At 45.4% G+C, this 142,932-nt stretch overlaps 8 protein-coding genes and 2 long non-coding RNA genes across 16 annotated transcripts in view; 4 read left to right on the plus strand and 6 right to left on the minus strand.

Moving 5' to 3' along the window:
• Positions 1-21,756: 21,756 nt before the first annotated feature.
• On the minus strand, positions 21,757-23,358 carry LOC125895374 (uncharacterized). Its single transcript, XM_049587129.1, has one exon. It carries the CDS (start codon positions 23,356-23,358, stop codon positions 21,757-21,759), a length of 1,602 nt encoding a protein of 533 aa, XP_049443086.1.
• Positions 23,359-23,368: 10 nt separating this feature from the next.
• vcam1b (vascular cell adhesion molecule 1b) lies at positions 23,369-53,171 on the minus strand. The gene is made up of 10 exons (XM_049587828.1): positions 52,687-53,171; positions 47,296-47,598; positions 46,906-47,211; positions 45,892-46,152; positions 45,537-45,809; positions 33,847-34,182; positions 29,728-30,030; positions 29,140-29,409; positions 23,692-23,952; positions 23,369-23,547 (listed from the first exon to the last, which is right to left on the minus strand). The coding sequence occupies exons 1-10, from the start codon at positions 52,769-52,771 to the stop codon at positions 23,387-23,389; spliced, it is 2,559 nt and encodes an 852-aa protein (XP_049443785.1). The 5' UTR covers positions 52,772-53,171; the 3' UTR covers positions 23,369-23,386.
• A 4,398-nt stretch (positions 53,172-57,569) lies between these two features.
• On the plus strand, positions 57,570-59,810 carry LOC125895586 (uncharacterized). The gene is made up of 2 exons (XR_007450187.1): positions 57,570-57,669; positions 57,877-59,810. It is a non-coding gene; the product is annotated as an uncharacterized LOC125895586 (long non-coding RNA).
• Positions 59,768-93,527, minus strand: cdc14ab (cell division cycle 14Ab). Of its 3 annotated transcripts, XM_049587533.1 has the most exons (16): positions 93,124-93,527; positions 90,023-90,113; positions 89,310-89,385; positions 87,297-87,389; positions 86,578-86,657; positions 83,732-83,798; positions 83,574-83,636; positions 83,153-83,240; positions 75,056-75,286; positions 73,757-73,895; positions 72,386-72,527; positions 70,767-70,867; positions 70,592-70,639; positions 68,829-68,957; positions 66,543-66,846; positions 59,768-60,245 (listed from the first exon to the last, which is right to left on the minus strand). In XM_049587533.1, the coding sequence occupies exons 1-16, from the start codon at positions 93,221-93,223 to the stop codon at positions 60,216-60,218; spliced, it is 1,782 nt and encodes a 593-aa protein (XP_049443490.1). In that variant the 5' UTR covers positions 93,224-93,527; the 3' UTR covers positions 59,768-60,215. The 3 variants fall into 3 exon arrangements, with proteins under 3 accessions (XP_049443490.1, XP_049443491.1, XP_049443492.1); XM_049587534.1 differs by lacking the exon at positions 66,543-66,846 and having other exon boundaries at positions 93,124-93,526; XM_049587535.1 differs by lacking the exons at positions 66,543-66,846; positions 68,829-68,957 and having other exon boundaries at positions 93,124-93,526.
• A 6,269-nt stretch (positions 93,528-99,796) lies between these two features.
• On the minus strand, positions 99,797-107,478 carry rtca (RNA 3'-terminal phosphate cyclase). The gene is made up of 11 exons (XM_049589002.1): positions 107,291-107,478; positions 107,044-107,144; positions 106,100-106,243; positions 105,752-105,875; positions 105,595-105,653; positions 102,755-102,896; positions 100,841-100,962; positions 100,605-100,663; positions 100,339-100,433; positions 100,146-100,250; positions 99,797-100,049 (listed from the first exon to the last, which is right to left on the minus strand). Exons 1-11 carry the CDS (start codon positions 107,339-107,341, stop codon positions 99,951-99,953), a joined length of 1,101 nt encoding a protein of 366 aa, XP_049444959.1. The 5' UTR covers positions 107,342-107,478; the 3' UTR covers positions 99,797-99,950.
• Positions 107,479-107,965: 487 nt separating this feature from the next.
• On the minus strand, positions 107,966-110,215 carry LOC125896436 (uncharacterized). Its single transcript, XR_007450258.1, has 3 exons — positions 110,076-110,215; positions 109,229-109,952; positions 107,966-108,565 (listed from the first exon to the last, which is right to left on the minus strand). It is a non-coding gene; the product is annotated as an uncharacterized LOC125896436 (long non-coding RNA).
• dbt (dihydrolipoamide branched chain transacylase E2) lies at positions 110,152-122,197 on the plus strand. 3 transcript variants are annotated; one of them, XM_049588997.1, is made up of 11 exons: positions 110,152-110,253; positions 110,843-110,975; positions 114,591-114,666; positions 114,894-115,075; positions 115,151-115,278; positions 116,168-116,414; positions 116,683-116,849; positions 116,930-117,007; positions 118,204-118,395; positions 118,487-118,558; positions 119,797-122,195. In XM_049588997.1, the coding sequence occupies exons 1-11, from the start codon at positions 110,209-110,211 to the stop codon at positions 119,962-119,964; spliced, it is 1,488 nt and encodes a 495-aa protein (XP_049444954.1). In that variant the 5' UTR covers positions 110,152-110,208; the 3' UTR covers positions 119,965-122,195. The 3 variants fall into 3 exon arrangements, with proteins under 3 accessions (XP_049444954.1, XP_049444956.1, XP_049444957.1); XM_049588999.1 differs by lacking the exons at positions 110,152-110,253; positions 110,843-110,975 and adding an exon at positions 114,119-114,171 and having other exon boundaries at positions 114,508-114,666; positions 119,797-122,197; XM_049589000.1 differs by lacking the exons at positions 110,152-110,253; positions 110,843-110,975 and adding an exon at positions 114,203-114,255 and having other exon boundaries at positions 114,508-114,666; positions 119,797-122,197.
• Positions 122,198-122,288: 91 nt separating this feature from the next.
• On the plus strand, positions 122,289-132,510 carry lrrc39 (leucine rich repeat containing 39). Of its 2 annotated transcripts, none has more exons than XM_049589003.1 (9): positions 122,289-122,423; positions 123,037-123,275; positions 126,755-126,863; positions 127,005-127,161; positions 127,295-127,431; positions 127,520-127,665; positions 127,741-127,893; positions 127,967-128,160; positions 132,337-132,510. In XM_049589003.1, the coding sequence occupies exons 2-9, from the start codon at positions 123,139-123,141 to the stop codon at positions 132,351-132,353; spliced, it is 1,050 nt and encodes a 349-aa protein (XP_049444960.1). In that variant the 5' UTR covers positions 122,289-122,423; positions 123,037-123,138; the 3' UTR covers positions 132,354-132,510. The 2 variants fall into 2 exon arrangements, with proteins under 2 accessions (XP_049444960.1, XP_049444961.1); XM_049589004.1 differs by having other exon boundaries at positions 122,292-122,423; positions 127,970-128,160.
• trmt13 (tRNA methyltransferase 13 homolog) lies at positions 132,507-140,642 on the minus strand. Its single transcript, XM_049589001.1, has 11 exons — positions 140,508-140,642; positions 139,679-139,725; positions 139,475-139,541; positions 139,311-139,367; positions 139,162-139,231; positions 138,981-139,087; positions 137,717-137,938; positions 134,203-134,275; positions 133,466-133,540; positions 132,872-133,376; positions 132,507-132,759 (listed from the first exon to the last, which is right to left on the minus strand). The coding sequence occupies exons 1-11, from the start codon at positions 140,616-140,618 to the stop codon at positions 132,582-132,584; spliced, it is 1,512 nt and encodes a 503-aa protein (XP_049444958.1). The 5' UTR covers positions 140,619-140,642; the 3' UTR covers positions 132,507-132,581.
• A 396-nt stretch (positions 140,643-141,038) lies between these two features.
• The window catches only part of map1sa (microtubule-associated protein 1Sa), a 17,311-nt gene continuing 15,417 nt past the window's right edge, over positions 141,039-142,932 (plus strand). For both annotated transcript variants that reach the window (XR_007450257.1, XM_049588996.1), the window contains exon 1: positions 141,039-141,869. Coding sequence is in view for 1 of the 2 variants with exons in the window: in XM_049588996.1 (XP_049444953.1) it covers positions 141,713-141,869 (157 nt within the window). In the remaining variant the exon portion in view is untranslated. The remainder of the gene's footprint in view (positions 141,870-142,932) is intronic.

The raw sequence follows: 142,932 nt of genomic DNA on the forward strand, positions 1-142,932 counted from the left end.
TGGTCCGAGCACAGAACTCATGGAACTCCAAAACAAACTTTAGTACGTAAGGATGGTTCATTGCGAACGTCAACAAATTGAAAACGATCAGATAAATAAGATTTAAACCAGCTTAGTGCTGAACCTTTTAAGCCAATTAAGTGATCCAGTCTCTGCAGCAGAATTTGATGGTCAATTGTGTCAAACGCCGCACTAAGATCTAATAAAACAAGTACAGAGACGAGTCCTTTGTCTGAAGCAATCAGAAGGTCATTTGTAATTTTAACTAGTGCTGTCTCAGTGCTATGATGCACTCTAAATCCTGACTGAAATTCCTCAAATAAATTATTATCCTGGAGAAAATCACACAGCTGGTCTGCGACTACTTTCTCAAGGATCTTTGACATAAAGGGAAGATTAGATATTGGTCTATAGTTGGCTAACACCTCTGGATCCAGGGTGGGCTTTTTTAGTAGAGGTTTAATTACAGCTACCTTAAAAGACTGTGGTACATAGCCTGTTAATAAGGATATATTGATCATATCTAATATATGAGTGTTAACTAAAGGAAAGACCTCCTTAAGTAGCCTAGTTGGGATGGGGTCTAAGAGACACGTTGATGATTTGGATGAAGAAATCACTGCAGTCAATTCTTGAAGAGAAATTGGGGAGAAGCAATCTAAATATATATTAGGTTTTACAGCTGTGTTTGAGGTTAGATAGGTACTATCTGAGGGCAGGAGGTCATGAATTTTGCCTCTAATAGTTAGAATTTTGTCATTAAAAAAGCTCATAAAATCATTACTGCTAAGGGCTAAGGGAATACGAGGCTCAATGCATGAAGCCATAAACTCTGTTTTGGGGCCTCGGTAGCGCAGTGGATGGTGCTGGTGCCCCATGTACGATGGCAGTGCCTCGCCGCAGCGGTTGAGGGTTCGACTCCTGCTTGCAGCCATTTGCTGCATGTCGCCCCCGCTCTCTCTCTCTCCCATTTCACTCTGTCCTGTACATTAAAGGCAAAAAGTCTGAAAAAATAATCTTTAAAAAAACCCAAAAACCTCTGTTTCCTCAGTATGACGTCACCTGATGATCAGCACTGTGTCTGCATCATTAGGCCCACAGAGCGGACGCACTGAAGACCTACAGCCACCGAGCATGGCTGAGACTTTTGTGTTTGTGCTCCGTTAACTTGAATGGTGACCAAATGATCTGATCGTGTGGCTCATCTAGACTTTCCAGTGTTATCAGACTGAATGAATCAAATCCTGATGGTGAAAGGAAACACTTCTCAGGGGTGGTGATGCTCAAAAAAATATTTCCTCTGATTTACAGGCGTCTGTGTAACAATGTAAGTCAATGAGGAAAGGTTTTTCTGGGCTGCAGGGCGTCACATGATGGAGCCCGGAAACTGCAGTACGACTGTTTGGCCAAAACTAAAATTGACTTCAAAGCACAGTGCAGAGCTGAACTCTGTGTGTTCCCCGTCCTGCCAGACTGTACAGTACGCCAGCAAGACATTCAGTATGTCAAAATACAGAGTAGGTCAGATGCAGTACGCCACAAATACCAGGATGTTCTACTGCATCTGGTCGTATTTTGCAATCTCTTATAATGGCGGTTTTAGGAGGGGGGGGGGGCAGCAGGGGCCAATGCCCCTGTAACTCCAAGTCCAGCCCACCCACCCACCCCCCCCGTGGCCCCCCTGCCCAAGAGTTGGAGGGGCGATGCGGAGCGCCTAACAAAATCGTCTCAACAGGTTGCCAGTTGGACCACTTAAAGCGGCACCGACAACATCAGTAGAGAATCGTGTAGCTGTATTTAAGACAACTCTGAGCCTGCACAGCAACACACAGCACCATTGAAGTAAGCTCTTAAAACTTTTTCTTTCTCATTTGGCTCATGGTAGTTACATGTCACATCATGTTGATGTAGCCATGTGAAACAGATCTGCAGTTTTCATGGGTGTTTTATTGTGAAAATTGATCAGATACTCTCGTCTTTTCTAAATATATATATATATATATATATATATATATATATATATATATATATATATGTCTTATTGTTCAGACTTCGATATTTAACCCTACTTGTATTTGCCCCCGTATCAAAAGGACTGGCCCTAGCTTGGCCCCCCATTGAAACTGGCCTAGAACTGCCACTGGTCTCTTACCCAGCATGCTTCACTGTCTGTTTTGACCCACAATCCTCTGCACAGCGGACGATACTTCACACTGACTGAGCCACAGACATGTTGCAGCCAATCGACAGCTGTCAGAGGTCACAGTGACGGACAACAGCACATTCAACTAACTGACGACTAATCGAACAGTAAAAACAGGAATATTAATTGTTTAAACAAACAGAATAAGAAACCAACAAACAACAACAGGACAGAGGTATAAAAAAACACTGACAGAGAACTGCAGATGTAATTTCACTGTCACAGATATCATGTGTTACAATCTGAAACTACACATCACACAGTAACAGCAGCAGAGCTCTCAGGGTCGACCTCTGTCTCTGTGAGTGCCATTTGTTTTATCTCCATGGTAATGGATCTAAAAGTCAGAGGGTCAAAGTTCAGGGTGTGATGTCAGGAGACGGTCTCTGTTCTGACTGTGAGCAGACTGCAGGTAACGCTCCGAATTATTTAAGGATACACTGGGAGTTAAAAAAAAAAAAAAAGTATGTGCTCCAGAAGGAACCCTGATGGGTCTCATGCAGTGACTGACTTTATATCAGGTGTAGAATTAATCTGCAGATTCTAGGCTTCAAAATGAGACAAGACTTTTCTACAGACGGCAGTTTTTGATCCATGATGAAGGTCAGAATGTGTCGAATGTTTCCTGTCACAGACGCTACGGCTTGTTGTTATCGGCTGAGACAAAGTCTGGAAAAGTCGTTAAAAGAGGGCGGAGTCAGTGACGTATAAAACAGTCAATGAGCATACAGTCATACAAAATATGAAGCTGACAGGTCCAGTAGTTTGTGAGATTAACTGCTGTTGTTGTTCCCCAGAAAATAGTTTGTACCAGGCAGAGGCCTGACATAGTGTTGTGGTCAGTGAGTCAACGGATAGTTTATTTCATTGAGCTGACAGTTCCTTGGGAAGACTCAGTGGAAGAAGCCTATGAAAGAAAAAAGCTTAGATATGCAGACTTAGGAGCAGAAGCTGAGCAGCGAGGATGGAAGACTAGGATTTGTCCAGTGGAAGTGGGGTGTAGGGGATTCATAGCAAGATCAGCTGTCTCGCTCCTGGGGGAACTCGGAGTGTGGGAACAGAGTCTGAGGAAGACAGTGAGGGAAATGTCAGATGAAGCAGCAAGAACCAGCCAGTTTATCTATTACCGAAGAAATAATGTCAGTTGGGGGCCAGCAGGGGGAACTACTAAGCAGGGTACATAACTCCTTGAGATCAGGTGGAGAGATCCACTTCCTCTCAGGAGGAAATCCAGGAAGAGGAAGGTTATTTAAGTGTGGGAGTGGCCTATTTGAATCCCTTTTGTTTGAGACCATGCTGCAAGGTGAGTGTGTTTGCTGATCCTGAGACTTTATCTATCTCCTTTAACTTTAGCTTATATTGTAGTTATGCTATGCAGCATGTGAAATAGAGTGTGGTGAATGTGCTAGGAAAGGTAGTATCAGCACTGTCTCTACCTGGAGCTCGCATGTACGGAGCCTGGGTTTGTTGAAGGTGGCAGTGCTATTTGGGCTGAGAAAGCCATGTGTAAGTAAGGTAAAGGAGGTTGTTGGGTTGGTGTGGGGAGCAGTGAGACCTGGCATTAGGGGAGTGTCTCTGGGACGCCAGAGATCACTGTCTAGCCTCCTGGAGGTGTCGTGGGACCAACTAGATGAAACACTGGTGAAAGGAGGTTCCCACCTGATGACCCCAAAGACATGTTAGTTATCACTGCTCACTGGTCTGTATAGTTAAGCCTTGCCATAATAGCTTATCATAGGGCTTAGGAGGTTATTCACTGAGTGCTGATCCTTTCTCTAGAGCACAAACTTCTTGTGCTTATTTGAATGCTGACAGACAGATACACACACAACCCCTCTGGACCTTTGGACCAGGACCAGGATAACGACCAGGGACTCAGGTATCTTAGGGTGCTTTCACACCTGTTTGGTTCAGTTAAAATGAACTCAGGTCTGTTTGTGGTGTGAAAGAAAACGAACCAGTCACAGGATGTTATGATGCAGATACACCAATATTAAATCCATCAGCTGATCCTGATAAAGATGATGTATATCCTATAACCTGTTAACGCTAATGCATACATGTGACCATGGTAACACAGATGCAGGTCAACTGATTAAAAAGCTGTTCAATTTGCCGTCACTGTGTGGACTGTGTGTGTGTGTGACCTGCAGTCTGATAATCATGTTTACAATGTTTACATGTTTAACCAAACAACACAAACAGAAACATGTTAGAAACATTAAAGTGCTGCTGCACAACCTTCTGTCTGATTTCCCCACCTGGGTCCTGATGATGCCAAAACTGTCCAATCAACCAGTCACCTGTCAGCCGACACAACTTCCTGTTTACTCCTCCTGGTTGGTCTGTAACAAGTCAGTGTGAACAGGAACCAAAACTAAACTGCAGCAGTGGATCATTTCCCCTCTGGTGACCGTATGAATGGAGGCACAGGTGTGCAGCAGCCTCAGGTCTCCTCTGAGTTTCTACAGATGAAAATATTCAACACGACAGGTGACAGATTTGTGGAGTCCAGAGGATGAGGAGGCTCTGTGATGATGAAGATCTGATGCAACGTGGCACAGTCCAACAAGAGCTGCTGACGGAGCTGACAGAGGCTCCTGAGGAAAACAAAGTGCTCCATCTTCTCTCAGACAGGAAATACCAGCAGATTAAAACGAGAAGACACAGCAGAACACTCCACAGCAGGGGTCAGAGGTCACGGAGGCCTGGCAGGACACTGAACGCACCACGAGAGAAAAACAGCAGAAACACATTCATCAGCGCTGTAAAGCTGAATCTGCAGATGTTTGACCTCCTCAAAATGATCACACACAAACTAATTATTAATTTGCAAATCAGTTAATATTAATATTCATTTACTTTTATTTATTGATAAAGTCCTTTGACAAACCTCTGTCACTGCTGTCAATCACATCTCACAGTCTGCACAGTTACCATGGAGATGACCCAGCTATCATCACATGACCCACCGATCATGTGACCATTCATCTGCTCCACAACAACCACTCAGAGTCCACCCACTGATGAAGACAGAGGCTGAATCCAGATGTCCATGCTCTGGACCTGAGGACTGAGCCCTCGCTGACTTCAGCTGAACGTAGTGTGACGTGTTCACTGTCATCAAGTAATGTCTGTTAGGGCAGAGACTGCAGGCAGCTGATAGACAACCCTCGAGACTGTTTTATATGTTGATGTAGAAACGTTCAACTATCGCTGCTGTCATATTCATCAATCAATCAATCAATCAATCAATTTTATTTATAAAGCCCAATATCACAAATCACAATTTGCCTCACAGGGCTTTACAGCATACGACATCCCTCTGTCCTTATGACCCTCACAGCTGATCAGGAAAAACTCCCCAAAAAACCCTTTAACGGGGAAAAAACGGTAGAAACCTCAGGAAGAGCAACTGAGGAGGGATCCCTCTTCCAGGACGGACAGACGTGCAATAGATGTCGTACAGAACAGATCAGCATGATAAATTAACAGTAATCCGTATGACACAATGAGACAGAGAGAGAGACAGAGAGAGAGAGAGAGAGAGAGAAGGTGCCCGGTGTATTATAGGGGGGTCCTCCGGCAGACTAGGCCTAAGTCAGCCTAACTAGGGGCTGGTACAGGGCAAGCCTGAGCCAGCCCTAACTATAAGCTTTATCAAAGAGGAAAGTCTTAAGTCTAGTCTTAAATGTGGAGACGGTGTCTGCCTCCCGGACCGTAACAGGAAGATGATTCCACAGGAGAGGAGCCTGATAGCTGAAGGCTCTGGCTCCTGATCTACTTTTGGAGACTTTAGGGACCAGATGTCATAAGTTGATCAATAGTGCTGAACTCATCTGTTCCTGCAAATAACAAGATATAAATCCCACGTAGAGCCTTTTTGTGACTGAACACAAATGTATTAATACATCTCTATATAACATATAGTCTCGCCACCAGACAATCAGAGATCTCCGCCTTCTGATAGTCTGGGGACACTCCTTTCTAAAGTGTGTTTAACGCACCGGCGAAAACGGCCGGCAACAAAGCAACGCCTCTTGCATTTTTTAAAAGGACACGCCTTCTTGGAAATATGCTCTCCCCCTTTTCTCATCCACAAGAAAACAAACACACAGAGAGCTTGAAAATGGATGCCGAGAGATTAAACTCCGTTTTAGCAAACGTGTGCTCATCCGTGAAGAAAATATTTTCTCCAGCGGATGTCTTAGTTACAACATGATTGAGCTAACTGGAGTAGTTTCATGTCGTATCCGACAACGGGAGGCTTTTAACGGATGACGTCCTGATGTTAGCTTTGCTGCTGCTGTTAGCTGTCCCTGTCAGCTGCAGCCACTGATGCTTTCTAGACATCGTGATTTCCCAAAACTGAATAAATACCACACATAGCAACACAAAACTGCTTTGCTAGCTCAATCATGTTGTAACTAAGATATCCACTGGAAAAAATATTTTATTCACGGACCGTTTAATGGGTTATTACCTATTACAGACATCGCTAACGGCTAACAGGGCTAACAGCTAACAGTTAGCCCAGATAAATGTGCACACAGAAATAGTAATGTTTGTTCAATCATTGTGTTTATAGACTTTACAAACATCGGATTAGTCTAAACGGCGATACAGTGATGTAAATATATATATATATATATATATATATATATATATATTTATAGCTAAAAGCTCTGCTGGTTTTCTACCCGGAAGTATTTGTAAACAACAACAACGCGCGTCCGTCCGGATGGATGAGTCATGGCCTTGTAACAGATTATGTTTGTTTCTTTTAGTTGGCGAGAATGTGTCGCCGCAAACGCAACAAACATTCAATAACTTTGACGGAGTTTTCTGCGAGCACGGCTGAGTCATTTTGTACCGCTACACGTGTTTCTAGTCGGACTATGTTTACGAGCACAAGAGTTCAGCGAGCCACCGAAGGACCGCCCTGCAGATTTACTATTGGTTCTGCAACGTAGGGAGTTTTTTTAAACTCTGAAATTGTATCCGCCCATCTAAACACAAAATCAGGGAGAAAGTCATCAGTCTTTAGTTAAGCAAAGCGTCTAAAGACTGACTTGTGAGTCTATATAACATAAACCTATATAACATATAACATACATACATTGCATATATATATATATACATATATATATATAACATACATAACATATAACATATGTATATAACATATATAACATGTAATATATAACATACCCAAGCCCTGTGAGGCAAATTGTGATTTGTGATATTGGGCTTTATAAATAAAATTAAGTGATTGAATTGATATTACATACATAACATACAGAACATATAACATATATAACATATGTATATAACCTATATGACATATATAACATGTAACATATAACATATAACATATATAACATACTTAAAGGGAAATTTCGGTTTATTTCAACCTGTCTCCTATCGTCCTAAATTTGTTTCAAGTCACTAGTGACATAAAAATAATAGTTAGCATGTTAGCCGTTAGCCTAGATAAGTGCAAAGTTAGTCCACTAAACAAGCTTTTTTTCCACAAAGACCGCCTCATATCGTTAGGATAAATGTCAGAGAACATATAGAAAACGACATGTAAACGTGTTGTCTTACCTTACCGATGTGCTGCCATGTTTGTTTACCATTTAGCTCTGCTTTCCAAAGCGCGGCCGAAACATCGCAAGAACAAGCAGCGATCTCATACCGTGCCTGAAATCTCGCGAGAATTATATAAAATACTTTATACAACAGTTAGTTCCGGCTCTGCAATCTGATTGGTCGAGAGACAGTAAAACCGTGACGATATTGGAGTACAACATCACGGTTATTTCACTGTGTATGTATCACTCCGCCTCACAGCTGATTGCAATCAACAATCAAATCAAAACTGACGGTTAGTGTCAGTTAGGTCAGCAGTTGCGTTGTAGGCTAATTAATTCATCCACTGTCAAACAGCCAAAAATATGGATTTATTTCCTAAAATAAGTTTTGAATTGAACTATGAATGGTCATCAGAGGAAGATGAGGGAGAGGAGAAGCTGAATCCATCTGAGCACACATCCAGGTTTGTCAGTGTTTCATCAGCGGAGCTCAATGACTTGGAGAAAAGCAACATGCTGTCAGATCAGAAGGCAGAGTCGGCTGTGCCTGTGAAGCCACAGTCCACCATGCAGTCACCACAGACTTATTTCACCGGCTGCACAATTAATGGAAACATGCAGATAAATGTGTATAAAGAGTAAGTGCCTGGCGCACCATGTCTGCGTTACATAGCAACAGTGACAGCGGAGTCCTGAGGGAACTATTTTTGTTGGCGGAAGACAAATGAAATGCTTAAATTATCTATTTTGTCCTCATTTTTCAACATTTCTTAATCAGCCTTGCTTATTTAACTGTTGAACTGTTGTATAAAAGCAATATCACACTCGAGCTCGTGATGTTGTACTGTGATATCGTCACAGCTGTGACTGTCTTATATATACATAACATATAACATAAATAACATAACATATGCATATAACATATATAACATGTAACATATAACATATATAACATAACATATAACAAATGTATATAACCCAAACATATGTAACATGTAACATACAACATATATAACATATGACATTTGAATACAACATACATAACATATATAACATAACATAGAACATATATATCATATGCATATAACATATATAACATATAACATACAGGCTACATGTGTTCAAAACCAGAAATGTTTGTAATAAGGACTATAACTCAATAAATTGGGTGATTTCTTACATTAAAAGCCGTCTGCCCTGTTACACTGCACAGTCTGACAGGCTGCAATAATACAACACAGCCTCTGCAGCCTGTACATATACATATCTCTGTATCATGATGTGGCTAAATAATATTTCTACACAATTCAACTTAGCATTTTAACAGACCTAACTATCAGTAACTATTTTAAACATTCGTAAGGGTTTTTTTTTTTTGGCAATTGAAAAACTCACATCACGTGTGTATTGCAATGAAATGTGGGCCATTAAATCAGTGAAGTCTGCTGAAGTCTGCACCCCAAGTGGACTCTCTGGAAGTCTGCAGGAAGTCCTCCTGACACTCCTGTGGACTGGATGACTTGTAGCTTTGGAGCACTCAGCACTCCCAGACTTCCAGACTTCCTTTGAACGCACCCACAAAGTCCATGAGTCTGCAAGTGCATTTGGATTCAGCCCAAGACACCAGGCTGAGGGGGAGAGGAGGAGGAGAAGGAGAAGAAGAAGAAGGAGGAGAAGAATGAGAAGGAGGAGGAGAAGGAGGAGGAGGAGAAGGAGAAGAAGTTTGGCTTAGTTTAGGAGTTAGCGATGTCTTTCACTCACTCTCGGTCTCTGCTGTTCAGCTATTTCCCTGCTTTCCTGTTAGCGTTAGCACTAGTTGGCTGCCACGCTAATGTTCCTACTCTTCTCTGTGAGCTGGAGCAGTGAGCCCGCGAGCCCGCCAGGCTCACGGAGAAGAGTAGGAACGTTAGCGTTAGCACTAGTTGGCTGCCACGCTAACGTTCCTACTCTTCACAGCTCCGGCTCACGCAGAGTAGGGACGTTATCGTTAGCTCCTGGAGTTAGCACTAGAGCTACTACGGCTACTGGAATAACTTACATGGAGCGCTTCTACCAGCTCCTCTAGTCACTGAGCCTCGCCTCCATCTCAGCAAATATATTACATTTATTACAGGGACCATCATCATTGAAGTAGGCAGGGGAATAGCTAAACACAGCCGCCAGGCTGCCCGCCAGGCTACATTTTACAATGCTAATTGTAAATGTTAGCTGAGCTGCCGGGCTACTCACCTAACACAACCGAAATGCCTGACCATTGCTGGGACAGAGCCGCTAATAACTCAAGCTCCGGACATTAACCCATGCTACGATTGTAATATTAAATTTAATTGAATCGACATAGCGACATGTGCCTAACGTTACTGTCAGGGCTGCCAACTCTCACGTATTGGCCGTGAGACACACGCATTTGATTGGCTTCACACGCTCTCACGCCACACCCCTGATTTCTCACGCTGAGGTGTCCATCTGAGCCAAAACAAAAAAAGTCCCTGTTTCAATGCGCAATACACCTCCCAACCGCGACATTGGATGTTGGTGGCGCCGTGGCCCAGTTGACACCGTGATTGCACTCAGAAGAAGAAGAAGAAGAAGAAGAAGAAGAAGATGGATTTCCCCCGCTCTTTTCAGGTATGTATGTTAAGTGTTTGTGCTCTTAAACTTTAAGTAACGTTTGCATATTTGTTTTTTGTGTGTTGTGAGATCATTTAAAGGCATTTCGAGAGCTTTGTACATATTATTTTGAGGTTTCAATGCAGCTGTAAAAGTATACTGTAGGCCAGGGGTCGGCAACCTTTTTGACATGGAGTGCCAGTGTGAAATTCTCTTGTCAATGAATGTGCCATAATCAACAGTAGGCTAAAACAAAGTTAAATTACGGTATGACACAAAATACAAAAACATTTCCAACACACCTGGAATTTTATTCCATACAGGCCACATGCAAGCATATTTTAAAGATTTTTTTTCTGTTATTCACAACAGGGGCTTACAAATTATGCATTGATCCCATTTCAAAACACTGCTTTCAGTAACTCATTTAAAACATATTGCACTGGGAGAGTAACAAAACAAAGACTACAGTGCATCAAAAAATCTGTAAACAGCCACATATTTAGACTACAACCAAGTGTAGGCTGAGGCAACTACAAATAGATATTTTCCTGTTATTCACAACAGGGGCTTGGGATAAAGTCAGTACAAATTAAAGCTGCTTTCAGTCGCCTAACTCCTTTAAAACATATTACACTGGGAGGAAATGTCAGAAACAGAGACTACAGTGCATCAAAAAACTGCATTATATCATAATAAAACATCCACATCAACATTTTAAGGACGTGGGCAAACAGCCACATATTTAGACTACAACCAAGTGTAGGCTGAGGCTACTACACATAAACAGGTGCCTACCAGTCAGTGTGATCCTTGGCCCTGCTTTGCTTGGCTGAGCTCCATTATCTGGGGCTTGTAGTTCGTCACTTTAAGCTGCAAACATGCCTCAGAGTGGTCCGTCGTTAAACGACTGCGGGAGGGGCTGAGCACATTTTTCATGTGTGAGAATATCTGCTCACAGAGGTATGTTGAACCGAAGACTGACAACAGAGCCAGTGCAACGTTCTGTAGACAGCTGAACTTCTCTGGTACAGATGTCCAGCAGGTGAGGATGCAGGCTCCGTGATCATGCACTGCTGTGGTTTCTAACTGTTTTCGGAGTTCTGCAAACTTCTGCACCCACAGTGTTGAGCTCTTCAGCTCGATCAGCTGCATTTCCATGTCCTGTACATCCATCCAGTCCATCAGAGATACATCCAAATCATGTCCATCAAAGCTGTCGGGCTTGATCAAGAAGGAAAACATTGGTCCGTACTCTTAAAATCCCCAAATCGCGTTGTGAACTCCGACTCAAGCTCACGCATGTATGCGGCTATTAGAGCGGTGCTGATGTTGCGCTGGGAGGACAGCTCTCTCAAGTGTCTGAAGTAGCGGAAAGTGGAGGTAGCAATATCCTTTGAGAACACTCCCAGCTTACCGACAAAAGCCGTCCATGTGTCAAACATGTCCAAAACAGTTTGTCCTGCACCTTGCAGTCTGAGGTTGAGTTCACTGAGGTGTCCCGTAATGTCCGTGAGAAACATAAGTTTCACAATCCACGTCTCGTCCTCCAGTTCTGGGTAGTTTTGGCCTTTTTCCGCCAGAAAGGCCTTGATAGCATCCAAACAGCTGACAAATCGCTCCAAAACTTTACCGCTGCTCAGCCATCTGACTGCAGAGTGGAGAGGAGATCTTTGTATGCGCTGTCCATCTCTTCGAGCAGGGACTGAAACTGTCGGTGTGTCAGCGCAGATCGTTTAACTATGAAGTTAACAACCTTTGCCACCATAGCCATAACTTCACCAAGATCTGAATTTGACATTTTTGCACACAGATTTTCTTGGTGTATTATGCAGTGGAGTTTCATGATGGGGTGGCCGACTTTTTCTTCAATCAATTTGACAGCTCCCTTTTGTCTCCCAACCATGGCGGGGGCGCCATCTGTTGTCACCGCAAACACTTTGCTCATGTCAATCCCCCGATCCTCAAAATGTTCAATTGATGCCTTGGCTATGTCTTCGCCTTTTGTTGTGTCAGGCATTGGCTTTAAGCAGCAGAGTTCCTCTCTTACAGATGAATCACAGTACCTTGCCATGACTGCCAAACGCGGGATGTCGTTTACGTCCACGCTCTCATCAAGTGCAATGCTGAATACCGTAGCATCTTTTAACCCCGCTGTTTGCTGATCTCTGACATTTTCTGCCATTTCATCGACACGTCGCTGAACACTTCTAGCTGACGCAGGAATGTCCTTGATTCTTGACTTGATTGTTTCTTTGTTTGCTTCAAAAAGCACATCTGAGCAACTGAGAAAAGCCTCCTTAATATATTCTCCATCGGTGAACGGCTTTCCATGCGTAGCAATGCAATGAGCAATGCGATAACTGGCTTCAGTGGCGTGATTTTTAGCAGTGGCAAAGTCTTTGAGGGTGCTGGCTTGTTTCCCATACCTGGACACGGCGCGTTTAATCGACTCTGCTTTATCTGCTTGGTCTTTGAAAGCCGTCTCGTGCTTCGTCTCAAAATGTCTCTTAACACTTGACGTTCGGCACACAACATTCTCAAAACATAAAGTGCACACGGCACGGTCCTTCTGAGTCACAAAACCAAACTCCTCTGTCCAAGAGGGCTGGAATGCCCTAACTTTAGCTTTTTTAGCAGGCGGCCTTGCCATCAGCAAGCTAACGTTACGGTTACCACATCTGAAGCGTGGGTCTCTGTGGTAAATGTGGGCAGGGCAGCAGGACAGCGGCTGCACCTGCAAGCTGTGTTCTGTGGGCGGGAGTTTGCGCTGTCACTCAAACTCACGCTGTCACTCATGAGCTGCTACCATGGTCCTTGAGGGGTGATTTTAAACGATAGGCCTACCGAGAGGGTCTTTGCCAGTGTGCCAATGATTATGCTGCCGCGTGCCAACCGTGGCACGAGTGCCTGAGGTTGCCGACCCCTGCTGTAGGCTGATGCCTAATTACTTTTGTCTGTTTTATCGATACAAAACCATTCCTCTATGCTTCTTTATAATTGTATATTAATTACTGTATATATAGTAGTATATACAAATTAGAATAATTTGTTATGTATGTATAAAGCATCATATACAGTAGGTGCGTACATTTTGTTTTAGACCAAATTAATTATCAACCTTTACTCATCTTTCAAAGGAATGTGAGATTTGTTTTTTCCACTGTGTTCTTGGTTCATTCTTCATAGGTGACAGGGTTAAGTCTGTTCATGAGGCTTGCCACCATTGCAAAGCTGGTCCTGGTGTTACCCCACTCCAATGCAGATGCAGAGAGAGAGACTAAAACCAGGAACAGCCTGGCTCTGGATGAACCCTGTCATCAATAATGACAATAAAGGTGGCTGGCCTGTAGTCCTGCTTCATGTGGGAGCCCTCCCCAGAAATCATCAAGGCCTCAAAAAAGGCCACAAGCAAGTACAACAAAACACACAGATCTTAAGGACTTTGACAGTATTTTGGGAATTGTTTGTATAAATGGTTAAACTTTAATTTAATTTTTTTTTTATTTAAATTGGTATTAGCTGCATGTAGTTTGGGGATGTTCAAAAATGTCACAATAACATAGCTTTTGGGGGTTTTCATTTTTATTTAAATGTTTCTTGCATGATGTTGCATATCTGTTTACGATTTGATAACCGTTTTTGTTGTATGGTAATGACGCTGAATGGGCCATACAAAAAATTGCAGTGTATGTGATAAAATTTCGGTTGGCCCCACCAAATCTCACTCCAAGGTTTTTTTGAAAAGTTGGCAGCCCTGGTTACTGTAACACTAATTAAAACAGACATTTGACTCCGCCATTTCATTTTGAAAATACGCACTGCCATTGCTCACTGGCTGTAGCCTTTTATAGGGAGGGAGGGCCAAGGGCTCTGAGAGGAGGGGGGGGGGGGGATTCACATGAACGTACATGAACACGCAGCCAGACCGGCTTGTAAACAATGGGCTGGAGATCAACACAGAGAGAGGGTGTGTGAGGTCATGCTATACTCCAGATGAAATTACACCTCTAGTTCTTCACGTAGCAATTTTTTAATTCCTTCAATCTAGAAATGATGAATTTCGCTTATTGCTCCTTTAAAATGTGCTGTTAAATGACCAAAATCCAACGTCGTCCAAACGTCTCATGCTGACGTCATCTTGACGCAGAATAACGCCGTTCAGTTGTAACGTACGAAGAACAAAACGTTTGCAGAGCGTCATCATGTGAAACGTCGTTACATGTTTAAAATATCGTCAACCTGTCCGTCTGTGTGACATCACACTGACGCCCGCTGCACGCTGGCCTTCTTCTTCTGCAGTGCCTTTGTTGGTGCATCACTGAGTCTCTTGATCGGTGTCTCCATGGAAACCAGAAACTCCTTTTATCCTTTGGTTTACTTTGTGCTCATATGATGAGGTCGTGTTTATTATTGGTTTATCAGCTGATTATTAGTTTAATTTTTTCTTTGTTTGATGAGTGAAACGATGAAACAGTCAAACGCTGACAGATTTTAAATATTTGCATGTGAAGAGACTCAGGAACACTGTGATCCTGGCAGTGGGATCAGTCTAATTCCTGGCTCCCTCTCAGCTGTTAACAGGGTGAATCAAATGTTCTTTTGGTTTTTGTCTCTGACACAAAGCTCATTGGCTCCTCAGCTCGTCGTCATGGAAACAGGAGGGCTTCAAATGTGAGGTGTGAATGAGGATCAGAGCGTCCAGTGTTTTTGGACCAGATTCATCCGAGTTGTGCTTCTCCTCCTCTTCCTCCTCCTCTTCCTCCTCCTTCTTCTCTTTCTTCTTCTCCTTCTCCGCCTCCTCCTTCTTCTTCTCCTTCTCCTCCTCCTCCTTCTCTTTCTTCTTCTTCTCCTTCTTCTGCTCCTACTCCTCCTCCTTCTCCTCCTTCTCCTTCTTCTGTTTACACGTTTTAATGTTCAAACAACAGATGATTTTCTCACCTGTCTGCCTGAACACACCTGTCACCGCCGTCCGTCTCAAACATTCTTTATAGGAGGTTCCACAAGAGTTATGTTGCTAGGCAACAGCTTGGCTCCATGTTTACTTCCTGTCAGCTGACGAAGGTCTGACGACCGAAACATAATTTATCTGATCTCTGTATCTGTTTATTGAAGTTAACAGGATGGTGGCGTTCCTTCTTCTCTGACTCATATTCAGTGGACGCGACAGGAAACATTCAGATGTTTCAGTTTCAGTCTGCACAGTAAAGTTGTGACATCACAAATTCACAGAAACCTTGAGTGCTCGTTCAGAGGCTGTGTGTGTTTCTCTGTGGACGGAGCACTTTGATACGTTCACAGTATTTATTTAGCAGAGGACATGGAAGTCTGACTGTCCACAATACAGGAAGTGTAAAGATGGCGGCGCACATGGACGCAGCGGCTCGTGGCTCTGTTACAGTGTTTGGTTGTGTTAATGTGTGTGTGCTAACAAGACTTTGTTCAGTCGTACAGGTTTGTTTCTGTGTAGTCACTTGTTTGTACCTTTAAACTTGCACTGTGTACAGTTGTAGCTTTTCAGAATGTCCTTGTATCAAGGTCTGTTATTCTGTTAAAGACGCGTGTCCACACGCTGCTTTGTTTGTTTTCTTTTTAAATATATTTTTCAGCAGAAAAGCACGTCAGGGCTTTTTTTTTAAATGACATACTGGGCGTGGGTTTTGTTTCTATGACAACACTAACATTAGCCAGATAGCTAATACGACGCTATATTATGAAGCTAACGGTGATAAAAGTACAACACTCTCAGCAGTGATGTCATCAATGCCTTTCTGAAAAGTTCAGAGATTTTCAACTAGAAGTGCTGCGAGTGGCCGCACAAAGAAGGCGGAGCTCTGTGGCACCTAGTCTCCACCTAGTCTGAAGACGTTAATCGTCAGCAGAGTCGCAGGTTTCAGACTGACTGTGATAAAACAGGAAACATGTTTACGCTTCAGACTCATTCACAAATTAATCTAATAAATTAAACTAATTGGTGCAGAGGAGACAGGACACTTCTGGGTCTCAGGTTTGAAAACATTCATCACAATGCCCTCTACTAAATAAGTGCATTGACGAAATCAATATGTGGATGTACCAGAATTTTCTACAACTAAACACAGACACTCCCCCAAGAACCGTCACCTTATTGTGGTGGAGGAGTTTGAGTGCCCTAATGACCCTAGGAGCTATGCTGTAGGGGGCATTTTGCCCCTGGTAGGGTTTCCCATGGCAGATTGGTTCTGGGCGAAGGATCAGACGAAGAACGGTTCAAAAGACCATTCATGATGGATACAAACAAGGACACATGTACCCAGCCCAGAGGGTTACCGGGGCCCTGCCCTGGAGCCAGGCCTGGGGTTGGGGCCCGTGGGCGAGCGCCTGGTGGTCGGGCCTTCGCCCATGGGGTCCGGCCGGGCCCAGCCCGAACCAGCTACATGGGCTTGTCCCCCTGCAGGCCCACCACCCGCAGAGGGATCCAGAAGGGTTCGGTGCAATGTGGATTGGGCAGCAGACCAAGGCGAGGGCCTTGGCGGTCCGATCCTCGGTTACAGAAGTTGGCTCTTGGGACATGGAATGTCACCTCTCTGGCGGGGAAGGAGCCGGAGCTTGTGGAAGAGGTTGAGCGCTACCGGCTAGATATAGTCTGCCTCACCTCGACACATAGTTCTGGCTCTGGAACCCTAGTCCTTGAGAGGGGTTGGACTCTCTCCTTTGCTGGAGTTGCTCCGGGTGAGAGGCGGAGGGCTGGGGTGGGCTTTCTGATAGCCTCCAGACTCTCTGCCTGTATGTTGGGGTTTACCCCGGTAGACGAAAGGGTTGCTTCTCTGCGCCTTCGGGTCGGGGAACGGGTCCTGACTGTTGTCTGTGCTTATGCACCAAACAATAGTTCAGAGTACCCACCCTTTTTGGAGTCCCCGGGATGGGTGCTGGACAGTGCCCTGACTGGGGACTCCATTGTTCTGCTGGGGGACTACGCTCACGTGGGCAATGACAGCGGGACCTGGAGGGGCGTGATTGGGAGGAACGGTCTGCCCAATCTGAACCCGAGCGGTGTTCAGTTATTGGACTTCTGTGCGGGTCGCAGTTTGGCCATAACTAACACCATGTTCAAACATAAGGATGTCCATCGGTGCACGTGGCACCAGGACAGCCTAGGTCGCAGGTCAGTGATCGACTTTGTAGTCGTATCATTTGACCTGCGGCCATATGTTCTGGACACTCGGGTGAAGAGAGGAGCAGAGCTGTCAACTGATCACCACCTGGTGGTGAGTTGGATCAGATGGTGGGGGAAGATGCCGCGCAGACCTGGCAGGCCCAAACGAGCAGTGAGGGTCTGCTGGGAACGCCTGGCGGAAGAACCTGTCCAGATGATCTTCAACTCCCACCTCCGGGAGAGCTTCAACCGCGTCCCGAGGGCAGAGGGTGGCATTGAGTCTTTGGGCCTTGTTCCGCTCTGCCATTGTCGAGGCGGCAGTTGCGAGCTGTGGCTGCAAGGCCGCGGGGGCCAGTCGTGGCGGTAATCCCTGAACCCGCTGCCGGACACCAGAGGTGAGGGGCGCCGTCAGGCTGAAGAAGGAGGCCTACAGGGCATGGTTGGTCTGTGGGTCTCCAGAAGCAGCTGACGGGTACCGGCGGGCCAAGCGGAGCGCAGCGGCAGCAGTCGTTGAGGCAAAAACTCAGGCGTGGGAGGAGTTCAGTGAGGCCATGGAGGAAGAGTATTGATCGGCTCCAAAGAGTTTCTGGCAAACTGTCCGGTGCCTCGGGGGGGAAGGCGGCAACTTGCTCACACTGTTTACAGTGGGGGCGGGGAGCTGCTGACGTCAACTGGGGACATTGTCGGGCGGTGGAAGGAATACTTTGAGGAGCTCCTCAATCCCACCAACACGTATTCCAGTGAGGAAACAGAGACGGGGGTCTCGGGGGCGGGTTGTCCAATTTCTGGGGCAGAAGTTGCTGAGGTAGTGAAACAACTCCGAGGCGGCGGAGCCCCGGGGGTGGATGAGATTCACCCTGGATATCTCAAGGCTCTGGATGTTGTAGGGCTGTCCTGGCTGACACGCCTCTGCAACATTGCGTGGACATCGGGGGCAGTGCCTCTGGAGTGGCAGACCGGGGTGGTGGTCCCCATTTTCAAGAAAGGGGACCAGAGGGTGTGTTCCAACTACAGGGGGATCACACTCCTCAGCCTACCCGGTAAGGTTTACTCCAAGGTGCTGGAGAAGATAGTCCTTTTATGGACAGAATTTCTAGGCGCAGCTGAGTGGTGGAGGGTGTCAGGTTCGGTGACGGGAGGATCTTGTCCCTGCTTTTTGCAGATGACGTGGTCCTCCTAGCTCCATCGAACAGTGACCTCCAGCTCTTGCTGGGACGGTTTGCAGCCGAGTGTGAAGCGGCTGGGATGAGAATCAGCACCTCCAAGTCCAAGGCCATGGTCCTCAGCTGGAAAAGGGTGGATTGCCCACTCCTGGTCAGGGGGGAGGTCCTGCCTCAGGTGGAGGAGTTTGAGTATCTCAGGATCTTGTTCACGAGTGAGGGTAGGATGGAGCGGGAGATTGACAGGCAGATTGGGGCGGTGTCAGCAGTGATGCAGGCGCTTAACCGGTCCGTTGTGGTGAAGAGGGAACTTAGCCAGAAAGCGAAGCTCTCAATGTACCGGTCAATCTACGTTCCAACCCTCACCTATGGTCACGAGCTCTGGGTAGTGACCGAAAGAACGAGATCGCGAGTACAAACAGCCGAAATGAGTTTCCTCCGCAGGGTGGCTGGGCTCAGCCTTAGGGATAGGGTGAGGAGCTCGAACATCCGGGAGGGACTCGGAGTAGAGCTGCTGCTCCCCCACATCGAGAGGAGCCAGTTGAGGTGGTTCGGGCATCTGGTAAGGATGCCTTCCGGACGCCTCCCTTGGGAAGTATTCTGGGCATATCCAATCGGGAGGAGACCTCGGGGCCTCCCCAGGACACGCTGGAGGGATTACGTCACCTGGCTGGCCTGGGAATGCCTCGGGGTTCCCACGGAAGAGCTGACGGAAGTGGCTGGGGAGAGGACTGTCTGGGCTTCTTTGCTGAGGCTGCTGCCCCCACGACCCGGACCCGGATAAGCGGAGGACGACGAGTACAAGACAAGTACGAGTAAACACAGACAAAACTGAGAGAGTTGTTTCTGGCCCCAAAGAACAAAGATCAATAGTCAGTGCTCACCTTGACGCCATGACACTAAAACCTACAGATCAAGCCAGAAATCTTGGTGTAGTTCTGGACTCAGACCTAAATTTCAATAGTCACATTAAGACAATAACTAAATCAGCCTACTAGCACCTTAAAAACATAGCAAGAATAAAAGAATTTCTGTCTAAACAAGATACAGAAAAACTTGTTCATGCTTTCATTTTCAGCAGGCTGGACTATTGTAACGGTGTCTTCACAGGCCTGAGTAAAAAATCAATCAGACAACTGCAGCTCGTCCAGAACGCTGCTGCCAGAGTCCTCACCAACACCAAGAGAGTGGAGCACATCACACCAGTGCTTAAGTCACTGCACTGGCTTCCTGTGTGTCAAAGGATAGACTTTAAAATCTTGTTACTTGTCTATAAAGCACTAAATGGTCTCGGGCCTAAATACATCTCTGATATACTTGTACGTTATGAAGCATCCAGACCCCTCAGATCATCTGGAACAGGTTTACTCAGTGTTCCCAGGATCAAAACCAAACAAGGTGAAGCAGCCTTTAGTTTCTATGCTCCCCGCCTGTGGAACAAACTTCCAGGATATCTGAGGTCGGCTGAAACTGTCAGCTCATTTAAATCAGGGCTTAAAACATTACTATTTACTGCAGCTTACCAGTGAACTAGATATGTAACTTATTGTTAGGATAATCTGTAGCTATTGTTTTTATATTTGTCTGCTGTTGCTTTATGTTTGCTTTTTAAATGCATTTTCTGCACTGTTTTTAACTATTTATTGTCTTGCTTTTAGCTTTTGTTTTTAATGATCTATTGTTCCTTTAATGTATTTCTCTTGTAAAGCACATTGAATTGCCTTGTGTATGAATGGTGCTATATAAATAACATTGCCTTGCCTTGCCAGAGTCCATGACCTCTCATGACCTCTCATGACCTTCACCGTCACGACAAACACTTTAGCATCTATTACACTTCCTGTTCAAGGTGGTGAATAACACGCCGTTATTGTTTGTTATCATATGATATGTTATTGTGTTGTGTTTCATGTCACGCCTCTTTTGAGTCTGTGATGTCATCATGTTGTCTGACATCACACTCTGGAGCCACATGATGGCGCCGTCGTTGGGTTCTGTGTAAACATGTAAAGGAGGCATAAAGACTCTGTAGCGCCACTTCTGTGTGAAAAGGAGCGCTGACTGTAAATGGGTTTGGTTTGGTCTCAGCAGCGTGGCGTCTTCAGCCTCACAGCAGCAGCACAGTGAGAGTGTTTGCAGAGGAGGGTCTGAAGGTGTTAAAGTTTCTGTGAAACACAAACAGAGTCCGTCTGTTCATCTTCAGGAGGACTGATGGCTTTAACAGCAGCTGAGGCATCACCATGGTTACGGCTGAGACCTCCTGCAGACTTCCAGTAAACGGTGAATGAGACAGAAATGAAAGAGAAAGACTGGCTGCAGGAAACTCCCACAAACATTCCAACAACACAGTGAAGAAATAAATATCTTTAATAAAAGCACGGAGTGAGAAACAAATCTACATTCAGCCCACGTCAGAAATCCATCCCATAATTCAACATAACACAAACACCAGGTTCTGTGTGCAGAACGTCAGAACTGGAGACACACGAGTACCGAACCAGCAGACATCTGAGGACCCTGAGGCTCAAACAGAAACAAACCTTCCTCCAGTCATTATTAAAAACCTTCAGGAGTCACTGGGAGAATTTTCTGACACACCAGGAGCCAAAAACACGAGTCAGAGACACGTTTCTACTTCCTGTTTGATCCTCAGTTAAAGGGACAGTTCACTCAACACACAGTCCACAGCTGAGGAACAGTCACTGAGTCACAAACACTAATGTGCAGAGCTTAGAAATGGACCTCACTGCTGATCATGTCCTCGTTATAAAGTAGCCACATGTTGGGACGTGCTAGCCAAGCACTGAATAGAACAGATGTCCTGGACTAATGCAACGATGTGTTGGAATTAAGTAGCCTGATGTTGAGACATGGAAGCAAAGTTATGGATTATTATAGATATGGTAGCCAAATACTGCAACATGATAGTCATGTGGAGATATCAAAATCCCATGCTGAAAAAGGTGGAGGCCACATGTTGGGAGATGGTAGCCACATATTGGGAGATGGTGGCCACATGGTGGGAGATGGTAGCCACATATTGGGAGGCTGTAGTCACGTGTTGGGAGATGGTAGCCACATACTGGGAGGTGGTAGCCACATGTTGGGAGATGGTAGCCACGTGTTGGGAGATGGTAGCCACATGTTGGGAGGTGGTGGCCACATGTTGGGAGATGGTAGCCACATATTGGGAGGCTGTAGCCACATGGTGGGAGATGGTAGCCACATGTTGGGAGATGGTGGCCACATGTTGGGAGATGGTAGCCACATGTTGGGAGGCTGTAGCCACATGGTGGGAGATGGTAGCCACATGTTGGGAGATGGTGGCCACATGTTGGGAGATGGTAGCCACATGTTGGGAGGCTGTAGCCACATGGTGGGAGATGGTAGCCACATGTTGGGAGATGGTGGCCACATGTTGGGAGATGGTAGCCACATGTTGGGAGGCTGTAGCCACATGGTGGGAGATGGTAGCCACATGTTGGGAGATGGTGGCCACATGTTGGGAGATGGTAGCCACATGTTGGGAGGCTGTAGCCACATGGTGGGAGATGGTAGCCACATGTTGGGAGATGGTGGCCACATGTTGGGAGATGGTAGCCACATATTGGGAGGCTGTAGCCACATGGTGGGAGATGGTAGCCACATGTTGGGAGATGGTGGCCACATGTTGGGAGATGGTAGCCACATGTTGGGAGATGGTAGCCACATGTTGGGAGGCTGTAGCCACGTGTTGGGAGATGGTGGCCACATGGTGGGAGATGGTAGCCACATGGTGGGAGATGGTGGCCACATGGTGGGAGATGGCGGCCACATGGTGGGAGATGGTGGCCACATGGTGGGAGATGGCGGCCACATGGTGGGAGATGGCGGCCACATGGTGGGAGATGGCAGCCACATGTTGGGAGATGGTGGCCACATGGTGGGAGATGGTAGCCACATGGTGGGAGATGGCGGCCACATGTTGGGAGATGGTAGCCACATATTGGGAGGCTGTAGCCACATGGTGGGAGATGGTAGCCACATGTTGGGAGATGGTGGCCACATGTTGGGAGATGGTAGCCACATGTTGGGAGGCTGTAGCCACATGGTGGGAGATGGTAGCCACATGTTGGGAGATGGTGGCCACATGTTGGGAGATGGTAGCCACATGTTGGGAGATGGTAGCCACATGTTGGGAGGCTGTAGCCACATGGTGGGAGATGGTGGCCACATGGTGGGAGATGGTAGCCACATGGTGGGAGATGGTGGCCACATGGTGGGAGATGGTAGCCACATGGTGGGAGATGGCGGCCACATGGTGGGAGATGGTGGCCACATGGTGGGAGATGGCGGCCACATGGTGGGAGATGGCAGCCACATGGTGGGAGATGGCGGCCACATGTTGGGAGATGGTGGCCACATGTTGGGAGATGGTGGCCACATGGTGGGAGATGGTAGCCACATGGTGGGAGATGGCGGCCACATGGTGGGAGATGGTAGCCACATGGTGGGAGATGGTGGCCACATGGTGGGAGATGGTGGCCACATGTTGGGATATGGTAGCCACATGGTGGGAGATGGTGGCCACATGGTGGGAGATGGTGGCCACATGGTGGGAGATGGCAGCCACATGGTGGGAGATGGCAGCCACATGGTGGGAGATGGTGGCCACATGGTGGGAAGTGGTAGCCCAGGGTTAGCTTTAGGCTGAAGGGGGGGCAGACTGCGGCAGCTGGTAGAAGCCTTTCTTTCTGGACCTCCTCAGGTAGTCCAGGAGCAGAGCGGCAGCTGCGAGCCCGGCGGCAACGCAGATGACTGGGACAATGACAGCACTCAGACTGGGAGGAGGACTGGAGCTTCTCTCTGTGTGAAACCACCAAGACAAAAACTTCAGAATGAAAAATTAAAACACATCAGTTTCTTAAACTGGAAGTTACAACAACCATTCAACCATTTTCCCATCAGAGAGAGACTGGAGGGTAAACTGGTGGAACTGGTGCAACTGACCTCTGACACTGATGCTGAACACTTTGACCTGGTATCCTAGCTGGTTGGTCACGTTGACCTGGTAAAGCCCAGAGTCTTTGGCCGTGACATTGACCAATAGGAAGGTGCCGTTGGTGGAATATAGCTCCGTCCCATTGGTCAGCTTCTTCAGGATCACGGCTGATGGCGGAAAGCTGATGGTCTGGCAGCAGACGGTGACATTTTGTCCCTCCTGGACCACCGTAGACGGCAGGACAAGGACCGTGGTGTTCCTCGGAGGAGCTGGACCAAAAGAAACAGGTTAAAGTTGAAAAAAGGAAGTGGTCACATGACTCACACAGAGCGACGTGGATCAGAACATAAAGACGGAAAGGAACACAGATTAAATCAGAGCGGCGCCTGGACTCTATTTGTTAGTGAGGCTCAGTGAGGTCAGTGAGGTCAGTGAGGCTCAGTGAAGCTTAGTGAGGTCAATGAGGCTCAGTGAGGCCAGTGAGGTCAATGAGGCTCAGTGAGGTCAATGAGGCTCAGTGAGGTCAGTGAGGCTCAGTGAAGTCAGTGAGGCTCAGTGAGGTTAGTGAGGTCAGTGAGGTCAGTGAGGCTCAGTGAGGCTCAGTGAAGTCAGTGAGGCTCAGTGAGGTTAGTGAGGTCAGTGAGGTTAGTGAGGTCAGTGAGGCTCAGTGAGGTTAGTGAGGTCAGTGAAGCTTAGTGAGGTCAGTGAGGCTCAGTGAGGTCAGTGAAGCTCAGTGAAGCTTAGTGAGGTCAGTGAGGCTCAGTGAGGTTAGTGAGGCTCAGTGAGGTAGGTGAGGCTCAGTGAGGCTCAGTGAAGCTTAGTGAGGCTCAGTGAGGTCAGTGAAGCTCAGTGAGGCTAGTGAGGTCAGTAAGGCTCAGTGAGCTCAGTGAGACTCAGTGAGGTCAGTGAGGCTCAGTGAGGTTAGTGAAGCTCAGTGAGGTTCAGTGAGGTTAGTGAAGCTCAGTGAGGTTCAGTGAGGTTAGTGAGGTCAGTGAAGCTCAGTGAGGCTCAGTGAGGTCAGTGAGGCTCAGTGAGGTCAGTGAGGCTCAGTGAGGTCAGTGAGGTTCAGTGAGGTCAGTGAGGCTCAGTGATGCAGATTTACGTCCTTTCCCACAAACGTCTGTGCGTCTCCGCAGGTTTTTTTAAACACAGGAAAACCTGTTAAAAACAGGTGATAAGGTCAGCTGTGCAGAGCTGTGTACGCTGCAGATGCTGTTTCAGTTCATCTTTCCTGCTGCGTCACCTTGGACGTCACAGACAGGCCTGAGAGCAGCATGGAGGCCTGTGAGAACGTTACACTGGTTTCCACTGAGTCAGTCTCTCTGTGAAACTCAGCACAGACTGGTTTGGAGTGGTCTGAGGCTGGTGGGCGGAGACTATTGTGATGATGTCACTGCATCTCTCCAGTGAAGGAGCTAAAATTAGCGTGTTGACAGGGGTGTCGTGTTTATATCGAAGCCGATCAGAGCCGGAGCTAATGAATCCTCTGCCCCCCTGACTACTGCAGAGTCATGTGACCCGGGTGTGAATGAAGACTGTGACCTTTCTCATGACACTAAAATCCAGATGTTGGTGGGTGTCAGTGGGCTTTTGTGCAGTGAGGAAGAAAAGAAAGTAAAGTTATTTTTCTGCTTCTTCACAGTGAGATGAATCGGTCAGAGATTACAGTCAGCCTGGAGACAGTCCCAGGTGTCTCCCAGGTGTCTCACAGGTGTCTCACATGAGCTGTTCAAGATTTAGAGACTTTCAAATTGAATCCAGTTTTATTGATAAAGCCAATATCACAGATCACACTTGTCCTCAGAGACGTCCCTCTGTCCTCTGAAAAACAGGGATGAACTGATGATCAGTGAGTGTGTGCTCATAACTCAACCTGTCAGAAGACAGTTTATAGGTGTGTAGAAAAATACTGTTTCAATGGTGTTTTCATTCCACCTGACTCTACCCAGCAAGCAATAGTCGTGATTTAAACGCATTGGCTATATTTAGCTCCGATTTAGTCTAGCTACATGTAACCCAAATCTAGCCGATTTAATTTTGAAATTGATTAAATGTAATTTTCGCCATTGCAGATGGCGTGCGGTATGATATTCAATCACGTATGGACAGTCAACAGTAATTAAAATATGTTTATCTCCATTTTTTGGACATGATTTAGCCTAGACGTCAGGTCTTCATGTAGACAGCTACTAGACCTTTTTTAAACCAAAAAATGCTTGCTGGGTACAGTCTGATCCCTGTTTAAAGAGACAAAACATGTTGACTAAATGTTCTGGAAGTGAAGAAGCATAATGTCAATCACACAGATAGAAAACACCTTCTGGATGGCACACAAACAAACAAACAAACAAACACACAGTCTGACGGTTAAACCAAACATTCATGATGACATGATATGACGGTGCTGTCACATTGTTTACAAAGAATGAAATAAACTGAATAAAATGATTTTGTGTTTCTGTAATTATCCCACTGATGGTCAGGATCACTGTTTTCTTCTCGTGTGACGGAACTACGTAACATCTGGTTGTAAACTGCGTCTCACAGGATGGTAAACAGCGTCCAGAGTAAACGTCACCGGTATTCTCTGTCTGCCTCTAATATTATCGTCCTGCTCTCATCCTCTCAAATGCAATGTTCATTTTTGGTGAAAACAACTTTTTTCCAATGATGAAAACGAGACGACGACGAGCTAAAAATAGATCTTGATAATAAAAACTAACGTGAAATCTGTGTTTGATTTTGGTTGATGAGACGTGATGTAAATGTTGGTGGTGGACTGTCGGACACTGACAGCTTGTAATGATCTTCAGATGCCTGATGAGCTACAGGTTGGAAAACTCCAGTAAATAGTCTGCACCAGGATGTTTGGGTTGGTGCGAGTTGTGAGCTGTAACTCAGCAGTAAATAATCAGCCGTGTGTGTCTGACTGTGGATGGTGGAGCTGCTGAATGGATTTGTGGAGTTTGTTAGTTGCAGCGGTGGCTGTTAGCAGCTAGCTGTTAGCAGTTAGCTGTTAGCAGTTAGCTCCACTCACAGCCAGCGGCCGCCAGACTTCACAGCTTCACCCTGCAGGACTCCACTCAACCTCGAGTCTAATTTCTGATACATAAATCAGTCTCACTGGATTAGTTTAAAGATTAAAACAGATGGAAAACATCAGGACTAACATGTGACTGAAACTTTGCAACATTTTCATCCAAAGACTGAATCTGAAACAGCTGCTGAACTGCAGAGACGTGTTTTTCAGACGTGTATAGTTTCATGGATGAAGACAGTTTTCAGTTTCCTGTAGTGAGACCGTCAGAGAGTGAGGAGGAGGAGGTTCATGGTGTCAAACAGTCACAGGGAGTCTGAACGGAAACTCACAACAACGTCTCTGTGAAGACTTGAGATTAAACAGCAGAGTGCTGGACAAACACCAGCGTCCTTGTCCTGAGATGAAGAGACGACTGGGAGGACGTGTGTCAGACTGTTTGTCTTCATCATGTTCTAACATCACACTCCTCATCTAACAACACACAACACTGTGTCAGGCTGTCAGCTGTTTGTCTTCATCGTGGTAACAACCTGTCACAGTGTTCATTACAGAGCTGACACATCAGGTCACAGCTGTGGAGCTCTTAGTGACGCAGTGACATCACAGTGACATCACAGTGACATCACAGTGAGGTTACAGTGAGGTTACAGTGACTTTACAGTGACGGGGTTGGAGCTGGTGAACATCTGAATGTGCTCTTTTCTGTTTTTCCGTCTGTCTTCGCTCTGAGCAGTCTGACCGCTGATTTTAACCTCAGTGACATTTGGAACGGTCGACGTGCTGACTCAGCTCCGACTGCTTCTCCTCAAACTATAACATTATTTTTATCAGGCCGATGTTGTCAGTGCAGACAGACTGACGTTCCTCTCACACTGATGTTTGTTTATTGAAAAGAGAAAACATAGAGGGAAAACAGTCAGGGTCAAAGGTCAAACTGTGGTGAACTTTAACATGTCACATTACAGTTATTCAGTCATTTTCATTTTGATTTGAGAGTAAAACAAAAGACGTTTCCTGCTTACTTTCATTTTTAAATTTAGTTCATTTTATTTTTGTCAGAGCACAAAATCATTTTTGTTTTTGCTTTTACTAAAGTCTGGTTTTATTGGGGCGTCAGTGGCTTAGTGGTAGAGCAGGCGCCCCATGTACAAGGCTGTTGCTGCAGTGGCTCGGGCTCGACTCCAGCCTGTGGCCCTTTGCTGCATGTCACTCCCTCTCTCTCTCCCCCTTTCACACTTGTCTGTACTATCCATTAAAGGCTATAAATGCCCCAAAAATATATTAAAAAAAAAAAGTCTGGTTTTATTTCACTTCACTAAAATGTTTCTGTTCAAACCTGCTTTAGTTTAAGTTTTAGCAGCAGCAGTGGTTCAGCTGAGTCTAACAGCCTCGCTGTGGCTGCTAATAAACATTAAAGTTATAAAAACAGTGATATTTGGGAGGTGATGTTGTGAAGCTGCTGAGTTGAACCCGTTGACCTTCAGTCAACACGTCCTCACCTGATCCTGGACCCTGTCCACTTCTTGTTCTGATAAACTTTGTATCCTGTTAGTTTATTTTAAGGAACGTTGCAAACATGTTGTTTTTCAGACAAACTGAAAGATTCACGTCATACACCATTTAAAAGACATTTTTAAACCAAAGCGTCGTCACAAAGTCTCAAACAGCTCAGCTGTCATCCCACCACAAAACATCTGGGACGGACAGTAAAATGGACGTCATGTCTCATCACTGAGACTCACAGAGTTCACACCAGCTCCAATCAGTCATCCGTTAGTTATCACATATGAAATTAATCGCCAACTAATTCTATAGTTGATTAATCAGTCCGAGTATTTTAGTTTTTTAGTATAGTAGTTTTTTAATAATAATAAAAAAAAAAAACGGTCAAAATTCTGGTTCAAGTTTTTTAAATGTGAGTAATTTCTGTTGCAAATTTTCTGTAAACTGAAGAGTTTTGGTTTGAGGACAAACATCTGAGGACGTTGTACGGGGCTTTGAGAAACACTGACTGACATTTACTGACTGAACAACTCATCAATTAATCAAGAAAATATTGAACAAACATGAATATAATCTATAGCTGAGGCCCTGGTCTCTGTCAGCGTCTGACAACAGCTGGAGGCTCTAAGTGTCGGACACATGACTCAGCTGTGGAGTCAGAGGTTATTTCTGTCCACAGCGTCATATGAAGGAGTGAGAGGTCAACTCGTCAGATAATGTCCGTCACAACAAGGAAACAGCAACATCACAAACAGCACAAGTCTTTATATGGAGTCCCACAGGGCTCTGTCCTCGGCCCACTACAGTCTTCAGTGTTTTTAGCCTCACAGTGTAACATCATCACTCCACCCCAGGGTCATATGGATGAGGTGAAGGAGGACCTGGAGTCAAAGAAGTCAAAGTAAACCAGTACCTGTGATGGTGACTGAGCTGGTGACCAACTGAGACCCATACTGGTTGGAGGCTTCACACTGGTAGTGGGCAGAGTCTTCCAGCTGGACTGATGAAAGGCTGAAGGAGAGTGATGGGGAGGTGGGATCAGTCCTCTGAAGCTCCGCCCCATCCCGCCGCAGCACCAGTGTGGTGGGTGGAGCTCCCTCTGAGTGGCAGGTAAAGGTCACCTGCTGACCCTCCATCACCTGCTCACCTGGACTCACTGAGAGGGAGGTTCTCCTCGGAGGATCTGAGACACACACAGACCAGGACTGAGATTATTAAAACCTTAACCTGGGATTATCAAAACCTGAACCTGGGATTATTAAAACCTTAACCTGGGATTATCAAAACCTGAACCTAGGATTATTAAAACCTGAACCTGGGATTATCAAAACCTGAACCTGGGATTATTAAAACCTTAACCTGGGATTATCAAAACCTGAACCTGAGATTATTAAAACCTGAACCTGAGATTATCGAAACCTAAATCAACACTTCCTGCAGCTGCTTCGCAATAAAAGCCTTTAGTCTTTAACAGGAAGTCGTCATGTCCTCAGACACTCACAGTGGACCTGCAGGGGGACGCTGGTCGTCCTGGACCTCCACACGTCTCCGTCCTCCATCAGCAGCTCTGCCCTGCAAGTCAGAACCTGCTGATCCTCCTGGACCAGGTGCTGAAGAACAGACGAGACATTCTGTAGGGAACCGGAGAAACTGAAGGACTCTGACATCAGTGTCATGTTCCCCGACAGCCACAGAATCCTCATCTGATTGGCTGAGAAGACGCTGTTTACGTTACAGTGAAGGACCGCCTCTTGACCCAGCAGGACAGGACCAGGATCCTCCAGAACCGGATCAGATGGGAATGCTGGTGAAAAACATCAGAACAGAGATGTTAACACGGAGCAGAACAATCAGGGGAGATCATCGACATCACTTCCTGTTTCAGTGACATCCTGGTGATTGTTTTATGATTTATAATCATTTGATGATTCGTGTTTTGGAAAGACATGAAACAAATTCTCGCTGGTGAAGTACGCTATTTAAGCAGCGTGAATGAAGCGAGTTGCTCAATTTCGCGTCAAAAGTTTATTTGCAAGAGTTGAAAAATCTGAACTTCAGCGACTAATTTGCACCATGATAGCCAATCAGCATTGAGATCCTCCAGGGACGTATGATGCTGAGGACGTACTGGTGGAAGCTCATTCATTCATTCATCGAGTCAGCGATGTATGACGAGAGTCAACAGAAAATATTCTGGCATTCAAACTTGCGTAACGTGATGTGAAAATTGGCATCACGTTGGGTTTGAACACAACATGAAATAATATAATAACTTGTAGAGTTATTGAGGAACAGACTTTATGACGGCTTCAGGTGAAAACATACCGAGTCACCACCTTTTCTTTCCGTCTCTCTTGTTCTCCATTCTTGAGTGAAGACATCCTGTGATTTAATGTCCGTCAGCGGGTGTGTGATGAAGTTTAAAGGAGTTAATGTTCCTGTATTGAGTCTTTAATTTTATGAAGTCCTGACAGAACAAGACAAACTGATTCAGAGTCAGTGAAGAGAAACACTGTTTGTTTCTGTCTCTGTGGGGGAGGACAGCACCGAGTCTTACTGGAAGGATTTGTGTGTGTGTGTGTGTGTGTGTGTGTGTGTGTGTGTGCATGTGTGTGTGTGTGTGTGTGTGTGTGTTGTGGCACTTCCTGTCGGTCAGAGCACTGCAGTGTGTCCTCCTCAGATCAGATTAATGATCAGTGTGAGGAAGTGTTGAAACAACACTCGACGAACAGCGTGAAGTTCTGTGACCTCTGACCTCTCTGCTCTGACCAACAGGAAGACTCAAGTCCAGGATTTAAACATACTCTGATGGACTCTAACCGCCCCTCTTGAGACCCCCTGAGACCTGCAGGAATGTCTCAGGATCAGATTTAATCCTGATGATTCAGATCTGAGCTCCTCACAGATTCTGAGTCAGAGTCCAGACATCTGCAGGTAAATCAGAACATCAGGTCTAATCATCGGACAGGAAGTCTGAGTCTGGACGTCAGAGGTGTTGTGTAATTAAGGGTTTGATGTTTTGACCATCAAATTCTGCTACAGAGACTGGATCACTTAATTGGCCTAAAAGGTTCTGCACTAAGCTGGTTTAAATCTTATTTATCTGATCGTTTTCAGTTTGTTCACGTTCATAATGAACCATCCTTACGTACTAAAGTTTGTTTTGGAGTTCCGCAAGGTTCTGTGCTCGGACCAATCCTATTTACTCTATATATGCTTCCTTTAGGTAACATCATTAGAAATCACTCTATAAATTTCCATTGTTATGCGGATGATACTCAGTTGTATTTATCGATGAAGCCAGAAGAAAGTAATCAATTAACTAAACTCCATAACTGCCTTAAAGACATAAAAACTTGGATGAGCACCAATTTCCTGATGTTAAATTCAGACAAAACTGAAGTTATTGTTCTTGGCCCCAAACAACTCAGAGACTCTTTATCTGATGACATAGTTTCTCTAGATGGCATTGCTCTGGCCTCTAGCACTACCGTAAGAAACCTCAGAGTAACATTTGATCAAGATTTGTCTTTTAATTCTCATTTAAAACAAACCTCACGGACTGCATTTTTTCATCTGCGTAATATTGCGAAAATTAGGCCTATCCTGACCTGAAAAGATGCAGAAAAATTGGTCCACGCTTTTGTTACCTCAAGGCTGGATTACTGTAACTCTCTATTATCAGGTAGCTCTAGTAAGTCCTTAAAAACTCTCCAGCTAATTCAGAATGCAGCAGCACGTGTACTAACAGGAACTAAGAAACGAGATCATATTTCTCCTGTTTTAGCTTCTCTGCACTGGCTCCCTGTAAAATCCAGAATTGAATTTAAAATCCTACTGTTAACTTATAAAGCTCTAAATGGTCAAGCTCCGTCATATCTTAGAGAGCTCATAGTGCCATATTATCCCACCAGAACACTGCGCTCTGAGAACGCAGGGTTACTCGTGGTCCCTAAAGTCTCCAAAAGTAGATCAGGAGCCAGAGCCTTCAGCTATCAGGCTCCTCTCCTGTGGAATCATCTTCCTGTTACGGTCCGGGAGGCAGACACCGTCTCCACATTTAAGACTAGACTTAAGACTTTCCTCCTGCCAGATGCCTCCTGCTGCTGCTGCCATCATTAGTCATTATGCTGTGTTCCCACCAAACGTGATGAACGCGATTTAATCGCTCGTAATGCCCGTAACGCGCGAGTTTGGACGCCTGACCATTTTGTTAATTCGCGTTATCGCGTCATTTCGCACGAGTAGCGGGGAAGCCGGCTGTGCTAACTGGAGCTAAGCTAGTGCTAACGTTCATAGTACAACCATTCTGCAAACTAATTAAAGACATATTTACAGAACTTACCAAGTAGACCAGTCTCCTCGGCGTCTTTCACCCAAGCCTGCTCCTTTTTGTTGCGGTCTCTGTAGCGCAGACACGTAGTATCATGTAGCTCCGGCTAGCCACTGACGACCATGGCTGAGATAACCACCATTGCTGCTTTGTACCTGCTCTGGAAGTCCCAGATGTGTCGGAGGGCCAAACGCCGTCGTTTTTGGGTTCACCCTATCCTGCAGAAGCGCATCCAACTCGGCGAGTTTCACCACCTCCTCTAGGAACTCCGTCTGGATGATAGCTGCTTTCAGCGGTACTTCAGGCTGACTGGGGCCCAGTTTGAGGACCTGTTGGCGAGGGTTGGCGCCAGGATCTCCCGGCAGGACACCAACTACAAGTGGTCTATTTCAGCTGCAGAGCATCTGTCCATCTGTCTCCGATGAGTAGCAGTTTATTGCTGTGTCAACAACTGGACGTTGTTGACACACGCCAGTGGCGTCGGGAGAATCTCAATGCTGATTGGCTTTCGTGGCACAGCGGCACACGAATTCGCTTCAAAAGTTCAATATTTTCAACTTGAACGATGAGGTGTTGGACGTGATTTTCGCGTCTATCGCGGCGTGCTAGACGCCTCTATTGCGTCCATCGCGTTCATCGCGTCTTTGCATTGACTTTGTATGTAATCTTGATGCGCGAATTCGCATTTGGTGGGAACACAGCATTAGTCATACTTCTACTGTTATTATACACATATGACTATTGTCACACATGTATACTGCCAGATATTAATACATACTTTCAACATATTGTACCACAGTAGCCAGAACTATAACTATAATATTATTACTTTCAATAATGTTGTTGTAAGCTACTGTCATTACCTGCATCTCTCTCTCTCTCTCTCTCTCTCTCTCTCTCTGTCTCATTGTGTCATGTGGATTACTGTTAATTTATCATGCTGATCTGTTCTGTACGACATCTATTGCACGTCTGTCCGTCCTGGAAGAGGGATCCCTCCTCAGTTGCTCTTCCTGAGGTTTCTACCGTTTTTTCCCCGTTAAAGGGTTTTTTGGGGAGTTTTTCCTGATCAGCTGTGAGGGTCTTAAGGACAGAGGGATGTCGTATGCTGTAAAGCCCTGTGAGGCAAATTGTGATTTGTGATATTGGGCTTTATAAATAAAACTGAATTGAATTGATGGGTGCTCAGATTTAACTGCAGATATTAGTTCTCTCTGAGCCACCATATGAAATGATGATGTCATTAATGATGCAATGAAGATATGAGCTCAGGTGTCTCAGACTCACAGTAGACATGGACCTGGATGGATCCAGTTCTGATGACAGAGCCACACTCGGCCTCACAGCTGTATCCTCCCTGATCCTGGAGGTCTAGGTCCTGCACGCGGAGCAGGGACAGTCCGTCCTGTTCTGTCCTCTGGAGAATAGTCTGGTTCTGGTCCATTCTCTGGAGGACAGTCTGGTTCTGGTCCATCCTCTGGAGGACAGTCTGGTTCTGGTCTGTCCTCCTCCAGGTGAGGGTTGGAGGGTGGGGACATCCGGAGGCTCTACAGGTGAGGAGCAGACATGAACCCCGCTCTGCTGCAGAGACGTGAGAACTCAGGTCCACCTGCAGAGGATGAGCTGACCAGACGACACAAAGACTGAATGTTAAACTCATCATTAACATTATAAACATTTTAACTTTCATCATGTCAAAGGTCCAGTGTGTCCATTCAGATGGACGTCTACTGGCAGAAACTGAAAATAATATAATGTAATCAAATTTATTAATGGATAACCCCTTGAGATGAACCATCTCGTTTTCGAGGGGGTCCAACATAAAACATACAATACAATTCAATACAACACAACAACACAGTCACAAACAGCATACTCAGGCTCTTCATTACCACCCCACCCACACATCATTCCCACAAGCCCACAATACCCACACAAAGCACATAGTATAGTACCAGCCACAGGAACAATATTGACATTATCAGTATGAATAGTAGCAATACTATATAATAACATCAATGATATATCGCACCATTAATACACCGTCCACAAAACAGCAAAAGCAGTAATATGCACTAATATACCACGGATGGTAACAACATCAGCAACCACAGTAAAATACATCACAACCCTTAATAGCAGTTACATGATGTTTTAAGAAGACAAAATATGGAATTCTTAAAAAAGCGAAATGAGTTGATTGAACGTATGTTGTTAGATAGAGTGTTCCAATCTGATGGGGCTTTAAATTTGAAAGCACGTCTGCCAAATTCTTTCTTAGTTTTAGGAACAAAGAAAAAAGGTTGCTGGGTGTGTCTGAGAGGGTATGGTGATGTAAATGGGATTAAATATTGTTTTAAATAAGAAGGACAGTTGAAGTGAATGCATTTAAAAATAAATTGGAGCCAGTGATAATGTCTTCTTCTATTGAGGGGTAACCAGTTCAAAGATTCATACATGGAACAGTGATGAGTTCGATATGGGCACCTTAAAATAAATCTGCATAAACTATTGTAAATAACATTGAGAGGTTGGAGATGTGTTTCAGATGTGTTCTGATAAACAATGTCAGCATAGTCCAGAATAGGAAGTAATAACTGAGTGACAATTCTTTTTCTGATCTGAAGGGTAAAGCAGTTTATGGAACAGTAGAGTATGGCTAGGTTACGACTTTTACGTTTGTTTATGATGGATTCAATGTGACATTCAAAAGAAAGTGAAGGATCAATCCAAAGGCCAAGATATTTAAAAGAGGTGACTTGTGCTAGAGTTGAGCCATCAGTAAAAGAAATGGTCAGATCTGAGGCGTCACCAAGACCTGGTCTGGTACCAAACAACATACAACATGATTTCTTTGTGTTCAGAATTAATTTGTTTGATGAAAACCACCTTTGAACTGAGGCAAACTCACATTGCAAAATATTTTCAATGCTAGATTTATTGACACTAGATGAGTATATTACGGCGTCATCAGCATATAAATGTACTTGACAATTGGAGCATATTTTTGGAAAATCATTAATGAAAATGGAAAAGAGAAGTGGTCCTAGGGATGAACCTTGTGGTACTCCCTTCATGAGTATTGCAAAATCAGAATTATTTCCATTAAAACGTACACACTGTTGTCTATTATGAAGATATGAGTTGAACCAGAGTAAGCTATTTTGAGAGACACCAACAGAAAAGAGTTTATCCAGTAATAAGTAATGGTCAACAGTGTCAAATGCTTTAGTTAGGTCAAGGAATATTGTGCCAGTAGGTTTGCCATTTTCAGAGGAAGTATACACATCATTAGTGAACTTTAACAGAGCTGTAGTTGTTGAAAAGTTGGGTCTGAAACCAGATTGGCATGGTGATAAAATATTATAATCAGTGATATATTGTGATAGTTGATTAAAAATTATTTTTTCAAAAATTTTTGCTATAGAGTTAATAATAGAAATCGGACGGTAATTGTTGATATTATGTGGGTCTCCTCCCTTATAGAGTGGAGTGACTATGGCACGTTTCCAGGCAGAAGGGAGGGCACAGGTTGAAAGTGAAAGATTGAACAGATCGCAAAGTGGATACATTAGAATATTTGCTGCTAGTTTAATAAATTTGATCTCAATACCATCTGGTCCAGGTCCACAATCATCCTTGAGTTCATTAATTGTGCGCTGAACTTCAGCAGGTAGTATTTTACGAAAAGAAAATGAACTGTTAGAGGAAGAGCTAGTAGAGAAAGCATATGCTGAAGTTGAGTCAAACACATGGGAGCTACCAGCAGATGTAAAGTGCTGGTTAAAAACGTTAGAAATAGCTAATGGGTCCTGAATAATGTTATTATGAAAGCAAATCTGGTTACTGGTGCTTTTGTTAAATTTGTTGAGGACATTATTCATATTTTTCCAGAACTGTTTTGGGTTATGGATATTTTCAGATAGTTGTTTTTTATAAAAGTCTGATTTAGCACTACGTGTTTTGGTTTTGCATAAATTCCTTAGTGATCTATATTTTTCCCAATCAGTAGCATCCTTGCTTACTCTATAGCACTTCCAGACTCTATCCCGTTGTTTAAAGAGGTTGATCAGATCAGAGCTGATCCAGGGTAAATGTTTTCCTTTGACTTTTGTTTCTCTCCACGGGGCATGTTTATCAATAACTTGTGTGATTTCGGCATAAAAATAATTCCAGGCGTCTTCAATATATGGTATGAGTTGAAATCTGTCCCAGTTTATTGCAATCAGATCATGAATGAAATTATCGAAATTAATATTCTTACTTTGTCTTACTTTGATACATTTTGGAGGAAGGCAAGGAGATTTCATTTTCCATACACAGAAGATGATTGAGTGATCACTGAAGCAGTCAGAGAGAACACCAGATCCAATAATTCTATGAGGGTGGGTTACAAGGATCCAGTCTAGCAATGATTTCGATCTGGCATCGACTCTGGTGGGCTCATTGATCAGCTGAGTTAAATGTATACTTTTGAGTAGGTTTTTATCATTAGATGAAGAGCGGTCAAGCCAGTTAGAGTTGAAGTCGCCTAGAATTATCATTTCATGCGAATGTTCAAATGAGGTGAGGGTGGATAAAATATATTTGGTTGAATCAGGGTGAACAGGTGGAGGTCTGTAAATGCTACCAATAATAAGACGTTTATTTTCATGGAGTTTTAACTCAATAAAAAGACATTCAAAAAAAGATGGGAGTACTTTTGGTGTAACAGTTTCAGAGATAAAGCGCAAGGAAACATAAATAGCCACACCTCATCCTCTAGTACCTCATCCTCTATCTGCTCTGTATAGCATATAATTAGTTCAGTTTCATTATCATTAATTTTGCTATGCAGCCATGTTTCAGAGAAGGTAAGTATATCAGGTTTGTACTGAGTGACCCAGACTCTGATCAGATCAATTTTTGGGAGAAGGCTCCTTATATTCAGGTGTATAATTTTCAGTCCTTTCAATGGTTCAACTATGAATCAAAGGTAAGTAAGTGGATACTGGGTAGGGTGAGGCAGAGGAAGAGTATGAGAAAGGAGGGCAGGAGAGCCATGGCATGTACCACGCACACACACACACACACACACACACACACACGCACACACACAACAGGACAGGACAGAGAAAAGATAAAGAATAATAAAAAAAAAAAAAAAAAATCAGGCTGCACCAAACATACAGCTCAGTCTGCATAGCTCATGCTTAAGAAAAAGAAATAACAGAGGTCCTGGTCAGTTTAAGAAAGTATAGTATTACAATTCGAGCATGACAAAATACAAGGTCCAGGTCTATTAATGCTAAAGTAATGAAACAATATATAATGTAATGTAATGGGCTTCTATGGGGTCATTTGGTGACACACAAAGATAGAAATAATAATAAAAATAAAATAAAATGAGATAGACTCCAGATGCTTCATAATATAATAATTTCGACAATCAAAGTATTCACCGGCTATAGTAGATTACATCGGCATCTATCCTTTCCCAGTTTAGCAACATGCCTTGAACATCACATCTTATAGTGTTACGCCATTTTACGGCAATTGTGACACCATTTACAGCAAACAAAAGTAAAGTCGCAGCCACCCAAACAACGTTCAGCTACGGAGTTGCAAATACGAAACAAAGTAAAGCAGCAGCCACCACTACAATGCCTATGCCATCGACGGTATGGAACATAAACAGACAAAAGACTCAGCGCCAGCCTGGCGGTAAAATAATTACGAAAAGAAAAATAAACAGAAGAGTTCATCGGCAGGCAGAGTATTTTGCTAACGTTAACACTGGCCACTTTTCATTAACGTTAGGCAGTCATTTCAGAGTCAGTGGAGGAGTCAATGGAGGAAAAACCTCCAAGGAATCTCTCAGCTTCATCAGGAGTGTGAAAGAAATGTTTCTTACCATCATGGATAACTCTCAGCGTGAAAGATCAAGGCGTATTTGATACCCCTGTCGCGTAGCTTTTTCTTAGCCTCATCAAACCCCCGGCGTCTCTGGACCAGAGCAGCAGAGAAGTCCGGGTAGATATAAACTCGGGCTCCTTCGTACTGAAGGGGCTCAGTCTTCTCCCTGGATAGTTTCATTATTTTTGACTTGTCCTGGAAGTAGTGGAACTTAACCAAGATCGGCCTGGGACCCTTGGCTCTGGAGTTGTCCTTGACACCGGTACGATGACAGCGCTCGATCACAGGAGAAGTGGAGAAATTCGCTTCACCTAGAAGCTGTGGAACCAGGCGTCTCATGAAGCTGAGGATGTCATTAGCCTCGGCCCTCTCAGGAATGCCGATGAAGCGCAGGTTGGAGCGTCTGCTGCGGTTCTCAGTGTCCTCAGACTGTGATTTCAGGTCAGTGTTCTCCTTTTCCAGCACTTTAACGCGCTTGACCAGGTCTGATATATCATCCTCATTTGAGCTTACTCTCTGCTCAATCTCGATGACCTGCTCTCCAAGCATATGAAGTGAGTTATCAATTTTGGTCAATCTGGCTCCAAGTGGATCAATTTTAGTATCCATGTGTGAAATCATGTCGAGCTGCATTTGCTGCATCTTATCCAAGATGCTTTGGAGAGTAATTGGCTCGTCACCCATTGTAAGGCCAGCAGGCTTTCCGCTCACGCAAAGAGAAGGGTCAAATAACTCGTTGGTTAGGTGTTAAAGGCAGCTTTAGTTTACTTTTCTTAATTCACCGCAAGTAGTTCATTAACACCAAACGTGTTTGGAGTGGAAACATATATTACAGAAGCCTCAGTAGACAAATAGTTGAGCCAGCAGACTGCAGCTTGTAACACACACTCACGCCATGGCAGCCATCATAACTATGTTTTCTTTAAAGAAAAACCATCAGTCTATCTTCATCCTCTGATCCAGGGCTGGGTCTCAGGGGCCGCAGGCTGAGCAAAGTCCTCCAGACGTCCCTCTCCTCAGCAACACTTTCCAGCTCCTCCTGGAGGACCCCGAGGTGTTCCCAGACCAGATGAGATCAGTAATCCCTCCAGTGTGTTCTGGGTCTGCCCCGGGGCCTCCTACCAGCTGGACCAGGAGGATCCTGATCAGATGTTGAACCACCTCAACATGAAGGAGCAGCGGCTCTACTCCGAGCTCCCTCCAGATGTCTGACTCCTCCCCCTATCTCTAAGGCTGAGCCCAGACACCCTACAGAGGAAACTCATTTCAGCCGCTTGTATCTGTGACCTCATTCTTTCAGTCACTACCCAGAGCTGGACCAGGAAATGGAAAGTTTTGCCTTCTGGCTCAGCTACCTCTTCATCCAGTGCATTACTTTCATCACTGCAGACGCCACACCAAACTGCTGATCCATCCCACACTCACTGTGAACAAGACCCAGACATACCTGAGCTCCTTCTCTTTGGATCAGTAACTCTCTCCCAACCCAGAGGGAACAATCCATCGTTCTCCAGTGGAGAACCATGACCTCAGATTTGGAGACTCTCATCCCAACCACTTCACACTCAGCTGCAGACCGCCCCAGGTCATGCTGGAGGTCACGGTGTGATGAAGCCAACAGAACCACATCATCTGTGAAAAGCAGAGATGCAATTCTGAGGTCCCTAAACCGGACCCTTTCCTCCCTATGGCTGCACCTCGAAATCCCGTCCATGGATATCACAAACAGCAGCAGAGACAAGGGACAACCCTGATGGAGGAACACCACCCACCGAGAACGTGTCTGACTTTATGCCAAGTATTCAGACACAGCTCTCACTTTGCTTTTACAAGGACTGGATGGCTCTTAGCAGCGACCCTGGTACCCAGTATTCCTGCAGTACCCCCAACAGGTCTCCCCAGTGGACATGGTCATAACTTTCTCCAAGTCCACAAAGCACATGTAGACCAGATGGGCTCCACTGTCCCACAGATAGGACGGACTCCACGCTGCTCCTCCTGAATCTGAGGTCCAACAGATTACTGGTAACTGGAGCACACCATGTGGTCCTGTTCTTTAAAAACGGGAACCCGCACCCCGGTCTGTCACTCCACAGTCACTGTACCAGACCTCCATGTGACACTGAAAAGGTGTGTCAACCAAGAAAGCCCAACAGTGTCCAGAGCCTTCAGCATCTCAGGGTGAATCTCATCCACACATGGAGTCTTGTGCTGAGGTGCTTTCTGACTACCTCAGAGACCTCTGTCAGGGATATGGACGAGAGTTCCCCCGACTCTTTAGACTCTGCCTCCTCCATGGAGGACACGATAGCCGGGTTCAGGAGTTCCTCAAAGTGCTCTTCCCACTGCTCAACAGTATCCCCAGTCTGGGTCAGCAGTTCTTCTCTGCTGAACACAGCCTGAGACAGGCCATACTTTCCCATCCTGAGGCTCTGTCGTCTCTCTGAACTCCTCTCACATCCAGGTTTTGTTTTGGCGACCACCACAGATGCAGCCCATCTGGCTACCCAGTACCTCTCTACTTCTTCAGGAGACCCCTGGGTCAGCCAGACCTGAAAGGCCTCTTTCTTCAGTCTGTCCCCCGACCACCTAAATTATTTAAATCTAAAATTAAACAAAGAGGAGTTGTGCATAACAACCTCATAAAAATTAAAACCTCTTCTGTGACAGAAAGACAAAACAATAGAATTAAATGCGGACTGTTGAATATCAGGTCTCTATCGTCTAAAGCAGTGTTAGTAAACGAATTAATATCAGATAATCATATTGATTTACTCAGTCTCACTGAAACCTGGCTGTGTCCAGATGAATATGTTAGTCTAAATGAGTCCACTCCTCCCAGTCATAATAATACCCACATTCCTCGAGGCAGCGGCCGAGGAGGGGGAGTTGCAGCCATTTTTAACTCTAGTCTGTTAATCAGCCCTAAACCTAAACTAGATTATAATTCATTTGAAAGCCTCGTTCTTAGTCTTTTACATCCGACCTGGAAAACCCCGCAGCCACTTTTACTTGTTATAGTGTACCATGCTCCTGGCCCGTATTCTGAATTTGTATCTGAATTCTCAGAGTTTTTATCCAGTTTAGTTCTTAAATCAGATAAATTTATTATTGTAGGCGATTTTAACATTCATGTCGACGTTGATAATGACTCAATGGCTTAAGCGTTAATCTAATTATTAGAATCCATTGTCTTCAGTCAGGGTGTACATGAACCCACTCACTGTTTTAACCATACCCTCGATCTAGTTCTGACGTATGGACTTGAAATTGATTACCTAACAGTCTTTCCACAGAATCCCGCGCTCTCGGATCAGTATCTGAGTACTTTTGATGTCTTTACTCGATTACACGCCACTCAGCAACAGTTACTAGACTAGATGTTTATCAGATAGTGCTGTCGCAAAATTTAAGGAAAAGATTACTCCGTCATTAAATTCAATACCAAGTCCCTCAGTAACAGAGGTTTCCTGTACCGACTTTGATCATTTTGTCGATAGCGCCGTAGGCTCGCTGTGAACAACACTTGACTCTGTAGCTCCTCTTAAAAAGAAGTTAAAAAAAGCAAAGAAAGTTCGCTCCTTGGTATAACTCTCAAACCCGTAAGTTAAAACAAATATCGTGAAAATTTGAAAGGAATTGGCGATTAACCAAACTGGAAGAATCTCGTTTAATCTGGGCAGACAGTCTCAAAACTTATAAGAGGGGCCTCCGTAATGCCAGAGCAAACTATTACTCATCATTAATAGAAGAAAATAAACAATCCCAGGTTTCTTTTCTGCACTGTAGCCAGGCTGACAGAAAGTCAACCTAATGAGCCTTGTATTCCTTTAGACTTTAGCAGCAGTGATTTTATGAGCTTTTTAATGACAAAATTCTAACTATTAGAGGTAAAATTCATGACCTCTTGTCCTCAGACAGTACCTATCTGCCCTCAAACACAGCTGTAAGACCTGAAATATATATATTTAGATTGCTTTTCTTCATCAATGTGTCTCTTAGACCCCATCCCAACTAGGCTACTTAAGTAAGTTTTTCCTTTAGTTAACATGTACATATTACACATGATCAATATATCTTTGTTAACAGGGTATGTACCACAGTCTTTTAAGGTAGCTGTAATTAAACCTCTACTAAAAAGCCCACCCTGGATCCAGAGGTGTTAGCCAACTATAGACCAATATCTAATCTTCCCTTTATGTCAAAGATCCTTGAGAAAGTAGTCGCAGACCAGCTGTGTGATTTTCTCCATGATAATAATCTATTTGAGGAATTTCAGTCAGGATTTAGAGTGCATCATAGCACTGAGACAGCACTAGTTAAAATTACAAATGACCTTTTGATTGCTTCAGACAAAGGACTTGTCTCTGTACTTGTTTTATTAGATCTTAGTGCGTTTGACACAATTGACCATCAAATTCTGCTGCAGAGACTGGATCACTTAATTGGCCTAAAAGGTTCTGCACTGAGCTGGTTTAAATCTTATTTATCTGATCGTTTTCAGTTTGTTCACGTTCATAATGAATCATCCTTACGTACCAAAGTTTGTTTTGGAGTTCCGCAAGGTTCTATGCTTGGACCAATCCTGTTTACTCTATATATGCTTCCTTTAGGTAACATCATTAGAAATCACTCTGTAAATTTCCATTGTTATGCGGATGATACTCAGTTGTATTTATCGATGAAGCCAGAAGAAAGTAATCAATTAACTAAACTCCATAACTGCCTTAAAGACATAAAAACCTGGATGAGCACCAATTTCCTGATGTTAAATTCAGACAAAACTGAAGTTATTGTTCTTGGCCCCAAACAACTCAGAGACTCTTTATCTGATGACATAGTTTCTCTAGATGGCATTGCTCTGGCCTCTAGCACTACCGTAAGAAACCTCGGAGTAACATTTGATCAAGATTTGTCTTTTAATTCTCATTTAAAACAAACCTCACGGACTGCATTTTTTCATCTGCGTAATATTGCGAAAATTAGGCCTATCCTGACCCGAAAAGATGCAGAAAAATTGGTCCACACTTTTGTTACCTCAAGGCTGGATTACTGTAACTCTCTATTATCAGGTAGCTCTAGTAAGTCCTTAAAAACTCTCCAGCTAATTCAGAATGCAGCAGCACGTGTACTAACAGGAACTAAGAAACGAGATCATATTTCTCCTGTTTTAGCTTCTCTGCACTGGCTCCTGTAAAATCCAGAATTGAATTAAAATCTACTGTTAACTTATAAAGCTCTAAATGGTCAAGCTCCGTCATATCTTAGAGCTCATAGTGCCATATTATCCACACAGAACACTGCGCTCTGAGAGCATGGGGTTACTCATGGTCCCTAAAGTCTCCAAAAAGTAGATCAGGAGCCAGAGCCTTCAGCTATCAGGCTCCTCTCCTGTGGAATCATCTTCCTGTTACGGTCCGGAGGCAGACACCGTCTCCACATTTAAGACTAGACTTAAGACTTTCCTCTTTGATAAAGCTTATAGTTAGGGCTGGCTCAGGCTTGCCCTGTACCAGCCCTAGTTAAACTGACTTAGGCCTAGTCTGCTGGAGGACCCCCCTATAATACACCGGGCACCTTCTCTCCTTCTCTCTCTCTCTCTCTCTCTCTCTCTCTCTCTCGTATTCTATTACTGCATCTTGCTAACTCGGCCATTCTGGATGTCACTAACTCGGCTTCTTCTCCGGAGCCTTTGTGCTCCACTGTCTCTCAGATTAACTCATATCACAGCGGTGCCTGGACAGCGTGACGTGTGTGTTTGTGCTGCTGCCGTGGTCCTGCCAGATGCCTCCTGCTGCTGCTGCCATCATTAGTCATTAGTCATACTTCTACTGTTATTATACACATATGACTATTGTCACACATGTATACTGCCAGATATTAATACATACTTTCAACATATTGTACCGCAGTAGCCAGAACTATAACTATAATATTATTACTTTCATTAATGTTGTTGTAAGCTACTGTCATTACCTGCATCTCTCTCTCTCTCTCTCTCTCTCTCTCTCTCTCTCTCTCTCTCTCTCTGTGTCATGTGGATTACTGTTAATTTATCATGTTGATCTGTTCTGTACGACATCTATTGCACGTCTGTCCGTCCTGGAAGAGGGATCCCTCCTCAGTTGCTCTTCCTGAGGTTTCTACCGTTTTTTCCCCGTTAAAGGGTTTTTTGGGGAGTTTTTCCTGATCAGCTGTGAGGGTCTTAAGGACAGAGGGATGTCGTATGCTGTAAAGCCCTGTGAGGCAAATTGTGATTTGTGATATTGGGCTTTATAAATAAAATTGAATTGAATTGAATTGATGGTCTCCCTCACTGCTGGTGTCCACCAGCAGGTTCTCAGGTTGCCACCATGACAGGCACCAACAACCTTCTGACCACAACTTTTAGCAGCCGCCTCCACAATGGAGGCTTTGAACATGGACCACTCAGACTCCATGTCCCCAACCCCCTGGGATGCATGAGAAACTCTTCCAGAGGTGGGAGTTGAAGAGCTCACGGACAGGGGCCTTAGCCAGATGTTTAATCAGCTCAAAATCAGAATGGTTGTATTTTCGTTATCTCAGAATGAGCTGTTTATATCTACACAGGGAGCAGGTCCTCGTCTACAGAGATCACCATGTTGCACCGCCACGTTTCTACAGTAGCCCAGAACGGACAAACCAAACACTGACTCTATGTGGGGACATTCATGTGTTCATAATCAGCAGTGACAGAGAAACACTGGTTTATAACCTGAACCTGTTTGTTCTGAGTGTTTCCTGGTGTCAATCAGCTGCTCTGTTTGTTCTGAGAGGAAGAGACTCTGTGGATAATTCAGCTCCTCAACAATCAACACTGAAGGAATTCTGACCAGGAGAAGTTTCATCTGGTTGTAATCTGTAATCTGTAATCTGTAATCCTCACTGACAGACGCCACTGAATCTGACACACTGGACCTTTAAAACAGGAAGTTTGAGCTTCAGAATAAAACTAACAGAAATCTAACCTTCAAAATAAAATCAAAATCAAACAAAGTTATTTTATCCAGAACAGATGAGTGTGAAACAACTGGGACCAGTGAAACCAGTGGAACCAGTACCTGTGACAGTGACAGAGCTGGTGCCCAGCTGGGACCCATATTGGTTGGAGGCTTCACACTGGTAGTGGGCGGAGTCTTCCAGATGGGCGGAGGAGAGGCTGAAGGAGACCGACGAGGAGGAGGCGGTGTCAGTCCTCTGAAGCTCCGCCCCATCCCTCCTCAGTACCAGTGTAGGGGGCGGAGCTCCGTCTGAGTGGCAGGTAAAGGTCACCTGCTGACCCTCCATCACCTGCTCACCTGGACTCACCAAGAGGGAGGTGTTGGTGGGCGGAGCTGTGGGAGGAGCCGACAGGTGTGTCAGTGTGGAGCTCAGCAGCTACAGAGGGAGTGAATGAAATAGGGGCTTCACACTCACCGTGAACCGTGACCTGCAGCCCGGCGGTCTGGTTCCCCTCGCTGTTCCACGCCTCACAGTCGTACCATCCAGCATCAGACAGAGTCACCGCCCACATGACCACCATATGACCTCCACGCCTCCACTCAGACTGGTTGTCTGCAGCTCTGAAGCTCCAGGTGATTGTCGGCTCTGGGTTTCCTTTCGCAGAGCAGCTGAGTGTGAGCGGAGAGCCGGCCATCACCAACACGGAGTCTGATATCGCCGTGACAACAGGAGCATCTGAGGAGGAGGAACAGGAAGAGGAGGAGGAAGAGAGGGAAGAGGATGCATCAGACTAATGAAGATGCTCAGAACATTTAATTGGCCTAAAAGGTTCTGCACTAAGCTGGTTTAAATCTTATTTATCTGATTGTTTTCAGTTTGTTCACGTTCATAATGAATCGTCCTTACGTACCAAAGTTTGTTTTGGAGTTCCGCAAGGTTCTGTGCTCGGACCAATCCTATTTACTCTATATATGCTTCCTTTAGGTAACATCATTAGAAATCACTCTATAAATTTCCATTGTTATGCGGATGATACTCAGTTGTATTTATCGATGAAGCCAGAAGAAAGTAATCAATTAACTAAACTCCATAACTGCCTTAAAGACATAAAAACTTGGATGAGCACCAATTTCCTGATGTTAAATTCAGACAAAACTGAAGTTATTGTTCTTGGCCCCAAACAACTCAGAGACTCTTTATCTGATGACATAGTTTCTCTAGATGGCATTGCTCTGGCCTCTAGCACTACCGTAAGAAACCTCGGAGTAATATTTGATCAAGATTTGTCTTTTAATTCTCATTTAAAACAAACCTCACGGACTGCATTTTTTCATCTGCGTAATATTGCGAAAATTTGGTCTATCCTAACTGACCTACAGAGGACTGACCTACAGAGGACTGGAGAACTAGAGGACTGACCTACAAGGGACTGGAGAACTAGAGGACTGACCTACAGAGGACTGACCTATAGAGGACTAAAGGACTCACAGAGCAGGTTTAGGGGAACGGTGGTGTCTCTGGTCCTGTCCTCAGCTGGCAGGTCCTGCAGGTCCAGCGTAGCGCTGCAGCTGATGTTTCCTCCAGAGTCCTGATCCTGAGGCGTGAACCTGTACTCAGACCGCACCGAGAGCGATCCAGCGTCTCCAACAATTCTCTGCAGGACAACATCTCCTTGTAGCCAGCTGACGGTCAGCAGCTCGGCGGGGTAAACATCAGACACCTGACAGGTGAGGACAGACTCCGCCCCCAGATGTAGGCGGTCCTGGCCTGTGATCAAAGGGGCTGATGGGAAGGCTGGAGCAGGAAGAGAACGATGACATCATCACGCTGACACTGCCCTGCGGTCCAGGTACATGTACAGTGCATGTGTGTACTCACAGTAAACGTGCACAGGCGTGGTGGCCTGCCTCTGGTCTCCTCCACAGTTGACTCGACACAGCAGAGCTCCTTCGTGCTCCATCATGACGGGGTCAAAGGTCACCACGGAGCGGCTTCTGTTGGTGCTGATGGAGGCCGTCAGCGGTCGGTCCCCCATCAGAGACCAGGACATGCTTGGCATTGTGGGACAGTCTTGGACCCGACACTCCAGCTGCTGACGCTCGCCCAGTCTGAACAGAGGCCTTCTGGGAAACATGTCCACACGCAGACCCTGAACGCACCACGATGACATCAGCAGCACAGCTGGGGAGGTAAACAACAACATTAACTAACAAACAAACATCCACTGATCAACCTGCTGCTCTTGAAGAGTTTTCACTTCCTGTTTCAGGTGATGAATAATTTGTAACACTTCTAGAGCTCCGTCTGCTGTGAACGCATCATCAGTGACATCATCAACACCACTATCGCATGTTCACATCTGAAACTTCTCCTGGTCAGAATTCCTTCAGTGTTGATTGATGAGGAGCTGAATTATCCTCAGAGTTCTCTTCTTCCTGTGACATCAGACGTGTCTCCTGGTCTCAGAACTCTCATTTAGCTCCTTAAACTCGTGTTGGAGTTAAGACAGTCTGAGGGACCTTAAGGGTTCTTGTTTTTTGTTTGTTTTTTTTTACCTTGCTTTGGTTGCTAAGGTCTTTTGTGTAATGATTCCTTAAGACCAAGATAAGGAGAAAACCTTAAATACTTAAGGGAACATTTTTAGGAAACCTTAAGGGGAAGGCTTAAGGGTGTTTTGTGCAACTGATTTTATTTTGAGGAAACCTTCACCCAGACTTTAAGGAAATCTTAACTTAAGGCGTTTTGTTTTGTGCAACCTTCTGTTCATGATTCCTGGAACTTTGGTGTTACCGCTGTGATCAAGGACGTGACATCGACAGAGGGCGTGGCTTAACAGAAGTAAACAGTCATAGCCAAGTGACTGATTGTTGATTATTATTTGATCTGCATTCAAATAAATACGGGCGCTCATCAAATTCAAACGGCTCATCCAGATCCAGTTGGTCAAAATCGGGTAAAAATTCGGACATGTTTGTTGTCGAGATTTGAGTTGTTGCAGGAAGTTACCGCTGGAGTGACCTTACAAACGCCAGGAGTTCCTCTGTTTGGAGTAGTCCTGGCTGAATTTGTACCTGATTTTGACCAGCTGGATCTGGATGAGCCATTTGAATGTGATGAGCGCCCGTATTTATTTGAACACGGAGTACACGGACGCACACGGACGCAGAGCTCATCGAAACTGAAGAGCGGACGAGGAGAGAGAGGGAGCAGCAACAGGCAGAGGAACATGTCTGAATCCAGCTAAAGGTAAACACACACGTTCATTTCTCCTTTCCGTTATGTTGTCAGATAATTATACTAACAATCCGAGCCTATCTGTGTGAAAAAAATGCACTTTTAGTGGACGTATTTTGACGTTGTTTGACGCTGTCTGAGTGCCCTATTATTTAATATAGCTGCAGGCAGGTCAGCCCTAGCTTCGTACTGGAGACATGTCACATATTGAACATCCTATCACTCATTTAGACAAAAGCAGATCTGAACATAGGGCCCAGGGTGAAAACAACATTAGTTCCCCTTTAAGGAGAACACTGTACGCTCTCTGTTCTGAGGAGTTCTTACTTAACGTTACTAACCTGGAGAATAAGACACGCCCACTGATGACATCACAGTTCACAGGTCAAAGTGAACCTGATGTTTTTGGTTCCAGGTGAGAAACGACGTCTCCAGTTCTGAACCAGTTTGTTTTAGTGGAAAAGATCTGAACAGTTTAAAAGTAGGAGCAGGAACCAGACCAGACCAGATCAGGTCAGGACAGACCAGACCAGACCAGGTCAGGACAGACCAGATCAGGTCAGGACAGACCAGACCATGCCAGACCAGACCAGACCAGATCAGACCAGATCAGATCAGACCAGACCAGATCAGATCAGATCAGATCAGGTCAGGACAGACCATGCCATGCCATGCCATGCCATGCCAGACCAGACCAGACCAGACCAGGACAGACCAGACCAGACCAGACCAGACCAGACCAGGACAGGACAGGACATGGCAGACCAGGGCTGACCAGACCAGACCATGACAGGACATAACAGACCAGGGCAGACCAGACCAGGACAGGACATGGCAGACCAGGGCTGACCAGACCAGACCAGACCAGGACAGACCAGGACAGGACATGACAGACCAGGAGAGACCAGACCAGACCAGACCAGACCAGGACAGGACAGGACAGGACAGACCAGACCAGACCATAACAGACCAGACCAGACCAGACCAGATCAGGTCAGGACAGACCAGACCATGCCATGCCAGACCAGACCAGATCCGACCAGACCAGACCAGACCAGATCGGACCAGACCTGACCCGACCCAACCCGACCAGACCAGACCAGATCAGATCAGATCAGACCAGACCAGACCCGATCAGACCCGACCAGACCAGACCAGGACAGGACAGGACAGGACAGGACAGGACAGGACAGACCAGACCAGGACAGGACAGACCAGACCAGACCGGACCAGGACAGGACATGACAGACCAGACCAGACCAGGACAGGACAGACCAGACCAGGACAGGACATGACAGACCAGACCAGACCGGACCAGGACAGGACAGACCAGACCAGACCAGGACAGACCAGACCAGACCAGGACAGGACATGACAGACCAGGACAGGACAGACCAGACCAGGACAGGACAGACCAGACCAGACCAGACCGGACCAGGACAGGACAGACCAGACCAGACCAGACCAGGACAGGACAGGACAGGACATGACAGACCAGACCAGGACAGGACAGGACAGGACAGGACAGGACATGACAGACCAGACCAGACCAGGACAGGACATGACAGACCAGGACAGGACAGAAACGTGTCCATTCATACAGTGTGGATTAATCCGCCACTGAAAGTAGTCCGTGACAGAGTCTCCACTTCCTCCTGTTGGTCTGACTGAACGACAGCAGAGTTTTTACAGTTCTATATTTTTATTAGTTTGATTTTAATTATAATATTTTCAGTTTCAGTTCAGTTTCCTCAGCAGCTTCACTCTTTTAACTTATGTTCGGATCAGTTTCACTTTCAGTTTTAATAATTTGGGGGGTTTTGATCAGCAGGTGTCTGAGCTCCTGACAGCCTCTCACCCTCTGGAACTCTAAGATGGTCCTCAGCTGCTCCTGACGTCTCTATAAAACATCTGAGCTGCTGCTCAGCTTGAAATGATGACTCCAAACATGTCTTCATAACACAGCCCATAATCTGTCTGTTCTAGTCTCCACATGGACGGTTATTATTGTCCTTGAATGAGTGTAACTGTCAGGTTTGATCTGTTTGTCTCTGCTGCCGAATCCTTAAACACTTTATTCTGTGTATGAAAGCTGATTATAAATAAAGTTATTTATATACAACTGATAGAACATAAGGCAGAGAAGACGAGGTGAAGTCCAGTGTTCAGGAGAAACTAGCTACAGAGTCAGAGAAACTTTATTGATCCTGGATTGTAAACTGATCAGTTATAAAGAACAGAGAATTGACCTATGGCTAAGCCCCGCCCTCAAACGCGATGAGCCAATCACAGTGCGTATAGCCATTCCCATACACTGGGACATTCTCTGCCTGGACGTCCATTGAAATGCATTACAGAAAGTCAGTTTGTTGGGTTTTATGAGCTTTTTCTGAGATTTGAAGTTTAAAAATGGTCAAACGGTGTGCATGGGGTACATGCAACTCTGACACAAGGTATCCTGAGAGGCTGGGCGACCAGTTGTATTTTTACACTTTAAACCACATCTCAAGCGAGAAAAGTGTCTCCTTTGGATAAAGTTGTGTGGTAACGTTAGACCACAACATCAACTCAACGTGAATAAGATTAACAATGATGTCTACATCTGTTCTAAGGTAAGTCAACATTGTGTTTGAGGCAACATATTGTCACTTTGCTGGAAAGAAATATAAAGTTATCTTTAACATCTCTAGCTAACGTTAGCTAAAGTTAGCCTAACGTTAGCTCCTAGCTGCGTTGTTCATCATGTCACCTTGTTTGCTGGGAGTTCATTAGCCTATTTTGTTCTAGTTTTGTACTTTGGTGATGGTACATCATTGTTAGCTGTTGTCCAAAGGGCTCTAGTTAAGCTAACGTTAACTTCTGGAGCTTAGCTTCATTAACTTATCTGTAATGGCAGAGATAACAAAGGTTGGCAAACGTTATGCTGAATGATTCAGTGTAAATACTGTAGCACCAAACTAACGCAGAGACACTCTTGGTAAAGATGGTAAAAAGGCCGTTATCCTTTTCTCATATTCTGAGCCAAAAACCTTAACTTCAGTGGCACTTAAATATGTCTTCACTGTGCTGAGTGTGAGTGTGTCAGTTATACAGATATGAGCTGCTTTAAACTCTGAATCAACTAATGTTATATATATGTATTCTGTTGTAATGTTCACGACAAAGAGTCAGAATAAACATGAGAAATATAATAAAGATAATTAAGAGGCAAACTGAAGAATACTGCAGCAGTTAAATAGTAACAGATAATTAGAATAATTATAGATAATTATTAATTATAAATCCAGAGGTGAGTTCAGTGTCAGTCTGTTAATCAGAGCGTCAGACTCACAGTTCTGAGTTAGGTGATTAAATTACAAATGAATGTAACTGTAACTAGTTACATGTAATTAAATTACAGTTATTGATCCAAATGTTGGCGATAACAGAGTTATATCTGAATATATTATTTCAGATAACACACACACACACACACAGCTCAGTGTTTCTCAGCCTGCAGGTCGTGACCCCTCCTGGAGTCACCTCATCTTCTCTCTGATCTATAATCAATACTGACACACTGAGCTGTGATCACTGTGCTCACCCTCCGTCTCTGATCAACTCTTTGGTTTGATTGATGATTGATTAACAGCAACAGTTGCTTTTTATTTATGTTGCTTAATGTGGATCTGTTCCTGTTTGTTTGTTTGTTTGTTTACACATATATGTGGTTATCTATTTTATCACTTTTTAAATGTTCACAATAAAATATTTTAATTTGATCTGATTGTTTCACCGTCAGAATAAACTGTGAAACACGTTTTGTGTCTCAGGACGACGCTGAACATGAAGAGAAATTATAAACCAACATGTCACCAGAGTCTGAAGCTCACAGACACTTCATCAGACTGAGCTCATCCCTTCATCAGTTCATCCCTTCAGACTGAGCTCATCACTTCATCCCTTCATCAGTTCATCAGATCAGACTGTTAAACGAGGCTTCGTCTTCATGTGATTCACTGTTTCACATTTGATATTAGATATTAAAGGTCTTACCTGAGAGAACAGAGATCCTGCAGACAGACATCTCACTCCTCACAGGGTCACACGCTCTGATGCAGACATGAATAAATGAATACATGAATGAATGAAGCAGCAGCGTCTCCTTTGTGTGTCGACTGAATCACTTCAATCTGTAAAATCCTCTGAAACCAAACGCCTCCTCTGAACCCCTTTATGTCTCCTCCTCCTCCTCCTCCTCCTGTCTCTTTATGTCGCCATCTCTCTGTAGAGATGTGAGACCACGGCGCCCTCTGCAGGACAGACAGGAAGTCTCTGTCTCTTTGTTTCTGATCAAATCATCTGTTTCTGTTTGTTTCACTGAAGATCAGTGAAGAATCTGATTCATTATAAAATCCAGAAGAAGAAACAAAAGATGAAAACAGGTTTTAAAATATCTGATAAATATGATCAATAAAATGTTTTTATTGTTTCTTTTTCACTTCCTGTTGTCTCTGTTTATTTATTAATAATTCAAACTGTTCAAACTTTATTATAAATCATTCAAATAATGAAAATGTAACGAGTGTTTTTGTTTTACAGCACAGCAGTGACCTCTGATTGAGTGATTAGTGACTGATTGATGTTCAGACTGATCAATAACAGACACTGTCTGTTATTGATCAGTCTGATGGCTGACGTGGAGTCATGTGACCTGAGTTACTCTCACTGATGAACGAGGTGTGTTTGTTTCGTGTCACCTGTGTGAAGGGCACGTCTGCACACTGTCTCGGTTATAATGTAATTATCGATAATCATCTCTAATAATCAATACTCTATAATAAACTCTGTTGTTGGGTCTTTAATTGTCCATCTCTCTTTAACAGAGGGTGGGACGGGGACTTCCTGTCTCCATCGGATGTTAATAAACTTTCTGTGAATATATAACAATATTCGGCGGCTGTATCAGGATGTTTTGGCTTCATTTTTTTCAGAGATGCGTCGTCCATCTTTAAATACAGTCAGTGGTGATGACACACGAGATGAAGACACTGTGACTAAAAGTGAAGCTGCTTTACTCACCAGGTGACCTGAGGAGAGACCTGACACCTGAGGAGATACCTGAGGAGAGACCTGAGACCTGAGGAGATACCTGAGGGGAGACCTGAGAGACCTGAGGAGAGACCTGAGGAGATACCTGAGGAGAGACCTGAGGAGAGACCTGAGAGACCTGAGGAGAGACCTGAGGGGAGACCTGAGAGACCTGAGGAGAGACCTGAGACCTGAGGAGATACCTGAGGAGAGACCTGAGGAGATACCTGAGGGGAGACCTGAGAGACCTGAGGAGAGACCTGAGGAGAGACCTGAGACCTGAGGAGATACCTGAGGAGAGACCTGAGACCTGAGGAGATACCTGAGACCTGAGGAGATACCTGAGGAGATACCTGAGGAGAGACCTGAGACCTGAGGAGAGACCTGAGACCTGAGGAGATACCTGAGGAGATACCTGAGGAGAGACCTGAGGAGAGACCTGAGACCTGAGGAGAGACCTGAGACCTGAGGAGATACCTGAGGAGAGACCTGAGGAGAGACCTGAGGAGAGACCTGAGGAGAGACCTGAGACCTGAGGAGATACCTGAGGAGATACCTGAGGAGAGACCTGAGGAGAGACCTGAGACCTGAGGAGAGACCTGAGACCTGAGGAGATACCTGAGGAGAGACCTGAGGAGAGACTTGAGGAGAGACCTGAGAGACCTGAGGAGAGACCTGAGGAGAGACCTGAGGAGAGACCTGGGACCTGAGGAGATACCTGAGGAGATACCTGAGGAGAGACTTGAGGAGAGACCTGAGAGACCTGAGGAGAGACCTGAGGAGAGACCTGGGACCTGAGGAGATACCTGAGGAGAGACCTGAGAGACCTGAGGAGAGACCTGAGGAGAGACCTGAGAGACCTGAGGAGAGACCTGAGGAGAGACCTGAGGGGAGACCTGAGAGACCTGGGGAGAGACCTGAGGGGAGACCTGAGACCTGAGGAGAGACCTGAGGAGAGACCTGAGACCTGAGGAGATACCTGAGGAGATACCTGAGGAGAGACTTGAGGAGAGACCTGAGAGACCTGAGGAGATACCTGAGGAGAGACCTGAGGAGAGACCTGGGACCTGAGGAGATACCTGAGGAGAGACCTGAGAGACCTGAGGAGAGACCTGAGGAGAGACCTGAGAGACCTGAGGGGAGACCTGAGGAGAGACCTGAGGGGAGACCTGAGAGACCTGGGGAGAGACCTGAGGGGAGACCTGAGACCTGAGGAGAGACCTGAGGGGAGACCTGAGGAGATACCTGAGGAGAGACCTGAGGAGAGACCTGAGAGACCTGGGGAGAGACCTGAGGAGAGACCTGAGGAGAGACCTGAGGGGAGACCTGAGAGACCTGGGGAGAGACCTGAGGGGAGACCTGAGACCTGAGGAGAGACCTGAGGAGATACCTGAGGAGAGACCTGAGGAGAGACCTGAGGAGAGACCTGAGGAGAGACCTGAGGAGAGACCTGAGAGACCTGAGGAGAGACCTGAGGGGAGACCTGAGGAGAGACCTGAGACCTGAGGAGAGACCTGAGGAGAGACCTGAGACCTGAGGAGAGACCTGAGGAGAGACCTGAGGGGAGACCTGAGGAGATACCTGAGGAGAGACCTGAGAGACCTGAGGAGATACCTGAGGGGAGACCTGAGGAGAGACCTGAGGAGAGACCTGAGACCTGAGGAGATACCTGAGGAGAGACCTAAGAGACCTGAGGAGAGACCTGAGAGACCTGAGGAGAGACCTGAGGGGAGACCTGAGGAGATAGCTGAGGAGAGACCTGAGACCTGAGGAGATACCTGAGGGGAGACCTGAGGAGAGACCTGAGGAGATACCTGAGGGGAGACCTGAGACCTGAGGGGAGACCTGAGGGGAGACCTGAGGAGAGACCTGAGGAGAGACCTGAGACCTGAGGAGATACCTGAGGAGAGACCTGAGAGACCTGAGGAGAGACCTGAGAGACCTGAGGAGAGACCTGAGACCTGAGGAGAGACCTGAGGAGATACCTGAGGGGAGACCTGAGGAGATACCTGAGGGGAGACCTGGGGAGAGACCTGGGGAGAGACCTGAGGAGAGACCTGAGAGGAGACCTGAGGGGAGACCTGAGGAGATACCTGAGGAGAGACCTGAAGGGAGACCTGAGGAGAGACCTGAGAGACCTGAGGAGAGACCTGAGACCTGAGGAGAGACCTGAGGAGAGACCTGAGAGACCTGACGAGAGACCTGACGAGAGACCTGAGACCTGAGGAGAGACCTGAGACCTGAGGAGAGACCTGAGAGACCTGAGGAGAGACCTGAGAGACCTGAGGAGAGACCTGAGACCTGAGGAGAGACCTAAGAGACCTGAGGAGAGACCTGAGAGACCTGACGAGAGACCTGACGAGAGACCTGACGAGAGACCTGAGACCTGAGGAGAGACCTGAGAGACCTGAGAGACCTGAGGGGAGACCTGAGGAGAGACCTGAGACCTGAGGAGAGACCTGGCGCCATGTTTCCACAGTATCACTGGCGCCTGGGACGGCGTTCCTCTCAGTCGGTGCTGAGTAAGCGGCGCCGTTAGCCAACAGTCAGCTGACCTGAGAGGTGAACAGGAAGCTGAGGAGCAGCAACATTAACGTGCAGACACACAGGTGTGACCGCTGACATCATCCTCAGGCGTTAGCTAACTGCTGACAGGTGTTTGTACCTGCTGCCTCTCTGTCACCTGTTTTAAGATCGACTGCTCTGATTGGTCAGAGATATTCTAATACCTATGACAGGACGAAACATTGATCCATAAAACAGTCCTGAAAATGTTCCTGTGGTAAAAACATGTCAATATATTTTCTCCATGAATCTGATTGATTAATTGATTGATTTAATCAGAGTTCAACATGATTCATTTTATTCTGAAGAAAATCTGAAACCATCAAATGTTTGAATGTTTGACTTTCTGATCAACTCATCAATCGATCAACTGACAGTTTCAGATATAACTTTATAAACTGCGTCACAGATTATATATATTCATTTGTTGATATATCTAAAATGAGACGTATTGAACGATATCAAACATCAGACTGAAACACCTGAGACGTGACTTCAGATCAATACGACTGTATTTATCGTGTGTGTGCCAGACATTAAAACAGAAAACAGCTTCAGAAGAGAAATCTGTTTATTTTGTCTCAGATAAAAACTACAAGTTATTTTCTAACTTTTCCCTTTAAACAAATATTTGAACAATAAAATAAAGAATCAGCAACAAATTAAAGTTTTTCACTCAAACATCTTCGTCCGTCAGAGAAAGATCGTCCGCTGACGACTCAAACATCAGACACATGGTGAGGCACTTCAGAGAAACATTCACAACTGACATTAGCATGTTTTACACAGTACTTAGCCTCCAGCTAAAGGAGCTGTTAGCCTCAAGCTAAAGGAGCTGTTAGCCTCCAGCTACAGGAGCTGTTAGCCTCCAGCTACAGGGGCTGTTAGCCTCCAGCTAAAGGAGCTGTTAGCCTCCAGCTACAGGGGCTGTTAGCCTCAAGCTACAGGAGCTGTTAGCCTCAAGCTAAAGGAGCTGTTAGCCTCCAGCTACAGGGGCTGTTAGCCTCAAGCTACAGGAGCTGTTAGCCTCCAGCTAAAGGAGCTGTTAGCCTCCAGCTAAAGGAGCTGTTAGCCTCAAGCTAAAGGAGCTGTTAGCCTCAAGCTACAGGAGCTGTTAGCCTCGAGCTACAGGAGCTGTTAGCCTCGAGCCAAGGTAGCTGTTAGCCTCCAGCTACAGGAGCTGTTAGCCTCGAGCTAAGGGAGCTGTTAGCCTCCAGCTAAAGGAGCCGTTAGCCTCCAGCTACAGGAGCTGTTAGCCTCAAGCTACAGGAGCTGTTAGCCTCCAGCTACAGGGGCTGTTAGCCTCAGGCTAAAGGAGCTGTTAGCCTCAAGCTAAAGGAGCTGTTAGCCTCCAGCTACAGGAGCTGTTAGCCTCCAGCTAAGGTAGCTGTTAGCCTCCAGCTACAGGAGCTGTTAGCCTCAAGCTACAGGAGCTGTTAGCCTCCAGCTAAAGGAGCTGTTAGCCTCCAGCTAAAGGAGCTGTTAGCCTCCAGCTACAGGGGCTGTTAGCCTCAAGCTAAAGGAGCTGTTAGCCTCAAGCTACAGGAGCTGTTAGCCTCGAGCTACAGGAGCTGTTAGCCTCGAGCCAAGGTAGCTGTTAGCCTCCAGCTACAGGAGCTGTTAGCCTCGAGCTAAGGGAGCTGTTAGCCTCCAGCTACAGGAGCTGTTAGCCTCCAGCTACAGGAGCTGTTAGCCTCAAGCTAAAGGAGCTGTTAGCCTCAAGCTACAGGAGCTGTTAGCCTCCAGCTACAGGGGCTGTTAGCCTCAAGCTAAAGGAGCTGTTAGCCTCAAGCTAAAGGAGCTGTTAGCCTCCAGCTACAGGAGCTGTTAGCCTCCAGCTAAGGTAGCTGTTAGCCTCCAGCTACAGGAGCTGTTAGCCTCGAGCTAAGGGAGCTGTTAGCCTCGAGCTAAAGGAGCGGTTAGCCTCGAGCTAAGGGAGCTCTTAGCCCTTGGGCTTAAGAAACTGTTAGCCACACACTAAGGAGGCTGGTAGCCTTGGGCTAAGCAAGCTGTTAGCCCTTTTCACACTGCACTTAGCCCTGGATAAGGGATCCATTAGAAAGTGGGCTGAGGGTTAGCCTTTAACTCCCTTAGCCCAGGGCTAGCTGCTGCTCTGTAGCAGGTTAGCGTCTGATATCCTGTGTTCTCTTCTGAAAATTGGTGCTAAAGTTAGCAGTGTGAAACAGAGCTAATGGAATTTACGTCATGTGTTTGTTGTCCAATCATGACTTCTTCGTCACGTCATCAGTACACGCCTGCTTCATGTTTACTTTGTAACCATGGTAATTACTACTGACCATAACCAGAGGTACCTATTTAGCTAGCTGACCTAGAACAACGACCAACATCTTCTCGTCAGTGTTTCCTCTCTGACTCACATGAAGCTCTGCTGATGCCGAATCATACCGTCCTAGGTTTAGGTTAACACGGAGTTAACACGGGGTGTGAGCTGAGTCACAGGAAGTCGTACGCTGATAACACAAACTTTCCCTTTAAGGACTAAACTGGAGTTTTATTCTAACATTTCCTTTTCCTGTGTTGGTCCCTTGAGCTTTTATGTTGAAGTCTTAATGTTTCCTCCTGAAAGGCTCACTACACGCGTGTGACATGTCTGTGACACGTGTGATGAACAGAAAAACCGTGCTGATGTCATCAGAGGTAGAAAACTCAAACATTAAAAATATTTTCTGATCAATCTGATCGAGGTTCCTTAATGAGAACATTTACCATCCACCCTTCAGCCAATCAGAGCTGTCCAACAGTCAGCTGGTCTCCACACAGCCAATCAGCTGACAGACATGACATGGTGCCACATGATCAAAAACACATGAAACATTTAAAGGAACAGTCTGACATTTTCTGTATAAATTCTTCTCTGGTTTCATGTTTCCTTCAGTTGGAACTTTAAAATCAAATTTAATAAAATTAACAGACACATGTCAGATATTTTTAATAAACTACCTGCACAGATAAACTTCATTTATAATCTTCTAATTTATCATTAAAAATTTTAAATTTAAACTTACTTTAAATTCAGCCTCACTGTTTTTGCTCATAAAGGTCATAATCCCTTTCACTACATTTCCTCTGGTCAGTGAACGCATCATCCACTGCTCAATAACTTCTTTTACAACAAACTAAACAAACATTCAGCTGGTTTCAGTCGCAGTGACTCAAATTTAACACGATTCCTTCATGTTTCTATGACGGCGTCGTCACCTGACGGCCAACACACACAAACAACAGCCCATAATATTAGTCCTGTAAACAGGATGATGAACGGATGTTTAGATCGACAGCAGAGACGAGGAGTCAGTCGCTCTCTCACTCAACTGTTCACAACAATTAGCTGTTAGCATAACGAGCTAATCTACAGTGAAGCCGCTTTGTTTCAGACACTACAAACTAAATGACCAATCAGAAGCTTCTTTAAGGCTGAGTGGGCGTCAACTGATACTGGCTCCGCCCCCGACACACACACACACACACACACACACACACACACACACACACACACACACACACACACACACACACACACACACAGGTGTGTTTCCTGAGTTTAGTTGCTGACATTCAGTTTGTGGGTCCCTTCTTCTTCTACTGTTATTATTATTGCTGTTAATTACAAAAGATTAATCAATCAAAATAACCTGCTGGGCAGAGACAGGAAGTAAATACTGTAACCATGACAACGGAGAGTCAGTTTATAAAAACAAAAATATCTTTTTCTCATAACAAATATAAAATCTGTCCTCTTTATCCAAATATATCTTCTTCTTCTTCTTCTTGTCCTTCATGTGGATGATGACATCATATTTACATCGTGCTCATTGACACACGGCGTGAACACAGAGTCTCTTCAGTCACTGAGCTGCTTCACAGGGGGGTTATGGGTAATGTGTCCTCCTCAGGTCAGACCTGTTGACCTAGTACTGGATGTACTCAGACTGAAGAGACTGAAAGACACAACATAAAGACACCTGTCACATATCTTAATATACAGAGACAGGGACAGGGGCAGAGACAGAGACAGAGACAGAGACAGGGACAGAGACAGAGACAGGGGCAGGGACAGGGGCAGAGACAGGGGCAGGGACAGGGACAGAGGCAGGGGCAGAGACAGGGGCAGGGACAGAGACAGGGACAGGGACAGGGGCAGAGACAGAGACAGAGACAGAGACAGGGGCAGGGACAGAGACAGGGGCAGGGACAGAGACAGAGACAGGGGCAGGGACAGGGGCAGAGACAGAGACAGGGACAGGGACAGAGACAGGGGCAGGGACAGAGACAGGGGCAGGGACAGGGACAGGGACAGAGGCAGGGGCAGGGGCAGAGACAGAGACAGAGACAGAGGCAGGGACAGGGACAGAGACAGAGACAGGGGCAGGGACAGGGACAGGGACATGGGCAGGGGCAGGGACAGGGACATGGACAGGGGCAGAGACAGAGACAGAGACAGAGACAGGGGCAGGGACAGAGACAGGGGCAGAGACAGGGGCAGGGACAGGGGCAGAGACAGGGGCAGGGACAGGGACAGGGACAGAGGCAGGGGCAGAGACAGAGACAGAGACAGGGGCAGAGACAGAGGCAGGGACAGAGACAGAGACAGAGACAGGGGCAGAGACAGAGACAGAGGCAGGGACAGGGACAGAGACAGAGACAGAGACAGGGGCAGGGACAGGGACAGGGACAGGGACAGGGGCAGGGACAGGGACAGGGACATGGACAGGGGCAGAGACAGAGACAGAGACAGAGACAGAGACAGGGGCAGGGACAGAGACAGAGACAGAGACAGAGACAGGGGCAGGGGCAGAGACAGAGACAGAGACAGAGACAGAGACAGGGGCAGGGGCAGAGACAGAGACAGGGGCAGGGACAGAGACAGAGACAGAGACAGAGACAGAGGCAGAGACAGGGGCAGGGGCAGAGGCAGAGACAGGGGCAGGGACAGGGGCAGAGGCAGGGGCAGAGACAGGGGCAGAGGCAGAGACAGAGACAGAGACAGGGGCAGAGACAGGGGCAGGGGCAGAGACAGAGACAGAGACAGGGGCAGAGACAGAGACAGAGACAGAGACAGGGACAGAGACAGAGACAGAGACAGGGGCAGAGACAGAGACAGAGACAGGGGCAGAGACAGAGACAGAGACAGGGGCAGGGACAGAGACAGAGACAGAGACAGGGGCAGAGACAGAGACAGAGACAGAGACAGAGACAGGGACAGAGACAGAGACAGAGACAGGGGCAGGGACAGAGACAGAGACAGAGACAGGGGCAGAGACAGAGACAGAGACAGGGGCAGAGACAGAGACAGAGACAGAGACAGGGGCAGAGACAGAGACAGAGACAGGGGCAGGGACAGAGACAGAGACAGGGGCAGAGACAGAGACAGAGACAGAGACAGGGGCAGGGACAGAGACAGAGACAGGGGCAGAGACAGAGACAGAGACAGGGGCAGGGGCAGGGACAGAGACAGGGACAGGGGCAGGGACAGGGACAGAGACAGAGACAGGGGCAGAGACAGAGACAGGGGCAGGGACAGAGACAGAGACAGGGACAGGGGCAGAGACAGAGACAGAGACAGGGGCAGGGACAGAGACAGGGACAGGGGCAGGGGCAGGGACAGGGACAGAGACAGAGACAGAGACAGAGACAGGGGCAGAGACAGAGACAGGGGCAGGGACAGAGACAGAGACAGGGGCAGGGACAGAGACAGAGACAGAGACAGGGGCAGAGACAGAGACAGAGACAGAGGCAGGGGCAGAGACAGAGACAGAGACAGGGGCAGGGACAGAGACAGGGGCAGGGACAGAGACAGAGACAGAGACAGAGACAGGGGCAGAGACAGAGACAGGGGCAGGGGCAGAGACAGGGGCAGGGGCAGAGACAGAGACAGAGACAGGGGCAGAGACAGAGACAGGGGCAGGGACAGAGACAGGGACAGAGACAGAGACAGAGACAGAGACAGGGGCAGGGACAGAGACAGAGACAGAGACAGAGACAGAGGCAGAGACAGAGACAGAGACAGAGACAGGGGCAGAGACAGAGACAGGGGCAGGGACAGAGACAGAGACAGAGACAGGGGCAGAGACAGAGACAGAGACAGGGGCAGGGACAGAGACAGAGACAGGGGCAGAGACAGAGACAGAGACAGGGGCAGAGACAGAGACAGAGACAGGGGCAGGGACAGAGACAGGGGCAGGGGCAGAGACAGAGACAGAGACAGGGGCAGGGACAGAGACAGAGACAGAGACAGGGACAGAGACAGAGACAGAGACAGGGGCAGGGGCAGGGACAGAGACAGGGACAGGGGCAGGGACAGGGACAGAGACAGAGACAGGGGCAGAGACAGAGACAGGGGCAGGGACAGAGACAGAGACAGGGACAGGGGCAGAGACAGAGACAGAGACAGGGGCAGGGACAGAGACAGGGACAGGGGCAGGGACAGAGACAGAGACAGAGACAGGGACAGGGACAGAGACAGGGGCAGGGACAGAGACAGAGACAGGGGCAGGGACAGAGACAGAGACAGAGACAGGGGCAGAGACAGAGACAGAGACAGAGGCAGGGGCAGAGACAGAGACAGAGACAGGGGCAGGGACAGAGACAGGGGCAGGGACAGAGACAGAGACAGAGACAGAGACAGGGGCAGAGACAGAGACAGGGGCAGGGACAGGGACAGGGACAGGGACAGAGGCAGGGGCAGGGGCAGAGACAGAGACAGAGGCAGGGACAGGGACAGAGACAGAGACAGGGGCAGGGACAGGGACAGAGACAGAGACAGGGGCAGGGGCAGGGACAGAGACAGAGACAGAGACAGAGGCAGAGACAGAGACAGAGACAGGGGCAGAGACAGAGACAGGGGCAGGGACAGAGACAGAGACAGAGACAGGGGCAGAGACAGAGACAGAGACAGGGGCAGGGACAGAGACAGAGACAGAGACAGGGGCAGAGACAGAGACAGAGACAGGGGCAGAGACAGAGACAGAGACAGGGGCAGGGACAGAGACAGGGGCAGAGACAGAGACAGAGACAGGGGCAGAGACAGAGACAGAGGCAGGGGCAGAGACAGAGACAGAGACAGGGGCAGAGACAGAGACAGAGACAGGGGCAGGGACAGAGACAGAGACAGAGACAGGGGCAGAGACAGAGACAGAGACAGGGGCAGAGACAGAGACAGAGACAGGGGCAGGGACAGAGACAGAGACAGAGACAGAGACAGAGACAGGGGCAGAGACAGAGACAGAGACAGGGGCAGGGACAGAGACAGAGACAGGGGCAGGGGCAGAGACAGAGACAGAAAGACAGAGACAGGGACAGGGACAGGGACAGGGGCAGAAACAGAGACAGAGACAGGGACAGAGACAGAGACAGAGACAGGGGCAGGGGCAGAGACAGAGACAGGGGCAGGGACAGGGGCAGAGGCAGAGGCAGAGACAGAGACAGGGGCAGAGGCAGGGGCAGAGACAGAGACAGAGACAGAGACAGAGACAGGGACAGGGACAGAGGCAGAGACAGAGACAGGGACAGGGACAGAGGCAGAGGCAGAGAGAGAGACAGGGGCAGAGGCAGGGGCAGAGACAGAGACAGGGGCAGGGACAGGGACAGGGGCAGAGACAGAGACAGAGGCAGAGGCAGAGGCAGAGGCAGGGGCAGAGACGGGGCAGGGACAGGGACAGGGACAGAGACAGAGACAGAGACAGAGACAGAGAGAGAGACAGGGGCAGAGGCAGGGGCAGAGACAGAGACAGGGGCAGGGACAGGGACAGGGGCAGAGACAGAGACAGAGGCAGAGGCAGAGACAGGGGCAGAGACGGGGCAGGGACAGGGACAGGGACAGGGACAGAGACAGAGACAGAGACAGGGACAGAGGCAGAGGCAGGGGCAGGGGCAGGGGCAGGGACAGGGGCAGGGACAGGGACAGGGACAGAGACAGGGGCAGAGACAGAGACAGAGACAGGGACAGGGACAGAGGCAGAGAGAGAGACAGGGGCAGAGGCAGGGGCAGAGACAGAGACAGGGGCAGGGACAGGGACAGGGGCAGAGACAGAGACAGAGGCAGAGGCAGAGGCAGGGGCAGAGACGGGGCAGGGACGGGGACAGGGACAGAGACAGAGACAGAGACAGGGACAGGGGCAGGGGCAGGGACAGGGGCAGGGACAGAGGCAGGGGCAGAGACAGGGACAGGGACAGAGACAGAGACAGAGACAGGGACAGAGGCAGGGGCAGGGACAGAGGCAGGGACAGGGACAGGGACAGAGACAGAGACAGAGACAGAGACAGGGACAGGGACAGAGACAGAGACAGAGACAGGGACAGGGACAGGGACAGAGACAGAGACAGAGACAGAGACAGAGACAGGGACAGGGGCAGGGACAGGGACAGGGACAGAGACAGAGACAGAGACAGGGACAGGGACAGGGACAGGGACAGAGACAGAGACAGAGACAGGGACAGGGACAGAGACAGAGACAGAGACAGAGGCAGAGGCAGAGACAGGGACAGGGACAGGGACAGGGACAGTATGGACACACTGAGACCTGTACTGTAGTTCTGAGGACAGTCTGTGTGTCTCTCACAGTATCAGAGGAGTTCTCTGTGTCAGTTTAATCAGCTGTGTGTCGCTCTGATAAAAGGACGGACTGCTGTGTCCTCCTCTTAACTCCTCTGTCCTCCTCTTAACTCCTCCTCTTAACTCCTCTGTCCTCCTCTTAACTCCTCTGTCCTCCTCTTAACTCCTCCTCTTAACTCCTCTGTCCTCCTCTTAACTCCTCCTCTGTCCTCCTCCTCCTCTGCCCTTCTGACTCCTCTGAAGTCCTCAGACCTCCTCTGTCCTGTATGACAGAGCAGGAGTTGAGTTACAGGTGAGAGGAGGAATAAGGAGACATGAGGTCTGAGTGTTTCAGCCTTCAGGGAGGAAGGGGAGGAGGTGATGAAGAGGAGGAGGTGTAGTTCTCTCCACTGTGTGACGATGACGATGGTGATGAAGAAGGTGTGTTCCTCAGATCAGCAGCAGCTTCATGTTAGTGAAGTTAATGTGAAACATGTAAACACCACAAACATCCAAAGGTTATTGAGCAACAGGTAAACAGGAAGTGGTTCATCAGGCAGGACGAACGTCAGCAGTTAGTGCCGACAGTATCCAAATTCTGCGTGTTGTTAGAATACCAGGTGATGTCACACACACAGGTAAACATGCTCCTGTCACAACTTTATTAGAACCTGCACATTTACCAAACACAGTAAAGTTAATCAGTTTGAACATGTTGTCTTTGAGTGAATGAGCACAGACCTGAGGACCAAAATGCATCAAAGTTCATCACAGAGACTGACGTGTGATTCAGCCTGACTTCATGTGAAGAGAGCAAATCTCTGCTAGCTGCTAGGCTAATTTATACAATGTAAAATGCCATAGGCTTCTGCTAATAATGTTAGCATGTTGTATTTGTGGGAAAATGTGTTCCGATAAAGACAAACTGTGTGTTCGTCTGAGAATGCTGCGAGTTATAGTGAAGCTGATTTGTGTTTGAAACTGTCTCTATTAAGCCATGTTTACTGTGTGTTTAATGTGTTTAATGTATGTTTAATGTGTGTTCACTGTGTTTAATGTGTGTTCACTGTGTTTACTGTGTGTTTAATGTGTGTTTAATGTTTTTAATGTGTGTTTAAAAATGGGATTAATCACGATTAGAGTGTTTTGGGGTTTTTTCAGTTGAATATGAGTCCAACAGGATTTATGAATCACTCCGTCCTGATTTAACAGCATCTGATCAGAGTTATAGATCAACATTCAGGTGAAAATGGAAGCTTTAGTGAACAGACGTCACGATGACGAGGTGAAAACCATGACTGACACCTGGTCATGTGACGTCTGTGTCTGTCAGCAGTCAGACGAGTTAAAGGAACAGCGTGAGATCACAAACACACCGGATGATGATTTTAGACAAGAGAACAAAGTGCCTCTGTTAAAGGAACAGTCCCACACTGAGAGGTGATGGAGCCATGCTAGCTGTTTCCATCTGTTTCCAGTCTTTATGCTAAGCTAGGCTAACCAGCTACTAGCTGTAGCTTCATGTCTGTGTCAACATGCTGTAATGTTTTCATCCTCTGACAGAGGTAAACAACTCATTGACTCCTCATTGTTATTTATTGATAAATAATCACCAGCTGCATCCAGTGTGTCGATGATGTCAGAACAGAGAGAGCCAATCAGCAGAGAGGGGCGGGTTGAGCTGCTGCTGTGTCAGAGGACTTACAGGTATGGACCGGCTGAGGTAGCGTCCTGACGGGCCCTTCAGAGCACTGTAGGGCCCCGGGCCCCTGGGAGGTCCTGGCCTGCCGGCGTACACGCCTTCATTGTTGTTGACCTCGTGCTGCACGCTGCGAGGGCCGTTACCATAGCGACACAGGGAGGGGGGGGCTAGGGGGGAGGGGGAGGGGCCGAGAGACACAGAGGAAGAAGGGGAGGAGGAGGAGGGAGGAAGAGAGGAGTACGGAGCGTTTTTGTCCTCCTCAACGTTGGCGGCGTAAAGATCACTGAGAGAGCTGGCCAAGCGAGAGCTGCAGACACAAACACACAATGTGACACACACACACACACACACACACACACACACACACACACACACACACACACAACATACACATAAAACACACACAACACAAAGACGAGGGCCAACAGTGCCAGACACATCCCCACAACCAGGGTGACAAACCTCACTGACGGCCGACCAGTCAGAGTCTTAACATCAACATGAACTTCTCATGGACGCGAGGCTCGTGACAGCGTGAGGTGTAAACATCAATGGTGTCTTCCTCAGCTGAGCTGTAACGTTAGCTAGCTCAGTCATGCTAGGTGAGCTAACAGGAGATGCACGCTTCCTTCTGCACAGTGACACGGTTGGCGGGTGTAGTTTGGTCGAAGGAAAATAGTTCCTACATCTAAGCGCTCAAGACAAGGTCTGTGGATTCTGCTGAGTGAGCGGGTCAGAGACACTGATGCAGGGATGACACTGAGGAGAAGACGGACGTCTCTACGGCCGACATGTCCAACACTCAGTGACTCACAGAAACTATCTACACTGAAACACAGCTCTACAGGTGGAAGATTACAGAGCTCTGAGTCTCTGGTGAACTGTCACTTCACAGGAAACAGGTTAGAGTACTCTGATGTTAAAATGCGAACAGGCTGACAGGTCTGAACCAGAGTCCTGCACCAGGTCAGGTACCTGACAGGTGACAGCTGTGTAACAGGTAAAAATATGTCAGGTAAACTGACAGGCGGGCAGCAGGTGAGAACAAAAATCTATGTTTTATTTTTCAGAATGAACCAAAGTAAAAAGATGTGCAGTAATATTCTGACAGTTGCTTTTATTTTGAAAGTCAGTGACTCAAGTGTAACCTTTGACCCCGTGGTCACATTGGTCACCGACGTGGAGGACTCCAGCCATGAAACTTTGCAGCCCGAGGATGAGGTGGCAGCCTACATGGAGTTGGGATCCTTTGGAGGTTTGATGGTGGTGGAAGGAGCATGCTAACATGTTTCCTAACCTGGCAGTGATTGAATGTTTTCACCATCCAGTCAAAGACACGTCCAATTCAAGAACGGAGAACCAGCTTCATGTGAGGGACTGGAGCCTGTTATTAACGGGTGCAGCTTTGATTGAGACATGATGACAGGCCAGTTCTGGTACTGAGCCTTATGTGTAAGGGCGGGTGATGGTTTCCAAAAATGGACCCCTGCAGGACTCTGGTTTGTGCTACAGACTGTGTATCAGTACTATAAGAAACTTGTACTAGTACAGCGTGTGTCACTACTAACAAATACCACAGTCTGTTCGTATCAACAGATAAAACGAGTTTTAGGTTTAACAGCACCAATGATTACTGATGAGCATTAGTACTGTCAGGTACTACAGTCACTACGTTTACATGCAGCTTGAGAAAATCAAATTATCAGCTCAGTCTAACAGAACCTATCCGTAGCTCCACAAACACACCCAAATAATAATACTGCTGCATGTATCCACTCCGTGCGACTGGAGTCGGACTCGGCGTTCTGCGCATGCACCACTTTTACTTTCACAGGCTTTCACCTTGTAGAAGAAGGAGGTGACGTAGCAGCAGATCAGCATCTCCCGGAAAAACACACAAACAAACACCATGGAGACTGAAGATGCACTTCTGGACCGACGAGGAAACTACAGTCATCTCCGCCATCTAACGGAGCTAAACATATTGAAGTTTATGGATGGAAGGAAAACGCAAAACGCAGATTTATTTTAAAAAGTTTCTGAACAAGAGCAGGAACTAGTTCAATACACATTATATTAAAAAGGCCACAGCACCGCCCATTGAGGCGGAGTCAGATGTACTTGGTCAGAAATTCAGTTTTCTCTTCTGCATGTTTACTCAGACAAGACGAGACGTCCGACTTGACTGATTAGCCGAGCTATGGGCTTAGCTCCACTACTGCGTGCATGTAAACGTACTGAGTGAAGGGAGTCAGGTGAGTCAGACAGGAAGTGGGCGAGAACACTGACCTCCTGATGTTGGCCGCCGTTGATGATGGACTTCTTCCAATCCTCTTGGCGGCAGCAGAAGCAGAGGATGCTGGGAATTTGGAGGACTTGAGGGGGGAGGAGGGGCCCTGACCGACGCCCATCGACAGTCTGAACACAGTGACACAAATCGATACATGTATTGATCTGAATTTGATCAGATTGACTTTGTGTCTGAACAATGACCGATCAGTAAAACAACTGATGTAGTAACAGTTTTTCTTCAGTCAACTGATCAAATAACTCATTATGTGTTTGATCAAAATGACGACCGAGTAAAGCTGATTTTCAGTGTTGTTGTGTCCTGTCAGTCCAGACTGAGGGACAGATGGGACAGTTACCTGAGTCTGTCCTGTCAGTCCAGACTGAGGGTTAAATGGGACAGTTACCTGAGTCTGTCCTGTCAGTCCAGACTGAGGGTTAGATGGGACAGTTACCTGAGTCTGTCCTGTCAGTCCAGACTGAGGGACAGATGGGACAGTTACCTGAGTCTGTCCTGTCAGTCCAGACTGAGGGTTAGATGGGACAGTTACCTGAGTCTGTCCTGTCAGTCCAGACTGAGGGACAGATGGGACAGTTAGAGTCTGTCCTGTCAGTCCAGACTGAGGGACAGATGGGACAGTTACCTGAGTCTGTCCTGTCAGTCCAGACTGAAGGACAGATGGGACAGTTAGAGTCTGTCCTGTCAGTCAGGACTGAGGGACAGATGGGACAGTTACCTGAGTCTGTCCTGTCAGTCCAGACTGAGGGTTAAATGGGACAGGTACCTGAGTCTGTCCTGTCAGTCCAGACTGAGGGTTAGATGGGACAGTTAGAGTCTGTCCTGTCAGTCCAGACTGAGGGACAGATGGGACAGTTACCTGAGTCTGTCCTGTCAGTCCAGACTGAGGGACAGATGGGACAGTTACCTGAGTCTGTCCTGTCAGTCCAGACTGAGGGACAGATGGGACAGTTACCTGAGTCTGTCCTGTCAGTCCAGACTGAGGGTTAGATGGGATAGTTAGAGTCTGTCCTGTCAGTCCAGACTGAGGGACAGATGGGACAGTTAGAGTCTGTCCTGTCAGTCCAGACTGAGGGACAGATGGGACAGTTACCTGAGTCTGTCCTGTCAGTCCAGACTGAAGGACAGATGGGACAGTTAGAGTCTGTCCTGTCAGTCAGGACTGAAGGACAGATGGGACAGTTAGAGTCTGTCCTGTCAGTCCAGACTGAGGGACAGATGGGACAGTTACCTGAGTCTGTCCTGTCAGTCCAGACTGAAGGACAGATGGGACAGTTAGAGTCTGTCCTGTCAGTCAGGACTGAGGGACAGATGGGACAGTTACCTGAGTCTGTCCTGTCAGTCCAGACTGAGGGTTAAATGGGACAGTTACCTGAGTCTGTCCTGTCAGTCCAGACTGAGGGTTAGATGGGACAGTTAGAGTCTGTCCTGTCAGTCCAGACTGAGGGACAGATGGGACAGTTACCTGAGTCTGTCCTGTCAGTCCAGACTGAGGGACAGATGGGACAGTTACCTGAGTCTGTCCTGTCAGTCCAGACTGAGGGTTAGATGGGACAGTTAGAGTCTGTCCTGTCAGTCCAGACTGAGGGTTAGATGGGACAGTTAGAGTCTGTCCTGTCAGTCCAGACTGAGGGTTAGATGGGACAGTTACCTCAGTCTGTCCTGTCAGTCCAGACTGAGGGACAGATGGGACAGTTAGAGTCTGTCCTGACAGTCCAGACTGAGGGTTAGATGGGACAGTTACCTGAGCGGCTGCGAGGCCGACCTGCTGTGCGTCTTCATCTCTTCCACTCTGAAAGAAAAACATCAGGATTCAGACTCCGCCCAAACAAACTCAAATCTTAAATCGATGGGACGACGATAAAACACACGATAAAATAACAATGATACATTTCTGTTATCAGGATCTGACGTGGTACCTGAGAGCTCCGGTGGTGGCTGGGCGGGGGGGGCGCCGGCTCTTTAAGGCTCTCAGTTTGTCTCCCTGAGTCAGCCCTGGTCCGCTGTCCAACGTCTCACTCTGGAGGACAAAACAAATGCATCATGAGACCACCGACATGTCCCAGCTGACAGACTGAATAAAGACTGTTACATGCCGTCTGTCAGTAGTCAGGAAATGACATCATTGTTCCATGTAGACTTCCTGATCAGCCACTAATGACCTTTAACATCACACTTTAGGTCCCGTTTGTACGTATACAGATGTTTTTGTTAACAGATATTTTCCCTCCGTTTTAAAAAACAGTTCTGTCCACATGTTGTTATTTCACAAAATTTGTCCGTCTACATTTACTGTGCGTTCACACCAACAGCTGCCAGAGCTGCAAAATAACTGAATTCACTCCAGCAGCACTGCTGGTAAAATATCTGTGGCAGCGAAAGCAGCTCACGAGTCAAATTCTGAATATTCGATTATGCTTCTTAATTTAATTTAAAGGAGCCACAAAGCAGGTTCTGGCTGGAGCACAGAAATGTGACTTTGTGCATTTGCCTGAGTACAGATTACAGAGTACAGAGTTTCAGATTCTGGGTCTGTGGAGCTCACTTCATCACAGCTTCACTTTGCTGTGGAGGATAAAGATGACAGGTTAGCTAGCAATCATTAGCTTGAACAAGTCGCAGCCAACAGAGGGAGAGAGGAGCATTGGTGTGTCATCTTTATTCTCCATGACAAAGTGAAGCTGTGATGAAGTGAGCTCCACCGACTCAGAATCAGACCCAGAATCTGAAATACTTCATTGATCCCTGAGGGCACAGTGTCCACAGTGTCTGCTCTGTGACTTGTATTTCTGACATGAAGTTTGAACCTTGTTGAAGGAAACAACCTCTCACTGAGCAGCAGGGTCCTAAACTGATGAATCCATTTCCCACTCAGCGTGTTCATGTTCAGGACGACTAAAGTTCAGAGTTTCATGTGATGCTAATGAGCAGTACTGCAAAGCCTGGCGCCTACAAACAAGCCCAGCAAAAACAGTCTCCAGTGTTTTCCATCTTCGAAACTCAGAAGCTGCCAAAAAATTGGACATCAGACTGAGTGGACATCGACTCAGACACGCCCCTAATCCAACAAACCTGGGAGTGACTCTGGACAGGACACTGTCATTCAAGGAACACCTTAAAGGAACAGCAGCAAAAGTGAAATCCAGAAACAACCTCCTCTGCAAACTTGCAGGTGCAAAATGGGGCGCAGCAGCCCCCACAGTGCGCTCCTCAGCTTTGGCCCTGTCATATTATGCAGCAGAATACTGTGCCCCTGTCTGGTCCAGGTCACCCCACACATACCACGTAGACACCCAACGTAACTCCACTATGTGAATCATAACTGGGATTATTTGTTCAACACCGCTCCCCTGGCTCCACCTATAGGATGCTCCAAAAGGTCAAAGACTCCCCCCATTTACCAATCCATGCCGACATCTTCAGAGGCTACTGCTTGGCTTGAGAATAATGAACAGTAGAAGCTGGAAGTCTATGTGGAACAGTGATGTTGTTTCCTAGCAACTGAAAGACAGTCTGTCTGTGTGTGTGTGTTTATGACCTCGTGTAGACTGTTGCTGTTGTGGGCGGAGTTCAAGCTGAGGTCGTCCATATTGGTGATCAGGTGAGACACCGCCCTCTCCTCCATCTTGGCCTTCTGGGAACGCTGGCTGTCTCCTAGCAACCACAGTGCTGCCTGCTTCCTGTGAACACACACACACACACACACACACACACACACACACACACACACACACCTGTTACAGGTAAAGGCGTTGTTATAACCCACCAATAGACTCTGTCACAGGACGACTGTATTGATGATGTTTGTAGTGTCAGAGACTCAGTGACAGAAACACACTGACTGATCTCTGCTATCATGGTGATTAATCCACTGATGGTTTCAGCTGCTCTCCAAACGGTTTCTCTGTGTCTGCTGACATCCTGACAGACGTTCATACCACGGTTAACATGTCACAATAGCCAGGTCAGAGTCAGAGGTCCAAGTCCTCTTACTGTTTTGTTTTCTTCTTTCTTCTCCGCTGCGCTCTTGAAAGTTAGAGAGTAGACACAAGAGTTGCACACTGTGCCTGACCTTGTGTTTTCCAGGCAATTAAAGACGCAGCATGTGTACAGCCCCTCTCTCTGACATGCAGCCTGACAGAGATATCTAACCTCAGTGACGTCATGTGGTTTATGACATCATCAACCCCAGCCTACCGCCTGTAGTGTCCAGTACATCAGTTCCCAGTGTTACAGTGTGCACTTTATTTACAGAGGACAGCACGTTTATTTTCCAGCTGCCTGAACACAGAGTTCACCTGTCCTGGACCAGTGTTAATGTCACCACCTGTGTCAGGTAATAAAACTCTTTGGTGGACACAAAACAGGTGAGATGTTGTTCATCCAGAGGTCACCTGCAGATGTTTTCCCTCCATCAACCAATCGACTGGCTACAGAGCAGCTACTGTGCCCTTATACTGCAGTACTAGGTCCTCTGACAGAGTCTGGACATGACATGAGTGATGACTCACTCACACACACACACACACACACACACACACACACACACACATACATACACATACACACACACACACACACACTGTACTGTTGTGTTGTTATTCTTTGACATTCGTTAGATGCTGATTGAGGCTTTTACTGCAGCGGGAACAGGAAGTGAGAAGTGCTGTTTCAGCAGTGTGTCTGTTGGACGATCAGCTGACACTCTGCAGGTTCCTGCTGCTCAACACACGTTAAACTACACAACATGTCGTCAGCTGATGATGAAGGTCATCATCTGTGTCACTGCTTCATTAACGAGCCTGAGATCTGTCCAGTCAATCAGAATCAGCTGATCACTGCAGTTATTGATCGTCCTCTGAGGTCACTACAACACTGAGAGAAGAAGAAGAAACAATCTGTGACTCACTCTTCCAGGAAATTCTGCTGCGGACCAATCACAGAGCCCGGTCTGCAGATCCTGATCCAGGCGATGGCCTCACCTGCCGTGAAGCGGTAATGTTTCATCAGGTAACAGCCAATCAGAGAGCCTGTCCTGCCCAGACCAGCTGACACACACAGACAGACAGACAGGTTGTTAACAGATAAACTGATACAGTATAAGTACATTTACTCAGTTACTGTACTAGAGTATCTGATTTCACTGCAGAGGACAGATTTATTGATTACTGATCTGAATTAAACTGACTATATTAAACGTGTGTAAATGTCTCAGTGAGTCTGATGCCCCCTGCTGGTCAGAGTCACACTCAGTATCAGGTTCCATGTTAGTAACCTTGGAGACAGACTGACGCTGACACTAATAATCAATACCAGATCAATAAACTGTTTCCTGATCATCAGCTGTGATTCATCACAACATGAATCATTCTGTGATGTTTTTACACTCTGTGATCGCTTAATATCTCTGGTCACAACAATGTTCTGACAACACCAGTGGTAATTTCACTGACTGAAACTCTGACCAAATGTTTTCATCAACAACCTTTATTCCGTGACGAAAACGAGACAATGACGAACTAAATTATAAATAATAATAACTGCAATTTCCTGCCAAGGATTATTAAAGTATCTAAATCTATCTAAATAAAGATCTTGATAATAAAAACTTAGACGAAATCTATGTTTGATTTCAGTTGATAATACATGATGTAAATGTACCTATTTGTTTTCTACAAACTGATCAAAGATCTATCTTAAACTCAAAGATAGCTAAATGCTACCTGCCGTTAGCAGCTACATGTATGTGATTAACAATAACAAACCAAACTTTAAACTGTTAACAATATTTAATAATTAGGAGGGCGTTCAATAGGTTAGATAATGTTTCCTATTAATGTCATGAGGTGGAGCTAATTACATTACATTTTTTACATTAGCATTTGCACTTTGTTTAGCTAACGTTAGCCTGCAGAAGCCCTGCATTTATCTGGAGTGTAAACGTTCCTGGTGAAGGTATAACAGAGACAAACAGGAAGCTGTGGTGTCAGTGAGCGATAACACACGTTACAGCCTCTCAGGCCTCTGTCATGACTCACACGTGTGCAGCTAATAAAATATGCTAACGTTAAGAAGACTGTAATCCACTGAGACAAACGGAGGCCTTGACACTAAACTCTGGCTCCAACCCAAAATTCAAACCTCATCACTGACATCACGTCCCTTCCTTCTTCTACAGTCTCTGTGGTTGACAACAGGAAGTCCTCACCTTTGCAGTGGACAGCCACGGCGCCCTCGGTGTTCTCACAGATGTGCAGGAAGCGGCGTGTGATGATGTCGCTGGGCGTGCTGCCGTCTAAGAAGAAGAGGTCGTAGTGGTCGAAGCCAGCGTCAATGAAGCGTTTGGAGTCGTAGATCTTCTTGTTCAGACGGATGACTGTCGTCACGTTGTGTTTCCTGAAGTAGGGGAAGTACGCCTCGGGGGCATGGAGGGGGTAACCTGCAGGAGGAGGCGGAGCATCCATAGGTGTTACATCACAACACAAAAATAAAAACAACCTCACGTTGCGTCACTGAGTCTGAAACTTTTGTCCGTCATTAAAGTTTTCAGGTTTGATCAGAACCTTCACAGACGTCTGACCGAGACTCAGGGAAGACAATGTGACGGCGCGTTTCTGTGGTGTTTTCTTTTGTGGAGCCATTTTGAAGACCAGAACATGTTCACCCCCAACACTGTTTTAAAAGAGCACCATCACTGTATCCTGAGCTTAGCTCCGCCCAGGACGTCTGTGATTGGTTTAAAGAAACAAAAACAAGTGTTTTTCCTCTGTAGCAGAAATTTTATCAGCAGGGATGGGAGATGTGGCCCTAAAATAATATCAGAATAACAATATTCTTGACGATATGACAGATTAGTAAAAAACATATTTAATTATTAATTTAAGAAAATAGAATTGTAACAAAATCTGTGATTTACTTTTACATTTTCCTTCAAATCATCAGTAAAAACTAAATAAAAATGACAATGTCATTTCTTTAGTTTGTGAACAACAACAGTAACTCAGAGTCAGATTCAGATTCTGTCACAATATTAATAGTTCAACTAAATCAAATCTACCACTAATTACACATTTAAACAAATGTCCCCTGGGATCTATATACACTGCTCAAAAAAATGAAGGGAACACTTAAATCACACATCCCAGATCTGGATGAATGAAATATTCCAGAGAACAAAATAATGTAAGAACTCATTCAGGACTGGATTCAGAATCAAACCCAAAATCAAAGTGGAAAAATCACAGGCTGATCCAACTTCTGTCAATTTTCTCAGGACAACTCATGATGTGACTCAGTAGTGTGTGTGGCCTCTGCGTGCCTGGATACACTCCCTACAACATCTGGGCTCCTAATGAGACCACGGATGGTCTCCTGGAGGATCTCCTCCTAGACCTGGATCAGGGCATCAGTCAGATCCTGGACAGTCTGTGGTGCCATGTGGCGGCGGTGGATGTTACAATACATGATGTCCCAAAGGTGCTCGAATGGATTCAGGTCTGGGGAACGGATGGGCCGGTCAATGGCATCAATGCCTTCGTCATCCAGGACCTGCTGACATGTTCCAGCCACATGAGTCCACATGGTCAGAAACATGCACACCAGTAGCCTGCTGGAGGTCATGTTGTAGGGCTCTGGCAGTGCTCCTCCTGTTCCTCCTCACACAAAGGAGCAGATAGCGGTCCTGTTGCTGGGTTGTTTCCCTCCTACGGCCCTGTCCATCTCTCCTGGTGTAACGGCCAGTCTCATGGTATCTCCTCCATGTTCTTGACACTGTGCTGGGAGACACAGCAAACCTTCTGGCCACTGCGTGTATGGATGTGCCATCCTAGAGCAGCTCTAGTACCTGAGCAACTTCAGTGGGCTGCAGATAACGCCTCATGTGGTGAGGGCACTGGAAAAATGCCCAACTAGCCAAGAATCAACCAGAAAGGATGCAGAGAGGGAAATGGTCTGTGGCCACCACCTGCAAAACCATTCCTAAATAGGGGTTGTCTTGGTAATTGCCTCTCCTTTCCACCTGTTGTCTGTCCAATTTGCACAACAGCAGGTGAAATTGATTCACAATCAGTATTGCTTCCTAACTGGACGGGTTGATATCCCAGTAACCCAGTTTGATTGACTTTGAGTTACACTGTGATGATTATGTGTTCCCTTTATTATAGACTTGTCACGATACCAGAATTTCAGTAGTCAATACCAATACCAGTGAATTTCCACGACTCTCGATACTCATTCGATACTATGATAGAAATCAAAAAACAGAATCACGTATTTCTAACTTCACTACTTTATTAAAACTGTTTCAAACTTTAACTTTAACTCCAGGCCTCATTTACACCGCAAGCGATGCGGCAGCACACGTGTATTCACACCAAAACGGAACAAACGCGTCGCACAGCGGCCGCTGCTGTCCTGTCAAAATACAAACCACACCTGAACAGTTGGTGGCGGTAGTGCACTGTGTTTGCAAATCTCCAATAAACCCCAAAGAAGAAGAAGTGAGTTTGGACCCAAAGCCCTGGGTGGACAGGTTCGCGCACCAGTGACTATTCCAACGAATTAATATTTAGCACCACAAATGGGTAAGTACATGAAACATGTGCCTGTCAGGTCTCACTTGGTCAAGGGGGAGATGTCTACGGTGGCCGAGAGAGGTCACACCACATGCAAACTCGTGGTTTTTGTTGAAGGCCGCGACCATTCGCTCACGACTTGCGCAAAAAATCAGTGTCTCTTCTATTTTCGAGCTTGCTCGTGAAAGCAGCGCGACTCGAGCGGCGCGTACAACAGATGCGGTGTGAATACTCTGACCTGTTAACAAGCTCTCCGAAATGAAAACGCGAGTAAACAGCGATCGTTCGCGAGCACCACGCGAACACATCACTTGCGGTGTAAATGAGGCCTAACCCTAACCCTCTCCACACACGACTCCTACTACCTGACTTTGACATGCCGAGGTGTTGTGGCTCCAGCAGCACTTGTAAAAGCCACTGTTTCTAGCAAAGACGATGGAGAACAGGTGTTTTTCTTCAGTGCTCGTCCTCTGCACCGCCTGACGCACGTATACTGCCCCCGTCAGTTCCAACAGGAATCGACACGGCCCGCTGAGGGCAAAGTTGTATCCGGTACTTACAGTATCAAAAAAAAAAAAAAAAGGTACTGATGTATTTTTTGCGTGTCGGCATCGACTTGGTACGGAAGTATCGGTTCTCATGACAACACTAGCAGTGTTTATAAAATCATCTCTGATCATCAGCCTGTAATGAGACATTTGTCCCGCAGGTTTACATTATCAAATCTTTCTGACACAATCACTGCTGCTGCCAGAGGAGCCGCTGAATGAGTTCCCTCTGAGCAAACGCCACACTTTATTACAGACTCTGAAGCTCCTCCTCTTTTGGAACCACCGCAGAGGCCAACATCGTTTCACTTTCAGCCAAGTTTGTTGTTGCCTGGGGTAACAGTATGACGTCAATATGTCAACAAGTCGGGGCTTTGATGGCTTAGTGGATAGAGCAGGCGCCCCATGTACAAGGCTGTGGGTTTGAGTCCAGCCTGTGGCCCTTTGCTGCATGTATCCCCCCCCTTCATGCTTGTCTGTCCTGTCCATTAAAGGCAAAAAATGCCCTAAAAATATAAATAAATAAATATAGGTGGGTTTTGCTGGGGACTCCTTTTCGTAAGGATTGTACATTTGTCGTTGGAGCTGTTGGAGGGGGGTGTGGGGTTCTTTTTTTTTCTTCCCTTTTTTTTCCCTGCTCTTTTTATTGTCTTGTTTTATCGGTTTGTTTTTCATCTTGTTTTTGTTTTGTTTGTTTTCTTTTTGTTTGTTCAGAGGGGAAACAAGTACGGATTGAGATGGTGGCTCTACTGTATCCTAGCACTTATCCAGGCTTATAGCCTTTCTTATTTAGGGATTTTTGTTTATTGTTTAGACCATTGTGATGTCTTAGCTGATTGATGGGTAGAATAAATATATTATCTCTGAACGCTCACGGTCTCAATCTCCCTAATAAGAGAATAAATTGTCTGGATCTATTACATAGGAAAAAAATTGATATTGCCTTTATTCAGGAATCTCATCTTCTTAAAGAGGATGTTTCTCGTTTCAGCAATAAGCGATACCAGATTTTAGCATCGTCGTCTTACCATAGGAAATGTAGGGGTGTGCTTATTGTTGGTAGTCGTAACCTGACCTTATCTATCTTGGACAGAGGGCATGATGGAGAGGGTAGAATTGCATTTGTTAAGACAATGTTGGGTAACACAAAATTAGCCTTTGTCTCAGTCTATGCTCCTAATGTGTACGACCAAGATTTTTTTTAACTACCTCACCCTCACATTGTTGGACCTCTCTGAGTTTCATCTGATTGTTGGTGGTGACTTTAACGCTGTATGGGACCATAAAATGGACAGAACTAGCCCAAATGAACTAAGAGAGCAACGATTAACCACCTCCCTAGTTCATAGATGGGCCAGGGATGTATCTGTTATTGACACCTGGCGTTTGATCAATCCATCTTCCCGAGATTACTCTTTTTTTTCTGCACGTCACAAATCCTTTTCAAGGATAGATTACATCTTCATTTCAAAGATTTTCTCTGGGGAAGTGTATAACTCTGTACACATTCCAATTACCTTTTCAGATCACAATGCTGTTTTTACACAGATAAATATCCCTTTGGAGCCCCCCAGAGCTACTAGGTGGCGATTCAACACTACTCTATTACAAAATGACCAGTTTATTGCTTACATGGAAACACAATTGACAGAATTTATTGGCTTTAACAAAGGATCGGTTGATGACCCGAGAGTGCTCTGGGAGTCCATTAAAGGTTGTATTAGATCAGTTTCTATTTCTTTTGCCTCTAAATTAAACAAAACCCGTCAACAGGAAATTAATAGATTGGAGAAGAAACTATCTTCGTTTGAAAACAAGCTCCATAGCGCCTCCTCTTCACAATTACAGCAAGAGAGAGAGCTAACTAGGATGGAATTAAATTCTATTCTCAGACACAGAACAGAATTTATGATTCACAGATCACGCTGCAATTTTTATTTTAATGGAGCACGTCCTAGCCGCCTATTGGCACAACAATTACGCAAGAATGAAAATCTGTCTACCATTTCTCACATCATAGACCAACAGGGCAACTCATGCAGCAAACCTGCCGATATTACTGCAGCCTTCGCCAAGTTTTTCTCCAGGTTGTACTGCACAGACTTACTCCCTGACAATTCGAAAGTGGCAGCCTTCCTTGCTAAAGCCAACCTATCTCACATAACTCAAGAGTCTGCAGAGCAGCTTGACGCTCCCATATCACTTGCTGAACTTAAAGATGCACTCATGGTAATGAAGATAGGCAAATCACCTGGGCTTGATGGTATCCCCCCTGAGTTATACCTTACATTTTGGTCACAATTAGGCCCCTTATTACTGGATATGATTCAATTCTCAGTCCAAAGAGGTTCCTTCTCTAGAGATATAAACACTGCAGTAATCTCACTTATATTGAAGAAAGATAAGGACCCATCGGCCTGTGGCAATTATCGACCATTGTCACTTCTAAATACTGAAGTCAAGCTATTTGCTAAAGTCCTGGCTAGGAGATTGGACCCATTGATAACCGATTTGGTGCACCATGACCAGACTGGCTTTATAAAATCTCGGCTTGCCTCTGATAATGTCCGCCGTCTTCTCCACATCATAGAGGGTGCCTCCTGTATTTCAACACCATGCGCTGTTTTATCAGTAGACGCTGAGAAGGCGTTTGACCGCCTGGAATGGCACTATCTATGGCAGGTTCTCCACCACATGGGTTTTGGTACACATTATATATCTATGATTAAAGTATTATATTTCAATCCTACTGCTAGAATCCTAGTTGGTGGCACCTTATCAGACAGCTTTTCCATCACTAGGGGTACCAGACAGGGCTGCCCGCTCAGTCCATTATTGTTTGCCCTCTCACTAGAACCACTTGCCCAGCTGATACGTCTCACCCATGATCCAATCAATGTTTATAACACTAATCATCACCTTTCGTTGTATGCCGATGATTTGCTTCTTTTTGTTAATGACATCACTACTCAGTTTCGGTGATATTAAACACTTTTGCTGTATTTGGAGACATCTCGGGCTACAAAATTAATCTGTCTAAGTCAGCCCTGCTACCATTAAATAACACAGCAGCATCCGTCAGGTCTATTACAAACATTCCTATAGTCAAACAGTTCCGATATCTTGGATTGAATATTTTCCCCACTATTACAAAAATCATCACAGACAATTATGGCAATACACTTAACACAATAACAGCTGATTTGGAAAGGTGGTCTACAATTCCGCAATCGATTCAAGCTCGTTTTTCTGTAATTAAAATGACTGTTATGCCAAGGATAAACTTTTACAGCTCCATGTTGCCGCTCTCTCCTCCAGCTGGTTATTGGGATAGATTACACTCGATTATTAACAAATTTATCTGGAGCAACAAAACTCCTAGAATTAAATATGCTACTCTTCAAAGAGCAAGGGACACAGGCGGCCAAAATCTACCAAATTTTAAATACTATTTTTGGTCCTTTACCTTGCGTGCTCTGCGTTCATGGCTAAACCCCGGGATGGTAAATGCCTGGCGAGCCATCGAGGAGTCCAGAGTTAATCCGCATCGTTTAGAGGATGTCATCTATTCCAATATCCCTCAAAAAAATCTTTCGGACAAATTCGGACCGATTATCTCCAATTTGCTTTCAGTTTGGTGGTCGGTTGGGGAAACTATACCGCCTCTAAATTCCACCCCTATGTCCCACTATTCAACAATCACTCTATTACAATATGCGGTAAACCTATTTCCTTCTCCAGCTGGTCAGGAAAGGACATCCATATTTTGTCAGATATCATATATGAGAATAGACTACGGACATTTCAGGAACTGAAACAAATGTTCAATCTTCCAGGCACCACTTTCTTTTTTTATTTACAGCTGAGATCTGCCCTCAGTGCTTATGGGGTTCCCTGGGGCACAAAAATGGACATTCCCTCTCTACACAGACTGTATACGTCAGGTTCTCATCGCAAGCTGGTATCCAAATTGTATGGTATACTTAGACAGTCTCTCACACAGCAACTATCAATATGCAATACCTGGGCAAATGATTTAAAACAAACTAACATTAACTGGTCTAGGGTATGGTCTAACATCCGACTCTCCTCCAGGAACCCAGACCATCAAATGACCCATTACAATTACGTTATGAGAACCCATCTCACTCCACAAAAGCTGGCCAAGTTCTCTCCCAACCACTCACCCAACTGTACATATTGTTCTCTGGGAACCCCAGGCACATACCTTCATATAATGTGGGACTGTACTGAAATCAATGCCTTCTGGCGATCAGTTTTATCGCTGTTGTCTACCACTATTTGAAAAACTCTACCCTTTACACCTACACTGATTTTGTTAAATGATGATTCTGAATGTCATCTTTCAGTTCCTAACCGCATTCTCTAGCCGGCATCACTGCAGCAAAAAAATTGATAGCAATCAGATGGAAACAACCTCAGATACTTAACATCCCACAATGGCTTACATCGTTTGTGGATATTTTATACTTGGAGATCTCAGTTGCAAAAATACATGGTGCCAAACAGGAGAATGTAGCAGTTCTGGAACAAGTAAGAGAGCAGATCAAAGCACTATTGAGTTCATAACTAAGACAACATACATAGAATATCTTGGATAATGGAGGATCCTTCCGCTTATAAAATGGCTCTAATCCCCTTCCTCAAAGCTTTCCCCCTCTCCCCTTTTGCTTGTTTATTTTTTTTTTTTTGTTTGTTTTTTTTTTTAATTTTTATTTTATTTTATTTTATTTTTTGTTTGTTTGTTTGTTTTTTCTCCTTTTTTTGTTTTGTTTTTCTCTCTTTCTTTTCTTGTTTTTGTACTCTATGTCCTTGTCCTGTCTTGTATCACTGTGGACTGTGGTGTTATTGTTTGCACGTTGTATATGCAATACTTCATTATCTGTATGAACTGTTTGGTAATTTCTAAATCAAATCAAATGAAATAAAAAGTTGATCACAAAAAAAAAATAAATAAATATATATATATATATGTCAACAAGTCGAAATATTGCGAGCGCTACGATATGAATTTTTCATATCATGTTAAAACTGACACCAGTATCATCGTGAACGAGATGATATGACACACCTCTAATAATCAGTGATTCCAGACCTTCCTGTCGTGCTGACCCTGAGCTGTGCAGATCTGACTGTGTGAGACGAGTCCGTCTGTGAACTCACCGTTCTCAATCTTAGTTTTGGGATGCGGTCCGCTGAAGGCCAGAAACTTTCCCGGGACGATCCAGTTAAGATCTCCGTTCTCGACCCGCTGCAGAGACACAGAGACATTTATGTTTTCAGGTTGTCCATATGTCCGTCCCATCCCTGTCAACACGATGTCTAAAGAACACCTCAAGGGAATTTATTTAAATTTGGCACAAACGCCCACTTTGAGTCAACTAATTAGAATTTTGTGGTCGAAGGTCAAAAGTCACAAAATGTGTGTGGATGTAACTCAAGAATTCATAAACTAATTATGACAAAACTTCACACAAATGTCCAACAGGATAAAATAATGAAGTGATAACATTTTATATCCAAAAGGTCAAAGGTCAGCTTCACTGTGAGATCATCACTTAGTACAGGTAGTAGTGGTTTTTACCTCGTAGTGTTCATACTCGTCCACGTCGAAGGTCTCAAAGTCAAAGAAGCCGTGCTGCAGAGCCTGACGCACAAACACAGAGACAACATGCTGAGTTTATGTGTGAGCACTGTGACATCACACAGGTGACACGTCCCATCCAGCCAATCACAGCTCACCTTCCTGATGCCCTGCAGACAGTCAAGCACTGTGAGGCTAAAGGTGCAGTTCCCAAAGGAGGCGTCCCTGAAGACACACAGAGGACATCACAGGATCAACACACACCTCCTGTCTCGTCTCATCACACACACACACACACACACACACACACACACACACACTCCTGCAGCAGACAGTGAGAGCTCTCTGACTGTCAGCTGCAGCAGGTCCAGGATCAGTTCAGGTCACATCAACAATAAACTTCATGTTTTTATTGGACAGTTTAACATGTCACTGTAAAATACATCGGTCTGAGGGTCAGTGAATGCCTCACTGCTGTGTGTCTCAGTGGGCGTGGCCTCCTCATGTCAAATCCATCAGCAGAGCTCAGAGGAAACCTCCGTTCAACAAGACACACACACTACTGTTATATAACCAACAACAAGCCCTTTATCCTCCTCACACACACACACACACACACACACACACACACACACACACACACACAGAAACAGACACACACACACACAGTTTGTGACTCAGTGATGAAACAACAAACTGAAGATTCAGTAACTTTATTGGTCCTGTATTCAAACAACAGTAACCAGACTCAGTGTTGGTGTTCTCTGATATCTAACTCTCAGTAAAGTTCTTCTTCTTCTTCTTCTTCTTATTCTCTGCTGTCAGAGTTTAAACACTTCCTCCTGCCACCACTAGCTGGACGTCACTAATGGTGCGTTCGTTTTGTACTCGGAGGTTGGAAGGTGGAAATGGGAATGACGTCACCTCTGAATTGACAACAGTTTTTGCATTCTAGTTGACAACGGTGGACAAGTCGGAAAAAACCATGGATGTTACCATTTTACCGTTGGGATAGCCGTAGCCACTGTTAGCAATATCAATTGATAACAACGCTCTGTGTGGCATTTTGCACATACAGACAGCGTAGCCACATGCCCACAGATAAAAACTGAACAGCACTAAGGGCGTGGCCGACCTCATGTAAAACAAATAAGATAAAGATGCTATAAACAGTACTTCAGCAGAGCGTTTACTCACTGCGTGTGTGACAGGCAGCCATCTTGAATTCGTAAGTCAGGGTTGATGCGGTTGCTCCGAGTTTCTGAGTTGGAGATCTGACCTCAGGGTGCGTTAGAGTTTAAACTTCCGACTGGGAACTGGGAATTTCTGACCTCCAAGTACAAAACGAACGCACCATAACCAGCCTGCTAGAGACTAGGGTTGGGAATCTCTCTGTGATAGACGATTCGATACGTATCTAGATACACGGGTTACAATACAATTGAAAAACAATATATTTTTAATACAGAACAATTCGATACGATTCGATACGATTCTGTGGTTAACATTTGTTGATGCAGACATTAATCATACATTATATAATAAAAAAGCCAATTCTATAAAAGTGACATTCTTACAGTATTTTCAGATTTGTAAAAGACCACATCCCCAAGCACTTATGCTGTATGGCACTGGCAAAAATAAAATAAAAAGTCAAACAACAACAAAATCACATGTCAAATGTATTTATTTTTAGACATGGACCAAGAAAAGACTTGCTGAATGAACCTCATTTTGTTGGATGGGATCAATATAAAAATGAGAAGAAGTTTTAAACTTTAAGTGAAGTGAACTTTAAGTAAAATTTAAGTGTTTTAAACCTACTTGTTGTGTTGTTTTCATGGTATTGTCTGTGTTTTTGTATGTATCTTATATGGACTTGAGTCTGGAATGAAGTTTATCATAACGCTGTACAATATAAACATAAAGCAGAATAAAATAATAACATGCAATGTAGGGGCAGAATCTGACATCTCCTGTTATTAGTTGATATCATGTGATGACTAGCAGCTTATCACTGACAGCATGTCAGACTATTTCTTTGTGTTTGCTACACTCTGTGTTTGTCATTTATGAAAAGATAAATCACTTTTCTATAATACATCACTGATATTTCAATGGAATAAATTACTTATTGACTTATTCATACTTCAAAAACAGCATGAATAAGTGATTAACATAAGGGAGGATCAAAATAAAATAAATAAATGAAATCAAAATCAACCAGCCACCCTCCTCCCCTGACAAGTAAAGAACAGTCCCTAAAGTGCGGTGAGGTTTGTGGAAATGTGAACTGCTCGTTTCTCCTCTGACACATCACATACCTGAGTGCTGCCAGGGCTTGGCTGGTATTTCTGGGCAGTCGTGACACCGACGAAGACTTCTTGGACCTGGAGCCGGGCTTCTCAGTCGCCTCCGCGGAGCACTACGGCCGCCGTATTTGACAGGAATACGTATTTCTGTCTGTGTCTGTGACCCCCCGTTCAACCCACAACCAGTAGGATTCGCCTTTAGTTTCTGCTGCGGCTTGGCTGCTCCCTGGTTTATCCAACCAGCATTAGCTTCTGTTCCTCAGCTCCACCGGTCAAGCTGGCGCTGATGTTTACATCCATTATCGTTGTCAGTAATGCCTGCTATGGAGCATGCCGCCGGCTCTCGCGTTGTTTTAGAGATGCAAACTGTTAAAGTCAGTCAACCGATTGCTAGTCTCGCGATACCCGAATCCATGACTCATCTAAGGATTCATGGCTGATTCGTATCGATTGAGGAGGCTGCTACCAACGCAGCCGTATCTCTTGCTTGTCAAACCGGATATTTGGTCGTATCGGTTAATCGTTCCCAACCCTACTAGAGACGCTCCGAGAGTTCAGCTCCGCCACACTAACTTCTGTCTGCTGGAAACTACGACCACTTTAATCTGTCACAGCTGAGTTATCAGGACTCTGCTGCTGCACAGAGGTCAAAGGTCAAAGGTCAGCACGTGCTGCAGTAGTGGAGGACTCACCTGAAGGGCAGGTAGGAGGCGTTGGAACCAGAGATCAGAGCTCTGTAGGCTTCTTCTGGAGTTTTCTTCAGGTAGATCACCTGACACACACACACACACACACACACAAAGTGTGACAACATACAACATACACATCATGGAGCTAACAATTTGTGTGCTAAGCTAGGCTAACAGTCAGTGTGCTAAGTTAGGCTAACAGTCTCTATGCTTGGCTAGGCTAACAGTCTTTATGCTAAGCTAGGCTAACAGTCAGTGTGCCAAACTAGGCTAACAGTCTTTATGCTAGGCTAGCCTAACAGTCTTTATGCTAAGCTAGGCTAACAGTCAGTGTGCCAAACTAGGCTAACAGTCTTTATGCTAGGCTAGCCTAACAGTCTTTATGCTAAGCTAGGCTAACAGTCTTTATGCTAGGCTAGGCTAACAGTCTTTATGCTAAGCTAGGCTAACAGTCTTCATGCTAGGCTAGGCTAACAGTCTTCATGCTAGGCTAGGCTAACAGTCTTTATGCTAAGCTAGGCTAACAGTCAGTGTGCCCAACTGGGCTAACAGTCTTTATGCTAGGCTAGGCTAACAGTCTTTATGCTAAGCTAGGCTAAAACATGAACTAAACTAAACCTGTGTATTTTGATTGTTTCTGAGTTGATACACAGACGTTTATTTTTGTCAAGTTCAGTGACATCATTATGTGCAATTTCCAGGAAGTGACAGTGATGACTCACAGCGTAGCCTCCAATCAGCACAGCAGCGTTGGATCTCTTCCTCTGGTCAAAGCTGGTGTAATGAACGATCCTCTTCCTGGTCAGAGTGAACGACTGCAGAGAAGAAGAAGAAGAAGAAGAAGAAGAAGAAGAAGAGGGAGAGGAAGAGGCGTCACACAACATCAGGTAGAGCTCAGGAACAGCACTACATCTAAAAACACTTCATGGACATATGACCCTCCTCTTCCTCAGTTTGTTTACATTTCTTTGATGAAGAACTTTGTGACCTTTTCTCTATCTAAAAATAGCAGAGCAGATATGAGCAGAGACTTGATGATGATCACTGACATTAGGTGGGAAGTGGATATATTGATCAGAGGTCGACTGATTCATTGGTCTGTCCGATTAAATGGCGCCGACAGGACTTTATATAAACTATAGTTAATAAGGGAACAGAACTTCATAACATAACGCATAACATAAATAATTTCCCCTCAGGGATCAATAAAGTATTTCTGATTCTGATTCTTCAGGTGTTTTCAAACGATCCATCAGCCATGGGTTTTTTTTCCTGCTCCAAACTATCATTATTAATATCGGCCATTAAAAATCCACTATCGGTCGAGTTCTAATATCGCACAAATAAGTTGTTACATGTCAGATATCAGCACAAATCCAACACATTACATCCCTCACATTTCTCTGTATCATGATGTGGTTGAATATTATTTCATGCAGACACAACTGAAGTAGTATCTTAACAGGCCTGACTATCAATAACTATTTTACACATTCACAAGTTTTTATTTTCAGCAATTGAAAAAAAAAAACACAGACCGGACCATGAGGATGTACCATTGTTTGCTAGCTTGATGCTAATGACAGTAACGTTAACTCAGCGGGTTGACAAAGTGCCTCTGCTGTTTCACACCATCATTTCCCCCTTTTACTCTGTGTGGTAACATCCCTAGAGGAAATACTAAAAACGCTGGGGTGTTGTTGTCATACAGTTGTCTACGGCAGCAAATCGTTGTGTGTTTCTACTGGTCAAAGTGACGGCTGTGATGGGAGAACTGGATCTCAGTGAAGGGCAAGTGGTCCATAACTTTAATTTGGAGACAACAAAATGTAGGCTTAGCGCTCTGTGGTCCATTGCCCAATAGGAAATGTAGAATACTCAAAAGTACTTTAAAAGTGCTTGAGTTACTTTTCTCAGGGAGTAACGTTGGAAGTACTTTTAAAGTAACTGAGTTACTTTACTGAGGGAGTAACGCAGTAAAGTAACTGGTTACTTTTTTCAAAAGTAGCGCAGTAACGTACTTTGATTACTTTTAAAGTAACCCTTACCCAACACTGTTCACCACACAATATATGTGTGATTTTAAACGTGTTGCGATGTGCTGAGTGTTGAGATTAAATATACTGTAATTTATTTCCTTCTTTCAGTGTCAAATGATGTCCTTAAAGGAATGCTATATTTAATAAGATATGAAGTTTTCAGTCTGTTCAGACATTGCACAGTTTAGTTCATCCAGTGGACTAAAAACCATCTGATCATATGACTGTAGTCGGCTACCTAAAGTTTAATTTATATTTGTCATATTAATCATTTATAAAATTTAAAAATCCTGATGTCAGCGAGACGATTTGATATTATCTCACAAAAACATTGTGACACTATGCTGTATTGACCCCCCCCCCCCCGGCTGCACACGTGTGTCTTCCACCTGGACAGGTACAGACTGATCACAGGGTGTGAATGCAGACCGTCCGGTCGTCAACAGGTGACCGGGGAATGTCATCACCATGGCAACCAAGATAAAACAAGACAAAACACTTAAAGCAAAAGATTTACAGTCGAGACAACAAAACACTTTGTACAGTGCTGACACACACACACCCACTGTGACAGAGTGAACATGTCAGTCACATTCACTCTGTCACATAAACTCTGAGTGAACGTGATGTAGTGACTGAGTCTGGTGCATTCTGGACATTCCTGTCGGGGGAGAGTCGGCTGCAGCAGAAACTCACCTTCAGCTTCTTGTTGAGTTTACAGCAGTATCGATACAACATGGCCAAATTCAGAGGACCGAAGTCTGCATAGAAACTGACACACAACACACACAGTTAGAAACTCAGTGTACACACACACACACACACACACACACACAAACACACACGCACGCACGCAATAAAAACAATCAGGATCCTCAGCAACAAACAAGCAACAAATAATAAAGTTCCTGTTCAGAGGGAGTCAGATGAAGTTACTCTGGTCCGACTGTATAATCATTAAACGAGGAATACAAAACAAAATTCGGAGCTCTCCATCTGACCTGAGGCCAACAGGTCTGTCTCAGAGAGCAGGATCAGTCAAACTCTGAGTTTTCCATTTCACAAAGCCAGCTCAGTGTAACCCTGAGTCAGTTACTATGGCAACATACTCTGTGAAGCAGGCCCGCGGTGTGTTGGACGTCCTCCTTGAGAATTTCATCTGTGATGTCATCACCTAACTACAGCGAGAACCCTGAGAGGAAGGCCGTGACCGATGTAGATGAGGCTTCTTCATCCTCTGGTGTACGTCCTTACACCTTCAGCCAGTCCAAGTCTGTTCCGTGTTTCGTTGTCCAGGTCAATTAGACCACAAGCACCATTCGGTGTTTGGGGCAGCTGGTTATTATGTTCACACACACGTTCCACATATTGATTATTAATCAATAACAGTTTAAAGGAGCTGAACTTACTTTTCGTAGACGAACTCCTCGTCAGTGCAGAAGTAGTGAGTGTTGGCTGTACTCTTAGGTTTACTGCGTAATGTGGCGAAGTACAGACGCTCTGTTGGACGGACACACACACACACACACAGGTTAGAAACTGATCTGAGACCAGTTCAACTCTGAACTTAACACCAAATCCAAACCTGATGTCAGCTGACAGCAGTTTTAAATGTAACAGATTTGATTTTTGTTTTATTTCAGTGTGAAAAAACTAGACTTGCACCGATTACAATTTTTTGGGCTGATACCAATTTCCAATTTGCAGAGTGTTTGGATGGCCGATTCCGATTTCATTTTTTTCAAACCACTTTACAGCACATAATATATTGCTATATTTTCTATCTTTCCTTTATTAGAACATTTTAATCAAGATACAACCAGCTCTTCAATAATCATCTCAAGCAAACACAAACAGTGACAGTTAGTTAAGAGTTAAGAAACATTTTCCTTTTTGCTCAAATATAACTTCAGGTACAGTATTAAAATAACTAAGTAAAAAAGGCATACATAAATAAAAACATGGATAAATTAAATAATAATTCTTGGTGTATAGCATTTGTGGGTAATTTCTTGAATAGACAAAAAAGTAAAAATATCTCCTGTGGAAAATTCACGCAGGCCTTCAGGACACGCCCGCTAGTAAGTGTGCGGACACGCGCATCTTTAGCACGCGGACATGCGCCTCGTCAGTTTCAAGCAGCACCGTGCAGCAATGAGAGCTCCTCAGTTCAGTTTAACACGGATAATTAAGAACTTCCTCCTTCTCTCTTTTGATGTGTGTGCGTGAATTATTAAGGTGAGAAGCCGCCCATGTTTCACTTCCTCACATCGCCCAAGCTGTGAGTTGCACATGTGCGTGTGTGTGCACTGCTGATGTTACACAATGTCAATCATGTGGCGCGCCGGGAAATTTGACCGGCGTTTTAAATCGTCATGTTTTAGACACGGTTGCAGGTCACGGCCGATCACGTGAAAACCGGCCAAATTCTGAGCACTGCCGATAAATAGGTGCAAGTCTAGAAAAAACGATGATATAAAACCTATAACTATGACAGAGGATCTTATAACTCTATAAATAAATACTACCGATGGATTCACAGACGCACTTTACTTCTCTCATAATAACTGACAGAACAGCTGATGAAGAGAATATCTGAAGGTGATCAAAGTTTGAACACTGTGTGTCGATGGAAGTAAAGATCGTGTCATCTAGTGTTGCACGGTATACTGGTACTAAAATAGTACCGCGGTACTAGAGCACTCCAAACGGTACTATACTGCATTTGGAAAATACCGGTACTTTGAAATTGATTCAATTCATTAATTTAGTTAATTTATTTTACTCATTTATGCACACAAACGCCTTCCTTGTTCCTATTGGAGCACAGATTGCACAAGTGGTGTGTATGACAACACCTGTATCAACATCCGCAGCTGGCGCACATGAAAAAAGACAAGAGAAAGTCTGCCTCGCAAAGGGACACAACACGAGACAACACCAACTTGGTGAAACATTTGAGCAACCAAACCGTGACGTCCGTACCGAGGTACTGACCGAACCATGATTTTTTTGGTACCGTTACACCCCTACTATTTATTGTTCTAAAGGTTTGTATCCAAAAGGACTTTTCCTTAGGAAAAGTACTGAAGAGTATCGAAATTCATATTGGTATCAGTACCGAAACAAAGATTTTGGTATTGTGACAACACTAGTGTCATCAGAATCATTTTGGACGCCTGAAGAAGTAAAACTCTGAGAGAAACTAAAACTAAAACAGCTGTGTGTGTTTTCGTTCTCTCATGAAGTCGACCAGCAGCTGAAGGAAACTAAACATGATCAGTAATGAAAATAGTAGTGACAGGAAGTGTGTGAGAAGACGTTTAGTCAGCAGATAAACTGCAAAGTTCAGAAGATAACAAAGAGAAAATAGTGGGGTTTCTATCCACCTATTTTAATTCGCATTTTCAAAAACTGCGAAAAAAAACGACGCACTGGTCTCCTTCCAGATATTTCCAACAGTACTCTTAACATTAAACTTCTTCTTTGTCGTGTCTTCTTCAAGATGGTTAGGTACGCTGTGAATGTTTGCGTATGGCGCTTCAAATGTAGCTCCTGCCATCTCCTGACGCTTTTAAGTGACTACAACATCATGTCGGCTGGCACATGAACACACACAGTGACTCAAATAATAGTAAAGTAATAAAAACAGGACAAGAATAACCCGATGACATCACACACGCCGTGAAAGACGACCAGGGATAATTGGTGAGTACCAGCGTGTAGCGTGTCATGTCTGTCGGCCAAGTCACGGCACGATTTTATGACTCCACAATCGTGTAATGTGACATAGGACTTTCAGAACGGGCAGAAAGGTCGTGTAGTGTGAACCAGGCATAAACCCTCCTTTACCGTTTCTCCCTCCGGCATGTTGCTAATTTTCAGTGTGTGACTGCAGCGTGTGCACGAGAGGGGGAGGGCTGCTGCGTGCAGAGAGGTGAGCAGAGCAAAGAGCTCTCGTCAGAGCTGCTTTTCTGAAGCAAAACAAAAGTTTACATGTTCTAAAAAAAGAGAAAACATTGCATGTCCTGTGATGTGACTATTGCACACGCGCACATCGCGATGGCGATGTTCAAACAATATACCGTGCAGTCCTACTTTACACTGTTTAAGGTAAATTCACCTGTTGATCTTTACCTTTAATTAATTTATCTTTACATTTAACAGTCTGAGAGAATTTAACAAACTAATTTTACCTCAGAGACTCTTTAATTAATCTTTTGTTGCATTTTACATTTCATGAACTATTTTAACTTGAAAAACCAATTTTAACTTTATCATAACCTCTAATACACTAATCTCTATTAACTTTACCAGATTGTTTCAAGATAAATAAACTGAATTAAACTGTGTATTTATAACGTACCTTTAATGAACTCTGTATTTAAGTATTTGTACCTTTAATGAACTCTGTATTTAAGTATCTGTACTTTGAGTAAACTGTGTATTTGCACCTTTAATGAACTCTGTATTGAAGTATCTGTACTTTGAGTAAACTGTGTATTTGTACCTTTAATGAACTGAGCGGCTCCCTGCAGCGGCTCGGACTCGTCAGTCACGCCGAACAGGGCGGACAGGATCGGGGAGTGTCTAACTCCTTCCACCGTCATGGCTCCGTCTAATTCCCGGCCCGCTTAGCTTCACTAAACTTTTTAAAGTGCTAGCAGCTCGGTTAGCCCTTAGCAGGCTAGCAGCGGAGCTAGCAGGCAGGTGAACGGAGACTGTTGAAAAGTTTAAAAACTTTCTCCTCAGTTTCCCATCAGCCCCTGCTGCCGCCCTTCAAGCACAGAGGAACCGTTTCTACCGTTTCCGCTCTTTGGTTTTCCGTTTTTTCACCGGTAAATATTCCCGGGTTAGCATGTTAGCCGTTAGCACCGAATCTCTTTGACGACGCTCCGGGAGTCTGAAACTGTGATTGTACAAATCCCTCCTTAAGAAACGTTACCATAGCAGCGGGAGCCGCTCCCATAGCAACCACAGCCAATCAGCAAACAGAACGGGCTGTGCTGCCTTCAGGGTCTGCTCGGAGAGCTGCCATGAAAAGTTTTCCTGAAGTTCTGTCTGTCAGAGGGGACGTCTGTCTGTGTAATTACAGTCATATCAATCAATCAATCAATCAATCAATCAATCAATTTTATTTATAAAGCCCAATATCACAAATCACAATTTGCCTCACAGGGCTTTACAGCATACGACATCCCTCTGTCCTTATGACCCTCACAGCTGATCAGGAAAAACTCCCCAAAAAACCCTTTAACGGGGAAAAAACGGTAGAAACCTCAGGAAGAGCAACTGAGGAGGGATCCCTCTTCCAGGACGGACAGACGTGCAATAGATGTCGTACAGAACAGATCAACATGATAAATTAACAGTAATCCACATGACACAATGAGACAGAGAGAGAGAGAGAGAGAGAGAGAGAGAGAGAGAGAGAGAGAGAGAGAGATGCAGGTAATGACAGTATCTTACAACAACATTATTGAAAGTAATAATATTATAGTTATAGTTCTGGTTACTGTGGTACAATATGTTGAAAGTATGTATTAATATCTGGCAGTATACATGTGTGACAATAGTCATATGTGTATAATAACAGTAGAAATATGACTAATGACTAATGATGGCAGCAGCAGCAGGAGGCATCTGGCAGGAGGAAAGTCTTAAGTCTAGTCTTAAATGTGGAGACGGTGTCTGCCTCCCGGACCGTAACAGGAAGATGATTCCACAGGAGAGGAGCCTGATAGCTGAAGGCTCTGGCTCCTGATCTACTTTTGGAGACTTTAGGGACCACGAGTAACCCTGCGTTCTCAGAGCGCAGTGTTCTGGTGGGATAATATGGCACTATGAGCTCTCTAAGATATGACGGAGCTTGACCATTTAGAGCTTTATAAGTTAACAGTAGGATTTGCAGAGAAGCTAAAACAGGAGAAATATGATCTCGTTTCTTAGTTCCTGTTAGTACACGTGCTGCTGCATTCTGAATTAGCTGGAGAGTTTTTAAGGACTTACTAGAGCTACCTGATAATAGAGTAACATGTAAGTGTAACTACAGTCACATCACAGGTGTAACTACAGTCACATCACAGGTGTAACTACAGTCACATCACAGTAACATGTAAGTGTAACTACAATCACATCACAGTAACATGTAAGTGTAACTACAGTCACATCACAGGTGTAAGTACAGTCACATCACAGTAACATGTAAGTGTAACTACAGTCACATCACAGTAACATGTAAGTGTAACTACAGTCACATCACAGTAACATGTAAGTGTAACTACAGTCACATCACAGGTGTAACTACAATCACATCACAGTAACATGTAAGTGTAACTACAGTCACATCACAGTAACATGTAAGTGTAACTACAATCACATCACAGTAACATGTAGGTGTAACTACAGTCACATCACAGTAACATGTAGGTGTAACTACAATCACATCACAGTAACATGTAAGTGTAACTACAGTCACATCACAGTAACATGTAAGTGTAACTACAATCACATCACAGTAACATGTAGGTGTAACTACAATCACATCACAGTAACATGTAGGTGTAACTACAGTCACATCACAGTAACGTAGGTGTAACTACAATCACATCACAGTAACATGTAAGTGTAACTACAGTCACATCACAGGTGTAACTACAGTCACATCACAGTAACATGTAAGTGTAACTACAGTCACATCACAGGTGTAACTACAGTCACATCACAGTAACATGTAAGTGTAACTACAGTCACATCACAGTAACATGTAGGTGTAACTACAGTCACATCACAGTAACATGTAAGTGTAACTACAGTCACATCACAGTAACATGTAAGTGTAACTACAGTCACATCACAGTAACATGTAGGTGTAACTACAGTCACATCACAGGTGTAACTACAGTCACATCACAGTAACATGTAGGTGTAACTACAGTCACATCACAGTGCATGGCTGTTAGTTCACTATAACTTGTTGTGATAATGATGTCAGTAATGTACTGAACACAAATCTTCGTAATAAACTCAGATCTTTGACTCTACTTTCTTAAGTTGTTGTTGACTCATTTATATGAAATAATAATTTAATGATAACAGTTTTTTTGTTCGTTGATAAAAAGATTTCCTGTCAACAGATCAGCTGAGGATGACATTAGTCAGGACGCTTTGATTTGTACTGATTTACTTCTGATTGGTTTTGTTCATCATGGTCTCAGATGTGTTTCCTGTTTCATGAACGCAGCGTGTGAAGACGCTTCATTTAAGTTTCATCCAGAGTGAAATATAAAAGTTATTCTGATCTCAGAGTCATTGAGCTGAATGTGAATATAAACCAGACGACTGTGGACTTTTGTTTTGTCTCCTGTCGTCCTGCCTGAGCTCAGTCAGTCACATGACACCCGTGCTGGAAACAGGTGAAATAACCTCACCTGATTGGCTGACTGACTCTGGATTAGTCCTTTAATGTCTGCCGACCCTGTTCATGTCACTGTGATGATGTCAGAATCTCACCTGCTATCAGAGAGATCCACACGCGGTTTGGTCCAGGTCCAGGTCCAGGTTGGAGGACTCGGGGGCTGTCCTGGTGCATCCTCCAGGCCCCGGCGTCCACCATGCTGCAGGGCGGCGAGCAGACTGTGAGGACGCGGCGGGGCTGAGCTGAGGAGGTGTCAGGTGACCTGGATCAGGTTGCTCCTGGTTTCAGAGGGGACAGAGGTGTGAGTTTACAGCTGGCTCAGGTTTCAACACACATTCAGGTCTGAGCTGGACTTCCTGCTGTACACACTGTACATCAGCTCACCTGCTGCAGGTGAACTAACGAGGTGAGAGGGACAAACATGACACCACGCCACTGACATCACGGAAACTAGAAGGGGACCACAGGAAGTCCTGGTCCATCAGGAATGGTCCAGAACAGCTCAGCTGTCCTCATCCTGCAGAGACAAACATGTCCAGTCTCACAAAACCACCGTCAACATTCAGAGACACAAACAGCTGATGGAAACGTCAGGACACACACTGATCCAGCTGCAGCTCAGGTCCTGGTCCTGGTCCTGGTCCTGGTCTGTCCACACACACTGATTCGGATTCTGTCGGCTCAGGACGAAGTGTGTGTGTCAGGTTGGTAAACACACACAGACGTTCACCTGTCACCTGTTTTACAAACGTCTCTGAGTGTGTGCTGAGCTGACAGGTGCGTCCTGGTAACTGTGACATCAGCAGGTGTCCACAGCTCCTCCACTGTCCTGTCAGCGTCCTCTACAGGCTGCAGAGCTCATCACAGCCACAACAACAGCATCATCATCATCATCATCATCACAGACTGAACAAGAATAAGAATAAGTAAGAGTTAGTTAGTAATTTAAAAACTTTTGAGTCATAGAACATTTTGTTTTGTGGATGAAAAGCTCCTATAAAAGGAAGTCCCGCCCACTCACATGACCCGCCAACAGCCAGAACAATGTATAAACTAATTAAACGTCATTTAAAAGCCTGGTCCCTTTTACTAGCCCGGTGTGGCTACACATGTTGCCAAATAAAGGCCTGTCTCAATTAGAGGCCTGGAGTCCGTTTCACAAAGCAGGTTTAGTGAAAACTCAGAGTCTGTTAACCCTGAAATGAGGGAAACTCTGAGTTTTCCGTTTCAAAAAGGGAGGTAACTCAAACCAGAGAAAGAGGGGTAACTCTAGCCTGTTTCAGAGAGAGAGGTAACTTAAGCTCTCGGTCAGTTACCATAGTAACAGACTCTATGAACCTAACCTGGTCGGGACCAGGTTTTTCTCAATGAACCTGGAGTTTCTCTCTGTCTCCGCCCTCTTTCAGAGCCACACACTCCATCTGATTTCCTCATTCATTCAGTCAGCAGGCGAGTTTTGGCGTAGCCTGGTTCTGCCGTCTGTCATTTAAAAAAAATCAGAGTCAGTATATTAGAAGTCCATCAGGTACAGTAGGTGGCGACTTTTTCCACTAACATGGCATGTCCTTCTGATAACGATCCCGTGGATGAAGGAGCAGCATTACTGCGCAGAGAATTAAATATTCGTCGAGAGATGGTTATCAGACCGCGCATAGATGTTCTAGCATTTCCACACAATTATCTTTTTGAGCTGTACCGTTTCACGTCACAGTCCATCATCTACATACACAACCTAATCCGTCCTTACATTTGCAACATCACCAATCATAGTCATGCTCTCACATCCCAGCAGATAGTGTGTGTTGCGCTGCGTTTCTTTGCAAATGGAAGTTTTTTGTACAATGTCGGAGACGCTGAGCACTTGAGTAAGGCAGCTGTGTGCAGGGCGGTCAGAAAAGTGTGCTGGTTTTACGGGCATCTGCCTTCTTTCTGTTGGCTCAGTAGAAGACTGTGTTAGTTTAAATAGGCTTAATTATTTAACAGAACATGATACAGATGAGAAGACATTTATGTGTGTGAAAACAGCATTGTGTTGGGGATAAAACTACACAGTCAAACAGCCACTTAATATTTACTTTACAATGTAAAACATGATCAAAATGAGGCACCCCCATGAGATTATGCCGAGGTCTTACCTGTTTGAACAATGTTTTTATATTTCATCCTAAACTGCAGCCAAGTGCGCTTCTCCCCGCGGGATTGCACCTAAATGAAATAAATTAATAGGCTACCATTCAAGCAGTTTCCCCTGTAATATTATTGTGGTTGCAAAGGACTACATTTAAACTTTGCATTGAATGGAGCAGCAATGTTCTCCCACACCGTCTCCCTCTCTCTAGCAGCTGCAGCGGTGTTGCACTTCTTTTTGAAAACGTGTGCAAACTCGCCGTATGAGTGCATTAACATTTCTAATTGTAGTGGGGTGAAAAACGCAGCCCTCCTCTTCCCCGTTGCCATGGTGACTCATCGAGTCGGAGAAGAGTAGGAACGTTAGCGTTAGCTCCCGGGAGCGTTAGCAGTTAGCACTAGTCGACTGCCATGCTGACGTCCCTACTCTTCTGCGTGCCCACAGGCTCATGGAGAAGAGTTAGCGTTAGCTCCTGGAGTTAGCACTAGGTGTCATCACAGATCTTCAGTAACAGAAGCTGCGCCCATGGTATTAAATGGTATACACTTCCTGTCTCCTGAGTGGGCGTGGTCTTCTCTCCCTGCATCAACCCACCCCATTTGGAAGTGCAGTAAACGTAATGTGGGCGATGAAATCAATCAAAGACATTGGGTGTAAAATCAGATTTTAATCCCTCAACCGGTACATCACAGGACATGTTCCATGACACTGTGAGGGAGCTGCCATGTTGGATTGTTCCTTTTAATTAGAGGATTAAAATCCACTCACCATCCTACACTGACACGTGCCATCATCTGAATATGGAAAAGAACAGATTAAGTCCATCTGGAAACATAAAGGGAGAAACATTAGGAAGAAATGAGTGACTCATGTTCTCACATCTGATCTGAGGGTTGATTTTGTTCTGCTCCCTTTACTTATCTTATCTGCGGTTGTTTCAGAGTGGACACTGTCATTATTGGTTACAAATTAAATTTATAAAGAGTTGATGATCAGACATAAATATACAGATGTTTGTGATCTTACTGTACGTCTGGTTTTGTATTGTTCTCTGTCTCTAATTTTACTTTTGTCTTTTTTAAGATTGTGTGTCTCAGTTTTGTTACGATGGAAAGTGATAACTGTATATCACGAATAAATGAACTCTTATTCAACACTAAACAAAGAACAAATTTAATGTTCCTGGTTTCATCAGCTGGTTTAATGTCTGATACGACACAGTGTGACATCACGTCACATCAGCTCAGAGTTTGTTACTCAAACAGACGTGTCTCTAAACAAAGCTCATTTTCTCCTGATTGCCATCTGAGTGTTCAGAGGGGCGGAGCCTGTAATAATGGCTCCAGTGTTTCCTTCAGAGACTTTGGGGCGAAGGAAACGCTTAGAACATGAAAGACCTCAGCTCAGAGCAGAAAGCGCTCCACGTCATCTCCGCTTTTCTCACATTGTCCAATGGGACGATGTGAGAGGCGGGGCTTCTGTGGTGGTCACGACAACAAGTTTACAGTTGGAAAATGACGGAGGAGAAACTGGTGGTGGCGGCTGATTGATACCCAGAGCTATACAATTTTACGAGCTCTACCCAGGTGCATTATGGGAGCTGTAGGATGTTTCATGAGGAGTTAAAGACACAAAGACTTAAAAACACAAAGTTTTATTGACTTATCGATTTATTACAGTTTGAATGAAACACCCTGAGACAGAAGCTGAGAGGGTCGGCCATGACGGAGCAGCTGGACAGAGACAGAGTGTGTGTGTGTTCAGTGTGTGTTCAGTGTGTGTGTGTATGTGTCTACAGGTGTGTGTTGGCTGCTCCTGATCCTTCACATTCGATGATGTAGGTGACGTTGCTGCTCAGTTCGTCCTCGCACTTTGTTATTGTGAACTTTGCCTGGAAACACAAAAATAAAGTATAAATACATCATACGTGTGTGTGTGTGTGTGTGTGTGTGTGTGTGTGTGTGTGTGTGTGTGGTCTGTGTCTGACCTGAGTGAGCTGCTCTGCGATGTGAATGGCCGTCTGTGTGTGCAGTGTCACGGCGCCGGTTCGAATCCGAGACGTTCCCTTCGCCAATGCCATGAAGATGATGAGCTGAGGAGGAAGAGGAGGTCACAGGTCAAAGTGCACTGTATGTCCATGGGTCACAGTGATGTCAGAGTGATGTCACAGCGTGTCTCACCTGGTCCTGCAGGAACTCGTCCACACAGCCGTTGTGTCTGATGTTTCTCAGCAACATCTCAGCAGCTTCTATACCAACTTTATCTGCATACACACCTGAGAGAGAGAGAGAGACACACACACACACACACACACACACACACACACACACACACTGAGTGTGAAGGCTCTGATTGGCCACACCTGGCTGAGACAGGTACATCACAGAGCTGTGACTGGTCACATGACGTGTCGTCTGTGTTCCAGCTGAAGATGTGACGTTCTCACCTTTCTTCCCCAGAGCTGAACCTGCGAACACACAACCTGTCGACGACTCAGCGATGATTCTGAAACACAGAGAGGACAAGAGCCAATCAGAGAGACACCTGCTGCTTCTTCCTGTTTCCTGTGACATGAGCAGAGATGTTTCTTTGTGCTGTTTTCAAGCAGGAGGCTGTTTTTTATCCCAACTTCCTCTCGGACAGTGAATGTAGCAGTGATGTCAACAGGTGGGCGGGGCTTACATGATGCCGTTGCCATTCCCGCAGGCCTTGTCTTTCTCCTGCACGGCCGGGATGTTGATGTACAGCTCTTTGATTTCCTTCCTGATGGTTCGAACAGCAGCCGCCGACATGTCTTTAGCCAGCTGAGGACAGATTATACCATCAATACGTCACATTGATCAATACATCACACTGATCAATACTAGAGCTGGGTTGAAAAAAATAGATTTAATCAATTTGAATTGATTTTCCTTTAAATGGCACAATATCGATTCATTAATTAAAAAAATCAATCTTTTACTATAACTATTTATTTTCCTCCGTGGACGTGTTGTACAGCTGGTAGCAGACTGCAGCAGCCTGCAGTACTGTCAACCCAGATAATCTCGCGAGATCAGCATTTAGCACCTGAGGTCATGGAGAGAGATCTCACGAGACGGCCGGACACTGAATGAAGACAGAGCAGCAAACAATGGTGGGAGCGCGTCCACTGAAGGCATGGGTCTGCGGTGCGAGTATTTTCACTCGTATTTCCCCCTAAAAATATAACGCTAATAATGTACGCATGTTTATTAAATCTACATCAGTTTCACAGAAAAGATTAAGAAATACCACTAAGCATCAGCACACTGCTAAGTGTAGCCTCAGTTTGTGCCTCATACAGATCTGCTGGTAAAGTTAACTTAGCGTTAGCAAGCGTGATAAAAGACGGCAGAGAGGCGACGTTGTGCAAATAAACCAAAGATTTATTAATTCTCTGTAGCAGTAAACACATGGGCCGATAACAAATGTGTTAGCTAACTATGCTAAAGCTTTACAAGCTATTCAGGGCTGCCGACGACAACGTTAACATGACGAACAGCAAGGCTAACGTTACGGCTAACAAGCTAACGTACTGACGCTCCTCAGACACTCACACACACACACACACACACACCGGACAGCCTCTCAGTCCTTAGCCGCTAACGTTAGCTCATGTACAACACAGGTACCACACAGAAACTTTTACAAAGGGTCATAATGTGCTTCTAGTGACTGTCAAATCACCAGCGAACGTTGTTTACATTGCGGACACGGAGAGCAGCTGCCTGCTGTCATGGGACAAAGATCCTCTGAGAAGAAAGACGGTTCACTCTGCTCTGCTGCCAGGAACAAACTGGGGGGCAAAGATCCTCTCTGAGGAAGAGGGCTCACTTTGCTGCAGGGTTCACCTACGTATGTTGTTTCTCTTCTGATACAGTCAGTGTGTGCATCACAACCACTGTAGTGTGTTGCACAAAAGCTTTATAAGACGGTTACAGGCAGCAAACTTGTGGATGTCCTGTGTTTACATTTTTTGTAGCCACTTCATTTAAACTGTCTGCCTTGTGGTTAGATTTAATTCAAAATATTTATTTTGTATGTGTTGGTCAGGTAATGTTAAATAAAAGTACATGATGACTAATGTGCTGCTTTGGGGTCAATTCTTAATGTAAACAGTATTTTAATAGTAATGCACCAGGTCAGAGGGTTCCTTGTTAAATATACTTCGTTAGTTCTCAGAAAATATCTTAATATCCAAGCAAATTTTGTATCATAATTGAAATATACTTGACTGAATCGATATTGAACTGAATTGAATCGAATCGAATCGAATCGTGAATCGGATCGAACCGAGTCCTTGAAAATCGAATCGAATCGATCTGGAAAATCTGAATCGATATCCAGCCCTGATCAATACGTCACTGATCAATACGTCACACTGATCAATACGTCACTGATCAATACGTCACTGATCAGTACGTCACTGATCAATAAGTCACACTGATCAATACGTCACACTGATCAGTTTGATATCAAACTTCTGAACGTTTCTCATCATAATTTAAGGATCTAAAATCTACAGAAATAACCATGGTTATGACATCACTTCCTGTGTGTCAGTGGTAACTTTACCTTGAATGGCAGCACCCCGGCGACGAAGGCTCGGCCGTAGATCTTGGTGATGTTTCCTCTCTCTGTCATGACGACAGGCTGCAGCTCTTTGACCGGGCTCACCGTCACCATCACCTCACCTCCACCCTTAGGGTAGAAGCCCCTGAAACACACATAGTTACACACACACACATAGTTACACACACACATTGTTACACACACACATTATTACACACATAGTTGCACACACACACACATAGTTACACACACACACAGTTACACACACACATTATTACACACACACATTGTTACACACACACATTGTTACACACACACATTGTTACACACACACATTATTACACACACACACAATGACGACTTGTGGCAGGAGCTGGTGATTCCTTGTGGGAGGGGCTGTTGATGACTTGTGGAAGGGGCTGTTGATGACTTGTGGAAGGGGCTGTTGATGACTTGTGGGAGGGGCTGTTGATGACTTGTGGGAGGGGCTGTTGTGAGGCGGCTGGCTGATGACTTGTGGAAGGAGCTGTTGATGACTTGTGGGAGGAGCTGTTGATGACTTGTGGAAGGAGCTGTTGATGACTTGTGGAAGGAGCTGTTGATGACTTGTGGGAGGGGCTGTTGATGACTTGTGGGAGGAGCTGTTGATGACTTGTGGAAGGAGCTGTTGATGACTTGTGGGAGGAGCTGTTGATGACTTGTGGAAGGAGCTGTTGATGACTTGTGGGAGGAGCTGTTGATGACTTGTGGAAGGAGCTGTTGATGACTTGTGGGAGGAGCTGTTGATGACTTGTGGGAGGAGCTGTTGATGACTTGTGGGAGGGGCTGTTGATGACTTGTGGGAGGAGCTGTTGATGACTTGTGGGAGGAGCTGTTGATGACTTGTGGGAGGAGCTGTTGATGACTTGTGGGAGGAGCTGTTGATGACTTGTGGGAGGGGCTGTTGATGACTTGTGGGAGGAGCTGTTGATGACTTGTGGGAGGAGCTGTTGATGACTTGTGGAAGGAGCTGTTGATGACTTGTGGGAGGAGCTGTTGATGACTTGTGGAAGGGGCTGTTGATGACTTGTGGGAGGAGCTGTTGATGACTTGTGGAAGGAGCTGTTGATGACTTGTGGAAGGGGCTGTTGATGACTTGTGGGAGGAGCTGTTGATGACGGAGCTGTTGATGACTTGTGGGAGGAGCTGTTGATGACTTGTGGGAGGAGCTGTTGATGACTTGTGGAAGGAGCTGTTGATGACTTGTGGGAGGAGCTGTTGATGACTTGTGGGAGGAGCTTTTGATGACACGTGCGGGCCACTGGCGGTGGATAAACAGGAAACAGCTGATAGCAGGAATTAGCGAGCAGCTAGTAGCAAGAGGGAAACACAAACCTGACAGACACTGTAAAGATGAGCAACTGGGGAGACAAGGAATTGCGCGCCCTCCTTGTCCTCGCAAACGAAGAGGCCATTAACTGTCAGATGACGGGGACGGTGAAGAACGGGCCAACTTACGAGAGAATCACCGAAGGACTGACCAGCCGCGGCTTCCCTCCCACGTCACTGTTTACGTCACACGCTGAGCTACACGTTTTGTTACTTGCTCACGCCCCCCATTGCCCCGAAAAAGGCACATTCTGTATAAACAAAAGTAGGTAGGTGGCATTTTGCTGCACTCCCCGATTTTGTTTTTATACTGCCAATGCTGAAAAAACACTGATTGGGCTTTCCTGCACATTTGTACAATTCCTGTTTAAAAACGGTTGTAGAGACACAGACAGTTACACCAGTGTTGGGTAAGGGTTACTTTAAAAGTAATCAAAGTACGCTACTGCGTTACTTTTTAAAAAAGTAACCAGTTACTTTACTTCGTTACTCCCTGAGAAAAGTAACTCAAGCACTTTTAAAGTACTTTTGAGTATTTTACATTTCCTATTGGGCAATGGACCACAGGGCGCTAAGCCTACATTTTTTGTCTCCAAATTAAAGTTATGGACCACTTGCCCTTCACTGAGATCCAGTTCTCCCATCACAGCCGTCACTTTGACCAGTAGAAACACACAATGATCTGCTGCCGTAGACAACTGTATGACAACAACACCCCAGTGTTTTTAATATTTCCTCTAGGGATGTTACCACACAGAGTAAAAGGGGGAAATGATGGTGTGAAACAGCAGAGGCACTTTGTCAACCCGCTGAGTTAACGTTACTGTCATTAGCATCAAGCTAGCAAACAATGGCACATCCTCACAGTCGGACATAAAGTAATAACATTAACAAATAGCGGCGGGGCTTTTACTCACCACAGCTGCAGAGGCTCCCAGCTTCATTTGAAACAAACTACATTATAGACGCTCCGTTATTTATTAATCCCTCTGTGTGTTTATATATTTACTTTTTATCCGCTCCGTTGTCTTTGTAAAGTTAACATATCGCACCGTCATTTCAAACTCAACACTTGTTTCAAATTAAAAGCCCCTTATAACCTCAGCTGAGAGAATCCCTCCATTTTCTAAATAGGCTTTTATTCTGAAACATTTGTCAGAACTTCCTGTGGAAGATACAGTAGCTTGACAGTTTACATATGGCACTTCAAATGTAGCTCCTGCCATCTGCTGACGCTTTTAGGTGACTACAACAACATGTCGGCTGGCACATGAACACACACAGCGACTCAAATAATAGTAAAGTAACAAAAATAGGACAAGAATAACCCGATGACATCACACACGCCGTGAAAGACGACCGGGGATAATTGGTGAGTACCAGCGTGTAGCGTGTACCAGGCATAATGCGTTATTTTGTAACACGTTATACCCAACTATGAGTTACACACACACACACACACACAGGAAACTGACCTCATTCTGATGTCACAGTCAAAATGGACTCCAAACTTCTCTACGATTGGTTTAAACACCTGAAGAAGAAAATAAACAGTTGAACACAGATTCATCCTGAACATGTTACTGTGTGTGTGTGTGTGTGTGTGTGTGTGTGTGTGTGTGTGCATCAGACCTTGACAGTGTAGTCGATCTGAGGAGCCATCTCTGCGTTGGTTCCTCCCTTCAGACAGAGCTGTGAGGAAGCGTCAGCGTACAGAGCGCAAGGTAGAGCTACCTGCAGCAGCAGACACACACTCCTGACACACACACACACACACACACACACACACACACACACACACAATACATATTGATTACTGCCTTTAAAAGAACAACTGATTTACAGTTTACAATGTTAAAGTGAGATGGTAAAATAGAACGTTAGATTGTGTCATCTGTTCAGCTTTGATTTAAAATCCAGTCAAACATCAGGGACCTCTGTCACTGACAGACAGACAGACAGACTCACAGACAGACTCACCCTGCTGTCTGTGTGTCGGCCGTGTGGCTTCCAGACCGGATCTTTCCTGGAGTCAGACTGATATCAGTGGATCCGATAGTGGCTCCCTGCAGGCCGCCAGAACACAGATCTGAGACCAACTGCAGGCCGCTCAGGTGCTGCGGCCTGAACACACACACACACACACACACACACACACACACACACACACACTTATAATAACGGAACACATCTGATTGTGTACGAGACATTGTGACCAAACCTGTGACTCTGTGCTCATGACACCTTACAGTAGTTTGTGGAAACAGTCTTCACAAGAAAACCTCAGAGCTCCATTCAGAAATTACACCTATCTGACGAGTTCTGAACTTTATACCAATCTCTCATTCGACACACACAAAACTAAAACTGTTTTAGGATGCTGAGAGCCTTGTAGTTAATTCGGCTCACGTACGAACCTCCCAGAAAATCAACAGTCTGCATCAGATGAACTGATCCGCAGCTGCTGGGTGACGCCACAGTGCGGCACACAGGCACAGTGCCACACTTTGCTGTTAACTCTTATAAATTAACAAGCCTCCGCAGGAACAGGATGGAGGCCGAATTTTAAAGCGGCACCAGCTGATGTCTGAATATGTTCATTTATGTTTCAGAGGTCATGTGTGTTTGCAGATGAGACAGAAACTTTTATTTTGGAAATTTATGAACTGAGTCTTGTCGCCGTCTTCTTCTCTCCATTTAAGCTGCACTAATAATTTGGCCACAGATTCCCAACAGCTGCCTCTAACGGAAGCCGGAGAGTTTTATCCAACACGAGAGCGAGAACAGGATCCAGTCTGTGAGCAACTGAACCCAGATCACAGATGTTTGCTTCTATTGTCAGGAGGAGCTAACGGCGTTAGCCGACGACTCAACTTCAATGAATAGGCTAACGTTAGCCTGCTAGCCGGGAGCAGCTAACTCACCTGAGCCCCGGTGTGCTTCTGCCGGCTCGGATTTTGGTGATTTTGATGGATGTCCCGGTGATGCAGCTGAGCGCCGCGGACACTCTCAGGATCTGTCCGCCCTGCGGAGAACCGACACCGGGGAAACACATCAGTAACCGGTCGGTTCAGCACCGGCTGCTAACCGCCGCACTCACCGCTGTTAGCCCTGTGTTAGCATGTTAGCAGCGCGGAACATTATTCCGGTAAATACAGTGTGAACACTCACTCCCTCCATCAAGCTGCCGTCGATCTCCGCCGCCGCCGAGTCCATCTTCATCAACCGGAATACTTTGACTCCTCAACACCGACTCTGGGTCACAATCAGACTGCAGCCTCCGGTAACAGCACCGGTACTTCTCTTCTTCTGTTTGGGAGTCTTCTTCTTCTTCTTCTTCTTCTTCTTCTTCTTCTTCTGGAACTTCTCCGCCTCACTGAAAAACTACAATCACTTCCGCTGACTTTCAAAATAAAATGAGTTATTGTTTTGTTGGTTTGCAGGATGAGCAAAAGTTGTTTTGTTTTTTTCCCACAAAATGTATTAAATATATTCAGTACACTGAGAATGAACATTCCAGATTTTCGTGATCAAAGTTGTAGAAAATATATTTAATAACATAAAAATACAAAAATACAATAAATTCAACTGCACAACAAATAAAGAATGAAAATACATGAAAAACAGAAACTGTGAAATAAAACTGAAACAAAAGAACTGGAATAAAACTGAGATGTCAACAGTTATATATCTTTAAAAATGTAAAAGGGGGTGGTCTCTAAAGCCAGATCTATATATGTACACACACACACACACACACACACACATAGGCTATATATATGTGTGTGTGTGTGTGTGTGTGTGTATACACACATCATCTCTCTCTCTCTCTCTCTCTCTCTCTCTCTGTCTCATTGTGTCATACAGATTACTGTTAATTTATCATGTTGATCTGTTCTGTACGACATCTATTGCACGTCTGTCCGTCCTGGAAGAGGGATCCCTCCTCAGTTGCTCTTCCTGAGGTTTCTACCGTTTTTTCCCCGTTAAAGGGTTTTTTGGGGAGTTTTTCCTGATCAGCTGTGAGGGTCTTAAGGACAGAGGGATGTCGTATGCTGTAAAGCCCTGTGAGGCAAATTGTGATTTGTGATATTGGGCTCTATAAATAAAATTGATTGATTGATTGATTGATTGATTGATCGATCAATTGATTGATTGACTGATCATGTGTCTGCATGTGTCATTGTTTTTTCTCACAGAGTCAAACCTGCAGCGTCACATAAACAGAGTATGAATATAAAGTCCTGTAAAGTACAGGCAGCATAAAAACTACACTTCATTACAGGATTTTTATTATTTTGCATTTAGTTGTTTTAAACATACCAGCATGTGGTCTTTTTTGTTTTTCTTTAAACGACATATGGCCTTTATTTTGAAGAGCATTTCCGGTGTTTCTGCAGGGTATCAGAGAGCTTTGTGCAGCCGGTGGATCCGGTGTGTCGCCTCCTGCAGGCAGCGTGAAGAACAACATGAGGGAGGATGCTGCACAGTCACCGTGGAGTCAGCTCCTTTTAATAACTCCTAGTGACGTCATTTTATGCTTCAAGAATATTTATTGACTTTTCTTGTTTTAACAAACGACAGCATCAAACAGCTGAGATCAACCCTCTGCACCTCCATCAGGAATAAAGATGAGTGGACATGAAGCGTTGACACAGCAGCAGCAGCAGCAGCACAGTGTGAAGGAGCAGCTTCAGTCAGTCACACTACATGTTGGAGCCGCAGCGTCTCAACAGTTTCATCATTGTGAGGGCTGATGAAACTGTTGAGACGCTGCAGAGTCAAACACTCCATGATGTTCTCACTCATTCACAACAAAAAGATTTTTTTTCTGTCATTTTTTTAAAATGTTACATTTAAGTTCAATGTACAAAAACAGATCAAATAAAACTGTGACGAAACAAAAGTTCATATTTCTTCATTTTCAGCTTCAAGAGTTAAAATTAGTTCAATATTTTGATGTCTTTTATTTATTTTCAGGTTTTGTACGAGGCATAAAACGGTCACATCAGAAGAAGAAGGAAAACCTGATGAGTGTCAGATAATAACGTTTTTGTTTTTTGCAGGAAAAGTTTTTATTGTACCATGAAAAACTTTTTATGTTATTACCTGATACTGATGATCGTTTTCTCCGGTTCTTTTGAAACTGAGCTGAGTTTACATCCGTTTGAAAAGAAGCTCAAAGTCCTGAATTAGAAGCTGCTGATGTTTCTTCACTTTAATAAAGTCATGACATCTTTGGTTGCAGCTGCTTGAATCTGTTAGACAAAGACAGTAAGATAAGATAAGATAAGATAAGATCAGCAGCACAACAAAGAAATAATAACAGAAATAAATACAGATAAAACAGAGAAGTGATAATAATGATAATAATGATAAAAGAAATATACAGTATGAGAAGCAGAAACACTAGAAAGTATTCATTAAGGTAAGATGTACTTTATCGATCCCCAGAGGGCAAATTCAAGTATCGAAGCAGAACAAGACAAAAAGACATTAAATAGAATACGATAGAAGAGAGAAAAAAAACAATTGATAAATCAAAGATAAATAAAATAAAATTGCTACATCAAGATGAATAAAATGACTAAACACGACAGACAAAGTGTGGAATAAACTAAAGTGTCAACTGGCAGATTAAGTGTCATGTTGATCAGATGCAAACTGGACGCAGCTTAAGCCAAACTGCTGTTGTCCAGTCTGATGGCGGTGGGCACAAAGGAGCGTGTGAGTGGTTCAGTCCTGCTCCTGGTGGCTGAAGGAGCTGCCCATCAGACACAGCTCGTCATGCAGAGGAGACAAGGATTGCCCAGGACCGCACAGATTTTGTCCTCTGTTCACAATTAAAGACAGTTTGAGAGAGAAGGACAAATAAATATATATATAAATAAATAAATAAATAAAATATGAATAATAAACTGAATAAATGTATTTCTCATGTAGTTCCCTTTCTGACCGTTGGATGGCAGCATCACGTCACTGCACCGTCCCGTCTGCTGCACGTAACGAAGAGCAAGACGCTGAGCGGTGATTGGCTGCTGAGAGGGGAGTGCGGGCGTGACGTCAGCGGCCGGCAGCAAAGAGGAAAGATGGCGGCGGTGACCAGAGGCTCCTTCACTGTGTTCAGACTGCTGGTGAGAAACCCCGAGTTTATTTACATTCTCTAAAACTGTTTTTGTTTGTTTGTTTGTTTGTTTGTTACTGATGCGAACGGACTGGCCGGATGACGTCACCCCTCCGTCACCTGGTCACACTGTTAGCTTAGCGTGTTAGCTGCTGTAACTTGTACTGCCATGCTAATTTTGATGCTAGTGCTAAAAGATTGAAATAAAAACAGAGGCAGGAGCTGCGCGGTGCTAACAGGCTAGCATCATGCTAACATGCCAACAGGTTCATTCAGTTAGCTTCCTGCAGGTCAGAGAGCTAACAGGCTAACAGCTATCAGCAGCTGATAACAAGCAGAGTTCAGTCAGTGCAGGAGGAAGTATTCGGATACTCTACTGCAGGGAAAGTACTGATATCACCACTCTGTGAAAGTGTTACTACTTTTACTACAGTAGTGGTTGTAATGCAGTACTTTTACTCGCAGTGAACTGTGAAAGTACTCGACTACAAATGAAAGTCCTGCTTCCTAAACTTCACTCAAGTAAAAGTATTCAAAGGAACGTCCTTCACTTTCTCACAAACATCAACAGGATATTAAATGTGTTGTCTTCCTGTCAGCTGAGTCAGCAGTACCGCCGCCGATGTTTCCGGCTGCAGAGCTTCAGATGTGACAGACGTGTGCAGCCGCTGACCTTCAGATGGGACCCAGCACTCCAGATGTTGAGCAGCAGGACGCTGCACACCGCCAGCGGTGAGTCCAGACCCAAACCGTCCGCCTCCTGTTGTTGTTGTTGTTGTTGATTTATTGATGGATTGATTGATTGATTGATTGATTATCTGAGAGTAAACTTAATGATCAGTGAATGATTCAGAGTTCAGATCTGGTTGATCCAGTTTCAGGAATCCAGGAAGTGACCAGGTGTCTGATGATGTCACATAATCAACTCTTTATTCACTTGTTCCTGCTGTCACAGCTCCTGAAAGTTACCATGGCAACCTGCCAGAACATTGTCTTTGTGTTGGCAGCGGAGCACTTCCTGATTAAGTCGTAGTTTGACAGAATCCAAATCAACAGGTTTCATCTCACAGAAAGGTCTCAGACCAGGTGCCGTATTCACAAAGCCTCCTCAAGAGAGAGCTAAGAGTTACTGATGAAATGAGAAGAAAACTCTTAGAATTGTGACATTTTCTTAGAGTTTCCCTTAAAGTTAAGGCTTAACCTCCTGAGAACCGAACCCAAGCTCCCAGTCTATTTGGGATCAGTAGGACCCGATAAGTATAAAAAACTAAACATTGTCCTCAAATGAGACGATAATAAAGTCCTAATGTCTTCCAATGAGTACATCCTAATTAACAGTGTCTTAGCTTGTTACTGTTGCTAAAATTGGTCAAATTTGTTGTTGTATCAAATTATAAACATTATTAATCATAAATAAACAAGTTTCAACCCTAAAATGTGATCAGATTAGTGTATTGTGGTCTTACTACCACTTGATTGCACAGAAAGGTGTCGATGAACAAGGACAACAGGTTTAAGTTAAGTAGAATGAAGTATAAGGTCAAGTAAACCCAAAATGTGATGTCCTCATATGAGGACACAGGGTCTCGGGAGGATATAGTTAAACACAGTGGAAAGTGGAAACACAAAGAGGTCAGAGAAATATTCTCCAAACACTGGACGACAGAGGAAATGAGACGCTGCAGATCAGATGATGTCATCAGGGATACACACACATTTCCCAGCTGACTCTGTAACGTCAGAAACAAACTGATGACATCATCACTGAGGTATGTGAGGTCAGAGCAGCAGTGATGAGTTGAGTCTGTCTCAACCTTCATCAGCAGTGATCACACTAACACTGACACTGTCACAGTCTCATCTCAAATCACATCACACCTAACAACAGGGTCGACCACACCTCCTCACTGAGGTCACAGTTTCTGTCCCTTCATCACTCACACAACTTTCCTGAATCACTGCTGACCTCTGACCTCTGAGGAAATGAGACTGCTGCAGATCAGATGATGTTGTAGATACACGACATTTCCCAGCTGACTGCTGTAACGTCAGAAACAAACTGATGACATCATCACTGGGAGGGTATGTTGATGACTTGTCAGGAGCAGCAGTGATGGAGGAGCTGTTGATGACTTGTGGAGGAGCATCAGACTTGTGGAGGAGCTGTTGAAGACTTGTGGGACAGGGCTGCAGTTCATCTATGACTGGGCTGTTCACACTTACAGGCTCACAGAGGGGCTGTTGATGACTTGTGGAGGAGCTGTTGACATGACTTGTGGGAGGAGCTGTTGAAGACTTGTGGAGGAGCTCACAGACTTGTGGGCTTCATCACTCACACATGACTTGTGGGAGGAGCTGTTGAAGACTTGTGGGAGGGGCTGTTGATGACTTGTGGGAGCAGATGTTGACGTGTGGGAGGAGCTGCCATGACTTGTGGGAGGAATGTTGCTTTGACCTAAGCTGGGAGGAGCTTTGATGACTTGTGGGAGGAGCTGTTGAAGACTTGTGGGAGGAGCTGTTGAAGACTTGTGGGAGGGGCTGTTGATGACTTGTGGGAGGAGCTGTTGATGACTTGTGGGAGGAGCTGTTGAAGACTTGTGGGAGGAGCTTTTGAAGACTTGTGGGAGGAGCTGTTGATGATTTGTGGGAGGGGCTGTTGATGACTTGTGGGAGGAGCTGTTGATGATTTGTGGGAGGAGCTGTTGAAGACTTGTGGGAGGAGCTGTTGATGATTTGTGGGAGGGGCTGTTGATGACTTGTGGGAGGAGCTGTTGAAGACTTTAGAGAGGAGCTGTTGATGACTTGTGGGAGGAGCTATTGATGACTTGTGGGAGGAGCTGTTGATGACTTGTGGGAGGAGCTGTTGATGACTTGTGGGAGGAGCTGTTGATGACTTGTGGGAGGGGCTGTTGATGACTTGTGGGAGGAGCTGTTGATGACTTTAGAGAGGAGCTGTTGATGACTTGTGGGAGGAGCTGTTGATGACTTGTGGGAGGAGCTGTTGATGACTTTAGAGAGGAGCTGTTGATGACTTGTGGGAGGAGCTGTTGATGACTTGTGGGAGGAGCTGTTGATGACTTTAGAGAGGAGCTGTTGATGACTTGTGGGAGGAGCTGTTGATGACTTGTGGGAGGAGCTGTTGATGACTTGTGGGAGGAGCTGTTGATGACTTGTGGGAGGGGCTGTTGATGACTTGTGGGAGGGGCTGTTGATGACTTGTGGGAGGAGCTGTTGACTTGTGGGAGGAGCTGTTGACTTGTGGCACATTCTGTATAAACAAAAGTAGGTAGGCGGCATTTTGCTGCACTCCCCGATTTTGTTTTTATACTGCCAATGCTGAAAAAACACTGATTGGGCTTTCCTGCACATTTGCACAATTCCTCACAAGGGCTGTAGAGACAGGAACTCTCTTAGAGTGTTCTCAGGATGTTTGTGAATACGGCCCCATGTCTCAGATCAGGTCTCAGATCAGGTCTCAGATCAGGTCTAAGATCAGGTCTAAGATCAGGTCTGAGATCAGGTCTAAGATCAGGTCTCAGATCAGGTCTGAGATCAGGTCTGAGATCAGGTCTAAGATCTGGTCTGAGATCAGGTCTGAGATCAGGTCTGAGATCTGGTCTCAGATCAGGTCTGAGATCAGGTCTGAGATCAGGTCTGAGATCAGGTCTCAGATCTGGTCTGAGATCAGGTCTGAGATCTGGTCTCAGATCTGGTCTGAGATCTGGTCTGAGATCAGGTCTAAGATCAGGTCTGAGATCAGGTCTAAGATCTGGTCTGAGATCAGGTCTCAGATCAGGTCTCAGATCAGGTCTGAGATCAGGTCTAAGATCAGGTCTCAGATCAGGTCTCAGATCAGGTCTGAGATCAGGTCTCAGATCAGGTCTCAGATCAGGTCTCAGATCAGGTCTCAGATCAGGTCTGAGATCAGGTCTGAGATCAGGTCTCAGATCAGGTCTCAGATCAGGTCTCAGATCAGGTCTAAGATCAGGTCTCAGATCAGGTCTGAGATCAGGTCTGAGATCAGGTCTGAGATCAGGTCTGAGATCAGGTCTGAGATCAGGTCTCAGATCAGGTCTCAGATCAGGTCTGAGATCAGGTCTCAGATCAGGTCTCAGATCAGGTCTGAGATCAGGTCTGAGATCAGGTCTGAGATCAGGTCTGAGATCAGGTCTAAGATCAGGTCTCAGATCAGGTCTCAGATCAGGTCTGAGATCAGGTCTAAGATCAGGTCTCAGATCAGGTCTCAGATCAGGTCTCAGATCAGGTCTGAGATCAGGTGCAGTCCTTCAGTCCCACTCAGCATGAACACAGGAAGTGATGATGTCACTGATGTGTTGTCTCCCGCAGTGAGTCGAGGACCAATCGTCCAGTTCAAACTGTCCGACATCGGAGAGGGAATCATGGAGGTGACGGTGAAGGAGTGGTATGTACTGAGAGACACGTTAGTACAGACACCATAAAAACTACAAAGACCATAAAAACTACAAAGACCATAAAAACTACAGAGGCCACAGTGACTTCCTACAGAGACACTACACAGAAGACAGAAATCTGAGACCAATAAAAGTACAGTGAAGGGCAGAGACACAGACTGAAAGTGTCCTCAGTCTGTCCCCAGTCTGTCCTCTAATGACTGAACTTGTCCCTCAGGTACGTGAAGGAGGGCGATAAGGTGTCTCAGTTCGACAGTATCTGTGAGGTTCAGAGCGACAAGGCGTCCGTCACCATCACCAGCCGCTACGACGGAGTCATCAAAAAACTCTACTACGACGTGGACGCCACGGCCTTGGTGGGAAAACCACTGGTGGACATCGAGACAGAGTCCAGCTCAGGTGAGACACCGACACCTGGTGGTCCTCAGTGTCTCCTGTTGTTCTGGTTCAAACTAAAACCCTGTTGTTGATCAGAGGTGATCCAGGAGGAGGACGTGGTGGAGACGCCCGCCATGGCTCGAGAAGAACACACCCACCAGGAGATCAAAGGTCACAAGACTCAGGCCACGCCCGCTGTCAGGCGCCTCGCCATGGAGAACAACGTGAGTCTCAGTGTCCTCAGTCTGTGTCCAGTGTCCTCAGTCTGTGTCCAGTGTCCTCAGTCTGTGTCCAGTGTCCTCAGTCTGTGTCCAGTGTCCTCAGTCTGTGTCCAGTGTCCCCACTCTTGATCGATTCCTTTGTGAATTTTAGACGACAAAATATGAAGTTGGTCCGCTGCTATCATCTGAAGTGGAACAAATTAAAGAATATTTCTACAGCATTTGTTTCATCTACGTCAAATAACGTTACACAATCTGTTAGTGTTGTCATGGTAACAAAATTGGGACCCATCTTGTGCTGCGGAGCACTGTGGCCACCGTATTTGACAGGAATACGTATTCCTGTCCGTGTGTGTGTGTCTGTGACCCCCGTGGTTGAAATCTGAACTCACACAGCTGCTGAATGATTTATTTTGCTCGCACAAAACTATTTTTAGTCGCAAATGTGAGTAACGTTAAAATGCTCGCACAGTAGAGCCCTGTAGTGGGAAACATATGCATGTAATCACGGTGCTGCATAAGTTGCACGTCATGCTGTTGTGATGAGTGAATGTCACGAGTCTTTCTTGGTGAAGTGAAGCCAAGCTTTCGACCGCGTCTCTCTCTCCACCATTACGCCTTCTTTGTTGTTGAACGCACTGCTGCCTGACGAGCGTGACGTGCGTCATCGACGTAAAGCTTCGGCGTAATGAAAAGAATCGATAAGGGAATCGTTAAACATAAAGGCTAATGCTGCAGCTCAGTCTTCATATTTCTCATGTTTAACACCACGGCACAATGAACTGGTGACAGGAAGCTCCAGGTTTTCAGAATAAAATCACCAATTAATTTGCTGTAGTTCATTATAACTGTTCTTTCAACTTCTACTTCCTGTTGTGTCCTGGTGTCTCAGATAAAGCTCAGTGAGGTGGTGGGGACGGGGAAGGACGGACGGATCCTGAAGGAGGACATCCTGAACTTCCTGGCGAAGCAGACAGGCGCCATCATCCCTCCGACCCTGTTCCAGGAGGTCCAGACCCCGCCTCCAGTCCCGCCCCCTGCTGCTGCCAAGCCTGTCGGCGCCGCGGCGCTCGTCAAACCTACACCCGCCACACCCAGACCTGTCTTCACCGGGAAGGATGTCACTGAGCCCCTGAAAGGTCAGAGGTCATGTCACTGCTTGCAGGTGCTCTCTGATTGGTTCTTCCTGTCGCCATATTGAACAGACTTCCTTTATTTTCACAATAAAAGTCCTGTTTGACGCTGAGCAGCAGCAGCAGCAGCAGAAGAAGAAAAACCGTTTGAACATGAACCGACAGGAGCAGAGAGTTCAGGGTTCAGGTCTGAAGTGGACTCACGGTCCAGGTCTCTGAACACTCTGACCCACAGGAAGCTGCAGTGACATCATGTCCTGTTTGTGTCGTGCAGGTTTCCACAAAGCGATGGTGAAGACGATGACAGCAGCGCTTAAGATTCCTCACTTCGGTTACTGTGATGAGGTGGACCTGACCCGCCTGGTGTCTCTGAGAGCCGAGCTCAAGTCCGTCGTCGAGAGTCGAGGCGTCAAACTCAGCTTCATGCCATTCTTCATCAAGGTACGCCGCCGCTCCGCCTCCGTGCTCATTACTCACATGTTCATAGAGTCCATGTTCACGCTGCGCTCTCATTGGTCCAGGCTGCCTCCCTGGGCCTCCTTCACTTCCCCATCCTCAACGCCTCGGTGGACGAAGGCTGCCAGAACATCACGTACAAGGTCGGCATTTTGTTTTCTATCACTGCTGTTTGACCTCTGACCAGTTTCACACTCATTTTTCACTCCTTTAATCCATCATCGCCTTCGATATCACTGTGTCATGTTAAAGTTTGGACACCCTGAGACAGCCGAGCAGTGAGACAGCTGTCCCAGGGTCTCTTGTTGACAGTGATGGTGAGGACAGAGCAGGTGACTCCTGACAGCTTGTGCCAACACTCAGCAGCCATGGGCTCCTCTACACAGCTGCAGCACTCTGAACACTCAGAGACCTGATGAAGACCTGATGAAGGCTAGAGGAAGATAGCAAAGTGTTTTCAGGTCACTTGGTCACTAAGAAATGAACGTTCACAAGAACTGTGGAGGTCAAACTGAGGTCTGAGCTCAGTTCAGCTTTTACTGGCTCAGCTGTTCACAGAGACAGAGATGTTGTGCAGACTTTAACAGGTGACTCTGTGTTCAAGCAGGTGGAAAATAAATGTGACTTCTGATGTGATAATGTCCAGAAATGTTCCACCTGAGCTGCGTGCTCAAGTCTGTCTCGAAAACTCTGACACTGTGGCCACTATAGAAGGTTCCTCTGGGGATGATGATGTCATAAATATCTCTGTAACGCTGCACGCAAGAGAGACTTAGTTCTGCGTTTAGCCCAGAAGCTAACGTTAGCCGTCCTGCCGCTCCAGCAGGCGCTTCAGCCTGGAGCTGCTGCAGAGTAACTCAGTAAAATAAATCCAACACTGAACGTTGTCTGTGATTATTGATCTATTTTCTGATTTAGAAAACAAAAGCTGAATAATGTTGAACTTTGGGTCAAACGCTGCGTTCATCACTGTCACCAGCCGTCCAATCACAGTGGAGAAAGGGTGTGAGAAATATCACACATCAGTTTTCAGCAGTGAAATAAAGATTTCAGTGACCTGATTAAAAATAACACCAGTGAGAGTTTAGTCTGTTGAAGACAGAACGACCAATCCATTGACCAGCTGATGAGAATTTTACGGCGCAGCTGTGTCACAATCTGAGTCATTACTAAGTTGAGAGCATGATTAAAATAGTTGGTTTTTATTTCCTGTTTCAGTTTCAGCTTTTTCTTCTGTAAAATGTTGACGTGATGAAACATGTTGGTCTGTTTCCACCTGAAGATGCCGCAGCTGTCCTCGTGTCTTTGTTGTTGACAGACATGTCTCTGTGTCCCGCAGGCGTCTCATAACATCGGCCTGGCGATGGACACCAGTCAGGGTCTGCTGGTTCCCAACGTGAAGAACGTCCAGCTGCTCAGCGTGTTTGACATCGCTCAGGAGGTGAACCGTCTGCAGACACTCGGAGCTGCAGGTCAGCTGGGAACCAACGATCTCAGTGGAGGAACCTTCACCCTGTCCAACATCGGATCAGTGAGTACAACAACAACAACAACAACAACAACCTGAACCTGCCGCACGTCTGAGCAACACCAACCTGTGTCCTGTTGTTGCTTTAAACCAGATCGGAGGGACGTACGCCAAACCGGTCATTCTTCCTCCTGAAGTTGCCATCGGAGCTCTGGGAACAATCCAGGTGGGTTCAGACTCTTCAGGGTCAACACTTGTTAGTCACAACACGCACGCCTCATCAGATACACGTGTTAATATGTTAATGTGCCGCTGTGATGTCATCAGATACACGTAAAACAAGGACACTGCACATAGTGTGTGTGTGTGTGTGTGTGTGTGTGTGTGTGTGGGTGCTAGCTGGCAGCTGTAGCTCCGCCTCTGTTTCCTTCCATGCTTGGTCCTTGTTTACGTGATCATGGTCAGAGCTGCGGACGCATCACAAGACTTCACAAGAGGATTTTGAAAAACCTCGGTGCGTTTCCACTGAAATTACCCGGGTAAAAAACTTTCCCTGGAAAAAGTGCCTAGCAGGGGGGTAGGACTTTTCAGATTACCCAGAATTCTTGAGGGGCGGGGCTGTTTGCCAAGGAACGTTGATCGGTGGACTCGCACTTGCAGCGTGCCACACTTCCTGGTACGAGCAGCTGCTGCAAACTTTATTACATTTCTACAAGCTTCACTTCATTTGTGTTTTGTTTAAGGATGGGTACTGACACCTGGTACTGAATTAGCCCCGGGGCTAAATTATAAAGACCGTAGTATTGATAAGCGCTGATGGTAATGGTTCTTTTGTGCTGGTGCTGATCACACACACACACACACACACACACCAACACGACATGGTAACCGGTGAACAGCGGAGCAGCCGCGGTGGAAAAAAGTGAAAAGTGAAGATAACTCGTAAATGACTCGAGTTGACGGCAGCTGCACTCATTACTCTGTACAGCCCTTCCAGTAAAATGATTGTGATTGTTGTGGGCAAAAATCCTTGATTATGAGACACGTTGTCTTAAAAACGCTGAATCATGTGTCATCATTTGAACAAATGTTCAGGAACTTTGAGGTGGAAACAAACCACAGATTCTTTTAGCCAGGTAAACACATTCCAGGAAATAAAAGTTCCTGGAAATGTTGGTGTAAAGGGGCTGATGTTTTCCTCACATTACTTCTGGTGCTTTAGTTTTGCCTCCATGGCGAGCTGCTGTCTCAGCAACAGAGTCACACAGTGTGCACGGGGTTAAACAGATGAACTCACGCCTCCTCGTGTTGACTGAAACTGAAACTGAAGACGTTTCCTGTTTAGTTTTTCTTTTTGTAAAAACATAAAATGGTTTCAGTTTGTCTTTTTTCTTTTTCATGTCAGGAACTAAAATATATTTTCACCATAACGACCCTGGACGCTGGTGTCTGTTTCTCCGTCAGGTTCTTCCTCGGTTTGACGCTGGTGGTCAGGTGGTCCGAGCTCACATCATGAACGTCAGCTGGTCGGCGGATCACCGCATCATCGATGGAGCCACCATGTGTCGGTTCTCCAACCTGTGGAAGGAGTACCTGGAGAACCCAGCCAGCATGGTGCTGGACCTGAAATAGACAGAGGAATATTTCCCATCAGCCCCGAGGAGGACGAAGACCTTCATCACTGCTCCATCTCCTCTTCCTCTTCTGATGCCTTCGCTCCCTCTCTCTGTTGGAGGCCTTCATGTTCACTCGCTGTTGTTTCCTTGTTGCCTTTGAGCCAGGCGCCAGGAGGAGGGGGAGGGGTCAATCACGCTGTTTCTGTGACGACCAACAACACACACACACACACACACACACACACACACACACAGAGGAGGTCAGAGTTAAAACAAACACTGACATGATCTTCAGTGTTTCAGAGAACAGACTACAAACTGATGATGATGAACTTCACTCTTCATCACTTCACCAGAATGACCTGCTGTGAATCAGTGAATCAGTGAACTGGTGAATGGAGCTTGTTGTTGTTTGAAACCTGCTCTTCATCCTTCAGTCACAGTTTGTCTTCCTGTGAATCAGCTGCTCTGAGATCAGTTTGTAGTCACTGGACTGAAACATTAAAGGGACAGTTCACACGTTCACACGTTCACATGTCGTGCTGTGTGAGGCACTGATCCACAGTCAGTGTGTTTCCTACAGCAGACGTCAGTCAGCAGTTTGGAGTCTGACATGGAGGATGAAGGACGTCCTGCTGTGGGCGGAGTCAGAAACTAAATGTGTTTTAGACTCCTTAAAAATCATCCTCAGTTTAAGTGTACGTTATACTGACAATATTTTCACTGCTTCATCTTAATGTCACACTGACGATAGACGGGGCAATGAAGCTGTTTTCTCTCTCGTCACAGTCAGACTGTCCGGCAGCAGCAGACCAGCAGCTCCTGAGTTCACTCATGTTAAATCACTGGTTTTCTTAATGGAGTCTGGCTGCGACGAGAGACAGATAGAAGACTCAGACTGTTTCCATGACGACAGAGAAAATGGATTTATATAAATCCCTGTAAACATGTCAGTGTGACTGAAATGGTCCTGCAGTGAATGTGTCACAGTGGGACTAACACACCCAGATCATGTGACTCCTGCATGTATACAGTCAATCAGACCCAAACTGGCCGAGGCGCTCTGAGCATGCTCCACAGTTTCCGCCCCGGGCTTTGACCCGGAAGTCCAATAGCATTAAATGTGTAAGAGAAGAAGAAGCCGGTAACAACATGGAGAAATCTACATCCAGAGCCGTGACTGTTTGGACGCACCAAATGTACAGAGCTGTAACATGTGGACGTGTGAACTGTCCCTTCAAACGTCAGTTTGTCAGTCGTGTCTTTGTGTTCATGTTCTGTGATGAAATGTTCTCTGTAGAACCAGGTTCCTGTTTATCAGACGTGTCAGAGTCCAGCAGAGACACTGGGACTAAAACCATCCATGATGTCTCTTTAACTCACTGTCACATGACTTTTATTCAGCCAATCAGTCAGAGACGTGAGCTCAGTCAGCTGATGACTTCCTGTCTGACGTTTGGTTAAAGTAAAGTTCTGCGTGTCGTCATTTCGATCTCTGATGATCTGCTGCGGTCTGATCTGATCTCAGACCTGTTTCTGCACCTGGTCCAGTATGCTAATGAGGGGGGCGGGGTCAAGACACCTCATGAGTCAGGTGAAGGGTCATGTGTCACATATTTGGAACAGTTGGTGTGAATGAATGAAATCATGATTCAGTTTCTGACGTCTCGTCAATAATCAATAACACAGAAGAATCAGCGTCAACAAACGTGTTCTGTGGTTCAGACCCGTCTCCCTCCTCACGGTTACTGTCTGTCCTTCATCTGTCCTCTGTCTGTCCTCCGTCTGTCCTCTGCTGTTTCATAATAAACACTAACCCTGACAGACAATTATCAACCTGTAAATAACCACAGTGAGTCCTGACTGCAGACCTGGTCCTGGTCCTGGTCCTGGTCCCTGCTGACTGCAGACCTGGTCCTCGTCTGTCCTGAAGACTGTTACAGAACCTCCTGATGATGATAATGATAGTAGCCTGATCCAGGATCAGCTCCTGGACCTCGGTCTCCTCTCTCCTGGACTTCCTGTCTGTCCTGGTGGCTGCTGGGTAAAAAGCACATGGTGTTGGTTGTATGTTACTTTTCCTGCTTTGTGTTTTTGGTTTTAGCGACAGACTTGATGTAAAGGTGTAAAAAACAAACAAACCTGGGTTTTTGTATTTTTGGGATCTCGTGGATCTGAAACGATTCAAGTTTAATGAACTGTTTGAACCTGGTGAAAAAAAAGTTTCAATAAAGTTGAAGTGCACAAAACGAGTGTGTTCGTGAGCCGCAGACACTGAAACATCCTGCTGTTGGAGCCACACGTCCACAGATGGTCATACCAACACCGTCATGTGACTGGGCACCTTGTCATGTGACTGGGCACCGTGTCAGAGGGGTCATGTGACCTGGAGGCTAAATTTATCGGCAGGTCTGAGGTCAGATTTCAGCTGAAGAGACGCAGCGTGGAGGACGGCCGCTGCTGCGTTCACACAAGGTGAGACCTGACACAGCACGACCACGAATCTGACGGAGTGCTGCGACTGAACGACGCTCAGACTGATTCTTTATGTCTCAGTGTTTGTTCAGCTGCTGAACTCACAACAGCTCAAACTAAAACTTAAAGGGCAAAAAAAATCTACAACTTCAGAAAAACTTAATTTCAAATCAACTTTTCTGCTGTTTGTTTAATTTAAAGATTAAAACAACTAATTTAACATTTGAACAAATGATCTAAATAAATAATCACTGTTTTTCTTCATTTTATTTTGTTGTTTGTATTTAAATGTTTGTCAACATGTTTTTGTATCGAAGGCCGTCTGATTATTTATAGATACAATAATTAATGTTTTTATTGGAGGACAAAACAAATAAACAAAAGATCAGGTACAAAAGTCTCGTTGCTGTCAGAGAATCTGAACTATGTTTTTGTACCAAGGTTCAGAAGGTCGCTGATGTGCACGAGTGTGACTGTGAATATCTGCAGGTGATGAAGGCGAGATGCTGACAGGAAATGACATCATATAAATACTGATGATAGTAACAAACAATACAACAAACATCATACTGAGTACAGTCATAAAAATGAAGTGTGAATGTTGACCCTGCAGGAGGCTCAGAAGGAGGACCTGGCTGCAGCTCAGAGGTCAGAGGTCGTCCAACCTGCTCACCTGTGAACTGTGACATCACACGGCTGACAGGAAGTGGTCATCATGGTGGGCGTGGTGGCGTGCAGTTCAGTGAGCTCCATTAAAGCTCTGTGGGAGACGAGAATCAGGAGGGTGCAGGAGGAGCAGCAGGAGGCGGAGGAGCAGAGGAAAAGGAAGGACAGGGGTGGGGCCACCAGCAGGTCAGACTCCACCCTCTTCTGCTGACAGATGATTCTATTGGTTAAAACTACAGGAAGTCATAATTTGAAGTGTTGTGACTCCAATACAGATTCTAAAACTTGTTAAATATTTTATTAACTCCACTCATGACGAGCTTCATCACATCATGCCGTCTCCGAGTTCTTTTTTCAGTTATCTGATAAATGCTAACACCTGCTGTTCTGCTTCTTTCAGTTAGCCACTAACTGCTAACACCTGCTGTTCTTCTTCTGTGAGTTAGCGTTCAGTGCGGAGTGTTGGTTATTGTGATTGTGAGCACTGGTTTGTTGGAAATCAAAAATCAATAACGGACATGGATCGGAGAAGGCGTCTTGGTGCAGTTATTGCAGCAGGACTGCTGTACCTGCAGGCTGAGGAGGCAGATCCCAGAAAGACAGCGAGGATGAGGATGAGGATGAGATGTGCGATGCTTGCATGTCTCTGTTGTTTGGTGTGTTTGTCCAGTTGTGGACAAAGTACCAGGAAAAGTAGTAATATCACAACAAAGAACAAAAACTCAGTCACAAGTCAAAGTGCTGCAAATGTGATTTGAGTAAAAGTACCTGGGTATTGTCAGCAGAGTGTAGGACTACTTCAAATGAAGAGTTCAAAGTACTCATGATGCACAGTGACCCAATTTCAAGTGTTGTGATCATCATATACAGTACAGGCCAAAAGTTTGGACACACCTTCTCATTCAATGCGTTTTCTTTATTTTCATGACTATTTACATTGTAGATTCTCACTGAAGGCATCAAAACTATGAATGAACACATGTGGAGTTATGTACTTAACAAAAAAAGGTGAAATAACTGAAAACATGTTTTATATTCTAGTTTCTTCAAAATAGCCACCCTTTGCTCTGATTACTGCTTTGCACACTCTTGGCATTCTCTCCATGAGCTTCAAGAGGTAGTCACCTGAAATGGTTTTCCAACAGTCTTGAAGGAGTTCCCAGAGGTGTTTAGCACTTGTTGGCCCCTTTGCCTTCACTCTGCGGTCCAGCTCACCCCAAACCATCTCCATTGGGTTCAGGTCCGGTGACTGTGGAGGCCAGGTCATCTGCCGCAGCACTCCATCACTCTCCTTCTTGGTCAAATAGCCCTTACACAGCCTGGAGGTGTGTTTGGGGTCATTGTCCTGTTGAAAAATAAATGATCGTTCAACTAAACGCAAACCGGATGGGATGGCATGTCGCTGCAGGATGCTGTGGTAGCCATGCTGGTTCAGTGTGCCTTCAATTTTGAATAAATCCCCAACAGTGTCACCAGCAAAACACCCCCACACCATCACACCTCCTCCTCCATGCTTCACAGTGGGAACCAGGCATGTGGAATCCATCCGTTCACCTTTTCTGCGTCTCACAAAGACACGGCGGTTGGAACCAAAGATCTCAAATTTGGACTCATCAGACCAAAGCACAGATTTCCACTGGTCTAATGTCCATTCCTTGTGTTTCTTGGCCCAAACAAATCTCTTCTGCTTGTTGCCTCTCCTTAGCAGTGGTTTCCTAGCAGCTATTTGACCATGAAGGCCTGATTCGCGCAGTCTCCTCTTAACAGTTGTTCTAGAGATGGGTCTGCTGCTAGAACTCTGTGTGGCATTCATCTGCTCTCTGATCTGAGCTGCTGTTAACTTGCGATTTCTGAGGCTGGTGACTCGGATGAACTTATCCTCAGAAGCAGAGGTGACTCTTGGTCTTCCTTTCCTGGTCGGTCCTCATGTGTGCCAGTTTCGTTGTAGCGCTTGATGGTTTTGCGACTCCACTTGGGGACACATTTAAAGTTTTTGCAATTTTCCGGACTGACTGACCTTCATTTCTTAAAGTAATGATGGCCACTGGTTTTTCTTTAGTTAGCTGATTGGTTCTTGCCATAATATGAATTTTAACAGTTGTCCAATAGGGCTGTCGGCTGTGTATTAACCTGACTTCTGCACAACACAACTGATGGTCCCAACCCCATTGATAAAGCAAGAAATTCCACTAATTAACCCTGATAAGGCACACCTGTGAAGTGGAAACCATTTCAGGTGACTACCTCTTGAAGCTCATGGAGAGAATGCCAAGAGTGTGCAAAGCAGTAATCAGAGCAAAGGGTGGCTATTTTGAAGAAACTAGAATATAAAACATGTTTTCAGTTATTTCACCTTTTTTTGTTAAGTACATAACTCCACATGTGTTCATTCATAGTTTTGATGCCTTCAGTGAGAATCTACAATGTAAATAGTCATGAAAATAAAGAAAACGCATTGAATGAGAAGGCGTGTCCAAACTTTTGGCCTGTACTGTATATGAATATGTATTGAGTATTAATTGATCAACGTCGGCTTCATGTGAGCAGCATTTAAATGTTGTCATGGTAGAACTCATGTTAACAGCTGTCTCTGGTGCACTAGTCTGATCTATAACAACACACAGCAACTTGTAAATATGAAACAACAACATATAAAACAAACTATCTGAACAGTAACTATAGGTATCAAATAAATGTAGCTTGAGCTGAATGTACAGTATTTCCTTCTCAGTATAAAGTAGCACAAAATGGAAATACCCAAAGTACATCAGATTTGTACTTAAGTACAGTAGCTACTTGAGTAAATATACTTAGTTACTGTCCATCGCTGCATTTGTCTCATCATTATGCTTTCTGTCTACATTTTTATGGAGACGTGACAGTTTACTTGGTGCACCTAGAACAAACAACAGCAGTTTAACATTTTATTGAAGTGTTGAGTTGTAGACTGTGGTGCTGTTGAACTGTACTGGATTACACTGACAGCAGTTTGTCATTTAGTCTGTCCTCACCAATATAAATGGATCAAACAGGTCAGATGTTCAGAGGAGAAGTTTATTCAGACATCAGGTATACAATTCATATCAGATAATCAATATTTACAATGCTGTTGAATAAATACTACAATAAATACAATTAATCTTTAAATACAATAAATAAATTACAATAAATTCTTAAAATCATTATTGAATGGTAAAAACACATAAATAAGCAAAAGAATACAAAGAACATTTAATAATATAATAATATATCTTATATAGTGAGACTGAATGTTGCCCATTAGACATTCCCCACACGGATTACATGTCATATTTAACCACTACAGAGATATCAGTGACGAGTTTAAACTACGCATGAAAACACTAAGTTCAGTGACAACACAACAGTCACATATCGGTAATTACGACTTTCCCTCACTGGCCATTTTCGATGATTGTTGCGAAATGCATGCTGGGATACCTGGCTGTCTGAAGTCCACACAAGTCTGCTCCGATGCTTCCCTGGTGAAATGGGTGTGGCGAGAACACATCCGGGCATTTGTCTCAAGTCCACAAGAACACAAGTCTGCACAAGAACACATGTTGAGAAATGGCTCAAGAGTTTGTGGTTTGGGGGCGGAGTCACATGTGTTGGTGTGTGTGTTGTGTCTTGTGTTCCTGGTGTAGACTGAGTGTTGGTGTCTGGGAGGACCGCGCCGTCCTGGCTCGACTCCGACAGAAGCTGCAGACGGAGGACGGACGACTCGTCCTCCGCATCGAGCAGGAGGAGTGGAAGGTAACGTCCTACAGACAGGAAGTGATCTCAGTGTTCTTTTGTTCACAGTTTTCAGATGGCAGGTGCTGCTGACTTTACCTGGTGATGTCAGCGGTCATGTGACCCTCTGATGGCGGTCTCTGTCTGTCTCTGTCGCTGCAGACGCTGCCCGGCTGCCTGCTGCAGCTCAGTCAGGTCCAGGAGTGGCAGATCCACCGGACCGGACTCCAGAAGATCCCCCCCTTCATCTCCAGCTTCCAGAACCTTCTAGTACTGGACCTGTCGCGGAACGGCGTCTCCGAGATCCCCAAACAGATCGGTCAGTACCTACCCCCCCCCCAACACTCTCATCTGTCTCTCTGCTGTCATCATGTCCTGATGTGTGCATCTGTCCTCCTGGTCCTGTCCTGGTCCTGTCCTGGTCCCTGTCCTGGTCCCGGTCCTGGTCTCAGGGAAGCTGACCCGGCTCAGGGAGCTCCTGCTGAGCTACAACAGAGTCCAGTTTGTCCCTGAGGAGCTGAGCTCCTGTGAGAGTCTGGAGAGACTGGAGCTGGCAATGAACCGGGACCTGAACCAGCTCCCAGATCAGGTACAGACCTCCTCGTCCTCCTGTCTAATTTCTGGTCCTGTCTTGGCTGTGTCCTGCTGGTCTGAGGTCTGTCCTCCCCTGTCCACAGCTGAGGAACCTGAAGAAGCTGCAGCACCTGGATCTGTCCATGAACGACTTCACCTGCGTCCCGGATTGCGTGGTGGCGCTGCCGGCGCTCGAGTGGCTTGACATGGGAGGAAACCAGCTGGAGCACTTACCTGAGGACATCCACAGGTGGGTAAAGGAGTCATGTGGGCCCCGCCCCCTTGTGTCCTCAGCCAATGAACAGTGAGTCCTGTGTGTCCTCAGGATGGAGACGCTGCACACGCTGTGGCTGCAGAGGAACCAGCTGGAGAGACTCCCAGACAACATCAGCAGGATGAAGAGTCTGGACACGCTGGTCCTCAGCAGCAACAAGCTCCGAGACATCCCCCCACTGATGGAGGACATGTCCAACCTCAGGTCAGTCCGTCTGTCTGTCCTCAGGTGTCTCCTGGTCGTCGCTCTGACTGAACAGTTTGTGTTTGTCTTGAAGCAGGTTTGTGAACTTCAGGGACAACCCTCTGACTCTGGACGTGGCGCTGCCCAGCAGGAGGACAGAGACTGGCGCTGAGGACGAAGAAGACGAAGAGGACGACAGAGAGATGTTTGGACGAGAGTTCATGAACTTTTACATCCAGGAGGCCAGAAAGAGAGCGCACGCCATCCTCAACGTGCACAGAGTCAACCGTTAGTATCTACACACTCCGTCCTCATCAGGTCTCTGACATGAGACATGTTTCTGTGTGAGGACGTCCCACGGATTGTCTGTCTCACCTCTCTAACATGTGACATTAACATGCCTGCATGTCTCACCTCAGTAGATGTGTTTTCACTGAGCAGCTCATGAACTGAACTAACGACAGGAGCTGATGACATCATCATCATCAGGTTGATTTTTTAATTGTTTGATTCTGAAACAAGTGTCAAAGTTTAATTCTTTATTATTATAAAGTTTTAATTTCAGGCTGTGACGAGCTGAGAGCTTCATTCAGAGTCTTTATACTGTTGTTGTTGTTGTTGTTGTTGTTTCGAGCTTCAGATTCAAAACGAGATGGCGTAGGGGCAGCGGTTGACACGGCGGTATGTAAATCACAGCAGCTGTCTCTGATGGGGATCAAACAGGATATGAAAATATTGATTTGATGATTGATTATCTGATTATTTCTGACCTGACGGCGGCTCATCCTGCAGCTCTGAGACTTTGATCCAGGACCCTGTCTCAGAGAGCAGGATCAGTGTAACCCTGAGTCAGTTACTATGGCAACATACTCCGTGAAGCCAAAGGCCCTGACACACCAAGCTAACGGTCGGCCGTCGGTCAAAGTCGGGCCGTCGGTGAGCGTCTGTCGCCCTAGTTTTTGCGGTGTGTCCCGCACCGTCAACACTTCGGTGTCGGCGGCTTTTCGGCCGATTGAGCATGTTGAATCAGCGGCGGAGCTTGTCGGTGAGAGAGATCACTCTGATTGGCTGTTCAGGTTTTATTTCCTCGCCCCTGTAGCGAGTGAATCTGCCTGTAGTGAAACCGGGGCTAACCGGTGCTTCCTCCTCAGGCTCCACTTCCGAGCCGGACGCAGTTAGCCTCCGCTAGTCTCTGAGCTAGCCCCGGCTCTCTGTTTGGATCCAACCGGAGCACCGAGCCCTGGTTTGTTATTCAGGTTAAAGTGGGAAGAAGCAGCGGGTTTATCGGGCAGCTGAGTGAAGTGGAGCCTGCGGAGGAAACACCGGGACCGTCTGGATGTAATAGTCCGTGGAGGTGCTGCGGTGCTCGGCTGCACAGATAGGAAACCCCTCGGCTGACAGGATGTACCACTCTCTCACTCCGCTCTCTCTCACGCAGGCGCAGAACGTACGTGCTACTTGGCCGTCGGATGTAGTCCGTGTAGTGTGTTCAAATGCAACTGACACAGGGCGACGTGAGGCGACGTGAGGTGATGTGAGGCGTCGTGAGGTGACGTAGATGACGCAACAGTTGGCTTTTGTTGCCGCTAGTTCTTTGATGTCAGTTTGGTGTGTCTGCACCTTAACCTGCTGAGTCACAGGTTTGCTTCATGTCAGCCTGAGGCTGAGCGTGTAGCAGGAAGTAGAAACATGGCGTGTCCTTTAGTGAATGAAGTGGTGGAGGTTGAGGCCCAGTGTATTCAGAGGCTGTTGTGTAAGGAGAAGGTGATTAGAGCCTGTTTGGATGTCTCCCTGGAGGAGTGTCTATATGAAAGATACTGTTTGACCTCACACTCTGTCATTTATCTAACAATCTGTTCCACCCACATATATCACATATTACACATCCTGGATTTACATTATCATCACAGCACATTTTATGCATTGTCCTTTGATTCTTTTCTTTATAACATCAGAGACACTGAACACATCAGAGAGACAGCGGTTTGTCGGCCCGTAAGAAAAGTGTCTCTGGCTCTGAAAAGACTTTGGACCCTTGTTGTGGTTTTCCCTGGACATAAATCACAGTCCATTATTAAAGTAATTACCACGGAGCATCGGTGGCTCAGTGGATGGAGCGGACGCCCCGTGATCAGACGCAGCGGCCGCGGGTTCAAACCCAGCCTGCTGTCCTGTGCTACATGTCGTTCCCTCTCTCCCCATAACGTTATGCTGTCCTGACATTAAAGGCAACAAAAGCCCAAAAATAATGTTTAAAAAAAGAACTGCAGGTTTGTCAGTGTTGATGAGAAATGAATCTGCGTGGATACATGATGCAGTGATTCATGAATGCTTTTCATATATTCAGAGACTCTGCGGTGTAACTGGCTCACTGATGGGACTCAACATCCCATAATAGCTCCATGTGAGAATAAAGGAGATTACATGAAGTCATTTCACAGCAGTTAAATGAACCTCAGCCTAATATTGACAGAATGAAGTCAGTAGAAACAAAACTTTTACCAGTCTGTTTGATAGCTGTGTGTTTGATGTTGAGTTTGTGCCCAGTGTGTTTGGGCTCCATCACATGACAGCTGAATAACTTATATTCAAATATATGAACACTGTTAAGATAGAAACATGTTTCTGTATGTTAGACACATGACCTCATCACATGACATCACTTCACATTACCTATTAACTCTGCAGTCTGTTCCCATCACACCTCACGATGTTCAGCTGCAGCTGGCGCAAGAGATTTGTTTCATGTCTTCAGTTGGGATGAAACAAGTTCTGCTTCCTGTCTCTGAGAGTCATGTTATCTGCACTCTACTGATGATGTCTGTTGGTGCTCACTGTGAACGCACCTCTCTCAGGCTGAACATACTCAGCTGATTGAACTGATCCTGATCAGCTGTTCTGTTTCTCAGCTCAGGCTCAGTCAGCTCAGAGATCAGGATCAGGATCAGAGTTTGCTGAGCCTGATCTCTGAAACAGAGACTGATGTCAGCAGCATGTCATTTATGTAGTATTCAATACTGATAGATTAATCAGTGCTGTATCAGCTGTGATGTCATGTTTGAATGACCTCACTTCCTCTGACAGGAAACTGATCAATAATTCAGTGATGTGTTGGTGTGAAGCTCCTGTCAGAGAACATCAGTCACATTCAGCCGCTCACTGAGAATAACAACAACGACGAAGACAACAATAACAATAACAACAAAAACCTGACTGATCCAGTCAGACTCCTGTTGCACTGACTCAGGTCTTAAACTGAAGCTGCACCATTAGTAAACATGTTTATAACACGTTTCAATAACATAAAAAAAATAATAAAAAAAAAAGTTATTGATATGTTATTGATATTAATAATAATAACATAACATGTCAATAACATGTTAAGTTATTATTATTAATAACATAACATGTTATTGACATGTTATGTTATTAATAATAATAACATAACATGTTATTGACATGATGATGGTGATGGTGATGATGGTGGTGATGATGATGGTGATGATGATGATGGTGATGATGGTGACGATGGTGGTGATGGTGATGATGGTGATGATGATGGTGATGGTGATGATGATGGTGGTGATGATGGTGATGATGATGGTGATGATGATGATGGTGATGATGATGATGATGATGATGGTGGTGATGATGATGATGGTGATGATGGTGATGATGATGGTGATAATGATGGTGGTGATGATGGTGATGATGATGATGGTGATGATGATGGTGATGGTGGTGATGGTGATGGTGATGATGGTGATGGTGATGGTGATGATGGTGATGATGATGATGATGATGATGATGGTGATGATGATGGTGATGGTGATGATGGTGATGATGATGGTGATGATGGTGGTGATGGTGATGATGGTGATGATGATGATGATGGTGATGGTGGTGATGATGATGATGGTGATGATGATGATGATGATGGTGATGATGATGATGATGATGGTGATGATGGTGATGGTGATGATGGTGATGGTGATGGTGGTGATGGTGATGATGGTGATGGTGATGATGGTGATGGTGATGATGGTGATGGTGATGGTGATGATGATGATGATGATGATGGTGATGATGGTGATGGTGATGATGGTGATGATGATGATGATGATGGTGATGGTGATGATGGTGATGATGATGATGATGATGATGGTGATGATGGTGATGGTGATGATGGTGATGATGATGATGATGATGATGATGATGATGGTGATGATGATGATGATGATGGTGGTGATGATGATGGTGATGATGGTGATGATGGTGATGGTGATGATGATGGTGGTGATGATGATGATGGTGATGGTGATGATGGTGATGGTGATGATGATGATGGTGATGATGATGATGATGATGATGGTGATGGTGATGATGATGATGGTGATGATGATGATGATGATGGTGATGGTGATGATGGTGATGATGATGGTGATGGTGGTGTTTTTGTTTCAGAGCCAAACGAGGACTAAGATAGCGAGCGGCTTTTCGTCTCTTCTCCCTCTGACGGCAGCGTCTCCTGAAGGACGCCGTCTGTGTTCATGTTTGTGTTTGTGGAGCTGAAATAACTTTATTAAACATGTTGTGTGTCAGAATTTAGTTTTAAATAAAGTTTTCAGACAGACTGAACTCCAGTCAGACTTTATTACGTAACATTTACACATGGACAGAAACTCTGAGACTTTGTCTCAGTTTGACCTTCAGGACGGAGACGAGGGGACGGCGCTCAGCAGGATGTTCTCCAGAGTCACGTGACTGCTCACGTAACCGCTCAGTTTGCTGTCAAATCCTTTCGACTTCAGGAAGTGCAGTCTGCCGCCGTCAATCAGACGTTTACAGAGACGACCGACACGCTGGCGTTCGTCTGCCGACAGGAAGCTGTGGAGAGGAAGATGAAGAAGAAGATGTTGCGTCTCTTCATTAAAGCGTCTCCGTCTGTCTGAAACAAAGCTTAAATTCTGGACTGACAGGTCAGAGGTCAAATGTTTACCTGCCCACAATGTCTGTCTCCTCTGCCGGCTCGTGCTCTTCATCGTCTCCTCTCTGATTGGTCGAATCCTGAGGTGGACCGTCCTGATAGGTCGGTCTAAGTCCACATGTGGCCCAACTGGACATCCGACAGAACGCTGAGAACTCTGCAGCTCCAAGTCCTCGCTGCTCGAAGAACTGCTGCCCGACATAGTGACGCCACTCACAGCGATGGTGACAGCACAGCGCCACTGCCAGGCCCAGCACAGGACCAGGACCAGGACTAGGACTAGGACCAGGACTAGGACTAGGACCAGGACCAGGACCAGGACTAGGACTAGGACTAGGACCAGGACCAGGACCAGGACTAGGACCAGGACCAGGACCAGGACTAGGACCAGGACCAGGACCAGGATCTGGCAGATCTCTTGAATCAGCTGGTTCCGAAGTTTTGAGGCGTTTGAGGGCTGGCGGTCCGGTCTCCTCTCCGGGTCCTGGTTTTCCCAGCAGACAGCGCAGAGCCAGATCTGAGACCAGGGACACAAGAGACCAGCTGAGTCAGTCCACACTCTGCAACCTTCCCTGGCAGCCAATCAGAGTCGAGGACTGCGCTCACCTGTCGCCGCTCCACACAGGTGTTTCCCGACCGCGACCAGCGGGAGCTTCTTCTGCGTGATCAGCTGGACTTTACCTGCAAACAGGTCAGAGGGTCCACAGAGACCCACAGAGAACCTCAGAGAACCACAGAGACTCACAGAGAGCCAGAGAGACCAACGGGAACCACAGGAACAACAGAGACCCATAGAGAACCACAGAAACCCACAGGAACCACAGAGACCCACAGGCACCCACAGGAACCACAGAGACCCACAGAGAACCACAGAGACCAAATGGAACCACAGGAACCACAGAGAACCACAGAGATCCACAGAGAACCACAGAAACCCACAGGAACCACAGAGAACCACAGAGACCCACAGAGAACCACAGAGACCAACAGGAACCACAGGGACCCACAGAGAACCACAGGGACCCACAGGAACCACAGAGACCCACAGAGAACCACAGAGACCCACAGGAACAACAGAGACCCACAGGAACCACAGAGAACCACAGAGATCCACAGGAACAACAGAGACCCACAGAGAACCACAGAGATCCACAGGAACCACAGAGACCCACAGAGAACCACAGAGATCCACAGAGATCCACAGGAACCACAGAGACCCACAGAGACCCACAGAGAACCACAGAGAACCACAGAGACCCACAGGAACCACAGAGACCCACAGAGAACCACAGAGACCCACAGGAACCACAGAGACCAGCAGAGTCCACATCTTTATCTCTTACTCAGATCCAGGTGTTGGATGTCCACCTGAAGCCTCTCAAAGTCAGCACCTGTGTCCTGATGTTTCCCATCAACCTGCAGGACAGGACAAGAGACACAAGACAAGACCAGTGAGACCAGATGAGCTGTACCAGGTTTGAGAATCATGTGAAAATAGATGGGTCCATTTCAAACACTGTTAATGTCTCTGTCCTCACACGTCCATGTGTCCTTTCTGATGTCATAGATACAGCCAATAGATGGCACTAGAGGGCGGAGTCAAACATTTCATAACAACAAACAAGGCGACGGGAAAGGAGGTTAGAATATTGGACCTTTAAATGGAGGCAGCGTTGTAGATGGCGGCGGTCTCTGAGGTCATTAAATACATTCTGACATGTGGACGGATAATTCCTCTCACTGTGTGACTGATACGTTGTTTTCCGCCATGATTAAAATGTCTACATTGTCTCCTACGTCGTATCTTACTTGAACTACTGTACGTCCTATCTTACTTGAACTACTCTACGTTGTATCTTACTTGAACTACTCTACGTCCTATCTTACTTGAACTACTCTACGTCGTATCTTACTTGAACTACTCTACGTCCTATCTTACTTGAACTACTCTACGTCCTATCTTACTTGAACTACTCTACGTCTTATCTTACTTGAACTACTCTACGTCCTATCTTACTTGAACTACTCTACGTCGCATCTTACTTGAACTACTCTACGTTGTATCTTACTTGAACTACTCTACGTCGTATCTTACTTGAACTACTCTACGTCCTATCTTGCTTGAACTACTCTACGTCCTATCTTACTTGAACTACTCTACGTCGCATCTTACTTGAACTACTCGTCGCATCTTACTTGAACTACTCGTTGTATCTTACTTGAACTACTCTCACGTATCTTACTTGAACTACTCTCGCCCCTATCTTACTTGAACTACTCTCGTCGCATCTTACTTGAACTACTCTACGTCGTATCTTACTTGAACTACTCTACGTCCGATCTTACTTGAACTACTCTACGTCGAATCTTACTTGAACTACTCTACGTAGAATCTTACCAGAACTACTCTACGTCGCATCTTACTTGAACTACTCTACGTCGTATCTTACTTGAACTACTCTACGTCGTATCTTACTTGAACTACTCTACGTCCTATCTTACTTGAACTACTCTACGTCCTATCTTACTTGAACTACTGTACGTCCTATCTTACTTGAACTACTCTACGTCGCATCTTACTTGAACTACTCTACGTCCTATCTTACTTGAACTACTCTACGTCGTATCTTACTTGAACTACTCTACGTCCTATCTTACTTGAACTACTCTACGTCGCATCTTACTTGAACTACTCTACGTCGTATCTTACTTGAACTACTCTACGTCCTATCTTACTTGAACTACTCTACGTCCTATCTTACTTGAACTACTCTACGTTGTATCTTACTTGAACTACTCTACGTCCTATCTTACTTGAACTACTCTACGTCCTATCTTACTTGAACTACTCTACGTCCTATCTTACTTGAACTACTCTACGTCCTATCTTACTTGAACTACTCTACGTTGTATCTTACTTGAACTACTCTACGTCCTATCTTACTTGAACTACTCTACGTCCTATCTTACTTGAACTACTCTACGTTGTATCTTACTTGAACTACTCTACGTCCTATCTTACTTGAACTACTGTACGTCCTATCTTACTTGAACTACTCTACGTTGTATCTTACTTGAACTACTCTACGTTGTATCTTACTTGAACTACTCTACGTCCTATCTTACTTGAACTACTCTACGTCCTATCTTACTTGAACTACTCTACGTTGTATCTTACTTGAACTACTCTACGTCCTATCTTACTTGAACTACTCTACGTCGCATCTTACTTGAACTACTCTACGTCCTATCTTACTTGAACTACTCTACGTTGTATCTTACTTGAACTACTCTACGTCCTATCTTACTTGAACTACTCTACGTCGTATCTTACTTGAACTACTCTACGTCGCATCTTACTTGAACTACTCTACGTCCTATCTTACTTGAACTACTCTACGTCTTATCTTACTTGAACTACTCTACGTCGCATCTTACTTGAACTACTCTACGTCGCATCTTACTTGAACTACTCTACGTCGTATCTTACTTGAACTACTCTACGTCCTATCTTGCTTGAACTACTCTACGTCCTATCTTACTTGAACTACTGTACGTCCTATCTTACTTGAACTACTCTACGTCGCATCTTACTTGAACTACTCTCGTCCTATCTTACTTGAACTACTCTCGTCGCATCTTACTTGAACTACTCTCACGTCCTATCTTACTTGAACTACTCTCGTTGTATCTTGCTTGAACTACTCTCGTCGTATCTTACTTGAACTACTCTCGTCCTATCTTACTTGAACTACTCTCGTTGTATCTTGCTTGAACTACTCTCGTCCTATCTTACTTGAACTACTCTCATCGTATCTTACTTGAACTACTCTCTCGTCCTATCTTACTTGAACTACTCTCGTCCTATCTTACTTGAACTACTCTCGTTGTATCTTGCTTGAACTACTCTCGTCCTATCTTACTTGAACTACTCTCGTCCTATCTTACTTGAACTACTCTCGTTGTATCTTACTTGAACTACTCTCGTCCTATCTTACTTGAACTACTCTCGTCCTATCTTGCTTGAACTACTCTCGTCCTATCTTACTTGAACTACTGTCGTCCTATCTTACTTGAACTACTCTACGTCGCATCTTACTTGAACTACTCTACGTCCTATCTTACTTGAACTACTCTACGTCGCATCTTACTTGAACTACTCTACGTCGCATCTTACTTGAACTACTCTACGTCGCATCTTACTTGAACTACTCTACGTCGTATCTTACTTGAACTACTGTACGTCCTATCTTACTTGAACTACTCTACGTCGCATCTTACTTGAACTACTCTACGTCGTATCTTACTTGAACTACTCTACGTCGTATCTTACTTGAACTACTCTACGTCGCATCTTACTTGAACTACTCTACGTCCTATCTTACTTGAACTACTCTACGTTGTATCTTACTTGAACTACTCTACGTTGTATCTTACTTGAACTACTCTACGTCCTATCTTACTTGAACTACTGTACGTCCTATCTTACTTGAACTACTCTACGTTGTATCTTACTTGAACTACTCTACGTCGCATCTTACTTGAACTACTCTACGTCGTATCTTACTTGAACTACTCTACGTCGTATCTTACTTGAACTACTCTACGTCGTATCTTACTTGAACTACTCTACGTCGTCTGATGGTTCTGCTCTGTTTGGTCTGAATCTGTGAACTTTAAGAAAACTTGCACAAATACAGATGAAATGAACAGAGGACGGGCAGAAGTCTCTGTCTCTGTCTGTCTCTGTCTTTGTCTCTAACATTGAGCATTAATGAGCCCTAACATGTCGTCAAATTAAACGCTCCATGCTGGTTGACACATGTAACTGCTGCTGGAGTTAAGAGGTTTTCCTGCCTTGAAGCGAGTGCTGCAGCGCTCCACCAGCAGCAGCTGCAGGTCCTCACTGGTGTCCTGCTGGTCTCTGGTCTCCACCTGGTCTCTGGTCTCCACTTGATCTCCGGTCTTCAGGGCTTCATGGATCCAGTGAGACAGTTTGCCTCGACCTGCTCCAAACTCTACGAAGCACCGCCCCCTTCTCAGAAGCCCCAGCGCCTCCAAGTGACCTAAGAGAGAGGACTGGACACACCTGACAGGTGAGAGACAGACAGACAGAGGAAGCCTGAACCTCTGATGTCCCTCTGAGACTGAGTCTGTCCCCTCTGACTGTAAACACATCAGTTTGTGGACTGAAGCCTCCAGTTCAACATCTCTGCTGTCACCATCTTGTTTTTTGGAGCCAGAAGTGACCAAGTTTGGGTGAGAGGGCAGGGCTGTGGATGAGTGAGGGGCGGGGCTAATGAAATGTAAACAGTTGAATTGTATGAAAGTTCAAACCCGTTTCAAACCCATCACATGTCGCTGCTTTGCAGTCAACTGTCACATCTGTATATTACCTGTCAGGTGTCTTCCTGTGTCTGTGTTTTATGTTCTAGGACGCCACAACCAACTAGTTACACACTGTCACCACATGGCGGTGTATCATAGCACCATGACAGGTGGCTTCTGGTGTCTTGTGCTGAAGTCACTGATGAAGCGGCGGTATTTTATGACATCAGAACGAGGGCAACTGAAAAGTTCTGCCCTGTACAGCCGTCATGAACGTTGGAGTGATCCAAGGACCAAACAGGAAGTAAACATGTTTGTTTCTACATGTGAACATGGAGGTCTGTGGGGACGGACTCACTCCTGGAGCCAGCCTCCAGTGGACATTAGAGGAACTGCAGGTTTCAGACTCGGAGGTCGATACTTGGTATATCCCCAGAAACCACAGCTCCGCCCTTCGCTCCTCCACAGCTCCGCCCTCTCACACAAATATGGTCACTTCTGGCTCCAAAAAAACAAACAGTGGTGTAGTGAACTTCCTGTTCCTGTTCCTTTTAAGAGGGCGGGGTTTAATTCAGTTTAACTCAGAGGGTCTTTACATCACAGGAAACACACATTACATCATCAAAACAAATGAGAAATAAAAATAATAATTTATATACACGCAGCTGCTGATTGGCTGACACCTCTGACACGCCCACCAAACAACAGGAAACATGCCTTGAAGCCTGTGTAACACTGAAACATGTCGACACTGGGGGAAAATGATGCGTACAGTATCCAACTGAACGTGTACCTGCTGCTTCAGGTGTTTGTGGGCGGAGTCTCCATTCTTTGGGTTGTTGAGTTCCTCCTGGAGGACAGGGTGAGACAGAACGCTGTCCTCCACATCACACTGCAGTCCTGCATCATCATCATCGTCATCATCACCATCATCATCATCATCTGATAACTGACAGGTAGATGTAAACACTCACCTGTGACAGCTGTCTTCAGTTTGTCCAACAGAGACTGTATCTCTGTCCTGCTGCGCTCAGACAGACTCACCTGACACACAGATGACATCATCATCATCATCATCATCATCATCATTATGATGTGAATTCTTCAGCAGGTGAGGTGTTACCTGTTGCAGCGTCTTGTCTCCAGCTGATCCAGCATTGATGTTCTCCACATAATAAACCTGCAGGACGTCAAACAGGACGATTTTAAAACTCTGAGACAGAGTCTCAGGTGGGGACAGTGAACTCAGCACAGAGCATAAAACACAGGAAGTGAAGTTTGTCTCACTGGTTTTGGTTTCTCTCTGGAGTTACACTTCTTCAGGTGTTTGTTCAATTTGTCTTCACTCACAGTGCTGAAGCGTCAAACAGACAGGAAGTCACAGACAGGAAGTCACAGAGCTTCAATAATATAAAGCTACAACATAAAAACATCAACATGTCTTTATCTGTGGTGATTCAGATCAATACTGTGATCGATCAGCTGACTCACTGTGTGGGGTCCAGAGGACATACGATCCTCCTGCTGCTTCCTTCCTCCTGGAAACAGGAAACAGGAAGCTCTTAACAGGTAGGTGATGACATTACAGCACACGTCATTAGGTGTTTCAGGCATAAATATCACATACAGTAGATAACTTGTTGACAGCTTCAGCTCGTTTCAGTGATGCGTCAACGTCGCCGCCATCTTGGGGAGGTCACTGCCGGCTGGCTAGTACTGTTGTGTATGGAGATAACTCTTTAGCAAACTGGGCGTGCTCACTCCAAAGTCTCAAAGTGTAATTGGGTGCCAGTCCAAAAAATTACAGCAAAGCAGAAAAACCTGACAGCACTCACTAAAGTGGCCATTTCCTAATGCTGAGGACGACTATGAGCTGAAACGCGTCTGTTCGACTGCTGCTGTTCAGTCCACTATATTAAACAGCATGAAACTTATTAGTGAGTGCTGTCGGGTTTTTCTGCTTTGCTCTAATTTTTTGGATGGCGGCGACGTTGACGCTCAGAAGCCACAGGAATAAGTCATCTAATGATTATATATATCTATGATTTCAGGCACAGATGTATAAACAGACCTGGATACAGTGTTGGAGGCGGAGCTTCATGAATGTTCTATAGAGCCCGTCAGAGACTCACAGCTGTTCTCTGTACAACTTAATAAACTAAACCTTGTGTGTAAACTATCTGTAAACTATCGAACTAATAAAGTTTAAACTTCAGACTTTATTGATCAGACTTTAATGATGATCAGTATTTACTGATCAGCTCTTCACTCTCTGTGTTCTCCCTGGGTTCGTGAACTCAGCACGTGTCCGTGAACTCACCATGGTCGCGTGCTCTCCACAGAACACTTTCCCTCTAGCGACGATCATTTTACAGAAACGTTTCTTTTTCTTCACGAAGAAGCCACATCTGCCGGGCAGGGGGGCCGCCATGTTGGAGGCGGGACGCTGCGTGCTGCGTTCAGACGCTCACATAACTGTAGGAAACACTGAGGAGATAGTGCCCAGACTTTTTTTTTTCCTCCGGGTTAACACATTTTAAATGTTGGTGTTAATCAGATTTAAATATTTGTAGCTGAAGTTAAAGTCATGGGTTTAACAGTTTATTTGTCACTGATCACACTTAAGTGTTGGGACGACGATCATCAGATACTTTAACACCACATTTATAACTGTAACTACAAACAAACCACAGATGAAAATATAAATGTTTACATCGCTAAAAATGACTTTCTGTGAGAACAATGGAAGTTCTTTCCAAACAGTCTTTATTTGTTAAAAACATTTCTTTTAAACATTAACATGATTTAAGTTTTGTTTGATCGTCAGAACCACTTTAACTAAGAATATATTAACTTTAAATGTTCTATAATGTGTCTGTTGTTTTCTTCTTCTCTTCTTTCTTTCAGTGAATATTTGTCATATGTTTGTTGTTTACATCAGAATAAAAACTCAACAACAACCAAGAAACATTTTAAAAACAACATACAGGCGGTGCATCTGTGAAATAACAAAGACACAGTTGGAAATGATCCAAGCAGCAGAGTCATATGAAAGAAATAAAACAGGAGGTAAATAAATAATAATTAATGATAATAAATTGAAAAATTATCGTGAAAAACGTAACGGGGGTTTTACAGAATATTTACTACCATGTTATTCTTATCACATTATCTTCATACATGTTCATACATGTGTACACTTTAACTTTGTTATTAAAGAACTTTTAAAGATTCAAAACAAAGTTGAAAACAAAATTCAGATAGATAGATAGATAGATAGATAGATAGATATTATCCATTAAATATTAAATATCTCTAAAATCTCGGGGTTGAACTCTTTATGAGTACTAATTCCTCCTCCACAGCACCTGAACACACCAGTCTCCTGTGATTGGTCACACTGCTCACTTCTCTTCTCTGATTGGTCGACTTGCATGTCATTTAAAATATTTTCCCGCCTGTTATCCGAGCAGGGCGGGGCTTGTGGTTGTGTCCGACTGACGTCATTGGTGGACTGTCCAAACCATGATGGCGGCAGCAGCGGCGGCGGAGCGGGGCGGCGGTCCCGGTTCTTCTCCCGGTTCCTCCCGGCCTGCGGCGGCGGATTACTCGGTGCTGGTGGTGGTGGGGGCGCTGCGGTCCGCCGGGCTGCTGGAGCGGCTGCTGCGGCAGATTGACTCAGGTGAGTCGGTAAAGTTAACGGACACCGGCGGGAAGTCCGCGGAGCCTTCACAATAAAACCCAAGAAGACGAAGAGCTGACGTCGATGTCTGAAAGTGTTGTGCCCAAAAACTGTGTCCCTGTCCGGGTTGTCTCCAGAGTTCACCCGAGGGTTAATTCAGCAGCTTAGCACCCTCTGACGGAGGTTTTGTGTTGTCGGTAACACGGTTACCGGTGAAAAAGACACTTTAAACATTTCCCGGGACTGAAAAGACGAGTTTAGCATGCTAATGATGAAGCTAGCTAACGTTAGCTGCCTGGTGTCCACCAGCTTCTTCCTCCGCAGTTTAAAGTCACTTCTTTTTATTCTTTTATTGAAGTCTGTTCATTAAATTAAAACGTAAATCCACCGTAAATAAACACGATGTTACCGAGGACACGCCCTCCGTGACCACACGGTTCAACGGACACGTTACTGAAGCAGCTGCTTCTGTTTTTAGTGGTTAAATTTAGAGCTGATTTCACTGCGGGACCTGAGAGACATCCTGACCTGGGGGACATCCTGTCCACCCTGTCCGGCCCAGGGTTCAGGTCTTTATCAGACACACTATGGTGGTTTTTACCGTTTTATATTAATTATATATAATGAGTTAATATGTCTGTGACGTCTGTAACATCTGGTGACGTTGTCTGGTTTCTTTCGGCGGTTTGAGGGTCAATTTACAGAAACTTCTCAGACTCACGTGTTCACCGAAGTTTCTTCGAATTTTGTATTTTACTGGTTTTTAAATCTTCATCACTTTTTAATGTTGGCAGCATTTCTCCATTCTCATGAGACATTTATTTTGAAAATCCCGCCACACCGGAAGTCGGTGATGTTGTGTAGTTTGACAGTTTTTCATGTTGTTCCGGTAAAAGTAGGTGAACAGTCAGAACTCACCAGGCTCGGTCGAGATGAACTGCGCCTCGCCTGGAAAGTAGACGAGAGCAGGCGGCCGCAGCAGGGGCGGTGACAAAAAGCCACGGTGAAGTCGGACAGTTTCCAGCAGCCTTCAGTCCGTACAGGAAGTCACAGACACACTAAC

This window comes from Epinephelus fuscoguttatus, linkage group LG10, assembly GCF_011397635.1.
Source record: "Epinephelus fuscoguttatus linkage group LG10, E.fuscoguttatus.final_Chr_v1".
Classification (NCBI taxonomy): domain Eukaryota; kingdom Metazoa; phylum Chordata; class Actinopteri; order Perciformes; family Serranidae; genus Epinephelus; species Epinephelus fuscoguttatus.

Excerpts from the sequence above, each read along its gene's own strand:
- dbt (XM_049588997.1), top strand. The coding sequence starts at position 110,209 with ATGGCGGCGGTGACCAGAGGCTCCTTCACTGTGTTCAGACTGCTG. Across the intron at positions 116,850-116,929 it reads TCATGCCATTCTTCATCAAG|GCTGCCTCCCTGGGCCTCCT; the intron begins GTACGCCGCCGC and ends TCATTGGTCCAG. Across the intron at positions 118,559-119,796 it reads GAGCTCTGGGAACAATCCAG|GTTCTTCCTCGGTTTGACGC; the intron begins GTGGGTTCAGAC and ends TTTCTCCGTCAG.
- vcam1b (XM_049587828.1), bottom strand. The coding sequence starts at position 52,771 with ATGTATTCATTTATTCATGTCTGCATCAGAGCGTGTGACCCTGTGAGG. Across the intron at positions 30,031-33,846 it reads CATCCAGGTCCATGTCTACT|CATTCCCATCTGATCCGGTT; the intron begins GTGAGTCTGAGA and ends GTTTTTCACCAG. Across the intron at positions 23,953-29,139 it reads CAGCTCAGTCACCATCACAG|CTCCTCCGAGGAACACCACG; the intron begins GTACTGGTTTAC and ends CTTTTGGTCCAG.
- trmt13 (XM_049589001.1), bottom strand. The coding sequence starts at position 140,618 with ATGGCGGCCCCCCTGCCCGGCAGATGTGGCTTCTTCGTGAAGAAAAAG. Across the intron at positions 139,088-139,161 it reads ACTGAAGACAGCTGTCACAG|GACTGCAGTGTGATGTGGAG; the intron begins GTGAGTGTTTAC and ends ATGATGATGCAG. Across the intron at positions 133,377-133,465 it reads CCTGTGTGGAGCGGCGACAG|ATCTGGCTCTGCGCTGTCTG; the intron begins GTGAGCGCAGTC and ends CCCTGGTCTCAG.
- lrrc39 (XM_049589003.1), top strand. The coding sequence starts at position 123,139 with ATGGTGGGCGTGGTGGCGTGCAGTTCAGTGAGCTCCATTAAAGCTCTG. Across the intron at positions 123,276-126,754 it reads AGGGGTGGGGCCACCAGCAG|ACTGAGTGTTGGTGTCTGGG; the intron begins GTCAGACTCCAC and ends TTCCTGGTGTAG. Across the intron at positions 127,894-127,966 it reads GAGGACATGTCCAACCTCAG|CAGGTTTGTGAACTTCAGGG; the intron begins GTCAGTCCGTCT and ends TTTGTCTTGAAG.
- cdc14ab (XM_049587533.1), bottom strand. The coding sequence starts at position 93,223 with ATGACGGTGGAAGGAGTTAGACACTCCCCGATCCTGTCCGCCCTGTTC. Across the intron at positions 73,896-75,055 it reads CGTGGCTGTCCACTGCAAAG|CTGGTCTGGGCAGGACAGGC; the intron begins GTGAGGACTTCC and ends TGTGTGTGTCAG. Across the intron at positions 70,868-72,385 it reads ACAGCAACAGTCTACACGAG|AGTGAGACGTTGGACAGCGG; the intron begins GTCATAAACACA and ends TTTGTCCTCCAG.
- LOC125895374 (XM_049587129.1), bottom strand. The coding sequence starts at position 23,358 with ATGTGGCCACCATCTCCCACCATGTGGCTGCCATCTCCCACCATGTGG.
- rtca (XM_049589002.1), bottom strand. The coding sequence starts at position 107,341 with ATGAAGATGGACTCGGCGGCGGCGGAGATCGACGGCAGCTTGATGGAG. Across the intron at positions 105,654-105,751 it reads AGATCGACTACACTGTCAAG|GTGTTTAAACCAATCGTAGA; the intron begins GTCTGATGCACA and ends TTTCTTCTTCAG. Across the intron at positions 100,664-100,840 it reads GGGAATGGCAACGGCATCAT|AATCATCGCTGAGTCGTCGA; the intron begins GTAAGCCCCGCC and ends TCTGTGTTTCAG.